The 107284-nt window shown below is 49.5% G+C and overlaps 6 protein-coding genes and 1 non-coding gene across 19 annotated transcripts; 5 read left to right on the top strand and 2 right to left on the bottom strand.

Annotated features, from left to right (window-relative positions):
• The first annotated feature begins 6873 nt into the window (after positions 1 to 6873).
• EVPL (envoplakin) lies at positions 6874 to 25023 on the top strand. The gene is made up of 22 exons (XM_063080706.1): positions 6874 to 6971; positions 9283 to 9382; positions 10149 to 10303; positions 10405 to 10531; positions 11344 to 11469; positions 11611 to 11649; positions 11807 to 11968; positions 12063 to 12170; positions 12331 to 12426; positions 13352 to 13477; positions 13933 to 14079; positions 14405 to 14559; positions 14699 to 14796; positions 15082 to 15254; positions 16759 to 16937; positions 17018 to 17156; positions 17288 to 17481; positions 17813 to 17963; positions 20075 to 20158; positions 20285 to 20395; positions 20501 to 20593; positions 21336 to 25023. Exons 1-22 carry the CDS (start codon positions 6874 to 6876, stop codon positions 24774 to 24776), a joined length of 6102 nt encoding a protein of 2033 aa, XP_062936776.1. The 3' UTR covers positions 24777 to 25023.
• Positions 25024 to 25351: 328 nt separating this feature from the next.
• CDK3 (cyclin dependent kinase 3) lies at positions 25352 to 29457 on the bottom strand. The gene is made up of 8 exons (XM_063080922.1): positions 29423 to 29457; positions 28772 to 28897; positions 28361 to 28438; positions 28171 to 28291; positions 27911 to 28081; positions 27716 to 27817; positions 27227 to 27430; positions 25352 to 26097 (listed from the first exon to the last, which is right to left on the bottom strand). The coding sequence occupies exons 2-8, from the start codon at positions 28885 to 28887 to the stop codon at positions 25972 to 25974; spliced, it is 918 nt and encodes a 305-aa protein (XP_062936992.1). The 5' UTR covers positions 28888 to 28897; positions 29423 to 29457; the 3' UTR covers positions 25352 to 25971.
• Positions 29458 to 29710: 253 nt separating this feature from the next.
• Positions 29711 to 48925, bottom strand: TEN1 (TEN1 subunit of CST complex). 7 transcript variants are annotated; one of them, XM_063081188.1, is made up of 7 exons: positions 48642 to 48925; positions 44381 to 44587; positions 43874 to 43995; positions 42946 to 43183; positions 40244 to 40378; positions 37943 to 38100; positions 29711 to 30387 (listed from the first exon to the last, which is right to left on the bottom strand). In XM_063081188.1, exons 5-7 carry the CDS (start codon positions 40333 to 40335, stop codon positions 30266 to 30268), a joined length of 372 nt encoding a protein of 123 aa, XP_062937258.1. In that variant the 5' UTR covers positions 40336 to 40378; positions 42946 to 43183; positions 43874 to 43995; positions 44381 to 44587; positions 48642 to 48925; the 3' UTR covers positions 29711 to 30265. The 7 variants fall into 7 exon arrangements, with proteins under 7 accessions (XP_062937258.1, XP_062937260.1, XP_062937261.1 ...); XM_063081190.1 differs by having other exon boundaries at positions 44398 to 44587; XM_063081191.1 differs by lacking the exon at positions 42946 to 43183.
• On the top strand, positions 36135 to 36280 carry LOC134365286 (U4 spliceosomal RNA). The gene has a single exon (XR_010021992.1). It is a non-coding gene; the product is annotated as a U4 spliceosomal RNA (small nuclear RNA).
• Positions 48926 to 48977: 52 nt separating the features above from the next.
• On the top strand, positions 48978 to 74244 carry ACOX1 (acyl-CoA oxidase 1). Of its 3 annotated transcripts, none has more exons than XM_063080559.1 (14): positions 48978 to 49196; positions 49477 to 49636; positions 60657 to 60817; positions 63334 to 63441; positions 64501 to 64620; positions 64770 to 64885; positions 65309 to 65478; positions 66620 to 66782; positions 67363 to 67553; positions 68041 to 68220; positions 68371 to 68476; positions 68614 to 68757; positions 68914 to 69120; positions 69875 to 74244. In XM_063080559.1, exons 1-14 carry the CDS (start codon positions 49088 to 49090, stop codon positions 69923 to 69925), a joined length of 1986 nt encoding a protein of 661 aa, XP_062936629.1. In that variant the 5' UTR covers positions 48978 to 49087; the 3' UTR covers positions 69926 to 74244. The 3 variants fall into 3 exon arrangements, with proteins under 3 accessions (XP_062936629.1, XP_062936628.1, XP_062936630.1); XM_063080558.1 differs by lacking the exon at positions 60657 to 60817 and adding an exon at positions 54061 to 54221; XM_063080560.1 differs by lacking the exons at positions 48978 to 49196; positions 49477 to 49636 and adding an exon at positions 54067 to 54221.
• Positions 74245 to 75005: 761 nt separating this feature from the next.
• On the top strand, positions 75006 to 97413 carry FBF1 (Fas binding factor 1). Of its 5 annotated transcripts, none has more exons than XM_063080552.1 (31): positions 75006 to 75078; positions 75414 to 75571; positions 76203 to 76288; positions 76829 to 76856; positions 77950 to 77991; positions 79599 to 79692; positions 80592 to 80652; positions 81194 to 81244; positions 82274 to 82415; positions 82911 to 82988; positions 83553 to 83672; positions 84007 to 84145; positions 84277 to 84410; positions 84967 to 85066; positions 86407 to 86853; positions 88181 to 88282; positions 88628 to 88716; positions 88874 to 88932; positions 89848 to 90003; positions 90159 to 90259; positions 90434 to 90640; positions 91560 to 91667; positions 91745 to 91884; positions 91968 to 92086; positions 93258 to 93380; positions 93458 to 93643; positions 94119 to 94295; positions 94367 to 94504; positions 94592 to 94706; positions 95473 to 95597; positions 96237 to 97413. In XM_063080552.1, exons 3-31 carry the CDS (start codon positions 76286 to 76288, stop codon positions 96318 to 96320), a joined length of 3468 nt encoding a protein of 1155 aa, XP_062936622.1. In that variant the 5' UTR covers positions 75006 to 75078; positions 75414 to 75571; positions 76203 to 76285; the 3' UTR covers positions 96321 to 97413. The 5 variants fall into 5 exon arrangements, with proteins under 5 accessions (XP_062936622.1, XP_062936623.1, XP_062936620.1 ...); XM_063080553.1 differs by having other exon boundaries at positions 86404 to 86853; positions 88628 to 88671; XM_063080550.1 differs by having other exon boundaries at positions 86404 to 86853.
• A 3879-nt stretch (positions 97414 to 101292) lies between these two features.
• On the top strand, positions 101293 to 106478 carry MRPL38 (mitochondrial ribosomal protein L38). The gene is made up of 9 exons (XM_063080916.1): positions 101293 to 101557; positions 101653 to 101832; positions 103136 to 103270; positions 103350 to 103558; positions 104039 to 104111; positions 104267 to 104312; positions 105468 to 105626; positions 105844 to 105980; positions 106158 to 106478. Exons 1-9 carry the CDS (start codon positions 101491 to 101493, stop codon positions 106292 to 106294), a joined length of 1143 nt encoding a protein of 380 aa, XP_062936986.1. The 5' UTR covers positions 101293 to 101490; the 3' UTR covers positions 106295 to 106478.
• Positions 106479 to 107284: the final 806 nt, after the last annotated feature.

The following is a 107284-nucleotide window of genomic DNA, read 5'->3' as shown; positions in this document are numbered from 1 at the left end:
CTCCCCCAGCTTGTCGTGCTGACAGCTGGGCCGTCTTCCAGCTTCAAGAACCCAACTCAAGACCCCACCAGGCAGGTAGTCTGCAGCCTGCTTTGCCCGAGTATCCCTCACAATGTGAGGGTGCGGGGCTGGAGAAGTTTGTAAGGGTTCTGGCTCTGTTTGTCCACATCATCCTCAAGATGTCCCTTTGTCTTGCTCATTGACTGCAGCAAATCATTCTGATTGCATCTTTTTATTTTAAGATTGCTTAATGCTTTGTCTGTCTCATGGCCACACTAGAAATTTCATTCCTCCCCGTGACCTGCCAGGCACTTTGAGTAGTATTGGCTGTTGTCAGCCATGAGGCTATGACAAGATGATTTAGACCACTATGTTTAGTGTTAAAATCACATATTTACATAACAAGACAGACCTGGCGAGGCTGCAGTCTCTGTGAGCTCACACATCCCTTCACACAGGATCCTGGACATTAAGCAGGCTTGTCCCAGGGACAGAACACCAGAAACGGGACCCCATCCTGTCCTCAGGCCCAGGAAGCGGCTCTGCTCTGATGGGAACAGGGTCCGTGTGAGGCCCCGCTGGCCCTGTAGCTGGCACACTGTTTGCTGGATAGTTGCACAGGAGGACACTTCAGAGGCCACATGGTCCTGCCTTCCCACAGAACAAGGACACAAGTGAGAGCTCACGGTGCCCTGAGTGGGTGTACACTGTTTTAAATGGATCTTTTCCGGTTGTGTGGGCTCACATCCCTCTTCCAGGATGGACTCTGGAATTGCCAGCAGGTCTGACTCTGGAAGTCTTCTATCTCCCAATATCAAGAAGCTCCATTCAGTCTCTCTGTGTTTCAAACCTGCCTGAGATCTGCCATGTGAATGGTTTTCATTTTCCTACCTGTGATGGTCTCAAGCTGAACAACCACTCGAGGCCAGCCCTGTGGGTTGTCGGGAAACACATTAGAGGGAGTTTGAGGTGGCCAAGGTGCTGGCTCGTCGCTGCTCAGTCTCCAGGCTTTACTCTTTTCCATATATTTCCATGTACTGTCTCTTCTCTGGTTTTGCATTAAGTCAAGTGAGAATTCTTGGATTCCCAGTTTCAGATGAAACTCTTCTGGGCTTGGCTCCTATCTCCTTCCCCTGGTGACAACCTGAGCTTTTCACCATGGCCGTGAGGTAATGGCCCACAGCAGTGCACCCCTGAACCCACAATGGCCCTGGACCAAAACAGGTCTTTCCTCCCAAAAGCTGAGGTGATGGCTTCACTCCCTTTAGGAGAGGAAGGCTGACGCCTTCTGTTCACTGTCATCGCTGTGGCAATGCTAATTTTTCACACACAAGGTATCATTAATTACACACAAAAGCTAATTGATCACAGAATTCTAAACAGCACGTTGCTGTCTACAGCCTTGAAAGGCTTGGAACACTCAGAGGTCTAGGAAAATATCCAAAGATAGCAAAAATATGTGTTGGTTCTAATTTTTCTTTTGAAGACACCTATTGCTACAGAGGAGATGGAAACCAGATTTAGCTGTAAGATTTATCGATGTTCCAAGACAGAATAAATTGGAAACTGCCCGCATCCTGACAACACCAGCTGCAATAATCTAACATGTTGGTCTGTTAGATGTTAGAGACCGTTGTGCAGGTGGGTGCCGGAGGCAGAGCCTGGAAGGGGCCATGGCTAGGGGCACTTCCCAGGGATGGGCCAGAAGTCTGACTGTGGGATCCATGCGTGGAAACAGTCCCAGGCCTCAGTGGGTCTGCCCTCTGTTCTAAGCACCATCTGGAACAGAGTAAGGGCTCTACAAGTGTCAGCTAGAGGTATCATTTGGTACTAGTTAGAGAAAATATCGTCTCAAATGACGGATAATGATGGAATACTCATGAGGACCTTTAGTCAGACCTTTTCAAGCAGTTAGGGGCTGTGATCTAAGCCCTGGTGTTTTGGGCTTTTACTTTGCGGACAGGGTTCTCACATCTGCCTTAGCAGCCCTGGAACAGCCCCATCAGAGACCAGCTGTCTGTGGAGCAGCTCCACGCCGGAGCAGAGACCTGCTGCGAACTTCAAGGCAATCGGACTGCTCTTCTCCTTCAGCCATCTCTTTGCCATGGTGATTTCAATTGTGTTGGAATTGTGTTGAAAGGAGCCTTCTTTCTCTGTGGTCCCTGTTTTCAGCAAATGGTTTTGTTCACCTCCATTAACTGCAGCTACGTTCTCCTGCTCAGTCTGTGGTTGAACAAATCCTCCCCACTTCGAAAAGAATCACATCCTTTCTATTAGGCTGAACTTTTCCCAGGGATCTTCTGGCAAGAAGCAGGTACAACAGGCAGGTACCCAGGTCCGTGAAACTGGTTTACTGGTGGAATGGAGGGGGTGTGGCTGGGCGAAGGTCTGGCCACCCAAGGCCTTCCACACTGCCCAAAAAGCCACATAGTGGGGACAGCAGGTGTCCAGGGTCCATCAAGCATATGGATCCCTGCCCCAGTGCTTATTGGTATATGGCCCTGCACAACCTGCTTAGCTTCTGAGCAGACGCCATCACCTGTAAAATAGGGGCATCTGTTTCTCAAATTTACTAGGAGGAAGAAGATGTAGGGACACATTCTCACCACAGCCTTGCAGTGAGCTGCTGCCCAGGATGGTGAGTGTGGGCTGCCAACATAGCTTAGGAGGGAGAGACCCTTCCGCTCAGAGCCAGCCTTTGCCCTTCTCTGTCCCTTTCCCTAAGCTGAGTCCTGCTGAGATGACAATGCCACTAGGGCAGCAGGGTGAGTCTAACGAGCTTCCCTGCTGTGCTCTGCAGCTTCCTCTCCTCTTTCCAATTGCCCGGCAACAAAAATTAGGCAGGACTGCCCCTCTGCTGCGAGGACTGTTATTAGTTTGCTCTTTCCTTTTTGTGTTTGTGTATTTGTTTTATAAACCTTTTTCTTCCTCAGGCCAGTGAATGGGACCTGCTCTTCAGTACAGCCAGTAGAACTTTCTCCAGCTGCCGGGCTGGGCTGTTTACCTTGTCATGGACACAGTTATTAGTCGCCTTCGTCAAACCTGAACTTCTCCACAATAGGGCTACAGGTTCCTAGACCCAGTAATTAAGAGCAGTCCTTGTCTTAAAGGTGGCAGAGAGGCCCAGAGCCCATGGGCAACTTGGAGAAACCTGGAGGCCCAGCAGGTCCTGAGCAAGACTGGGCGGGCTGCCAGCTTCTGGATGCAGGGGTTGCTTGTGCAATGGGTGGTGGCTGGGCTGCCCAGACACCAGTGCCACAAGTGAACTGGGGCTGGCCGCTGTGGCCCTAGGCTAGGGAAGAGGGATCGTTCCTAGGGAGGGATCGACACCCCAAGGCAGACTTGGACTTGAAGACTCCTGGGGTCCCCTCTGTGTTCTCTCTCTCTTGCCATGTGGTATAGGGAATCTTACTTCTTGACATAGGGTTTGGTTGTTTTTTGGGGGGTCTTTTTAGTTGTTTCCTCTAGACCCTACCTGTAAAAGGCCTAAAAGTTGGAATAACCATTTCTGTCCCTCCCTGCTCTGCTCTAGCTAGGCGGGCCATGTCACCTTTTGCTTCTCTCCAGGCAGACCTTCAACATTTCTTTTTGCCAAGCTTGTTGAGCAGATTTGCAGTCAGAAGAGCCTCTTCCAGAAGGTTGTGCTGATTCCCGAGGGCTGTGGCCTCTGCACTCCCCCCGACCCTGCGCCTGTGGGCGATGGAAGAAAGCTTTTGCCTTGAACTTCCCTCCCGTGTCCTCTCTAGATCCAGCTGGTGGAGGCGCCTCCACTCCTCAGCGGGCCAAGGAAGCGTGAGGAAAGCGGTTATCATTCAGCTTCAGTCCAAGGATCTGGTGGCAGAGCTTTTGTACAAACAGAGGGCAATTTCCGGAGGCAGTGAAGGCTGTCCTCATCAGGTAGCATACGGGAGCCTGGCAGATTATGACTCCCAGGACAGAGGAGACAGTTGCCACCATCTGCTTCAGCAGGGAGATTGCCCTCCAGCAGGAGCACCTCGAGTGGGAGAAGAGTGGACACCCTGTGGCCTAGCTGCAGTGTGCCCGGCTATGCCCAGCAGCTTTGGGCCTGGCTGTGCGGGCTTCCTGTGCCAGCTCAGGCCTCAGGCCCCTGGAGCTGGGAGCTGCCGCATCAGCCTGGCAGTAGCCTGGGATGGGAGGAAGCTGCCACTGGAAGTCACAGTGGCACAGGGCTGGGAGGAGCCATGGGGACCATTTGATCTCACACCTCTCAATCCACGGAGGAGGAAGCCAGAACCAGGAGAAGGGCAGGACAAGAAGCCAGGTCCTTCAAAGGGGAAAGGCGTGGCAGGGGCCAAGGCCTGGGAAGGCTGGAAGTTGGGGCGCCCTGTCCAGCTCCAGGTCAGAGCTGTCCAAGAGAGTTCTAATGTGAGCCATACAAGCAAGTCTCATCTGAAACTTTAAATCTTTCAGTAGCCACATTCAAAAAAGTAAAAAGCAACAGGTGAAATTAAAAACTACATTTAACTCAATAGATCCAAAATATCATTCAACATGTAATCAATATAAAAAGTTAATAATGAGATATTTTACACCTTTTTTCCATAGTAAGTTTTGAAATCAGTGTGAATTTTACACAGAGCACATGTGTTTGGACCGGGCACCTTCAAATGCTCAACAGCCATTCACAGCCGAGCATTGAGGGTCCCCATGGTGGGGGTCAGTCCCACCCTGGCCTTCTGAATGAAACACTCTCTTCTCTCTCCAAAGGGTCAGAGGCCAGAGATGAAGCACGGTGATGGCCATGTCTCTTTCTATGTCCCTGTCCTTTCTCCTGCATTTTATTCTCGGTGGCCAATGTTGCTGCCATCTGAGCAGGAGCATCCTGCAGTGATAAATTGCCTGAGAGCCCAGGGTGTTCCTGCCCACTGCCCAGCAGCCCTTATCTGGGGAGCTGGGTCTGATTTGATCTGGCATTAGACGGTCACACCAGGAAGTCAGCTCTGGTTTTTCTTGCAGTGAATCAATTAGCCCTTAATCTCTGTGACGTGTGAGAGCCTCTAGAGTGCTCGTCTATTTCTAGGAGGGCTTCTGCAGAGACAGGCAAAGCCCTAATGTTCCAGACCTCTGCCCAGAGCCCCAACACTCTCCCCTAGCTGCTCCCAGGACTGGAGTCTGGACATCTTTCCCCCTGGCCTGACCACCACCTTCCAGGAGGGCCCAGTCTCAAAAGCGACGGCAGCTGTGCTGACTCCTGGGATTGAGAAGAGAGGCTGGTGGTGAGAGCTGACCCTGGGCCCTGCAGTCATTTAAACAAATGGCCCCTTTCTACGAGCAGCTGACTGCAGGCAGGGAGTGCAGAGTGGGGCTGGGGATGGAGACGGGATGGCCTCTCATCTCTGGCGCCATCTCACTAATCACTCAGCAGGGAGCAGAGGATCATTTTGTTTCCTTGTTGCTATGTGTTCTGTCAGGGCCTCTTGCTGCCCTCCCCACCCCCACTACCACTGTCCCCTCTCCTGGGCCAAAGCCAGTGGACTCAGGCCTTTGTGCCGCACTGGGGCATGTGGCCAGTCTCAGGCTTTTCTGTTCCTGGTTTCCCCAATCTGCTGGGACCTTCCTCTGCCAGTGGGATGTATTCTGTCCTCAGTGAGGCTGCCAGAACATCCCAGCCATCTGTGTCCCTCCACCTTCTCCTCCTCAATCCTTCCTCCTGCCACAACTGCGTGGTTTTCAGTGATGAGTCCAGGGAATGATTCCACAACTGCAGAAGGGGCTTCTTGAGCAGGGCCAGTGAAATGAGAGCCTGGAACAGTGGGGGGCATCCACCCTCTTCTTGCAGACCCCAAGGGGGCAGTATCCCTGGCCCTCGACGTGAGGAAAAGGCCAATAAACTGGCATCATGGTCAGCCACTCAATCTGACTTTGTAAAAGCCACCAGGGGCCATTTCCAGGGAGGGGAGCATAGAGGTGCAGAGCCGGTGGGAAAACCCCAGTGCAGTGGACTCCAAGTGGGCTCAGCCAGAGCCTGGCTCAGCGGCGCCCAAGGCCAGTGCTGGTGGCTCCCAGGGAGAGCGGCCAGTGGGCGGCCAGGCCACTCTGGAGCTGGCCTAGAATCTTCAGAGGGTTCAGTGATGCGCATCCTAACACATCTAGCTCTGGAGCCATGGACGGATGGGATGACCCCGAGCCAGCCAGGGAGATGGGGCAGTGGGACTGCTGGGTCATGTCCTGGGGAACCGGCTTGGTGGTACCCACTTTTTGAAATGTACCTTGTGCCAGCTGTCTGAGGCGAATGCTCCCTAGCTGCCCCATCACATCGGTGGAGAATAGGGAGCGGAGCCCTGGAGCCCTGGGCTGCCTCCCCCTCTCCTGGCAGGGAATGGGCCCCAGGTGGGGACCTGCCTGGTACCGGGGCCTCTTGGAGTGGAGCGGGCTGGAGATGCTCATTAACCCAGCGCTGCTGAGCTGGGGCCTCCCTGGCTGAGCCGGTGTGTCCCTGAGCCTGCGCCTGCATGTGTGCAGCTGTCTGCCTCAAGCCCGGCCCTCTTGGCCCTGGCTGCTTCTCCGTCTGGGTGTGATCGCTGCTGCACTCCCTCTGGGCATGTGGGTGTAACAAGTCCAAACGTTCTGTGGGAGTCAGGCAGGCTCGGCGCCCCGCCTCTGCGCCGTGCCCTTTCCTTCCAGACTGGTTGTGCAGGCGCGGTGAGCGAGGTGCATGCGCCGCTGCAGCCCTGGCCCAGGCCGCTCGCGCCTCACCTGCAGGGAGGGGCCTCCCAGAAACTGCCTTCCTGGTGCCCAGTTGCCCCACCTCGCCAGAGCCCAGCCGACCAGCCAGTGAAGACGCGCGCCCGCTGCCCGCCTGCCTTCCTCCTCCAGCTGAGCCCAGTCTGAGCTGGCACCTGCCTTACGACCATGTTCAAGGGGCTGAGCAAAGGGTCCCAGGGGAAGGGGTCCCCCAAGGGGTCCCCAGCCAAGGGCTCTCCAAAGGGCTCCCCCAGCAAGCACAGCCGGTGAGCAGGGTCGGGGTATGGGGAGCCTGGGAGGTGGGACGAGGGTGGTGTGGGGCCCAGATGTTGCAGCCCCCTGGTGGTGGCAGCCTGGAGCCCAGGACCAGCCCAGTGTTGGCTTTTAGTGTCCCGAGGCCAAAGGGCCCCAGGGTGGACTCTCCCTGCCTCAGGAGTTCCAGGCTGAGCTCCAGCCCTGGCAGGAAGCAGGGGATGGCTTGGGGTTCCCCACATTCTCTAGGGGGATCCTGGGGGCCTGAGGGCCATGGGTTGAGGCCTCTGTGCAAGTGAGGTGCTAGAAAGGGGCCTGAGCGGCTTCCTGCCTGTGCCGGGAGTCTGGGAGACAGGAGAGCCTGGCTCCCAATCCATGGCTCTGTCCCCAAGCTCCACTTGGCTGGGATAATCCTTGGGCACGGTGGGGGGACCTGGGTGCAGGGAGGCAGGGGCTGTGGTGCCCTCTGCCTCAGCCATAGTTTTCCCTAGTGTCCCCACCGCAGCCTTGGTAGTTTTGTTCAGGAGTTGGGGAGTTCCTTTTCTTGTGGGTGTGTGGAAGGGGTGCTGTGCCTGCCTTGGGCCACCCAGCTCTCTGCAGACAGACTTGGCTGCCTTCTTCCTGCTTGCTGGCTTCAGCCTCCTCTGCAGGTGGAGATGGCAGCCTGTCTTGGTCCCAGGTGTTGAGATAAGATCAGAGATGAAAGGCTTGTGTGGGGGTGGGGGTGGGGGCGCCCATTACCCTGATAGGGATCAGGCACCAACACCAGGGCTGGGCGTCTGGGCGGATGGAGAAGACAGCGGTTAAGACTCTCGCTGGAGTGACCTGTCCTCCCTAGGGCACCTCAGCCCAGCCCAGGGTGGAGTGTGCAGCTCCTGGTGGGGCAGCCCTCCTGGGAGGCCCCACCTGAGGACGGGCCGCCCGGGGCTCAGGGCCCACAGCTCCCCATCTCCAGGCAGGCTCCTGGGCAGTGTGTTCCCAGCTTGGGCAGCTTGGTCCACAGGGTCCTGTTGGCTCTGGCTGCAGCCTCCAAAAGAGGGCTCCTCATGTGCAACCCACTCATTCAGCACATACTTACTGAGCACCTACTGTGTGCCAGGATTGTTATAGGCACTGGAGATTCCACCATAAACAGAACCCACAGTCCCTGCCTTCAAGGCACTTACACTCTAATGGAATAAAAACTAAAACGTACTGGGTCCTGCTCTGCACCAGGCTCTGCACCAGATGCTTCAGATGGATTAATTCTTCTAACACTCACAGTAACCCTGCGAAGTAGATATTATTAAAACCCACTTTACAAGTGAGGAACCTCGGGCACAGAGAGGTTGAGTAACTCGCCCAAGGTCACACAATAGTAATGATGGAGAAGGATCAAACTCAGTCTGTCTTGGCCACAGACTTTTTTCAGACTTCTGTGTCTTCATTGGCACTGCCCCTCTGCCTGGGGGGCTCATCCTTTGACCTCTGGTTCCAGCCCAGTGAAGGCTTCCCCAGGACTGTGACTTCTGCAGGTCACGGTGCTCATGAGGCTTGAACCATCTGCCTTTGTTTAGGTTTGCTTGACTCTCTAACCCACAGAGAGGGAGTGTAAGCATACAGTAGGTGCTCAGTAGAGGCTGCTGAATGAATGCATGGAAACAAGCAGCAGGCTTACCCTCTGTTCCTGACTGCGTGACCCAGAGCAAGTTAGGTCCCAATCTGGGCTATGAACCCCTGAATCTGGAGAACATTGGGGTGCCCCAGCAACCCAACAACCCAGCAACCCTTGGCCTCCCCCTGCCCCCACACCATGGCTCTTCCAGATGGCAGCTGTCCCCCTGACTGGGGGAGGGCTAGGGTGGGGGCAACAAGCCAGGGTGGGGGAAGCTGGAGTGGAGGACATGCTGCTGCTCCCCGGCCCCAGCCAGCCCAGTGGCCCTTCCCGGGGGCCCAGCCAGGCTGCCTCAGGTATTAGCAGCTGAGTCGGTGATTCACACACTTCTGGGCCACCTGCTCACCAACCGAGGAAGCAGGCAGGCAACTGGGAGGACAGCTGGCTGAGGCTGGGGTGCCCAGGGCCCACCTGCTCCCCAAAGCCACACACAGCTGGGACCCTCACTTTTGGAACCTTCATGTGGGGACAGTGCTCTCCCCCCACCTCCAGGACTGAATATGTCACAGTCTCCAGCAGGAGAGTCCCTCCAGGCCATGGGCTCCTCCTTCCAGGGCAGTGAGCCTGGCTGTAGGGTGGGATGGGTCGGAGGGAGAGCAAGGGACCCCACCTGGGTGGGTCACAGAGGGGTCTTTTCTACCATGTTGCCCTCTGTCCCCCACACCCACCAGGGCTGCCACCCAGGAACTGGCCCTCCTCATCTCCCGCATGCAAGCCAACGCCGACCAGGTGGAGAGGGACATCCTGGAGACGCAGAAAAGGCTGCAGCAGGTGAGGCTTGTGCAGCAGGTGGCCCCTGGTGAGGGTGAAGATGGGACAGACAACCCTCGTCCTTCACTGCCCACTCCCTAAACACACAGGGGGCTCCCAACATTGGGGACCAAGGGGAGGGGCCCCGGGCTCCCCCCATATCTTTGCAGCTTGCCCCACAGGTGCACTGTGTTAGGTTTGGGGAGATGGAGAAAAGGGAGAGACCCGAGCTAGGCACCGTTTCAGCCAAGAGGCTTTTCTCTACCAACGTGGAGGGGAGACTGAGTCAGATCAGTTCCCCCAAACAAAGGAGAGCAGGAGGTTTATGAGCCTCTGAGGGTTCTGGCAGAGTCATGGGCAATTTCAGAATCAGTGGAATGCAAGGTGACAGCCCTTGTGGGCTGTTAACATCTGGTCGGTTAGGGCGTAGGCTTCTAATTAGTGCCACCACTATGTCAGTGCAAAGCGTTGCAACCCGAAGCCAGCTCCCCCAGCCCACCAGACATCACTTTGATGATAACGGTCTTGAGGAATTTCACTGGCCAGTTCCCAGAGCACAGAAGGGACAGGGGAGGGGGAAGAGTGTGAAAAGTGGTTTAACGTGGCTGTGCTGGTGTTAAGCCAGCCATGAAGCCTAATACACTGGGCCTAGCCGCTCCCTGGTATATGCCCCAAGCTTGGCCACTGCAGCTGGGGTCCCAAGGGTGAGGCTCAGGCTCACAGTGCCAGGGCAGTGAGGAAATGGGGGCTCTGGGCTGTGACAAGGCTCGCTGTCCTCCACCCACAGGACCGGCTGAACAGTGAGCAGAGCCAGGCCCTGCAGCACCAGCAGGAGACGGGCCGCAGCCTGAAGGAGGCCGAGGTGCTGCTCAAGGACCTCTTCCTGGATGTGGACAAGGCCCGGCGGCTCAAGCACCCGCAGGCCGAGGAGATCGAGAGGGAGTGAGTGGGGCTGGGGCTGGGGCTGGGCTCACAGATGGAGGTGCTGGGGGACATGGAGGAAGGCCTGGGCCTGGCCTGACCTATGGTCGCCTCCTTGTCAGCATCAAGCAGCTGCACGAGCGGGTGACTCAAGAGTGTGCTGAGTACCGTGCCCTGTACGAGAAGATGGTGCTGCCACCTGCTGTGGGGCCCAGGGTCGACTGGGCACGCGCGCTGGAGCAGAAACAGGTCAGGGGCAGCCCCCACATCTGAGATGCCCTCAAGGAGCAAAATGTCACACCCCAGCACAATCAGAGCAATCTGGGGCCTGATTGCATGCTGGAACCTGGGGATAGATCAGGGGTCTGAGAAGGGAGAAAGCAGAACAGACAATGCAGTCAGGGAAGGCTTCCTGCAGGAGGAGGCCCACGAAGAGGCACAGAGAGGCAGGAGGGCTTGGTTGAATTAGGGTGAAGTGGTGAGGAGAGGACATTCCAGAAAGCAGGGGCAAAGTCTCCTGCTGGGAGGGAGGCTGGGATGCAGGGGGAAGTGGGGTGTTCTGGGCAGGTGGGCAGAGCCACGGTGCTCTGATTGTCAGGTGAGGAGTTGTGCTTTGAGGCCAGAACAGAAAGGGCATTGTAACAACAGTGGAGGGACAGTGGGGAAGGGCCCAGGTGGAGCAGGGCATGCTGAGGGTCCCAGGGCTTGCCTGGAGGTGTCCAGGTAGGACGTGCTGAGGTCAGGGCCTCAGGCGAGGCATGGCAGAGTGGGAGACTTTTCAGAGTCTGAGCCCTGAGTATTAGGAACCAGTGGGATTTAGGGACTGCAATGATGGTGACACTGAGGCCTCAACCAGTGCCACTAAAGAATGGCACATTCCCCAGGGCAAGCAGCAGGCCATTCACCCATGCTGCTCACGTGGCCTGTCCAGCCTCTGCCCAAATGACCAAGTCCACTTCATCCCATGGGGACGTGGGGGGGCACCACGGGCGCTGTGGGATTCTCTGGGCTGCCCCGCTCTGGGCCTTGTGGGCAGAACTGAGCAGCCATCTCTTCTGCAGAAGCTAGTCTGCGAGGGCAGATACGGGCCAGGAATGGGGGAGCTGGAGCAGCAGATCGCCGAGCACAACATTCTGCAGAAGGAGATCGAGGCCTATGGGCAGCAGCTGCGGAGCCTCGTGGGGCCGGTGGGTGCTGAGAGCTGGAGCTAGATCCGCTGGCCCTCTAGGGAGAGGGGTGGCTGGGCCATGGCTAGCCCAGATCATAGGGTGCCATCTCCCTGTACCCTGCCTCTCATGGGCCTGTGTTTCTCCCCTTGGTCGAGGCAGGATGCCACCACCATCCGGAACCAATACCGGGACCTACTGGTGAGCAGGGGGAAGGGCCGGCTGGTGGCTTGGTAGCTGGCAGGGGGGTGGCTGGCTGCCTGGACCTTTGATGAGGCCAGTGTTTCTGCTCGGCCTGATGGCACCTCCCATCACCCCCTTCTCTCTCCCCATCTCTCGGCGCTGGTCCTGAGCACAGAAGGCGGCCTCGTGGCGCGGGCAGAACCTGAGCAGCCTGTACACGCACCTGCAGGGCTGCACGCGGCAGTTGAGTGCCCTGGCCGAGCAGCAGCGCCACATCCTGCAGCAGGACTGGAGTGACCTCCTGGCTGACCCTCCAGGCGTGCGGCGGGAATACGAGGTCGATGGGCACGGGCAGGGCCGGGCAGGGCTGGGCAGGGGTAGCCGAGCCATCCTGGTCCTCACTGGCCTCCCCACCCGCCACTTGCCTGCAGCACTTCAAGCAGCACGAGCTGTTGAGCCAGGAGCAGAGTGTGAACCAGCTGGAGGACGACGGCGAACGTATGCTGGAGCTGGGGCACCCAGCCGCCGGGCCCATCCAGGTGCAGGCAGAGGCCCCGTCCACTGCTCCCTAGACCGCCCATCAGGGGGGTTCCCAGGGAGGCAGGGGACAGTGAGAGAGGGACAGCGGGAGGGTGGGACGGATGGAGGCAGGGTGGCCGGGGTGTGGTCTCAGGGCTGCATGCTGCTGTCTGTCCCCAGGCCCACCAGGAGGCCCTGAAGATGGAGTGGCAGAACTTCCTGAACCTGTGCATCTGCCAGGAGAGCCAGCTGCAGCGCGTGGAGGACTACCGCCGGGTGAGCCGAGCGGGGCGGCCCCAGGGGGGACGTCGCCACAGGACACCTGCTGTCTGGAGAGGCAAGGCACCTCCCAAGAGGACAGAGCTGTGTGTCATTGTAACTCGGTGTCAGAGGAAAATAATGTCATGCATGCATTCTCAACAGGGTGATAGCGCCCCCAGGAGGGGAAAAAAACGCACAAAGCACAAACCTATATACAAGCACCTAAACCGATGGAGCGTATCTGTGGTGTTAACAGGGGTGGGGGTGAGGGGTGGGGGGATTAAGGAAAAAATGTCTAAAAAGGCTCTTTAAGAGAATGATAATGAAAAAAGGATTGAGAAACACTGATCTAATATACAACTGGGATTTTTTTTTTTTTTTTTGTAATTTCCACCCAAAATGTTTCATACACTTTTAACAGAGACAAACTCCAAGGAGTTTTCTTTCGTTTCCTCTTTTGTTTAAGGGCATTTACCTATATTACCACAATTCCATTATCACACCCATTGACAATAATTCCACAACATCACCCAAGCATGGCTTTTTTTCTGCAGCACATTCCCAGCTTCTTCTCTGAGGCTGGGACAAGTGCAGCCCAAACACCCTCTGTCCCAGCGAGAACGACTCCAGGTACTGGAGGGAGGCAAGCGAGGGTGCCCTTCACCTGTGCAGGAAGGATGAAAACCACATGTTTTACGACACACTTAAAAAGTTAAGTTCAAAAAAGAAATTAAGTTCAGTGAACCCAAAACACCTCATTTGCCAAGCACTCCAATTAAAAAAGGTCCAATTAAAAAGGACCAATTAAAAAAGATCCCACTGCCTAAATAGAAACAGTCCACCAGCACGGGGGAAAGTGACAGTTTGCGCCTAGCTGGTTTGCAGGGTCAGTGGGCAGCAGGTTGCCCCAGCTCTGCCCTTGACCACTCAGCAACCTCAGTTCCAGGAAGAGGCCGACTCAGTCAGCCAGACCCTGGGGAAGCTCAACTGCAACTTGGACGCCAAGTTCAGCACTGCCCCTGGGAGCCCCCCTGGTGCCCACCCAGAGCTGCTGCAACAGCTGGAGGTGAGGTAACCCCCCCAGGCCATCTGCCCCTATGCCAGGAATCAGGCCTGCCCGTCTTTCTGGGCCTCATCCCTCCCCATCCAGGTACCTTGTCCTGCTCCGAGCCCTGGCCTGGGGGACAGGCGAAGGGGACCCACTCCAGCAGGAAAAGGCTGGCCAGTTATCAGCAAGCCCTTCCCCCTATAGACCTCAGTTTCTTCATTTGTAATGTGAGAAGGGCAGCCTGGGAGAGTTCTGAGCTCCCTCCAACCTCTATTCTGGAGGCCTGCTTAGTCACCCACCCCCTGACAAGACCCCAAGATCCTGGGCCCCCAGAGAGGGGCTACTTTTCTTTTGTTGACTTAAAAGCTCTGCCTTCATGAAGGCCAGACCCTGGCCCTCTTGGGGAGTGGGTATGGGGTGGCTGGCCTCCAGTGCAGCCTGGCCAGAGCCCCCACTGCCTGGGACCCCCACAGGCAGAGGAGAAGAAGCTGGCTGTGGCTGAGAGGGCCCTTGGGGACCTGCAGCAGCGGAGCCAGGAAGTGGCCCCTCTGCCGCAGCGCAGAAACCCACCCAAGCAGCCTCTGCACGTGGACAGCCTCTGCGACTGGGATTCAGGAGAAGTATAAGTTCTGCCCACCCAGCCCCTCCCTGGCCCTGCCCCTCACCCAACTCCCCCCAGTCCCATCCTCTGCCCCTACCCCATGCCATCCCTGCCTCTGCCTCTGCCCTACTCCCTTTCCCTGACTCAGTACCCCCTCTCCAAGCCCTGCATTGCCTCTGACCTGTCCCTGTCCCCACCCCAGCACCTCCCACCCCTACTCTAGTTCCTGTTCCAGCTGCTGTCCCCACCTGTCCCTGTCCCCAGCCCCTACCCCATCTCAGCCTTGGACCCCCCTCTGGCCCCTGCCCTGAGCTCACATGAGCCCCCTGCCACCTGCCCCCCAGGTGCAGCTGCTGCGGGGAGAGCAGTACACGCTGATGGATAACACTGACCCGCACACCTGGGTTGTGCAGGGTGCTGGTGGAGAGACCAAGAGTGCCCCAGCTGCCTGCTTCTGCATCCCAGCACCCGACCCTGAGGCCATGGCCAGGATCTCTAGGTGGGTCTGCCTGGGGATACTCAGCGTCAAGGCCGGTTGGCTGCCCAAATGTTGGCCTTTGCCTGGAGCAGTGACTCCTGTGGCTGGGGAGGAAGAGAGAGAGGACAGATGTCTTTCTCTGATCTCCTCCTTGTGCCAGGCTGACCTCAGAGCTTCAGGCCCTGAAGCAGAAATTGGCCATGGTCCAGAGCCACCTGAAGTCCAGTACTGTGGAGCCTTCACAGCCTGGCCAGCAAGGTACTAAGGGCTGGCCGGGGAGAGGGGGAGAGGGAGTAGATTCCTACTTTGGCCACTGTCGTGGTGATGTGATGGGCATGGGGCGACCCTGGCTTAGGCATGTCTGCTCTGGGGATGCCCTCTCCTGGGTTGCCAAGTCTGTGAGGCTGTCCCTCCCTCAGTTAGGCCCTGCCCACCCCCCTCCCGGACCCACTCCCTACAGGACCCTCTGCACGCACCTGGGGAAGGCCCATCTGGCAGACATGAGGTAGACCCTGGACCCTCACCAGCACCCTCTGCCCCCAGCTCCTGCTGGCTCGGCCCCAGTTGACCCACAGGCCCAGAAGCTCCTGACGCAGATGACCCGACTAGATGGGGACCTGGGGCAGATAGAGAGGCAGGTGCTGGCCTGGGCCCGGGCCCCGTTGAGCCGCAGCACCCCGCTGGAGGACCTGGAGGGCCGTATCCGCAGCCACAAGGTAGGCAAGCAGCAGGCTGGGGCAGCTGGGGTGAAAAGCGGCCCACCCTGGGGGGCACACAATCTAGGGGGAGATGAGCCAAGTGTGGGAGCAGCCAGCAGGACCCGAGGTGGAGGAGGGAGCAGACAGTCCAGGGCTCTCATCCTGGCTCCTCTACTAACCAGTTCCGTGACCTTGGGCAAGTCTCTTAACCTCTCTGGGCCTCGGTTTTCTCATCCCTGAAACAAGCGTAACAATACCCAGCTCATCTGATTGTCCTGAGGAAGAAGCGTGGTAACGCCCGGGAAGGTTCTAGGAGAGCCCAATTAAAGGTCCCACACCTGGGAGGTATCTGGGGAAGGTTCTGAGAGCAGCAAGGAAACTTGGGGTATCTTAGGGGTGATTTCTTCTGGCTGAAGCGGGAGACTTCCCGGAGAGGTTGCAGCATTGTTGTATAAATTACCAAAGAAGAACACATCGTCTGCCACGTGCACTCAGTACTCAGCACCCTGAAAGTGCTGGAAGTGAAGGCTGCCCTTCCCCACACCTGGAGCAGCAGCCTGGGGTCTCCTTCCAGACCAGCTTCTATTCAAGTGTATTACATCCTGTGTGTGTGGTTCTAAGAAAATCGTGTTGTTCACATTCTTGTGCAACTCTGTTTTCTCTCCACAACATTCTGTAGCTGTCAGGGCGGCCGCTCAGCAGGGTCAGGGGGCTGGGTAGCAGGGAGGGGAAAGCAGGAGCAGAGGGGTTGCACTTGGGTCCTGGGGGGCAACTCCAGGATGGAAAGTGCCAAACACTCATCTGGAGGGTCTAGTGGAAGGGACACCTGTGGAGGGAGGAACCAAAGCAGGAGGGCAGAAGGGGGCGCTGTGCAGTCTCCACAGAGGCCTTGGCCCACCCAGGGGCACTCGCTGACAGCTCCGGGACATGGCAATCCCCATCAGGCTGGCAGCTGAGGCTGTCACATCCAAATATGTCCTTGGGTTTTGAAGTCACAGTGTCTGCCGTGTAAGCCGCGTTAGGGGCCATGAGAAGCCCAGTTAGACTGGTCGTAGGCAGCGCCTGGCACAGAGTCGGCACTAAACAGTGACTTAGGGAGTGGAGGAATGAGTGGCTGACACAAGAATGAAGGCAGTAACCCAAGAGGACAGAGCCGGGGCATGGCTGCCTGATCCTGGAGTGACAGAGAGGGGACCTAAAGGTTTTGTGAGCAGGATAGTGACATGAAGACCATGGCAGGCAACTGTGTGCCTGGCACTCGCTGTGGGGCTCCTGACATTCTCACTCCATCCTGCCATTGGTCATTCTGCAGATGAGGAGACAGGGCCAGAGAGGTTGACCTGCCCTAAGTCATCCACATGGGGACAAGCGGGACCAGGACTGTATCTGGTTCTCTGGCCTGAGCCTGAGCATGTACCCACCACACTCTTGGGCCTCCATGGCTGCAGAGTTAGGTTGACCTGGCAGGAAAGCTGGGCAGAACCCACCTGCCCGGAGATCCCTGACCCCATCCCCTCCCCAGAGCACAGCCCAGCGCCTGCAGAGCCTGGGAGCCGAGAAGGAGGCTGCTCAGCAGGAATGCGAGGCATTTCTGTCAGCGCAGCCCGTGGGCCCCACCGCCATGCAGCTGCCCGTGGCCCTCAACAACGTCAAGAACAAGTACAGTGACGTGCAGGTTCTGTGCAGCCTCTATGGGGAGAAGTGAGTACTCTGGGGACAGGGCCAGGCAGGGCATCAGGGTGTGGCTGAGGGGGTGTCTGACCGTTGGCTCCTCCTTGCAGAGCCAAGGCAGCCCTGGGTCTGGAGCAGCAGATCCAGGATGCGGACAGGGTCATCAGAGGCTTTGAGTCCACTCTAGCAAAAGAGGCCCCCATCCCTGCTGGCCCCGGGGCACTGCAGGAGAGAATCAATGAGCTGCAGGTGAGGGTGGTGGGCAGCCTACTAGTGGGAGGAGGGCACAGCCTGACCAAGCATTCGGGGGCAGGTGGGAGGTGGACATGGCATCTCGCCAAACCACGAGGGCTCATGATGCTGTGTCCCCTGCTCCCCAGCGCCAGCGGAGGGAGCTGCTGGAGCAGCAGGCCTGCGTGCTGGGGCTGCACCGCGAGCTGAAGGCTGCCGAGCACGCGTGCAGTGCACTGCAGAACAACTTCCATGAGTTCTGCCCAGACCGGATGCGCCAGCAACGCCAGGTGCAAGCCCTCACCGACCGCTACCACGCTGCGGGGGACCAGCTGGACCTGCGGTGAGTGGCCTGGCCTCAGGGCACAGGGCAGCCCCACGAAACATGGGCTGGAGTGGAGCCCCGGGGCTGCTGCCGACAAGCTGTGTGACCTTGGACTGGTCACCTCTCTGAGGTTCAGTTTCCTCACCTCTAAAATAAGATGATAACGGTACTTACCTCCCAGGGTGGTTGGTGCCTGGCAGAGACTGTTCCGTGTCTGAATCCCCAGCTCCAGCACAGGGTCAAAGAGTAGGGGGATCTGCACAGCAGGTCACTTGCCAGCCTCCTCCATCACCCACACCTGTCCCCAGAGGCGGCTCTCAGCTCTGCTCTGGGCCTCGTCCTTCTGCAGGGAGAAGACAGTGCAGGATGTTGGCCTCACCTACCAGCAGTTCAAGAACTGCAGGGACAATCTGAGCTCCTGGCTGGAGCACCTACCCCACAACCAGGTGCAGCCCAGCGACGGTCCCAGCCAGATTGCCTACAAGCTGCAAGCACAGAAGGTGAGGGGCTGGGGCTGCCAGTGACCCAAAGGCAGGTCAGGCCCCTACCAAGAGCTGGGCACTTCTCCCCCCTGGCTGGCCTCCCACCCCACCACAGGGACAGCTGCCTGTGCACATGTGGCCCCTAGTGGCCAAGGCTCAAAAGCGCTCTAAGAGGCATCAAAACAGAGATCACAGAAGCCTTGGGTCACCCCCTTCCCCAACCTCCCTCTGAAATGCTCCATTGTGCCCACAGAAGCAGCCAGCTCATTTCTGTCTGGTCCAAGGTAGGCAGCAGGATTCATGCTCAGGCCACAAAGTTGCTGGGGGGTTCCAGCCACCACTGGCATCCTCCTTCTCCTCCTTAGTAAGTCCCTGCTGTGTTCACACGGGAACAGGCTCATTACTAGGCAATGAACCTGGGGCTGGGGACACAGTCCCGGCCCTCAGGCAGCTCACAGTCTGGTAGGGAAGGCCAGTGCGTCACAGGCTGTGACGGTGATAGGCACTTTGTACCTGAGCACTATGGGAGGCCCCTGCAGGACACTCGTGGGGGTTAGGGCGAGTGTGTGGGAGGAACGGACACCTAAGCTGAGACCCGAGGAATAGTGTGGGCCAGGTGGAGGGGGCAAAATGTCCAAGCAGGTGGCATGGCAGCCAGGGGAAAGGAGGGGGGTTCAAGGGCGAGAGTGACTAGATGAGGAGCAGACCACACGGGCCCTTCCAGCCACGGACAGGAGGCTGTACTCATCCTTGCAGCACCGGCAAGCTGCCGGGGAGGAGACTCAGATGGTTTTTGAACGCTGGTTCTTGCTGCCAAGTGGAGAATGGCTGGGAGGGGGGTGGGAATGAAGACAGGGAGGCCCATGAGAAGTCAGGTAGAAATCCAGGTGATGAGAGGGGACGGTGGCCTGGACCAGGGACAGGGAATATGAGACAGAGCAAGGTAGGTAGATCTGAGACAGAGATGGCAGCATTGGGCAGGCCCAGTGACTGCCTGGAGGGGGCAGTGAGCGAGATGGAGAGGTCTCCATGATGCCCAGAGTTCCGTTGGGGACACCTGGAAAGGGGGGGTGTCCCCACCTGTGGTGGGGAGATGGGACAGAGCACATTTGGGAAGAGAAATGAAGTCAGTTGGGTCATGCAGAGTGTGAGGTGCCCAGGACAGTCAACAGGGCCTGGGGAGCAGGGGGTGGGTTACAGGAGGCAGATGGGGGCGGGGGTTGCCACGGGGAGCTCGTGAGAACCAAAATGGGCCTGGGACTGCGGGAAAATGAGAACGTATAGGAGAGAGTGGGCGGTGGCATCAGGAAGGGGGCCTGGGACAGAGATTCTCAGCCTGGGCTGCAGATCAGAATCTCCCAGGGAGCTTTTAAAACATCCCCAGAGGGCCGGCCCGTGGCTCACTCGGGAGAGTGTGGTGCTGCTAACACCAAGGCCACGGGTTCGGATCCTATATAGGGATGGCCGGTTTGCTCACTGGCTGAGCGTGGTGCTGACAACACCAAGCCAAGGGTTTTAAGATCCCCTTACCGGTCATCTTTTTTAAAAAAAATAAAAATAAAAATAAAAAAATAAAATAAAACATCCCCAGGCCAGAACCCCTCCCCAGACCAATTAAATCAGAATTGTTGGGGTCAGAGCATCGGTACTTTTTTAAAGTACCCAGGTAAGTGAAAGTGGGCAGCCAGGGTTAAGTACCGTTGCAGCAGAGCAGTAGTTCTCAAAGCAGGGGCCCTGGACCAACAGAGGCAGCAGCACCTGGCCCTTGTCAAAAATGCAACTTCTCACCCCAGCCTTGCAGAATCAGACTGGGCGGGTGGGCACAGCGTGGCTGTGTTCTGACAAAGCCTTCAGGTGGTTCTCATGCACACTGCAGCGGGAGAACCCCTCAGCTAGGACAGAATTCTCAAGGGGCCTAGGGAGAAGAAAGGGACTCTGCCAAGGAGGGGAAGGAGGAAAAGCAGAGAGAATAATGTCAGGGAAACGAATGACTTCCCACTCCAGGTCCCCCACACAGCCCTTCCTGTCCCAGGGGCCCGCTGGCTGCCTGTGGCCCTGGAGGCATCAGCTGGAGGAGAGTGAGGGTGAGTGGTTTCTCCTGGCCTCCCTGACTCTCACTTCTCTGGCAGAGGCTGGTGCAGGAGATCCAGCGCCGAGAGCAGGACAGGGCCACGGCATCCCGTCTCTCCCAGGAGCTGCAGGCGGCGCTCCATGTAAGCAGTTTTACTTCAGTTTGTCCCTCTTTATCCACCACCCTCCCTCCCTCTTCCAGTTACCTGCTCCCCCATGCCCAGCTTCCTCATTGACTTCCTGCCTGTTGTCCTTTCCTCCCTGATCAGGACTATGAGCTACAGGCAGACACCTACCGCTGCTCCCTGGAGCCCACCCTGGCAATGCCAGCCTCCAAGAGGCCCTGCGTGGCTCCCCTGCAGCAGAACATCCAGGCCCAGGTGAGATGGGACCTGGTGGGCCTCAGTGTCCCTCAGCACCAGCTCTGCAGCCTCCAAGGCAGGAGCTGACTTGGCCCTCTCTGTCTCTCCCTTTGCCCTCTCCAGGAGAAGAACCTTGCAAAAGCCTATACTGAGGTTGCAGCTGCACACCAGCAGCAGCTGCACCAGCTGGAGTTTGCTAAAAAGATGCTGGAGAAGGTACAAAGACAATGTCTGCTCCATTCCCACAATAGCCAGCCTGGCCGGGCCATTAGCCTGGCAGTCTGCTCTTCCTCCTCCCCCTGCAGCATTTGGGCAGGCTTGGCAGCTGAAGGGGGGACAGCTCCCTGCCTCCCATGGTTCTCTCCCCAGCAGCTCTTACAGGCTGGTATCCATGCTAGAGTTAGCCCTGGAGATGTCATTCAGTGCACTCACAGCTTAGCCACTGAGCAGTCCTCCAATGGGGACAGGACCTCCTACCCCAGAGAGCAGAGAAAAGCCCACAGGGTCTTCAGCCTTAGGACCTAGCCACAATGGCAACAGCCACCTTGGTCTCCCTCCCTGGTCAACCAGGAGCCAGAAGCTCCCCTAGGCTCTTGGTGACTTGTCTGCTTTTCTACTACTCTCAGCCATTGCCCTACAGCCCCCAGAGGAGTAGGGGGCCATTCCTGGGAGCCTGGATGGAAGAGCAAAAGGGAAAGGCTCAGAAGGGAGAACCTGTCCTACTTGCACTTCTCTTTCAAACTTGGCCAAACCACTGCCTTGTGTATTAACATCATGGCATGAACTTCCCAAAATCTTGCATCCAAGCATCTCAGGTCTTCAGCTCCACCTTCTGAGACCTACCAGGAAGTCTCAGGAGGAAGGGAGGGGTCTCTGATCTCAGGAATACGGTGTAGAGAAAAGGGGCTCCTATCTTTACACCCCCACCCCAGTCCTCTTCCTTCCTCTCACCCTGCAGAAGGAGCTCAATGAGGACAGCCAGGTGACCCACGATGCAAAGCAAGGCTCTGAGAGCCCGGCCGGAGCTGGAAGGGAGTCAGAGGCCCTGAAGTCCCAGCTGGAGGAAGAGAGGAAGCGGGTGGCCCAGGTGCAGCGTGAGCTGGAGGAGCAGAGGCGCCAGCTGCTGCAGCTGAGGACTCAGCGGCCCTTGGAGAGGCTGGAGGAGAAGGAGGTGGTGGAGTTCTACCGGGACCCCCAGCTGGAGAGCAGCCTGTTCAGGGTGAAGTCCCAGGTGGAGGAGGAGGGCAAGCGGCGGGCTGGCCTGCAGGCAGACCTGGAGGCTGTGGCCCAGAAGGTCGTCCAGCTGGAGAGCCAGAGGAAGACCGTGCAGCCTCATCTGCTGACCAAGGAGGTCACCCAAATCGAGAGGGACCCCAGCATGGACAGCCAGGCGGCCCAGCTCAGCAGTGAGATCCAGCAGCTACAGGGGGAGGACGCCATTGTCTCGGCCCGGCTGGAAGAGCTAAAGAAGGAGCTGCTGGCCCTTGAGCAGAGGGAGGCGAACGTACAGGAGAAGATCGTGGTGAAAGAAGTGGTCAAGGTGGAGAAGGATCTGGAGATGGTCAAGGCAGCCCGGGCTCTGAGGCTGCAGATCAAAGAGGACGCTGCGCGTAGGAAGGGGGCGGAGGAGGCCGCAGCCAAGCTGCAGGCTCGCATCGAGGACCTGGAGCGGGCGATCAGCTTGGTGGAGCCCAAGGTCATTGTGAAGGAGGTAAAGAAGGTGGAGCAGGACCCGGGCCTTCTCAGAGAGTCCTCCAGGCTGCGAAGCCTGCTCGAAGGAGAGAGGAAGAAGAACGCAACACTGGCCAGGGAGCTGAGGGAGCTGCACGGCCAGTACAGCGTGGTGGAGAAGCAGAAGCCCAAGGTGCAGCTCCAGGAGCGGGTCAATGAGGTCTTCCAGGTGGATCCGGAGACGGAGCAGGAGATCGCGCGACTCAGGGCCGCGTTGCAGGAGACCGCCAGCAAGAGGAGCGGCGTAGAGAAGGAGGTGCAGACGCTGCTGCCCGATCTGGAGGCCCTGCGGGCCCAGAAGCCCACGGTGGAGTACAAGGAGGTGACCCAAGAGGTGGTGAGGCACGAGAGGAACCCGGAGGTGCTGCGCGAGATCGACCGCCTGAAGGCCCAGCTCAATGAGCTGGTCAACACCGACGGGCGCACCCAGGAGCAGCTCATCCGGCTGCAGGGGGAGCGCGACGAGTGGAGAAGGGAGCGGTCCAAAGTGGAGACCAGGACAGTAAGCAAGGAGGTGGTGCGCCACGAGAAGGACCCGGTGCTAGAGAAGGAGGCCGAGCGGCTCCGCCAGGAGGTGCGGGAAGCAGCCCAGAAGAGACGGGCTGCCGAGGACGTGGTCTACGAGCTGCAGAACAAGTACCTGCTGCTGGAAAGGAGGAGACCTGAGGAGAAGGTGGTGGTTCAGGAGGTGGTGGTCACCCAAAAGGACCCGAAGCTGCGCGATGACCACAGCCGGCTGAGCCGGAGCCTGGATGAGGAGGTGGGCCGGCGGAGGCAGCTGGAGCGCGAGGTGCAGCAGCTGCGGGCCGACGTGGAGGAGAAGGACGGCCTGCTCAGCTTCCAGGAGGACCGCAGCAAGAAGCTGGCCGTGGAGAGGGAGCTGCGGCAGCTGACCCTGCGGATCCAGGAGCTCGAGACGCGGCCTCCGGCAGTGCAGGAGAAGATCATCATGGAGGAAGTGGTGAAGCTGGAGAAGGACCCGGACCTGGAGAAGTCCACGGAAGCCCTGCGGAGGGACCTGGACCAGGAGAAGACGCAGGTGACAGAGCTGCATCGGGAGTGCAAGAACCTGCAGGTCCAGATCGATGTCCTCCAGAAAACCAAGCTGCAGGAGAAGACCATCTATAAGGAGGTGATAAGGGTGCAGAAGGACCGCGTGCTGGAGGACGAGCGGGCCCGGGTGTGGGAGATGCTCACCAGGGAGCGCGCAGCACGGCAGGGCCGGGAGGAGGAGGGGCGGCACCTGCGGGAGCGGATCGACAGGGCCGAGGCTCTGAGGAGGACCTGGTCCCGGGAAGAGGCTGAGCTGCAGAAGGCCCGGGACCAGGCAGCCCAGGAGTGCGGGCGCCTGCAGCAGGAGCTGCGGGAGCTGGAGAGGCAGAAGCAGCAGAAGGCGCTGCAGCTGCAGGAGGAGTCGGAGCTGCTCAGCCAGAAGACGGAGAGTGAGCGGCAGAAGGCGGCTCAGCGGGGCCAGGCGCTCTCGCAGCTGGAGGCGGCCATCCTCCACGAGAAGGACCAGATCTACGAGAAGGAGAGGACCCTCCGGGACCTGCACACCAAAGTGAGCCGGGAGGAGCTCAGCCAGGAGACCCAGACACGGGAGACCAACCTGTCCACCAAGATCTCCATCTTGGAACCCGACACAGGGATGGACATGTCCCCATATGAGGCCTACAAGAGGGGCATCATCGACCGAGGCCAGTACCTGCAGCTGCAGGAGCTTGAGTGCGACTGGGAGGAGATCACCACTTCAGGCCCTTGCGGGGAGGAGTCCGTGCTCCTGGACCGCAAGAGCGGGAAGCAGTATTCCATTGAGGCCGCCCTCCGCTGCCGGCGCATCTCCAAGGAGGAGTACCACCTGTACAAGGACGGCCACCTCCCCATCTCCGAGTTTGCCCTGCTCGTGGCGGGGGAGACCAAGCCCAGCTCCTCGCTGTCCCTTGGCTCCATCATCTCCAAGTCCCCTCTCACCTCCCCAGCATCCCAGAGTACTGGTTTCTTCTCCCCCGGTTTCTGTCTCGGGCTCAGTGATGACAGCTTCCCCATAGCCGGGGTCTATGACACCACCACTGACAACAAGTGTAGCATCAAGACAGCTGTGGCCAAGAACATGCTGGACCCCATCACCGGGCAGAAGCTGCTGGAGGCCCAGGCAGCCACAGGGGGCATCGTGGACCTCCTCAGCCGTGAGCGCTACTCCGTGCACAAGGCCCTGGAGAGGGGGCTGATCGAGAACACCTCCACACAGAGGCTGCTCAATGCCCAGAAGGCCTTCACTGGCATCGAGGACCCTGTCACCAAGAAAAGGCTGTCGGTGGGCGAGGCTGTCCAGAAGGGCTGGATGCCCCGAGAGAGTGTGCTCCCGCACCTGCAGGTGCAGCACTTGACTGGGGGGCTCATCGATCCCAAGAGGACAGGCCGCATCCCCATCCCCCAGGCCGTGCTCTCCGGAATGATCAGCGAAGAGCTGGCCCAGGTCCTGCAGGATGAGTCCAGCTACGAGAAGGATTTGACAGACCCCATCTCCAAGGAACGGCTGAGCTACAAGGAGGCCATGAGGCGCTGCCGGAAAGACCCCCTGAGCGGCCTGCTTCTCCTCCCTGCCGCGCTGGAGGGGTACCGCTGCTACCGCTCAGCCTCCCCCACTGTCCCGCGCTCCCTGCGTTGAGGGGGCCTCGCAGTCATGGCAGTGTGTGTGTTGGGGGGCTGGGTAAGATGCATGCACCCTCGTCCCCAGAGCAGCCTAATCCGAGGCAGTGGGTGTTCACTCTGTCTGACCAGTGTTTTATTACTCAGACATTCATGGTGTTGGGCTCCCTCCCTGAACCTTGGTCCTGGATCTTTCCCCAGACCAGGTGCTCAGCAGCTCAGTTTTTCCTCCCTCCTCCCCGATCCAATGCTTCCAATAAATGAATTCTTCCAGTTCCATGTCTCATTCACATTTGGGGATGCAAGATGGATCTGTCTGGGGTGTGAGCACAGAGATAGCATTGCTTGGGTCCTTCCCCAGGTGAGGAGTGGACGTGCCCACTGCATCTGGCTGGGAAATGAGGTGTTCTCAGAGGGCTGTGCTTCCTTGGATTCTGGGCAGAGATGCGGTGGCAGCCCATGGAAAGAGATCATGGAGCAGCAGCCCCCTCCTCACCAGCCCCTTCCCACCTTCCCCACCGTCTCAGTTTAAGCCAGGACTGTCTCCAGCCCCTGTCAATCTCCCACTTGTTGGCAAACCCAAGGACAGAAAACTCAGGACTATGTCACATTTATTTCCTGTTTGACAAGCCAGAAGCAAACCAACATAAGCATATCTTGGGTGAAGTGACAACTAGTTACAACAGCCACATTGGCCCCGACCTCTCCTAGGATCAGGAAAGTGCCCTCTCTCCTCTCCCTCAACCCCTTGTCCTGAACTTGGCACTCTGAACTGGAACTCAACTCTTCCCCCAAACATTTTAAATCCCAAAAGCCCAGCAGGGGGCACCCTTTCCTAGGCATCTGGCTCTGCAGCTGCGGGCTGGGGCAGGTGAAGGCCTGAGGAATACCTTGTCAGCAGCGCCAGGGCAGGCTTCCTGCTCTCGACTTGGCACCTGTTGTTCCAGTGCTGGAGTACCCCCTCTAACGTACACCCCCATGCATGGAGCATCTGTGCTCCTATTTTGAAACAGCACCATCAAACCCAACAAACAACAGAAGAACTCGCTAACCTGCTGGCAGGACTAGCCCAAACTCAGCCCTCTGACGGCTGATGCCAAATTCCTTAGAGCTTTGCTCTCTCCCCAGATTTATCCTCTCTCTTGGGAAATGGGTGGGGAGGCAGCTGGGGTAGCAGCTGGAGAGAGGATTCAAGGTGGTGGGCCTCCACGTTCTCAGCGGCAAAAATGCTTCAGCACTCTCTGGCAGGGGGCCCGGGGGGGCTCCGCAGACGAGAAGTACGGATGGGCAAGGGCGGCCTTGGCCGAGATCCGCCGGCTGGGGTCATACTGCAAGAGTTGCTGGGAAAGATAAGGAAAGAGATTGGACTGGGTGTGGCCAGGGTGGGGAGAGGAATTCCCCTCCCAGTTCCCAGCCAGAGTGCTCCGAGCCCCAAAGTGGCTGCTCTCAAGCCCAGGACTGCACGTAGCCACCACTGCCCAGCTCTCGAGCCAGTTCTGGACACTCCCAGAATCTGGGACAAAGAGTTAGTTCTCCCCAGCCCAATGAGTCACACAGGTCTCCTTCAGGCAGCCAAAGCTGAGTCAGCTCCTCCTCCTTGCCGAGGGCTCCAGGTCCCAGCCTGCTTCTAGTTGAGAACAGAGACATCTCTCATGTATCAGGGAACAGGGGACAAACCTGTCTAGGGGTATAGATGAGGTGGGGCGGGAATTCAAACAGCAGGGAGGGAGGGAAGGAGAAGCTCACACTACAAGAGGCCAGACCTGTCCAGCTCTCTGCCCTGGAGTCCCTAGGCCCAGGCAGGATGTGGAAGGACCCGCTGCCATGGAGTAGCCTGGATGGGGTGCTAAGAGCCTTGGCTGGAAGTCCTGCCATCCTGCTGGCACTAGGTTGGGAGACAACACACAGCCTGAAGAGGAAAATACTGCCCTGCTTTCCTCTGACCCAACACTAGATTAAAAAGAGAAATGTGGCTCCGAGCCTTTGTGGACAAGAACCAGGCGCCCTGCCTGAGGCCTTCTGGGCAGTCTGGCCTGAGCCAGCCCAAGGGTCAAGATGGTACAACAGGAACAGTGAGAGGACCATGGCAGGGGCCCAGGTGGAAGGAAACAGCCTGTCTGAACAGCCTCGTGTGAAGACTCACCACTGAGGAAGGCACTGAGGGGACACCAAGGCAGTAGGAAGCTTGCCCTGCCTGTGGAAGCGCACAGTTCAGATGGGGCAATATGTCCACACGAGAGAATAACCAAAGACACAAGCCAACCAGGAGGAACGGGCTGGTGTCACAGCACAAAGACCAGATGAGAGAAGTTTCAACAGGGAAGATAAACATTGGACACAAGGGTCAGGAAAGAGACCGGCTTGGACTCAGAGAGAACCAGGGTTATGTGAGAAGCTGGCTGAGGAAGGGGACATTCTGGTTGAGCAGTGGCTAAAGCTAAGTGGTATTCCTTGGCCACCTGCACCTACCATAAGCAGATCTTTGCCCTCTGGCTCCAGATTGGGCACAATCTCCTCCATCCCCTTCCTGGTCCACTTGGGGAAGCTGCCCTTATAGTCAGGCAGCTGGGTGACCCCTGGCCATACGGCTTCACTGGGTGTTCCCAGGGTACGAAAGATACGAAAGAGCTGGTCAATCTCAGAGTCACCAGGAAACAGGGCTTTGCGAGTCACCTGGAATGAGGAAGAAGAGAAGGTGTGGGGTCTATCACTTTGTCATACAGAATCTAATACCAGATAAGTGGCCAGAATCAAGGAGGGACCCTCAAGATCTCTCTCCCAGGGCTGTGCTAAGAATTCTAGCCTTTTCTGGAATAAGGCTGGCTTCCTCAGTCCTTTAGGCAGTCCTCAACACCCCTTAATCCACCCTTAACAAAAGTTATCAGGGATTCCCCAGCCGCCATCCCAGTAGGACCCTGCCTATGGCCTCCCTGTGGCCATGCTTGTCCCCCTCTCTACCATCTCTGCAAAGATGCAACCAACGCTCCAGACATCCACAGCTGTCGAATAAAACTTGCTGCCCAAGAGGATCTCAGGGGCGCGATACCACAGTGTCACCACCTGCAGGGGCAAGAAAACAGCATCATTCAGGGTGGCTGAGTACACAGGTGACATTCCTTCAGCTGTCCTTCTCTCCTCTTCATCTCGCAATACCTCATGGGTGTAAGTGCGCAGGGGCACCCCGAAGACTCGAGCCAGTCCAAAGTCAGCCAGCTTGATGGCACCCAGCTCACTGATGAGCAGATTCTGGGGCTTCAGATCTCGGTGGATGACCCGATGAGAGTGGCAAAAATTCACCCCCTGCAGCAGCTGGAAGAGGTAGCTCTGGAGTAAGGAGCAGAAGAAGGAGCTGGCTGAGTGGACGGTGGCTGCTGGGTGGGGTGTCCCCTAGTCTTCCCAGCCTTCCCTGGTACCTTGACCAAGTGCAGGGGGAGCTCCGAGGCTGGGGCAGAGTCCATGTACTTCCTCAGGTCCTGGCTGAGGAACTCAAACACTAGGTAAATCTTCTTCTCATTGTGCACCACATCCAGCAGCCTGGCAGGGAGGTGCCAGTCAGGGCATGGCCTTCCCCGTCCCAGGTCCCAGACTCTTTCCCCAACTCACCTGACGATGTTGGGGTGCTTCAGTTCTTTGAGCAAGGAGATCTCCCTGATGGCGGTGCTTGGGACCCCCTCGGCCTCCCTAAAGGAAAGGAGGTACAGCAGTGGGCATGGAGGGTGCTTCTAGCCAAGGGATTCACTGCTGTGATTCACGCCCAGTGATGGGCACCTGTGCTCCTTGGCACATACTGATCACCCACCGAGCTCCAGAGTGTAGGACTGGGCTGAGACTGGCCAGTTGGTGGTGAGTTGGGGTACGAGCAGGGGAGGGCCGCACTTTGTGGCCACCCCAGTATAACTGGGCAGCTCTCGGAAAAGGAGTTGTGTTAACTCCTGAGATGAGGGAATGGAGGGGGAGCTGCCGGGCTGCGGGTGGCCCTGGGCCCCCAGACTCAGAGGCCGTCCCAGCACTCACAGATCCAGCCTGATCTTCTTGAGGGCCACGAGCTGCCCTGTCTCCTTGTTCTTGGCCTTATACACCACCCCATAGGTGCCCTCTCCGATCTTCTCTACCTTCTGGAACACATCCATGTCCACAGAGCTGCCCAGGAAACAGATGGTGCCCAGGCATTCACGCCGCACGCCCAGCACCCTGCCACCCTCCCACCCCCAGCCTCCGCCCAGGATGCCCTGCTCCCTACCCCCACTGCCACCAGCCCATCCTGCCTGGGAACACGGCTAGGAACCAGGGGTGCCCCTCACCCAGCAGAGCTGGGAACCCCAGGCCTCCTGCTCTAGCTACGGGGCACAGCAGGGCCCAAACTTCCCCTGCCCCGCCCCCACTTCAGCCCAACCAGGCCCAGGCTCTGGGAGTGGAAGGTTACCCAGAAGGTTGGCTGGGGACAGCTTGGGGCAGAAGTCAGGGGTTGGGGAGGGCTTCTGAAGCCACTGCCCTGCCCTAGGCCGCATGGTCAGGGCCCACGGCCTAAGCCTGGCCTGTTTGGCGACGTTTGGCCTCCTTTGAGAGCAGAACCTCGGTGGAGGCAGGCCCTCTGCATCCTGGGCTCCCCACCTGGGCACCAAGGCCTTCAGCGCCCACCCCCCAGGGCCCCAGCAGAGAATTCACCAGAAACCCTGGGCCGGCTGCAGCCTCACTGTGGGGGCAGCTGTCTGCTCTACGGCTCCCCCTCCTGGCCCCTCCTGGCACTGCACCACGTGCACACTTCACAAGGTCACGCCCTCCAGGGCCTTTATTCACAAGGACCTTCTGGAACCCTCCAGGACTCCACATGAGGCGCAACTCCAGCACCCGGAGCTCAGCCCCCCCACAGTCTTCTGGGGGGTGGGGGTGTCAGACTCTGGTGCCTGTTGATTAAAATGATCGGAGACGTGAAGGAAGACACAGCAGACGAGATGCAGGTGAAGAGCGAGGGGCTGCTGCTCTCTCAGGCAAGTAGCACCGACCCAGCCGCTGTTACAGCTTTTATTACAATTTAGCAAGCTTGTGGATGCAAGATAAGCATTAATGCATAAATTCTGTTATACTTTTCTCAAGAGCAGAAGGCTGTTACCTCCCTTCTCAAGCACTTGGTTATTTATAATGCACCTCCTGGGAACATCCCAAGAAAGTGTTCTCACGACTTCAAGCGTTCTCAAGGATTGTTTGCAATCCTTGACATTTCTTGGTTAACTCGTTTGCGAGTTTGCCAAGTGAACACGTCCTTGGGTGCTGACCACAGAAGTCCATTAACCATTTCCTTCAGGTGCCTCCTTTCTGGGCCCTCATTTCTGGGACAATTCCAAATTAGGGATTGACCACCCCACCCTTCTACTCTCTGGCTCCAGACAAAAGTTGTCACACAGGAAGTGCCTACACATCTGATTTGTCAAGGTGACATCAAACAGTGGGTCCGGCCTCAGGAGCAGGTTGTGGCAGTGGGGGGGTGGGGTTGCTAGGGGCTGCCACTTTCTACTGGCTGTTGTCTCTCTCTTGCTGGTACATCCTCTGTGCCTGGACAGCTTGTTCCAGCAAAGGGAGATTCATGCCTTCCACACAGGTCAGCACCCGGGCCTTCACCACGGCACCTCCATCTGAAAGACACAAACACCATAGCATTAGCAGGGACTGCCCGGAGTGTCAGCACGTACCATACAGATGCATTCTGTTTCCCTTGACTTGCTCAGTCCTGAGGCAAGAAAGATGACATAGGGGTGCTGGCCATCTGTCTAGCTAGGCCTCAGGACTGCGGGCCTACCATGCACTGCTGCATGTGTCTGGAACTTAGCGGGTAGCCTGAAATGCCACTTCCCCGGGGAGGGAGGTGTACACTCTACTTCCCTCCTTTGTCACCTTAACTATGGTCACCTTCTCCTTGGGTCCCAAATGCCCTGGGTTGAGGAGGGGTCTCAATCACCATCCTAGCTCTCTGTAATGAGAGAAGGGCCCCCTTGATACCCACCGTCATCGGGGCAAAGAGAAACTCCTATTTACTAAATCCAAGGGACTGAGCTCCAGAAGAGTTTGGCCTTATAGGGACAAGTCATCCCACCCTGGACGAGGGGATCAGGAGGCTTCTAGCAGATGTGGTGGTGAACTCATACTTTATGAAAAGATTTGTCAAGGTGACATCAAACAGGAAAGACATCTGGGGTTTGCCCTAAGAGAAGTTTTTTGTTTTGTGTTTTGGCAGCTGGCCAGTACAGGCATCAAACCCTGGACCTTAGTGTTATCAGCACCAGGCTCTGACCAGCGGAGCTAATTGGTCAGCCCCTAATAGAAGTGGTTTTGGTTTGTTTTTTTAATTTCTCACTCATGTTCTCTCTGCTCTCTTGGCACTTCAGTGAACATATTCAATGTTCTAAGACATTATCCTGTCTTCTTTTGGTGCAGTTTTGAGACAGAGACTCTCTGGTTAAAGTCCACCCTACCCTTCCTTCTGATCTAGGCCATTTATTCATTTAACACAGCCTGGGGGCAGAATCCAGTGGCAGACTGTCTAGATTCCAGCCGTCCACACAGACGTTACCTTGTGTCATTAGTTTGCTATCCCAGTGCTGGGCTGCAGAGATGGCAAGGCTTAGAGAGGAACGAGTGTGTGACAATATCTGGATTTATCTATCAATCAGTGTAGACTGTTGATTCTCATGAAACCCTCCCCTCTAGACTCATGTTGTGGAACACATTGCTTCTCCCTGTGAGTGAAAGCAATTACTAGATTTGGAAGTGAGCTTTAGAAATATAACGATCACAGCCAACAGACATATGAAAAAATGCTCAACATCACTCAGCATCCGGGAAATGCAAATCAAAACCACACTGAGATACCATCTAACCCCAGTTAGGATGGCTAAAATCCAAAAGACTATGAACGATAAATGCTGGCGAGGTTGCGGAGAAAAAGGAACTCTCATACCTTGTTGGTGGGACTGCAAAATGGTGCAGCCTCTATGGAAAATGGTATGGAGGTTCCTCAAACAATTGCAGATAGATCTACCATATGACCCAGCTATCCCACTGCTGGGAATATACCCAGAGGAATGGAAATCATCAAGTCGAAGGTATAGCTGTTCCCCAATGTTCATCGCAGCACTCTTTACAATAGCCAAGAGTTGGAACCAGCCCAAATGTCCATCATCGGATGAGTGGATACGGAAAATGTGGTACATCTACACAATGGAATACTACTCAGCTATAAAAACGAATGAAATACTGCCATTTGCAACAACATGGATGGACCTTGAGAGAATTATATTAAGTGAAACGAGTCAGGCACAGAAAGAGAAATATCACATGTTCTCACTTATTGGTGGGAGCTAAAAATAAATAAATAAATTCACACACACACAAAAAAAACCCCGGGGGGGTGGGGGAAGAAGACATAACAACTGCAATTCCTTGAAGTTGATACGACAAGCAAACAGAAAGGACATTGTTGGGTGGGAAGGGGGGAGAGGGAGGAGGGAGGGGGGTTTCGGTGATGGGCTACAATAATCAACCACATTGTATATCGACAAAATAAAATTAAGAAAAAATAAATAAATAAATAAATAATAATAAAATAAAATAAAATAAAAAATTAAATTAAATTCAGATGTATAAAAAAAAAAAAGAAATATAACGATCACAAGGGACATACTGGGCAACGCTGCTAATCCATCTGCAAAAGGCCTGTGAAAATGGAACCAGAACAGTGTTTGAATAAGCATTGCAGGAAGGAGGAAAGGACTTTATGAATAAGAGAGCTGCAGAAATGGTCATTTAGGGGAATTTCTTCTTGCAAAGATGAAGAACCTAGAGCAAGGAAGGAGGGACTGGCTTACAAAAAGCAGAGTACAGTGGGTTGAGGTGTGAGCAGAACAAGAAAGGGGTGACAGAACTTCTTTCAGGAAGTTTGTCCAAGAAGGGAAGGAAGGTCATGGCCAGGTCGGTAGGGACAGAGAGTAGAAGATCACTGATTATTATTGGTGTAATTCTAACACCGGAGAGGCTTGAGTGCATTATATGTGGACAGGGAGGAACCGTGGTAGCAGGCTGAGCATCCAGTGGAGAGAGCACAGTCCCTGCAGGAGGGGAGGCCGAGGACTGCAGCCTGGGGGTGCATCTCAGGTAGGAGGGACCCGTCTTCCTCGCAGATGGGATAGAAGGAGCTAATGGTGGGATGCACACCCTTTCAGGAGGAGGACGGCTGCCTGTGGCCTCAGTTTTAGCTGGGATGTAAGAGGTGAGGTAATTTCCAGGAGGGAAAGAGGAGGGGAGGAAGAAGGGGGTTTTACGTGGCAGGGGAATGCCTAGAATAGCTGTTGTGGAGCCCAAGAGGGACACATGGAAGGATTCCCAGGCAGTGCAGAGGACCCCAGTGAAATAAGAGACCCTGAAGTCATCGTGGATTCCATGTGGCTTTGTGATCTTCTGCACTCAGCAGTCAGTGGGACCAGACAGGGTGGAGGTCGGGGTTTCATCGGGCAGGAGTGACTGAAGGCGAGGGCTGAGACTTCTGCCCCGAAAGTGGCTGAAATGATAGCACGGCTCAGCTGCAGGGACAGAGAAGGTGGGAGAAAACCGAGGAGTCCTAAGTCCCCAGGTCCTGATGAGGCTGAAGAATGAGGTACCGGGAGTGAGGGGGAGGACAGAAAGACGCCGAGAGAGGATGGCGCAGTTTTGGGCTGCAGAGGCAGGGCAATCTGGGAAGACAAGTCCAAGGTCCGGCGGGTGTGGGAGGCAGAAGTGGGGCAGAGGTGCACGGTGGCAGAACTGGTTGGCAGCAGGCAGACGTTCCCCTAGATCTTTTACCTGCGTGATGCCAAACCCGAGGAGCTGGCAGGATTCCCGCCCCACCCTGAGCTCTGTGGGGTGTGTGGCTTGGGAGCCCGCACGGGCCGCACGTGGGTGGAACTGCTGGCCTGGGTTTGGTCATGTCCTGGAGAAGGCAAGAGCATAAGGACACTTGAAGAAGGAGGCGCAACGGTGCCAGAGGACACAGCAGGAGGGTTTCTGAGGGCAGGAAACCGGGGTCAGGTGGAAGAAAACCCGAATGCAGTGGAATTTATGGCGAGGGCCTGAGGACAGCCACTTGCTGGAGTCAAGTAACCTGGAGACAGGGTGTTATATTAGGGAGTCTGGAGCAGAGCTGGGGAAGCCTGCTCCCCAACACCTAAGTCCCTGCACAGGAAGGCCTGAGCCCTCGGGCAGTGCCCACAGAACGTATCAGATCCCAGGAGTTTTACAACACAGCAGGCATTTCTTCAGTCTTCTTAGCTAGCTCTGTATGCAAAAATTGCAGAAAGGTAACCTTAGGTGGCCTCTCATCTGTCCCTAGAACTGACAACCTGGACACAGGTAGGATACATGTCTGATTGAGTATTGTGCCCCCACAGGATTTAGGGCCTGGCTCAGGGAGCTTTAGTGCAACCACACGGGGCCTACTTCTGTCCAGCCCTGAGGTCAGGTGGCCAGAGCCATGCTCAGCTGCCCATGCCTCTGCATCGTCATCTTTAATTCCTTGTGCCAGCTATGAATGATGAGCATGAATTACTTAGAAGATCAAGAAAAAAAATTTTAAGATAAGAAGCCAAAAACAGGATGGGATGCAGATGAGAAGTGGTAAACTGGCCAGGTAAGAAGGCTGCTTCACCTGAGGCTTCAGTTCAGGTTCGCTTTTTTTGCGGGGGGGGGGGGGGCAAGAATATTTCAGAGGTGGTGCTCGTGCCTTCCTCATGCGTCACATCGGAAACACATGGCACTTGACCATCCGCTTTTGTGATGTTGAGATTGACCAGGCAGGCCCAGGAGCTGGAGGCCCACTACCCCCACCACCCCTTCTTCTACCTACTGATTTTCGCAGGTGGTCACTGTCTGCGTTTTTTATTTTATCAAGGCTTTTAAAGAGGTGACTTTCGGATTTAATCACTTCTGCATTTACTCACAGTGATTCTTCTCTAATGGACTTTCCCTCTTCAACTATTTGGTTTCCCTGAAATACAATCCCTACAGAAAAGGCAGCTAAACTCCAGGGAATAATCAGCCAATTCCAGACCCCAGTGCATTCTATAAGACAAATGACCCAAGTTCTCCAACAAGTAAATGGCATTAAAAGAAACAGGAAGACAGAACTGTTACAAATTAAGAGACTTGAGACATGTAACCCGAATGCAATGAATGTATGAACTTTGTTTGAATACTGATTTGAATTAACTGACTGTAAAAAACCATTTTTTTTAAATTGGGAAAAAGTGCACATGGACAAGGTATTAGATTATCTTAAGGAACAGCTAGTAATTTTTTGGGATGCGATTGTGGAAATGTTAGAGATACATATTGGGTAATGTTAAAAATACATATTGAGGTATTTATGGGTAAAATGAAACGATGCTTTAGATTTGCCTTAAAGTACACCAGCAAAATAAACACAACGGTGGAATGTGGATCTCTGCTGAGTCTGCGTGATGGGTACATGGAGGTTCATTGTGTCATCCTACTTTTGTGCATGTTTGAGATGAAATATTAAATTTTTAAAAATACAGGTTGAATTTATATTTTAAAGGATTTTCCCATTTTTCTTCCTTTTTTTTTTCTTTTTTTTTCTTTTTCTTTTTAAAATTTTTTTCCTATATAAAGATGACCGGTAAAGGGATCTTAACCCTTGGCTTGGTGCTGTCAGCACCACGCTCTCCCAAGTGAGCCACGGGCCAGCCCTCCATCTTTTTTCCCACAAATAATTCCACATATCCACTCCATATGCCCTTGTCCTGGCCTGCTGTCCCATCTTAGTTTCAAACACTCCCTGTATTTGCAAATGGGCCTTAAAGTTCCAGTCACTGGGCATTGGGTTCTGAGAGCTCCAGGGCTCACTGTAGAAGGAGGAATGTGGGAGGACGCCTTGTTGGACTTAGTACTGTAATCAACGTGGAAATCATTTATGCAAAGGCCCTTTGTGCCCATCCCATCCCTCCACCTGATATCTGTCCCAAATCAGTTATGAGGGCAGGAACTCTATAAGCCTGAATAAAGATTAACTTTTATTAAATCAAATGTAATTAAAGTAAGCACCATTTAATTACATTTTTTTTTTCTGGTGCATATCATCCAGAGTTAAAAACCACTGTCACTTTTAGAAATTAAGCTCACAGCACAAATCAAGAAAACATAAATGTTTGTATTCTTTAATCTAGCAATTCTACTTTAGGAAACTACACTGAAGAAATAATCAGAAAATGGACAAAGATTAGTTCACAAGGATGTTAACTGCAACATTAATTTTTATTTTTTTTACTTTTTTCCCTCTAGTGCATCTTCATTATAAAATGCTATGAAAAGTAGGCTGGTCAGTTAGCTCAGTACTAGCTTTGTGCCGTGGCAGTATCGTAGCCAATGAGGTTTATCGGAGGCACAATTATTGTTTATTGATAACACCAAGGTCCAGGGTTCAATCCCTGTACCAGCTAGCCACCAAAAAAAAGATTAGTAAGATTTTTTTTCTTTAAAGATGACCGGTAAGGGGATCTTAGCACTTGATTTGGTGTTACCAGCACCACACTCTCCCAAGTGAGCCATGGGCTGGCCCTAGTAAGATGTTAAAAGTATAAAGCATCCCACAATCCCACTACCCAGAAATAAACACTTAATATTTTGGTAAATAATCTTTCAAGTTTTTATGTATATATAAAATGTATATTAAACAAAAATGAGATCATACTATACATATTGTTTTGTAAATTGCTTTTTCATAGTAATATATTGTGAGCATTTTTTATGTCAACAGATACATATTTATAACACCATTTTTAATGTCTGGATAATACCCTACTGACTGAATATACCATAATTTCTTTAACTAAAACAAATGTATGATATCTGAGGGTATTTCAAAAAGTTCATGGAAGATTTGTATTTTCTCTGAATTTTATTTTGCCATAAACTTTTAAAAGTACCTTCTATTGATAAGAGTAAAAAAATAGAAACAATACAAATGTCTAACAGTTGAGTAAGTGAGGATGCATATCCGGTCTATAAAATATCACATAGCTTGAGCTGGCCCGTGGCTCACCTGGGAGAGTGTGGTGCTGATGACACCAAGGCCCCGAGTTTGGATCCTATATAGGGATGGCCGGTTAGCTCACTTGGGAGAGCGTGGTGCTGACAACACCAAGTCAAGGGTTAAGATCCCATTACCGGTCATCATTAAAAAAAAAAAAAAAAAAAAAAAAATCACATAGCCATTAAATCTACAAAACATTTTAAAGATATGGGGAAATGCGTATAATATAATGTTAAACCAAAATAACCAGATATAACATACAGGATGATTTCAACCCTGTAAAGGAAAATGGCATAGAAAAAAAGTATCAAAAGGCAACCTTCCAAATTAGGAACAGTGGTTGCCTCAGGGGAGGATTATGGCTGACTTTTTCTGCTTCTTTTCACTCTTTAAATTCTCTACAAGAAGTACATATTATTTTGATAATAGAGTGGGGGAAGTAACAGCTTAAAGAAGAAAGGAGAGAAAACAGACTATGACACAAAAATGGGATGTCAGTGATAAGCCCCATAGGAGCAGAGAAAAGCTCCTGGCTTGTGGCATCTCCCTGACCCGGCAGCCCGACCTTCTGGGATGGCCAGAGATGGGGGCAAAGAACACCTTCACTTCTTGACGCTACAGAGATTTTTCTGGGCTGCTTTCATTCCTTTTCTTGCATTCTATTTCTTCCACTCCGACTTCCTGGCCTGTCATTACAGCCCCATCCTCTCTGAGCCTTGGTTTTCTCATCCATGAAAGAGCAATAATAAGACTCAGATTAAGGGCTGATGAGCAGATTCAAAAAGCAAATCACCTTGCCTCAGGCCTAGCACGTGGTAGGCCTTCAGGTAGGAGTGGCTCCTCTCCTGTCTTTCTCGCTTCCTCCTGGGGACCATCTCTTCATGGTCCTTCTCTTTGACTTGGCACCACGTGGCAGGTCAACTCTGAGGTCAATTACATCTGTTTCCTGAGAGTCTTTGAATTTGTGGGTTGATTTGGAAGAAATGTTAACCCCAGTGAGGCTCCCTGTTGAGCCACAACCCAGGCCCGTTCCTAATTCCTAACTGAATCATCCAAGAGACTGCCCCGACTCAGGACCCAGAGGGAAACAGGGTAGTGAGGCCACGGCTTACCCTTCTGCTGCTCGAGCTCCCCAAGGACAACATACAGGGAGCCCACCTGGGCTTGGAACGGCTCCACCAACTTGGTACAGACAAGAACCTGGTGCTGGTCAGATCTGTGCAGAGCCGTCAGGGTCACTCTGGACTGGGTCATGTCATAGACGCACAACCTGGAGGGTGAGAGGTGAGATCATTTCTATCTATACACAGAATGACTACAAACCCAAAAAGTCTTGGGAGGCCTATAAATCCGTGGAAAGGTGTTCAGCCTCAATCTGATCAGAGAAGTAAAGATGCCAGCAACAAATCAGAAAAAAATTTTCTAGTTTACTTTGTAGACTGGGAATGAATTTTCTTTTAAATTTATCGGGGCCAGCCCGTGGCTCACTCAGGAGAGTGCGGTGCTGATAACACCAAGGCCATGGGTTCGGATCCCATATGGGGATGACCGGTTAGCTCACTTGGGAGAGTGTGGTGCTGACAACACCAAATCAAGGGTTAAGATCCCCTTACCGGTCATCTTTAAAAAAATAACAATAACAATAATAAATAAATAAATTTACTTCCTTTGCCTTTAATTATATTAATGGTATCTTTTGATGAGCAGAAGATGTTAATTTTGTTGATGTCTAATAAAAATATTCATTTTTTTCTTTTACGGTTTTTGTTTTCTGTATTTTTATTTATTTATTTTTTTTGCAGCTGGCTGGTACAGGGATCAAACCCTGGACCTTTGTGTTATCAGCATCACACTCTAACCACCTGAGCTAATCAGCCAGCCTTCTGCGTCTTATCTAAGAAATTTTTGCCTATCTTAAGATCATGAAGATATTCTGTTTACTTCTAGACATTTTATAGTTTGGGCTTGTAGGTTTATGATCTGGTGCAAACTATTATTGTTTTGTATGTCATTAGGCAGGGATCAAGGTGTTCTCCCCCCATAAGAATATCCAGTAGTTCCGGCACCATTGTTGAAACGACTATCCTTTCCCCAATAAATTACATTGATGTCATTGTTGAAAGTCAATAGAATAATGGCTAAATAAATCATGAAATTTAATTTCATAATGAAATAAAATGGACCTATTAAAAGGGATGATACATATTTGGCATGGTACTAGGTCCACCATACACAGTTAAGTAAGAAAATAGTATGATATAGTAATACAATGGGATCTCATGTGGGTTAAAACATTTCTATAGTATGTACATATATATCTCCAAGATGGTCCCCCATGATTCTCATCTCCTGGTATTCAAATCCTCGTGCAACTAGTACCCTACCACACTGAATAGGGCCTGACCTGTGTAACCAGAAGGATATTGCAGACATGACTGAGAGTGACTTTGAGGCTAGGTCATAAAAGACATTATAGTTTCTGCCTTGCTCTTTCTCTTAGATCCCCCATTCTGGGAGAAACTGCTGTGTTAGGAGGACCCTCAAGCCTCCCTATGGGGAAGTCCACACTGTCAGGATCAGCTTTCTGCCAAGAGTCTGCACGAATTTGCCAAATACATGAATAAGTCACTGTGAAAGCAGATCCTCCAGCCCCAGTCAAGCCCCAGTCAATCCTTCAGATGACCACAGCCCCAGCCGACCTCTTGACTGCAACCTCATGAGAGACCCTGAGCCAGAACTACCCAGCTAAGCCCCTTACAGATTCCTGACCACAGTAACTATGAGATAATAAACATGTGTTGTCATTTTAAATTTAGGAGTAATTTGTTACACAGCAACATATAACTAACACAGTTTATATATTTATATATATATATATATATATATATATATACCCCCCCACACACAATTACCCACATATACATATATACACATGCACCTGAAGTCCATGGATGCTATTAATATGAAAGTATTTTAAGGCTGCATTTTCAGAGGGAAACCAGCAATACTCCCTTTACTTTTTCTGACTCTTTTATAGTTCTACAGACCCCCTAAGGTGACTGGTAAAGAGAAGGGAGGTGCTGCTGCCCAAGCACACACTCTTTCTCACAGCAAGTGATCGGACAGTAGCTGGCACTAATTTACTTGTTCAGAGTTGGAAACATGAAAAAGTGTATAAAGATAGTCACCAAAGGTTAGCAGTAGTTGTCCAGACAATGGGAATATATGCGATTTTTGCTTTTTTTTCCTTTACACCATAATGGATTGTCAACATTTTTCACACCGAATACATACTATTTTTTTAGCCCTTTTTATTAGACAAATATAATAAAATTATTTTTCTTTTTCTTTTTTTTTGGTGGGTGAGCCATTTAAACTTTCCCCCAACCATGTGAAAAAACAACCATTCTTACCTGCCGAATGTTCTCAGTGTGGCCCCATCAGGAACTTGGCCAGCACTGACCTCCCAGGGGAAGTAATAGATCCCAGGTTTGGGCAGCATCATTGGCTCTTGCAAGCAAACAGTTGAGATGGATTTTTGAATATTCCTGATAAGCCAAGCAGAGCACATGATAGAGATTAGCAGATTATAATACCAGCAACATCTTGAAGACTAGTTCCACCGGATAGGGTTTTTTAATTAAAAGAAAAAAATTTTATGATAGAGATTAGCAGATTATAATACCAGCAACATCTTGAAGACTAGTTCCACCGGATAGGGTTTTTTAATTAAAAGAAAAAAATTGTATAGGCTATATATTCACATATTTTTAAAAAACAAAATAATACAAAAAAGCTATGTGGGGAAGTATTGTTCCCACTCCAATCTCTATGCAACCCATTTCCCCCCAATCCCATAAAGCAGAGGTCTGAAAAGGAGCACACAGTAAATATTTTCAGCTTTGTGGGCTATACAATCTGTTACAACTACTGAACTCTGCCATTACAGTACAAAAGTAACCGTAGATAGCACATAAACAAGGGTGGCTTGTTCTAATCAAATTTATTTACAAAAACGTGGAAGAGCTAAATTTGGCCCATGCTGAAGTTTGCCAAACTTGCCCTAAAGTAAACCATTAAAATTAATTTTTATGTGTCCTTCTGGTGTTTCTTTTTCTTTTTTTTTTTTTTTTAAAGATGACCAGTAAGGGGATCTTAACCCTTGACTTGGAGTTGTCAGCACCACGCTCTCCCAAGTGAGCTAATTGGCCATCCCTATATAGGGATCCAAACCCGTGGCCTTGGTGTTATCAGCACCGCACTCTCCCAAGTGAGCCATGGGCCAGCCCCCATTCTGGTGTTTCTTTATGAAAATAAAAACAAATATAACAAGTTAAAGCATTCAGATCCCCAACTGGCCAGCTGCCAAAAAACATATACATGTATGTATATATTTATTTCCCCTCTCCCTGAAAAAGGAGGCGAGCATACTACTGTTCTGCATCTTGCTTTTCTTTTTTTTTACTTGATAGATTTTCACACTGTTTCATAGTTGTACACTAAGGGATTATTCATTTTTTTAAGATAAACTTTTTATACTAAAATAGCTTTAGATTTAATAAAAACTTGCAAAGATGGTACAGAGAACGACTATACACAAAAACCAAGTTTCCCCTCTTTTTAACATCTTACATTAGCATGGTACATTTCTCACAATCAATGAACTGGCATTGATATGTTATTATCAAGTCAACTCCATACTTTATTTGGATTTCATAAGTTTTTTCCTAATGTCCCTTTTGTGTAACAGGGTCCCATGCACCGTGCCACATTACATTTAGTTGTCATGTCTCAGACTTCTCTGGGCTGTGAGAATTTCTCATATCTTTTTTATTTCTGATGATCTTGACAGTTTTGAGGTGTACTGGTCAGGGATTTGTAGAACAACCTTCAATTTGTGTATGTCTGATGTTTTTCTCATGGTAAGACTGGGGTTATGGGTTTTTGTTATAATCAAAACGGGAGAGAGAAAACTGGTTAAATAACTTAGGCAGTGGAACACAGCAGGCTTTTTAAGAAGATGCATTCAATATGCATTCATATGGCAGATCTCCAAGATCTCCATCAGGAAAAAAAGCAAAGAACAGGCCTGTAAATATATGTCCATGTGTGTGTGTGAGAGAGAGAGAGAGAGAAAGAAAAAACACTCCATAAGGCCACGTGTAGAGAACTGAAGGGTAGGGGGTGGGCTGGAGCCCACTCTGGGAGGAAGCACTCTGAAACTCTGACGGACTAAGGAAGCTTAGGAAAGGTTCGCCCTTTGGTTGAGGAGGAGCATTTCAACCAAGATATCTCTTCCTTTGGCTGACCCTTGGCTGACCGCCCTCTATGAGGGAAAAGACCCCTCAAAGACAGAGTAGGAGACACTACAATGGGAACAGAAAGGCACCCAGGGAACACTGGCCACTGGCCCACGTGATCAAAGACAAAAACAGACACAACTGTTCCGGGATGACCGATCAAAGAAGAATTGAATGAAGTGACTATCATCCAACAGTCTTCGTAGAAAACCATATGCTGAGCAGCCACCTGCCAAGAAGTGGAGCCACAGTCAGCTGCTCAGAATGGCAGCTCTGTTAGGGAGACCTGGCATGTTTAATGAAATGAAATGCAATATAAACAGACCAGAGAAATTACCTGTGTAGACACTCTTTAGAAGTGCTCCCCCCACTGCCTTTTTGGTAATGCCCCCAAATATTCTCTAATTTATCCATAATTTTACCTATAATAAATTGTCTTGAAAGTGTTAGAGAAGTGGGGATTCAGGAATAATTGCTCATGACAAAAGAATCCTGAACGTAGGGCCAGCCTGTGGCTCGCTCGGGAGAGTGCGGTGCTGATAACATCAAGGCCATGGGTTTGGATCCCTATATAGGGATGGCCGGTTCGCTCACTGGGTGAGCATGGTGCTGACAACACCAAGTCAAGGGTTAAGATCCCCTTACTGGTCATCTTTAAAAAAAAGAGAATCCTGAACGTAACAGCCATCAACTCTTCCCTGATAGAACAAGCAAACTGAAATACGGACAAAGATAAATGGTAATTAAATAACTCTAAGATCCCTGCAGAAAACAGATGGCCCAGATTTAGTCCAGAAGTTTAATAGGAGTCTAACCTAGGATCTTGCGCAATCAGTTTTATTATCCTCTGATGAAGAGGTCAAGGCAGTGCTGCAGGTAAAGTCCAGTGGACACTTCAGGACAGTGTGCTAAGAACAGGTTTGGCTTCTGTAGCTCAGGAGCAATTGGCCAAGGTTCAGCTACCTCCCATCCCCCTAAATGCAGGGATCCTTGGTTGCTGTGGCCAGGGAGCAGAGCTGGTTTTGTCACCAGAAATGAGACGGCCCCAATAACCTTTGGTATGATAGAGAAGCAAAAACCAAACAAAATAAAAAACAAAAAAGAACAAGAACAAAATTGCAGTGGTTCCTGTTTGTTTGGGATCATAGAAGATAATCCCATTCAGTACAGCATAAAGCTGAAACTATAGAATCTTCTTAAAAATAATTTTGCCACTTTCAAGTACCATGTGTATTACAAGCTAGGCTATAAGTACATTCATCACTAAATTCATGTTTATTTGTAAAATTATCATACAGTAGGATTAATTCCTTTGGGGGCACACATTTTCATAAATTTTAACTTCATTAATTTTTTAAAAATTCCAATTCTTTGTTAGCATATATTGCACAAGGAATCTTCAACATTAAAACTCAAGAAAGGGGCTGGCTGGTTAGCTCACCTAGTTAGAGTGCAGTGCTGATAACACCAAGGTCAAGGGTTCGGATCCCCATACTGGCCAGCCACACACACAAAAAAAAGACCTCAAGATATACAATGTGTTTTGAACTATGGCTCAAAAGGTTCTATCACATGGGGATTATTAACAAATATTAAATGTAATCTCAACAAAATAAATGTACAGTAACTAAACAAAAGTATTATTTTACTGTGCCTTTAAAAGTTTTGCAATCACCAGAGTAAAAATGGATTCAGAAGAGGATATCTGCATGGTTTCAACATAATTCATCACATACTACTTACTAACTACAAAAGAGAAATGGTCCACTGCACAGTGGAGAAACCTTCATGGGCCTCCTGACATGATGCACTGTGAAGGCATGTCACTTCTGGAGTATTTCTGACAAAAAGTGCATCATCTGAATCTAATGACGAAGAAATATCAGACAAATCCAAATTGAGGGACATTTCACAGAACAACTGCCTTATACATTTCAAATGTGTCAAAGTCACAGAAGACAAAGAAACTCTTCCAGTTAAAAGAGACAAAAGTGATATGACAACGGTTATGGATTTTACTGTGTCCCCCCAAAAAACACATGCTGGAATCCTAACCCTCAGTGCCCCAGAATGTGACCTCATTTGGAGACAGGGTCCTTACGGAGGTAACCAAGTATACATGAGGCTCTCGGGGGGGCCCTAATCTATTATGAATGGTGTACTTATAAGAAGGGGGAAATTTGGACACAGGAACAGACATGCACACAGGGAGAAGGCCATGTGAGGATAAAGGCAGAGATAAACACACACATCGTGGTGATATGTACAGAAGCCAAGGACACCAAACCAAACCAGCCGGAGCTGCAAGAGTGGGGCCTGGACAGCTTCTCCCTCACAGCCTCGGAAGGAACCAACACTGTGGACACTTTCATCTCAGACTTCTTGCCTCCAGAACCATGAGATGGTACATTTCTGTTGTTTAAGCCCCCGAGATTGCAGCACTTTCTTACGACAGCCCTAGGAAATAAATACAATGGAATGTGATTCATGATCCTGGACTGGAACTTGGACTGGGAGAAACAGTTGTGATAAAGGACATTATTGGGCAATTGTAAAACCACAAAAAGGACTGTAGATTCGATAACAGTATTGTATCCATGTTAAATTTCATTCATTTGTAATTGTCTAGTAAATGTCCTTGTTTTTAGGAAATACACCCTGAAGTATTGAAGAGTAAAGGGGAAGGACTTCTGCAATATTTTTTCAAACGGTTCAGAAAAATGCAAGCAAGCAGATGCACAGAGTTGACTGGCACTAGACAGAGCCAAGGTGGCAAAATGCTAACCAGAGTCACGGTGAAAAGTACATTAATTCTTTGTTCTGTTCTTGCGATTCTTGTATAAATTCAAAATTATGCCAAAAGAAAGAGATAAAATTCACCAAATCTAGCTCTTCATCTAAGCCTATCTATTTAATGCTGGGTATACCCACTATCATTACTGGATGAAGAGCAACTGGTTTTCCAGAACATTGGAACTGGAAGAGTCTTTTGTCAATTAGCCATTTTCTCATTTAACAAAGATCCATGAGCACTTCAGCAGGGCAGGCACAGAGAATAAAGATCCTATCCCTGCTCCTGAGATGTCCCAGATGAGTACCTTAATATGACAGATAAATATCCTGAGGCCCAAGGTGTCACAGTTAGAGGTAGGCCAAGACTAGAACTAAATACAGTACTGAAATGTTTGTTCCTGTAGAGCTCATACACTGTTTACCTTTGGAATATGTTGTTTCTTTCACATGATAAAGATTCTCATTTGGTTTACCAAAGGAGGGCAGAGTACACTGTGCGATGTCACAAACTTCCCCAGAATGCCCTCGGAGCACCTAGAGCTCTCTGTAAACACCACTGTTGGTGTTTCTGGTGACAGTGTCTTCTTTTGATCAGTCTTATTACCGAAGCACTAAAACAATACTGATTCAAAGGAAATATTATGGCAGGGAAAAATAATTTTCTTCTTCCTTTTTTTAAGCAGAAGGAAAACCTATGCTATACAAATACTTCCAATGACATCCTCAACTTTCAAAGCACTGACTTGATTAAAGACAGCACAAACTAGGAGTACAAAACCTATGTTCTAGTCACAGCTCTGCCATTTAAGTAGCTGTGACATGACTTTACTTCTATGGGACTGAGGTTCCTCTTTTACAAAATAAGAGACTCCCACTCAAGAGAGAGAACTCAATATTTGCTTGTCTTTCCTCCCCATCAAGATCCCACTAAATGTAATTTAACAAAGAGAAAAGGAAGGGGTAATAGAGGGTGAGCAACTACAATGAATAGGTGCATTAAGTGTGGTGAGACCTTGGAGAGGCTCACACGTGGAATCAGCAGTTGTGCCGGGGGCAAGGGCGGTACAGGGCCTAGCAACGGGGTGGATGAGCTAACCCTCCCCACACTCCTCCTCTACCCCTGCATGCAGAGTATCAGGCAGCCACAGGTCAAAACAGGCATACTTCTCTAAAGACAGCAAACAATTTTTTCCAAAGAAATAAGAAAACTACTGTGGATGGTGGTGCTGCCCTCTGTACAGTTCCTCATCCAGACATTCAGGACTTACTCATCTCAAAGTGAAACCTGCCAGCCAATTGCCCCAGCCCACATACACAGGGCCTTAGTACTGACTCACTCTTCAGTATGAACAGACAATCAAGGATCACCAGATATCTGAAGAAAATTTCAGCATGAAAGAAAAACACTAATAAAGAAATGGCAAAACTGATCCATGAGGAAATAGAAATAATACAGGGAACAGAAGAAAACTTTTTTAAAAAAAATTAGAGAAAAGGTAAGAAAACTAGCCATGCAGGGGGTCCAAAAAGCCTGACAAAATCAGTTCCCAAAAGAGGAGAAAAAGTAGAGGAGTAAAAACTATCAAAGAAATAATAAAAGTTTTACAGAACTGAATAAAAACTTGAGTCTTTATTTGAAAGGGCAGAACTGGATGAATGGAAAAGACCCCTGTCTTCAACGTATCACATAAAAGTTCTGAGCACTTTTGTTTAAAAGAGGGCTACTAAGAAATTCAAGGGCTGGCTGGTTAGCTCAGTCGGTTAGAACACGGTGCTGATAACACCAAGGTCGGGGTTTGAACTCTGTACTGACCAGCTGAAAAAAAAAAAAAAAGGAAGGAAGGAAGGAAAAATAGGTCATATACAAAGACAGCAAAATCACCTCTTCTCATCTACAAACTCATGAACGTCTGTCTTTCCCGTAACAATGGTAGAAGTGTCCCTAATCTTATCACCCAGTACTTGAAATAGCGGTTACCTCGGCTCTGTTAACCCTGTCACTGGACACCATCTGTTTCCCATCTTCCAAGGATTTGCTGAAATGTCCAGCCCACTGACATCTGTTCTGTTTTGGGTCCATTTGGGTGGAAGGGAGAGGAAATAGGCACAGGTGGACGATGTTTAACCAGAACCAAGCCCCTTGGTTTTAAATACTAGCTCCAATCCCGAACAGCACGGTAGTCTTCCAACTGCTCAAACCCAGGAATCATTCTAATAGATCTGCAGCATAACCAGCGCCACTTTAGACAAGCCTAAGTGCAAAGTGGTGCCACCCACCTCCTCCCCTCCCTTCCCCCTCCCCTTTACAGAAGCCTCCTGACTTCAACAGAAACCGCTTTTGCTTCTGCAAGGACGGGGTTCTCCACCCGGATCCACATTAGCATAATAACTCTCCTTGATGGTATCACCCAGTTCTTGGCGCCAACACAGCTATATAAGCTCTACCAGCCCCAGGCCTGGTGCTGTCCCCTTTCCAGGGCAGCCCTGGGCTGCCTGCTACTTTGAGCACAGCTCAGCAGATTTCTTTCTTTAATAAAGCTCTCGGCTCACTTTCTTTCACGTTCTTGATGCCTCCCTTCCTCTCACGGACTCATCCAAATCCATCACAAATTTCTATCAGTTTTATCTCAAACTAGATATTGAATCTGTCCACTTCACTCCACCTCCATAGACACCATCACTGCCCACAACTTTGTCAGCAGTAGAACTGGTCTTCCTGTTTCTACTCTGTCCGTCTACAGTCTATTCTCTTCATAACAACCAGAGTAATATTTTAAAACGGAAAATATGCCATAGGTAGTTTTTTCTGCCCGAACCTCAAGTCTGAATCTAATAAAGCCTCTAAAACTAACCAACAGCTTACAGCAAATACAGAAACAGAGGAACATGTTAAAGAAACCACCGAAATGGTGAAATCCAGATTCTGGGAAACTCCACAGGAAAACATGATGTAGCTCCTTCAACAAATAAACTGAAGGAATGGAAAAGATGTAGAGGGGAAACCTAAAAGAGGCTTAAGATTATCCATCAACTGCAACGTGTGGACCTTGTTTGACCCAGATTTCAACTGTCACTTTGTACAAAACAATCGGGGAAATCTGAATGTTGGTTGGATCTGTGATGACATTAAGAATTTTTTTTGGGTGGCTGGCCAATATGGGTATCCAAGCCCCTGACCCTGGTGTTATCAGCACCACGCTCTAACCAAGTGAGCTAAACGATCAGCCCTACACTAGGTTTTTAAAACAAAAGTTCATTTACCACTTTGATGACGACGATACTAACAACGAAAATAAAAAGTCCGGATTCCAAGATCTCTAAGAACTGTCAGCTTGGGGGCGGGGGGGGGGGGGGGAATTCCTGTTTCCAAGACAGAGGTCTTAGAGGAGCACAGCCAGGTCTCTCATTCCAGGTCCACGCCCACCCCATAGACAGGGAGCACCGCAATCCCACACTCAGGTCCCCGCAGTCCACGCCTCTGGCAGCAAAGACACCATTAGCTTAACAAAAGATAACACTGGAGCCTCTCCCTAACGCCACTTTTGTCCCCGTCCCTCTATTCTCCAATCTGAAAGGGGACTTCGACCTCCTCCCCGCTCTCATGTCCCGGGAAGCCTTTGCACTCGGACCCGGAAGCATCGGGGCGTGCGGGTCCCAGTGCGCAGGCGCAGTCCCTCCTGAGCTTCGTTGCCCCGCCCTCTCCCATGCCTCAGCCAACCTGTTCTCGGCGACGCCCCGGCCTCACTTCCCTCCTTCCGCCCCGCGCGATCACGTGGCCGGGGGCGGCGGGCTACCCAAAGCGCCTCAGTTTCCCCCCCTCTATCCTCGGGCAATTTCTTGACCTTCTTCCCAGGTCCTCTCCCCGAGGGGCCGCTCGGGGACCTCCCCCGTCCGGGGATTCGTCCGCCCCGCAGCCGGCCGCAGTCAGAGCTCTGGCTCCGCCTCCTCCTCGGCCTGGGCCGCGGCCCGTCACGCGCCTAGGGACCGACCGCGGGGAAGGGGAAGGGGCGGGCCAGGGCGGGACCGGCGGGCCGGGACGAGCGGGGGCGGGGACTCGCGCGATCAGGGGGCTGCTCCTAGGGCAGGCTGACGTTGGTGCTGGGACAGCCGTCGTCGCTGCTGCCTCCGCCGCCACCTCGTCCTCCGCCGCCTCTGGCCGTTACCATGAACCCGGACCTGCGCAGGGAGCGGGACGCCGCCAGCTTCACGCCGGAGCTGCTCACACACGTCCTGGACGGCGGCCCCGAGCGCACCCGGCGCCGCCGAGAGATCGGTGAGGGCGGTGGGCCGGGCCTCGCTCCTTCCCAGAGCAAGGCTCGAGACGCCCTCGGTGACGAGTCGGGGACGCTGTGGAGCTTAGGCCGAAGCCTCTGGCCCAACATTAGGGGAGCCGGGACCCCCCACTTCAGGGGGCGGCCTGTGGCCCGGGTGGGGTGGGGATATCGCCCTTCCCGACATGTGCCCGTGACCTTGAAACTCGCTGTGATTCGGGGACGGTGTAGCGGAGCCCCGAGTGTCTGTCTTCCTCTTGATGTCCTTTAACTCCCTTGCAGAGAACTTGATTCTGAACGACCCAGACTTCCAGCACGAGGACTTGAACTTCCTCACTCGCAGTCAGCGTTATGAGGTGGCCATCAGGAAGAGTGCCATCATGGTGAAGAAGATGAGGGAGTTTGGCATCGCAGACCCGGAGGAAATCATGTGGTTTAAAAAGTAGGTGGTACGCCTTAGCACAGAACGAGTGCTTTATGCCCAGACTTTAAACCCGCGGCCTGTGGTGGCTTTTTGTCCTCAGGCTTGGTGTCTGAAGACGCAAACCGGCATATTTTCATGCCACTTTAAAGTTATACGTGTGGGAAATAATGTGATTACTTTTGTATCTAAGCCTTCTAGTGGGATGAAAAACATTATATATAGAAGGCTGATAATAAATGGAGGTGCTGGAGTTTTCGTTCTCAAAAGTTCTATCTCGAGGATCTTATAAAAACATTATTTAGCCCAAGCATCTCAATTTTGACTGATTTAAATGCAAAATGTCTTTGCTCTTTGTAAAAAGAAGGCCTGCTACATTTCTGAATTTGGATAGTGTGGATCTTGAGTTTAAAATAATGGGAAATATGGGAGTGGATGAAGAACATCTGTCAAACCTCAGGATGAATAGAAAGTATTCTGAGAACCCAATATTGTCGAATCTGGTGACAGTGTTTAAATGGCTGTCTTGTGACTATGAGAGAGACCTCATAAAAACCTGCCGTGGTCCTAGTGCTGAAGAGAGTATGTCCTTTTTTCAGGTCATCCATTTTTGTTGTGTTTTGTTTTTTAATTAGAGATAAAAGTGTGGACTTTTTTTGCCTGAAGCTAAATGAACACTATTATTACATTATACTAGTACAAGATTCTTTTCATCTATAGCATATTTTATATTTTTCACTCATTCTTGGGCATTTCCTCTTTTAGGTTTCTACATTTTAGAGGAACTCCAATATTTTGATCGGTTAAAGTTAAATCATATAAATCGTGTATATTTAAGAACCAAGATAAATGAAACATGTTATCTGCCTTTATGGTAGTAATAGTCATTCCTCCCTTATACTTCTGCCTCTAGTGCATTTAGTATCTGTTTTCAACTTGGCTTGGTTATTATTGTGAAGAAGAAATGGTTAAATTTGTTTATTTATAGTAGCCCAAATCAGAGTACTCACCAACTTCCAAAAGTTCATTTTTGTTTTTAAAGTTTGTAACTCATGGCTGTGGAGGTATTGAGGTAGAGTAACTTCTAAAAGATTACATTACTTCTCACTTATTTGTGGGAGCTAAAAATAAATAAACACACAAACAAAGGGTGTGGGGGGAAGAAGACACAAAAATCACAACATTTCCTTGAATTGTTAAGACAAGTGAACAGATATATATTGAGAAGTTAAAATAAAAATAAATAAATATAAAAGACTACATTACTGAATGACCTGAGTTGGATTTGTAAACTTTTAAAAATCAGTAAGATTGTTTTCCTCCTTAAAAGGTCAAGAAAGAAAAGGGGGTTTTTTTGTTACTGTTTTTTAGGTGGGTGATGCAGTGTGTTTCAGAGTTGGTGCAGAAGATTTTATAACCTGTGGTAGTTCGTAATATGTAACCAGACTCAAGTGAAGTCACAATGAAATAGAACAATCTTTTATGTGGGTTAAAGATCCATGGACACCAGCCAATTGTTTTGTGTATCATTTTGCAAGTGAAGTATTAAAGTGCAAACTTTAACATGCCCTTTGACACCCTCTCAATGTCCCTAGGATCTGATAGGGAGATCAGTTTGTTAGAAAAGGAGATTGAAAATGAGTCTTGGCAATTATTGTGTTCACTGAGTCTAAGCCTTCATTATATAATCCCATTGATATTATATTCCCCTCAATTATAACTCGCACCAGTGTTTTGTGTACCACTGAGGAAAAAATAGAGCTGCTAGTTAACTATGACATACCATCAATTGTGAAATACATTGGATTTCTTACATACTAAAATAGGGTTGGGGGATGCTAGAATTGATGAAATTAACAGTAATGTTTCTGAGGATTTGGGGCACTTACAGGTCTCTTTTACATGCATTTACGCTATCACAAAATAAAACTAATTATGAGAATATTTTGAAGTTGATTGAATATTAGTAAAACACTTTGAGATTTCACAACTTGAGCAGTAAAAGAACTGTTCTCTCCAGTTCTTGAGAAAATGAGCTGTTTTCCTAACCTTTTCTATAATTTTGTCTTTTAACTATGCTCGCTTTGAGAAAACTAAAATTTTCTAAAGAGTAATTTAAAATTCTAATGAGAATCAGTCATAGTTTTTGTTACCCTTCTTAGGTTTTTAAAAGCTGATACCTTGAAAAGCATCTTCAGGAGAGATTAAACCTAATTTAAGAGAAAGCACTCAGATTTTGTTCTTGATTTTCAAGTGGCTTCAAAAAAAATTTTTTTTATTAAGAACATAAATATTTGATAGTCTTTATTTTGTGTCCCTTATTTTCGCTTTCTTTCCTAGAATTATTTATTTTTGCGTGACCATCATTTTATAAACCTCAGAGTACTTAACTAAATTATTCAGCCTTCTCCGTTCTCTTATGGGAATATGAGTGTTTTATATTTCCACCACTTAGCACCTAAATTACTGCTTTTATTTCTCAGAAATTCTTGAAGTCCTTTATTTATTCCCCCCTCCCCCCCCCCGCATTGAAGTCCTTTATATACTCAGTACTTCAGTTATCAGTGATCTCTGGCATTTGATTTTTTTCTGCTGCTACATATTTGGGATTTAATTTTTTAATTTTTTTTTTTTTTTTGGTGGCTGGCCGATGTGGGGAACTGAACCCTTGACCTTGGTATTACAAGGCTGTGCTCTAACCAGCTGAACTAACCGGCCAGCCCTATTTTAAAATTGTTAAATCAAAATAATTTATTTTCTCTTTATATACTCATGAAAGTAGATAGAAAAATGTATAGATACTTGTTGGTTTTAATGAGACGTAACTGTTAAGGAATGCTATTACTCTTTCTTTGAGAGAACGATTTATACGTTTATCTCTCTCAGCAGTCTTTGGACTCCCAGTTCTGTGAGACATGGTGTGTTTTGTGAAGTGTATAATTTGTGTACTAGAGAAGTAAGCTGCTACTTACCTAAACTACTTGGCAACTAACTTACCTCTTCTGATCATGCTCCTCTTTTCTCCTGTTTCCCTCCAGTTTAACATTTGATGTTAGTGTAAAAATCATAGAACCTCGGGGCTAAAAGGCATTTTGATGTTTAGTCAGTCCTCTCTTGGATGTTTGGACGAGTCTGTCCCATCATCCCTGAAAAGTGATTTTCCACCTGAAGCCTGTGCCTGACAGCCATTGGTGACAGAAAAAAACGTTTTTCACTGATGCTAATGAGCAGCTTCTATTAACTTTTACATGTGATTTAGGACACAGAGGTCATTCCCTCTGCTGGAATATGTAATGATTACATTAATTCATTTTGGTTAATTAGAAATATTAGTAGCTAAAGCGTCCAGGGAGAGAGTTGTTTGTTTCTAGGTGGATAATGATTTGTATAAGAAAAGACAATGGGATAATTTGTGTAGTCCTTAGTCAGGAAATAGGAAAATAATAGGATATATTGTGTTTACTATTGTTTCTTTTAAGGTGGTGGGATGGTTTCAGGGCCTCCCCAGCAGTGGAATAGCAGTTTACCCCTTCTTTCTTTAATGCATACTCTGCTCTTTGTACAGGCCAAGATAAATTGGTGGTGACACTGCTTCCTCATCATCCCTCAAGAAGTCATGAAGATCAGTTATATGATATGTGTTTTGTACTTTAAGCTTTTCAGATGTACACTGTGTCGAAGAACAAAATAGGCCCCTATAAAATCAATAACACAGCATACTCAAGACTGACAAGTGTGTGTAATTTGTATTTTTACTATTTCATGGACCCTATTTTATGAGAAGGTAGTTGAGACTGAATTTCAATATGATGTAGAGTTCCCTTCCTCTGGAATAATGTTCATTGACCATTGTGGATTAATTTTTAACACATTATCCACTTACCCATCTGTAACCCTGAAGACCTTTAGATGATTCTGCCTTGGATTATATATTTACTCTTCTGGATGTTTGTTTAGATTATCTAGGGAAAGATAGTTTTGTTTTTCCTCAGGAGCTTTTGTTAACAGCTCTACAAATAAGTGTTCTGTGGACTTCCTTTTAATTTTCAAAACAAACAAGTAAAACCTAAAAATAAAGCAAAAACAAAAAAAAATCACCCATACTCTAAAAAAAAAAAAGTCTAAGCAATCAAACCAGCAAATAATACCAACAAAACCAAAAACAAACAAAAGGGGTTTTTAGTCTAAAACAGATAGAATTTACTTCCTGGATTAAGTATAGAATTTTAAAAGGAATTCTGGCCCTGAAATGGAGAAGGGATACCACTAGGTTCTGCAGTTGGCTTATTAGGTAGTTAAATGGTAAATTTTACGTTTAACTTCATAAGAACGGGGTTTAAATTTTCCTAACCTTCATCCTGAGGGCCAAGGTTGTTTGGCAAGAATGGATGGTAGAATGCAGTTTCTAGAGTAAGGCTGAGATCCTTTTCTTTTCTCTCCTATAGACTACATTTGGTCAATTTTGTGGAACCTGTGGGCCTCAATTACTCCATGTTTATTCCTACCTTGTTGAATCAGGGCACCACTGCTCAGCAAGAGAAATGGCTGCCTTCATCCAAAGGACTCCAGATAATTGGCACCTATGCCCAGACGGAAATGGGCCACGGTTAGTCCACATCTGAGGGTCCGTGGGTAACCCACCTCAGGACTTCAGTTAACAGTGACCATTGGCATTTGATTTTTTTTCTGCTGCTGCGTATTTGGGATTTTGTTTTTAAATTATTAAATCAAAATTCAGCTTCTTGTCTTCTGGGGGCATTTCCCTGTAAACTGGTCCAGGGCTCTGGCCTGTAAACATCATTCAGTGTTATTACTTAAAACCTTTTATCATTGCTACATATACCCCCTTTTAACGGCTGCTGAGCAGTTAGGAAAGATGGGGATTAAAGTACAACAAAGCCCCCATTATGTTGGTCTAATTATTAAAGACTTTGTTGGAAATTCTTCAGAGCTTCTCAGTGCCTCAACGATATCTGAAAGATGCCTCTCTGCTTTAATGAAGTTAAGGTGTGGGTTTTAGGGGGCAGAGGGTGATGGCAGCTGCATGTCATACTCTTTCATTGTCTACTAGCAGGACTGTAAGGCAGTTTGGAAAAAAGCCCATGATGCTGATCGTCTGACTCCAGTCTTTTCATACATTTTTCCCATACATGTCTGTGGACACTCTTCATTGCCCATAATTCTTGGTAAAGGAGTTCCTGAATATCTGGGGACTTTCAAAAAGTTTTGCCTTTGATCTTACTGTGAAATAAGTGTGTTTTTGTGGACAAAGCCATTGGCAGGTTTGAGTGTTTTGAATTTGAGCTGCCCAGCCTTATATCTAATTATCAAGGTGGAGGCAGTAAATAAAGGGAAAGAGAAGGGATGCAGGAATCAGGAAAACTTCATTTTGTATTTGGTTTGCTGCATTTTCATTTGTGAATTGGTTTATGGAGAATGTTCTTTATCGTCTCCATGGGAACTGTAGATTCTGGTCATGGTCTGACATTACAGACACCTTACTAAACACTCAAGACTAGTTTCAGGATGGCCAATACTGAGATTACAAGCCTGAGGAAAGGTTTCCTAAGAGAAGAAAGATAACATTTTTTATGCAGGGGTCAGGGGAGAGAGGGAGAGACTGTGTGTGTGTGTTTTGTAATCTCGAAATAACTTTGTGGTACAAAAACCTTGTTGTGTTTTAATATTTATCATTGTAGAATTTATTTGACTTACTAGTCATGCTGTTCATAGGGGCATAAGATGTAGAATATTCTGAGGCTAATGTGTTTGTTCTGTGTATCTCTTGTTGGTTAATGCTTCTGCCTCTATTTATGAAGTACTTGTACGTCACAAATAGTATTTGCCCTAAATATTGAAGGGAGAGAGGAAGAAACGAAGATTTAAACTTTCCTTGTTTGAGGAGAACGGGAATTGAACTAAGATCCTATGTTGTTCTAGGCAGGTTTGCATTTATTAGAGTTTTCTTTCTTTTATCCCTAGTTTGTATATTTTCTTGTATTGAACTAACTTTTTCTTAATCTCTAGTTGACTTTAGAGAACAGTGTTGTAAGATTAGATCTTGTTTCTTGCTGGAATTTTGTTAATTCATGTTGTTCTTTGTTGACTGCTTTTCCGTGGAAGTCAATCCATTTGTAGGTCAATTTGTGTCATGTGACAGCATTGCCTTATATACATAAAAAGTCCTTCAATGTCAAGGAGGTTGGCAATAGAGCAGCTTGTTCAGAATGAAATCTAATTATTTAAATTTTGAAACTTTTGGAAATTGGTGAACAATGATTATCTAAAATGTTCTCACAGAATTAGCTGTAGCCAGTTTGAGACTTTTTCTTTTCTTTTCGCTGGCTGGCTGGTGTGGGGATCTGAACCTGTGACCTTGGTGTTTCAAGGGTGTTCTCTAACCAATTGAGCTAACTGGCTAGCTCCAAGTTTGAGATTCTTTCATGTCTAGGTAGCCCCTGAGAAATGAAGAGACTCTTGTTCAGGCTCATTCCATGTTCCTTCAGAATCTTAAATTTCAATCACCTGCACAAAGTGTCGGTCATTAGTGTTATATTTTCCCTCATCTAAAGACGTGAAGAAATGCCAACACGCACCTGCTCTGTGTTTCTGTGAGTCTTCAAGGCAGAGGCCTGAGCTGAGGAGGGCTTCCCTCCCCAGGGTTCTGGGGTTGAAGGAACAGTCTGTGGAACTTGGTCGGTCCAGTGTTATTATCCTGACCACACATTTCTTTAGGTCACAAAGCAGGTATTATGTTTGCTCTTCACACATATTTGATCATTTTAAGATGTGGCCACTTCGTAGGGATTCTTCTTGCCTTGTTTTCTATTATTAAGTATTTAGGAATATAGAGTTTATACAATACATAGCTATTATCCTTGAAGATGGTATAGTATCCTCGCACATTCCCATCATTAATTCTTAAATATGAAATAAAGCACCTTTCCTGCTTTGAAACTTGAAGACAGGCGGTAAGCTTGATTTTGTAAATCATTGCCTTTCTCTCCCTGCATCTTCCCCACCCTCTTTCCCCACGCTAGCTAGTCTCCTCTTTTCCCAAGTGATTCTCTTCCTTGTTGGGGGTCTTCCCATGAAACATGTTTCGTGGACTTCCCGTGAAACTTGTTCCGCCGGGTATTTGGACTGTCCTAATTTCTCTACTATTATTGATGATAATATAAAATTCTATAAACCTCTTTATGAAAACTGTATTCTTTGGGGCTATATCTTTGGAATATCTTTCTCAGAAATGAATTACTACATTGAAAGGAATGAACATTTCATAGTTTTTGTTGCCCAGTTTGAGACTTCCTGAAACAACAAGTTTACAATATATTTAGCAACTTCTCTACCTGTATCTCCATAGCCCCGTCAACATGGTCACTTTATTTTTGCTACTTTAACGTATATCTAAGAGTTAAAGTTTTAATTTTCCATTGCTAGCGAAGCTGGATGTTGTTATATGTCTTGATTTAAAGTTTACATTTCCTATGTAATTTGAATACTGATTAAATAGGATCTTCATATTGATCTTAGATGATAATATTTTATGTTTAATATTTTTTCCATTACCTTCTGTTTTGTTAAATGTTTTGGCCTTGTGTATTCAATGCATCCTTCCCTGAGTTGGCATAAATTTTCTCCCACCAATAATTATCTTCTGTTTTCTTACAATATTTTTGTTTGATTTATGTTTAATGCTTTAATTTGCATATGGAGTGAGAATGAATCCCAAATGATTTTCTAGATTTTTAATATTTATTAACCACTGGTTCTTTTCCTATTGTTATATTCTTTCTGTTTTGTCTTAGAGTTTTATAATAGTTTAAATTTATTTCTGAAAACTTAAATGTATTACATCAATATGTTTGTTTCCTTGTTTTTCTTCTAAATATCATAAATTTTGGCTCAATTTTGCTTTGTAAAATATTTTTATATCTGATAAGATAAGCCTATCGTCACATTTCAAGATATATGTATTTATATCATATGTATTTGGTATTCTTGCCTAATTATTCTTATAGATAAATTCTGATCTCAGTTTGTCAAGTTCTAAAAAATATTCTACAGGAATTTTAAGGCTGCCTTGTACTTTCCTGGGAAGTGTTACCTTTATTTAGTCCTCTCAGCCAAGAATTACCTCTTTCTTTCCTGTTATTCATATCTTCTTTTATTCATGCTGTTAGGAACTTATATTTTTTCTTAAATAAATCTTTAATATCCTGAGCTAAGTTACTTAACAAATTTTAAATATTTTGTTACTTTTATAAATTATATTTCTCTTTACTGAGCTTTCTGTTTGAATGATCCTAATACATCAGAATGCAGTGGATTCCCCCACCCACCCAACCCCTTAATAGCCTGCAGCTTTTCTTAATTCATTTATTTGCTGGTATTTAGTTGTTGCTGTTGATTTCCTAGGATTATAATCATGCTTTCCACAGAGCTATTTTTATTTTTTCCTTTCTCATATATTATTAATATAATCATTTTTCCTCAGTATTTGATTGCCAGCCTTTCCAGGCTCGTATCATGTGGAAGGAGAGACTGGGGAGGCCTTTTGATGTTATGATTGTAAAAGAACTGACTCTAGTGCTTCACCAAGTATAATGTTGGTGCTTTGTAATTTTATAATAAATTATTTGAAAAATAATACATAATGTTTATCATGCATAACCAACTTTTTACAACAAATACTTAGTTAAGTCAAAAAACTATCCAGATCACTTTCTCCTTGTAACATTTTAAAATTTCATCCACTTCTGAATAATCCATGTATTAGTGACAAGAGACATTTTTCTCCTGAAAACATTCTTCAGTCTCAAAACAGTTTCTGATTGTAGTGGTTTTACGCCGTGCCCCCTACAGTTTTTTTTTTTTTGTTTTTGTTTTGTTTTGCCAGCTGGCTGGCTGGTACAGGGCTCAAACCCTTGACCTTGGTGTTGTCAGCACCACGCTCTCCCAAGTGAGCTAACTAGCAAGTCTTTACTAAGTGTATTTTGTGGTAATCCTTAGCACGTGTTACTACTCCATGATAAACCATGCAGATACTTCCATGAGTCTGATGGAGTGCTCTGTAGTGGCCTTTCCTTCACCAGGAATTGCTCTGATTTCTAGTAATGCAAAATAGCCTTCTATGAAAGTGCTAAAAATGGCTGGTCTCAGGTTTCATTACTAGCTCAAAAGAGTTCTCTTTTCAGGTCCTAGGTGTACATCGACTTTTCTTCTAGACACTCATTTTAAAAACTGGGGACACTTGACATTTCTCTTTGTGAGTAAAAGGCACTCCTTGTTTTGCCATTATCTTTTTGACCTGAAGAAAGCCCTTAACCCATCTCAGCCTTAATTTCTTCTCTGTAAAATGAGGGATTCAGTCACACATTCTTTGATTTTTATGTGATTGGTTAACTGAAAGCACAGACACTTGATTAGAAGAAGTCCTTGATCAGCCCGTGCCTGAGCAGTGTGCCCTGGTTATTTTCCTCCTTACCTTATATGGAACAAACTGAGATATTTAAAAACCAAAATGTTGTTTAGGCTCATTTCTAAGATAATTAAATAGAATATTAAGAGCAATATAGAGTTGATTAATTTGGAGCTAGAAGTCAAACACAATGCCAGTTATGTGGAGAAATACAATGACATATAGGATTTTCTATCCTTAGAAATAAACTCACGGGCCGGCCTGTGGCTCACTCGGGAGAGTGTGGTGCTGAGAACACCAAGGCCCCGGGTTCGGATCCCATATAGGGATGGCCGGTTCGCTCACTGGCTGAGCGTGGTGCTGACAACACCAAGTCAAGGGTTAAGATCCCCTTACCGGTCATCTTTAAAAAAAAAAAAAAAAAAAAGAGTCAGCCGGCCGGTTAGCTCAGTTAGTTAGAGCGTGGTGCTAATAAAAAAAAAAAAAGAAACTCACACAGGACTGGCTGGTTAGCTCAGTTGGTTAGAGTGCAGCGCAGGTAACACCAAGGTCAAGTGTTTGGATCCCCATGCTGGCCAACTGCCACCCCCTCCCACCCCCTGAAAAAAAAAAATTCACACAGAAGTCTTAAGTTACCTGCAGATTTTAAGTGGAAAAGAATGACCCCACAAAGCAGATTTAAAATGACTAAAATCAAGATGTTTATTATTAGTGTAATTCCTGTATAATTGAAATGGAGAGCTTGTTATGCATGAGTCTGTAACTTGTAATTGTTATGATCTTCACTAGAAATTGCATGTCTTTTTTTATTTCTGAAATAAGTTATTGGAATGAAGAGCACTGTCAGTTTTTGTTAAATTGTTTCAGTAGAGCATGGCTGAATATCTGATGTGATCAATCTGAATGAAATGATCAGAGTTATGTAAGGAATGTGGATCTATGCTAGATGTTTAGTGGAAAACAGAAAATTTTTCTTGTTGAAATTTTTATTGAAATTGCACCTAGGCAAAACTTTAGTCTGGGGGATCATATTGTCACTCAGAGAACTGTGTTCTCCTTTCTCCCCTTCTTGTCAGAATGAATCGTTGTACCACTTAAATTCTCCATTCTATACAACCTTTTCAGGGCCGGCCCGTGGCTCACTTGGGAGAGTGTGGTGCTGATAACACCAAGGCCATGGGTTCCGATCCCTATATAGGGATGGCCGGTTAGCTCACTTGGGAGACCGTGGTGCTGACAACACTAAGTCAAGGGATCGGTCATCTTTAAAAAAATAAACACACACACAGACACACACACACACACCCCTTTTCAAATTTTTTATTTCCTTTAATTGCTAGGCTGGAATCCTTTGCCTTCTACATGTGGTTTTGTGCACGTAGGTTTGGAATCAGTAGCCAATCCTTGCCATATTCCTTACCAACTTAAGAAAAATGGAAATTGCCAAGGGTTGTAAAGTATACACAGGAAGATATGGTGCTCCCAACCATGATAAAGTGCATGCATACTTACAGAAGGTTTTGTTTTCTCCTTCTTTGCTCTGTCTTTTCAAATTACTGATTCTCTCACACCTGATGACTCTTCTCTCAAATGCCTGTCCTTGGTATTTCTTCAAAGCTTTGTGCACCGAGGGCGGCCTGAGCCTCTGGACCTTCACTTGGGCATGTTCCTGCCCACCTTGCTTCACCAGGCAACCACAGAGCAACAGGAGCGCTTCTTCGTGCCCGCCTGGAACTTGGAGATCATTGGCACTTATGCCCAGACAGAGATGGGTCATGGTACGGTGTATTCAGTCTACCTTCTGGGTTGGGCGGGCCCCTATGAGCTTAACATGCACGGAGTGCCTGCCATGTGCTAATGATGGCATGTCTTGTACTGTGATCTGTTTAAATGACCTCTTTCTTCAGAGTCCAGGTTTTGGCATGGACATTGCTTTGGTCAGTGGAAATTAAAATTACGTTATCATAGGGATTTGCTGATTGATTTTTTTCATGGTTCCCCTTTAGAAAGTCAAGAATTGCAAGCCAGGCTTTATTTACCAAGTTGTTTTTCAAGTTCACGGAGATCTGTGTGCATATAGAATCTGAATTCATCCTTTTTCCTTTGTTACTATTTGATTACCTTTACAACTGATACCTTAATGAACTTTTACAAATTCCAGAAGAAATACAGATTAGTAGTATGTGTGCTTTTTGACTTGCTGAAGGGAAATGAGTAGCTTACTATAACCAAGATGTGCAGCATTTTGTGCCTTGAAGTTATTTGAACCTTGATTCAGTAAATCCAGCAAAGTTCTGAAGGTGGCTTGGCCAGAGGTTAGAAGAATAAGATATGCCATACTTTCAGGCAGTTGGTTTCAAACTCTCTGTTTACCACCTTTTTTCCTTTCCATCCCTCTACCTACTTTTCTTCATGAACCTAGGTGGTTAGCTCTTCTCTTACCATCTGTTCTGAATTGGTATCTGCGTTTGCCATTCATTTGCTTCTGGCTTCTTTTTTTCTGCTCTCAGGTTTCAGAAAACTTGGTCTAGTATATATTTGCCACTTGTTCCTTGTTTCTGTACGACTGCTGCTTCTTATTCGGTGCTGAGTAGTAGTTTACAGGATTTTCACAAGACTCAAACTGGAATCCTGTTTGGTTCAGTTGTGCTTTTGAAAATGTTTTGTCCTTATCTGTTCTGTTTAATATGTTATCCTTTTTTTCTGTAAAAGCTTACTCTTTGGTGAAAGGAGTCTAAGTATCTGGTTTCTTGATTCTTACTTGGGAAGGTTGTGGATTGCACCTAAATTGCTCATCTCTGTTATTCAGCTTGGAAGTTCCTAAATGTTTCAAAGTAAGTGTTCAGTGAAGTCTAGCATTATTACCAAAGCAGTTTGGTAAAAGGTTCCAGCATTTGCTTCAGTGTAGTATTGTTATAGAGAGTGCCACCTAGAACATTTTTCTATAACTTTTTTCAAAGAGTTTTGGCATTTCGTATTAGGATTTAAAAAGTACCCGTACGTGTCCAATAAGCATATGAAACCAGGAACTCTCCTTTGTCATACTAATGAACCAGCTAGGACTAAGTTAAGGCTTGACATTGGAAACCTATAGGGTGAATTCAAACCTTATTATTGGACCTTTAGGAACTTTAAAAAGTTACTGTTCCAGGTCTTTTTGCCCATAATGATTATAGCTTTACTAAGCTCTTATTTTCCATTCTAGCAGTCATTCTGAAATGAATTCTCAATTTACAAGAAGGTTAGCTGAAATCTCTTCCTATCACATGTTATCTTATTCTCAGTAGTGCAAAATTCCAGAATGTTGAATTGATGTGGTAAACATAATACATATGAGTTGAAATTGGCATATTTGCAACTTAGAAATGGGTTTAAAAGGACAGTTAACTTCCCTGTTAAATTCGTATATTATGATCTTATAAAAATATGATTCTAAGCTGCCTTTATATTTTGTCTTGGTTGATTTAAATAAATGTTACAAATCCACTAAATCAAATATGGAAATGGAACATGCATGAAATTTATATTTTCAGCCTAACGGGAAACTATCTGATAGTACAGAAAATTTTAAGTACGAGGGTACTGCAAAAAGTTCATGGAAAAATAGAATTTTTTTTTGGTGGCTACCCGATACAGAGATCTGAACCCTGACCTTGGTGTTGTCAGCACCATGCTCTAACCAAGCAAGCTAAGCAGGCAGCCCAAAAAACAAAGTTAAAAAATAATGTGAGGGCCGGCCCGTGGCTCACTTGGGAGAGTGCGGTGCTGGTAACACCAAGGCCACGGGTTCAGATCCCTATATAGGGATGGCCGGTTAGCTCACTTGGGAGAGCGTGGTGCTGACAACACCAAGTCAAGGGTTAAGATCCCCTTACCGGTCATCTTTTAGAAAAAAAAAAAAAATGTGAATCTTTCCATGAACGTTTTTTTTTTTTTTTTTTTTTTTATAAGATGACCGGTAAGGGGATCTTGACCCTTGACTTGGTGTTGTCAGCACCACGCTCAGCCAGTGAGCGAACCGGCCATCCGTATATGGGATCCGAACCCGAGGCCTTGGTGTTATCAGCACCGCACTCTCCCAAGTGAGCCACGGGCCGGCCCTCCATGAACGTTTTGAAGTACCCTTATATCTTGGTTATCAACCATTTGTAGTTCATCCACAGATGTTTTGTTGTTGTTGGTAGATTTTGTTTTTCTCTGAGAGATTAGTGCTTAAAGGACCTGGTAGGAAGTTTTACCCTCTCTCTGTTTTTTCCCCATATATATCTAAAGTAAATGTAATTTATCACCATAGGAACTCATCTTCGAGGTTTGGAAACCACAGCCACATATGACCCCAAAACTGAAGAGTTCATTCTCAACAGTCCTACTGTTACCTCTATTAAGTGGTGGCCTGGGGGGCGTAAGTGAATTTTTCAGCATTTATTGGACATTTTACAGATTTATTATGAAATAATGTTTAGAATGTAGAACTTATGTGAAATTATCATTTTGAAATATAGGAAGAATTCTTAAATCTTAAACTCTCCTAAGCTATGTCACATTCTCTTGTGGTACATGTTATATATATTTATACATTTCACAGAGTGTAGAAATGACAGCGCTCTTATTCTGCTTTTCGTAGTTTTTCACTTAAACTTTCCTTTGTATTAGCATAGTTTTCATAGTCATCATTTAAAATAACCTAGTATCCCCTGTTTGATTAGTCATTTCCATATTGCCAAGCATTTGACATGTTTTCAAATTCTTATTTTAAATAGCTTTGTCATGAAACTTTCATTATTAAATATCTTCTTAATTCCATTTTGAATTGTCTAGGGATATATGTTTCAGATAGAGTTAGTGTTTGAAGGATCTTGTTATTCACTTTATGTAGTTTTAATATGTGACATTATGTTTTGATAAAAAAAAACTAGCATGCAAAAAACAAATACTTCTGTAGCTGTTGAGCACTTGAAACGTTGTTAGTTAACTGGGAAACTAAATCTTTTATTTTATTTAACTATAATTGATTTCAATGTAAATAGCCACATTTGGCTAGTGACTACTCTCTTGGTCAGCACTGCCTTAGGGAAAAAAATAGGTAATTAAAATTAATGTTCTTATGGGTATCCTGAAATTTTCTTTATGTAAATGCATGAGAAATAAGTGGAAAAGAAAGTAAAGCTGTCTTGTTAAATGAAGGATTGCTTTTCCAAAATTCAGTAAATTTTAGTAACTGTCAGAATTAGTAACTTAAGTGAATTTCTTTCTGAAAGCTAGGTATGGTATACTGTCATCAGAAAAGCTTTCTGGTACCAGACAGCTGCCAAAAAAAAAAAAAAAAGAAAGGCTTTCTGGACACACTTTATTGATGTAGTCTAGTGTTTAACACATGCTTTTTTCCCTTCCTCTGTTTCTGCCCATTGGAAATGTTAGAATGTATGCTTATTTCTCTCTCTTGTTCCCTTTGATGTTGCAGTTGGAAAGACTTCAAATCATGCCATAGTTCTTGCCCAACTCATCACTAAGGGGAAATGCTATGGACTACATGCCTTTATTGTACCTATTCGTGAAATTGGGACCCATAAGCCTTTTCCGGGTAAGAATTGTTCATCTGATGTTGAGATGAAAATTAAACTGAACACCTTTCTTTTGCAAGAAAAGCATAATGCACAACTAAAGAGGAGAAGGGAAAGCCAGGAATTCCGGAGCATAAACATCTCATGACTTTCCTTTGATCTGTGTTAGGTATTACTGTTGGAGACATTGGCCCCAAATTTGGTTATGATGAGATAGATAATGGCTACCTGAAGATGGACAACTATCGTATTCCCAGAGAAAATATGCTGATGAAGCATGCCCAGGTATATTTAGTTAGAAAATAGGGGCAGAGACATCAGACATGGGGATTGCAATGGCTGTTGATAACGATGGGTTTTAAAAGGTCTGTTCTTTTAGAAGGTAATAACATTTTTACTTTGGATGCTTTTTTTATTATGAAAGTGAAATCAGAAGCAGTTAGCAGGGGCGAGGAGCGTATCCTGGTTTGCAAAACTTTCACATGCATTAAAGTTACCTGGAGGGCTGGTTAAAACCCAGATTGCTAGACCCCTACCCCCAGAGTTTCTGATTCAGTAGGTCAGGGTAGGGACTGAGATTTAGTGATTCAGACAAGTTGCCAGTTGATGCTAATGCTGCCCTTCTAGGGACTACACTTTGAGAACCACTAGCCTAAACTGCCTCTTGGACTTAACAGAAGGAAGCATCTGTCCCATGTTCTTTTCCAGGTGAAGCCTGATGGCACGTATGTGAAACCCCTGAGTAACAAGCTGACCTATGGAACCATGGTGTTTGTCAGGTCTTTCCTTGTGGGAGAAGCTGCTCGATCTCTGTCTAAGGCATGCACCATTGCCATTCGATACAGCGCCGTGAGGCACCAGTCTGAAATAAAGCCAGGGTAAGGCTGGGGTCTGAGATGAGCTCAGTAGTGTAGACCTGGCTTTGACCCCATTCAGATATCAGAATTCCCTAATGTGGATAAAGATGCATTGGTTATGCAGAGTTAGCTAGGATGGCAGTGTACTAGGCCTGCTACCTAGTACTTAGGCTTCCTTTTCTTAAAAGGGAAGATGAGACTAAACACTGTTATTTTTAACCTTCTAAGAAAAATAGTAATAATATTACTTGAGCTCTATAAAGGCGATGTTCAGAACGCTGAAGGCACTTTGAAAATTCTAATTACTACTAACAAGTACAAATTATCTGTGGTGAAAGTGGCATTAAACTTGATTCCCTTTTGTGTTCCTGGCCACGGTTTATTCCTATTTACTTGGGCATGACTTGCTGATACTCTTTTAACTCTTAATAAAGAAATTGATATGAGCAGACCTTTGCTAATTCTTATACTTCAAAATATACTTCAAAATAACTCTGTGCACTGGGTCTTCTCCAAGACTGTGGTCAAAATATAGGTTATTCAGCCATGTAGAGTGCTAGACCTCCTCAGCCTTCTTGCTGTGAGATTAACTAGCTTTGGTTTTGTATGTTTTTTTGTTTTTGTTTTAAAGATGACCGGTAAGGGGATCTTAACCCTTGACCTGGTATTGTCAGCACCACGCTCTCCCAAGTGAGCTAACCGGCCATCCCTATATAGGGATCGGAACCCATGGCCTTGGTGTTATCAGCACCACACTCTCCCAAGTGAGCCACGGTCTGGCCCCATGGTTTTGTATGTTGCTATGAGATACAGTTTCCTTAGTTATACTGGAAAGACGAGAGCAGATATGAATTTTGCACCTAGAAAATTCTGTCTGCCTAAGGCATTACAACAAATTGGTTAAGAGCATGGTCTTTTGGAGTCAAATAGCCTAGATTTAAATCAGGGATCTGCCACTTATTTGCCACTTGACCTCAGGCAGATTCTCAACTTCTCAGTTTTTCTTTGTAAAATGGGAATAATAATAGTAGCTACCTCACAGGTTCTTTATGAGGATTAAATAAGTTAATATATCAAAATGCTTAGACTAGACTAGAACCTGGCACATAGCAAGTTCCGTATAAGCATTCACTTTTTTTTTTTCTTTTCATGTATAATTTAGTGAACCAGAACCGCAGATTTTGAATTTTCAAACCCAGCAGTATAAACTCTTTCCACTTTTGGCCACTGCCTATGCCTTCCAGTTTGTGGGTGCATACATGAGGGAGACCTATCATCGGATTAATGAAGGCATTGGCCAAGGGGACCTGAGTGAACTGCCTGAGGTACGTGTTTGGCCGCGTTCACTCATGGGCACCCTTCTGTTTCATGTTTGCCTGTTGGCTAATATCCAGAGAATATTAAACTTTGGGATTTTCTGAAAAGAATTATATATTCTTAGAACTTTTTCTCACTGAAAGTGTATTATATGTGAAGATATGTGGGTTTCATTTTTAAGTTTTGTTTCTTTGTTTTTTTAAAGGTTAGTCAAATGAAGCATGGGAGTGGAGAAGGAACAAAGAAATCTGTAACTGGTTGTGGTCAATTAGTTTTAAACAGCACTGCACTCGGACTAAACTGTTTTTAAGTATTTTAAATATCATTAGAAGTATTGTACTGTGTTGGTTGTTCGTCAATCAAGGGAACGTTAAGTGGTGACTTTTTGCCAGATAGAATGGTTTTGGAAGGAGTGTGGGAATGTTATTGATTCAGGCTAGTCAGACAACTGTGCTTCTTTAGTTTGCATGCATGGCAACTGGTTTGGACAGTGACCGGTGCTGTTAGAGGTGGATACATGTTTTCTCATTGGAAACTCAGGCTCTGAGCAGCACAGATTTCCTAATGGCTTTGTGCTTTTTCCCTCAGCTTCATGCCCTCACTGCTGGGCTTAAGGCTTTCACTTCTTGGACAGCCAACACTGCTATTGAAGCGTGTCGGATGGCTTGTGGTGGTCATGGCTATTCTCACTACAGTGGTCTTCCAAATATTTATGTCAACTTCACCCCTGCCTGCACCTTTGAGGGAGAAAACACTGTCATGATGCTACAGACAGCTAGGTGAGATGCAAATTCATGATTTATCTGCTAAGAATGTTCAAGTCCATTTCATAGGTTCTTGTTCCCATGTTTTCTTTTTTATTTCTTTTGTTTTGTTTGCAGCTGGCTGGTACAGGGATCCGAACCCTTGACCTTGGTGTCACTACCACACTCTAACCTACTGAGCTAACTGGCCAGCCCTGTTCCCATGTTTCCTCGTGTGTGTGTGTGTGTGTGTGTGTGTGTGTGTGTGTGTGTGTGTGTGTGTGTGTGTGTGTGTGTGTGTGTGTGTGTGTGTGTGTGTGTGTGTGTGTGTGTGTGTGTGTGTGTGTGTGTGTGTGTGTGTGTGTGTGTGTGTGTGTGTGTTTGAAAGGCATAATTTTGCCTTCCATCCTGATTCACTGTCTTTATGTTGTGGTCAGAGTAGTGAGTATGGAATGCCTGTCACATAGCTTAAGGTCATTTCAAGAGTAGAGTTACTAAGAGCGTGTGTACTGGTGATTTTTAGGTTCTTGATGAAAAGTTATGACCAGGTGCACTCAGGAAATTTGGTATTTGGCATGGTTTCCTACTTGAACGACCTGCCTAGTCAGCGCATCCAGCCACAGCAGGTAGCAGTCTGGCCGGCTGCGGTGGATATCAACAGCCCCGACAGCCTAACCGAAGCATATAAACTTCGTGCAGCCAGGTGAGCTCACCCTCTGAGTTAAAATACACGGTCAAGGGGGCATGGAACTCTGGGGCTACAGATCATATAGACCAGAAGGAGCCACGAGTACTATTGATCATTTCCTCAGATCTCCAGTTTTTTTGTTTTTTTTTTTAAATTTCTGAACAGATTAGTAGAAATTGCTGCAAAAAACCTTCAAACTGAAGTGATTCACAGAAAAAGCAAGGAGGTAGCTTGGAACCTAACTTCTGTTGACCTTGTTCGAGCAAGTGAGGTCAGTGGTAGCTTTCTCTCGCACCACTCCCCGCCGCAACCCCCACCAGCATCCCCCATTTTATTAGTGCAAATCCCTTGTCATCATGTATTGAATCTATTTCCAAGGTTCTCACACCTTGTTTTCTTTTTATCTAGGCACATTGCCACTATGTGGTAGTTAAGCTCTTTTCAGAAAAACTCCTCAAAATTCAAGATAAATCTGTCCAAGCTGTCTTAAAGAATTTATGTCTCTTGTATTCTCTGTATGGAATCAGTCAGAATGCAGGGGATTTTCTTCAGGTGAGTATTTTCTAAGTAGAAGTCTTTTTTTTTTTTTTTTTTTTTTTTTAAGAAACATAATTGTTATCTACTTTATAGTTGTGTGTGTATAAATATTTATATATATATATATTTAATTTATTTTCTTATTTATTTTTTTATTTGGGTTTCTTTTAGGGAAGCATCATGACAGAGTCTCAAATTTCCCAAGTAAACCAGCGTATAAAGGAGTTACTCACTCTCATTCGCCCTGATGCTGTTGCTTTGGTTGATGCATTTGACTTTCAGGATCTGACGCTTGGCTCTGTGCTTGGCCGCTATGATGGGAATGTGTATGAAAACTTGTTTGAGTGGGCCAAGAAATCCCCGCTGAACAAAGCAGAGGTAAAAAACCAATGTCTTTTCACCCTTTCAAATTCGTCATTTAAATATTGGGGCAGGAAAGCCTCTGGAAAGGGATTCATCTGTGAAAACTTTGAAAGCATTGTGGCCACTTCTGACAGTCACTATATTTGAGCAGCAGGTTCAGAAGGAAACTAGGTTGTTCCCACAGTAGACAGGGTTTTAATTCCCTTGGATATTTAGTAACTAATTGAACATTTTCAAACATACACAAAAATAGAATACTCTAATGCACCTCCATGTGCCCTTTGTCCATCTCTTCAACAGCTATCAACTCAAGGCCAGTGTGTTTCATCTGAACCCTCACCTCCCATCCCCCACCACCTAGGGATTATTTTGAAACAAATCTAAGACATCAGATACTATGATCCATAAATATTTCAATATGTGGCTCTAATAGAAAAGGACTCCTTAAAAACAACCACAATACCATTCCCATACCTAAACAAACTAATGTCATGAAATACCCAATGTCCAGATTTCCCCAATTGGCTCAATTTTTTTCTTAACAATTTCTTTGATTCAGGATCCAAATAAGGTCCAAATAATCTCTCAACTAAAAGTATGCTATTTTTAATAAAAGGGGCTGGCCATTTAGTTCTGTTGGTTAGACCCAAAGGTCAAGGGTTCAGATCCCTGTACCAGCCAGCTGTCAAAAAAAAAAAAAAGTATGCTATTTTGCTGTTTTACATAGCAATCTCTTTATCAGTGTTTCTTCTCTTTTCCTTCTCTGCAGGTCCATGAATCTTACTATAAGCACCTGAAACCACTGCAGTCCAAGCTCTGAGGTGTCACAAAGACAAGTTTAATTGGCTCTAGAAAGCAGCCTGTATGCAACTCTCTTCATACATGACACCCAAATCTGCGTGGAATCTTTATCAAATTCAAATAGTTATAGAGCAAATGATAAATTGACCTCTTTCCTGTTTTTATAAATGAAGGGAAAAATGAACAGATTTCAGAGATTAAATGAAAAAAACAGATGTGTTTTAAGTGCAGTTAACACTGAAAGGGACCTGTTAGCATTCAGAAAAAGCTTAAGAAATGCAGTTTGACTTCCATTTGTAATGCTGCTGACTAGGCCATGACTTTGATAATTAGCAGAATTTAACTACTGAGTAGTTAATTATCTTCACATGTTAATTGCTAATCACTGGCTGTATACGTGTTTTTAAGCAAAGCTATTTTTGAAGTGGGGTAGAACACTTCCAAGTTTTCCTGATAAATGTCTTACAACTTCTACCATAAGGCCTGGCTAGAAGGCAGGACTGAAGAAAAGGGATTGGAGGAAAAAAACTAATCAGAAAACTGAATGTGCGCCAGTTTATGCTTAACACGTTTTCCTCCTGCTTGCCCTCCTTTGCTGATGCATTGCTCCAGTCTAACTTAATAATAGTATTTTTCCAATAGGAAGACTTTTTTCAGCATAGGCCTCCTGCAGGATCACTGTCTCATGTAATTAGGAATTAATCTTCCATTCAAAAGGATCCCTAAACTGTCACTTTAGTAACACTACAACTCCCTTTGTCCCCAACTTCTTGGGAAGGTGTAGGTAGCAAAGTTATCTCTACATTTGATTTTTGGCCGCTGCTGGGACCATAGTCAATGGTGTTTGATCTCCCTCCCTCCCTATTTCCCTCTCCCGAAAGAGATACTGAAGAAAGGAGAAAAAAATATCATGGTTCCTTCTTAGTAGAATAAACGGGAGGAGAGCTCTCAGCCATGGCGCTGCTGTAACTTTGGTGACTATATTAACTGGGTTTTCTGAGATAATCCAGATTTCACATTTCTGTCATCTTGGCTTATAAGCCGTTAAATGCTTGGAGGTTACAAATTATTTGGCATTAAAAAAATAAAAATGCCACTCAGGTAACCTCTTACACTAAGAAATAGTGCAGAAAAACCCTTTGATACAAACCATGTGTTCTGATTCTTTGTTCAGAAAATATAATAATTGAAACCATGGCTAGAGGATAAATGAAAGTTCCATAGATTCTATTTCTTATTATCGTATGTATATGTGGCTTTGTTTTTGGTATGTTTCTAGGAGCTTTATTTGAATTGCTAAATTTGTCTTTCAGTTGAAATCTAATTTACACAATCATCCTTTATTTAAACATGTACCTCTTAATGACTTCTTCCTTAAAATCAATGTAAAACAACATGTCACTCTTTTTTTAACCTGGTAACTGTTTATCTGTGACATCTGCCTCATGAAAGCAATTGTTCTGGAATCAGTCCTGAGAATATAGGATAATTCAGTGGAAATGTAATTCCTGTCTTGGGACCTGACATAAAATCTTTCCCAGGGGAACTGGTAATATGGGACTTTTAGGTTACAACAGAAATATTGTATGTTGACACAAGCCTTAATCTTTCCACTGGGAGAACTAATATTAGTTTATAGTATTATAAATATTATATTAAGGTTGAAGATTAATGCTGTGTTAATCTCATTTGGGTATATCTTGACAGCACAGATTCTGTAAAATAAACTTAAATGGCTTAATATTGACCTATTAAATCTAGAATTATTTCAAATTAGTGTTTAAGTACCTTACTCACAGATGAGTGTCTGTGGGCAGGATCCAAGGGTATTGGAAATTACCCCCACCTAATCTAGCTGCATAGATCTGGGTTCTATCTTAGTAAGTTTGTAGAGGTTGTAGATCCTACAGGGCCACCTTTGATCCAGCACCTCGAGTTTTATTTAAAAACTAAATCTGGGGGCCAGCCCTGTAGCTCACTTGGGAGAATGCGGTGCTGATAGCGCCGAGACTGCAGGTTCGGATCCTATATAGGGATGGCCGGTGCGCTCACTGGTTAAGTGTGGTGCTGACAACACCGAGCCAAGGGTTGCGATCCCCTTACCAGTCAAAAAAAAAAAAAAAACACCTAAATCTGGCATTTGATACTATTTTTATTAACATTGGAACGTTTTTTCTTGAACTCTATACAGTGTCATCAAAGAATAAAGATATAGTAAAACCTCAGTATAACTTATAACTGCTATTAAGAGAGAAAGTATGCCACACAAACATAAATTTAAATTATGAAGAAATTTAGAATATAGGTTTATTAGGTAACCCAATGAACAAGAAAGGAAGCATGAGACCTGCCTGAACAGATAGCTATAAGTCAGCTTCAATTGCTGTAATTGTGAGGAGCGCTGGTCATTTTACGAGTCCCTGTCAGTATTCGGTACGTATTTGTTGGCTGCACATTGAAAGTAGCAACAAGCCAGTTTGCTCTCCCTAAGCAGCCAGACTTTGCCATTGATAAGTTTGGGTCTGTTGGGTACTTTTGTGAGCTGTTTGCACAAAAAGGGCAAAGATAAAGTTCAACCTAGTCTTCTCCAAAGTGATGATAAATACTGTGTGAGTAGAATTAATGTGATTTTTCTATTAAATAATATTGATACAAGCCTTTTATAAAAAGTATTCTGAAGAGTATACAAAATTAAAAATTTGAGGTTTAATAGAAATGTGTTTGCTATTAATAATGGGTAAAGTGTTTGGAACTCTACCTTATGGTCTGTTAGATATATACTGAGGTGTATTTCAGTGTTTGGATATTAGTGACCTCAAAGAACAGTTGGTCCCAAAGCTCTTGGGGCCCTTCATGTTCTTGTCTTCAGAACACAGCACTGCTAAGTACCAGCTTATCTTCAGAACACTCACTAATTTCAACATTAACTTTGTTCTCATGCTTTCTAAGAACTCACCACTTGTAATTTACATATACCTGGAGGTATTTTTTATAGATCCTAAAGTTAACATGGTAGACCTTACTTCTTGGATTTTCTTCACTGCAGGGCTTTGCCTGGAGAAATACAGCTCTCCAAATTCACAATCCTGGAATTCTCTGGAGATCAATAATTCTTAGACAACCGTTGCTCAAAGTCCCTGCCCCTTCATTTCTGCATTCTTTCCATCCATCTTATTAGAGAGTAAATTAGTTACAGGTGATCTGTAATGCCTGCTAACCTTTTTATATATGTGTAAAGGAGCCTGGGGTTATAGGTTGTCATAATTAGTAGCCGCCGCTGCAGCTAAAGAGAGGAGCAGTGCCAGGAAATTGATTGTTCTGAAACCAAGTGTCTTGTTCTGACTTAGATAAGATTTTGATCATTTTTATGAAATAATGAAGGGAGGTCATCTCAACTAATTGACTATTTACTATTACATTCTTGGAGGATTAGAGCAAATCACACTGTAAATGAGTAAAAATGACTTTTCATTTTAAAATATTGATGGTGGGATTTTGCTTTTAGCTATCCACTCTGACCAAATTTTTAAGTACCTAATCCTGTGGCCCATCATAGTAAATATAGAAACATATGAGGGTACTTCAGAAAGTTTACAGAGAGATTTGTTTGATCTTTTAATTCTGTTTTTCCACAAACTTTCTGAAGTACCCCCGTATAAGGAAACTTTTTGAGTTACCAGATGTTAGCTATTGCAAATCTGCAAATTCCTAGATTCCAGAGTGGTTTTTGTTTTGTTTTTCCCTTAAATTTAACTGGGCCATCGATTGTCTTGGAAAGATCTTGGTAAATAGGGAATGATTTTAAGAATTCTGAACTAGTCATTTGACATCAGTGCACATTTTTTAAAAAGCTCAGTTGCTTAGAGCATGGTGCTGATAACATCAAGGGCCAGGTTTTGATCCCTGGACCAGCCTGCTGCCAAAAAAAGAATTCTGAACCAAAATAAATTGCTAAAACACTGTTGACTGTCTCAGATCGTTTTTAGGTAGCAAATGTGTGATCTTTCACATAATATTCAGACTGCTGACTACTATTGCTATGGATGTAACTAAATGACTTGTGTCCTTTGGAATGTATAGTCAATTTGCTACCTTTTTACCCCTTTACTGTTGTGGTTTGAGTTTGATTTCTGCAAGGCAATGCATTTAGTTCGTATTGTTATTGTTAGCCAGCACTGGCTGGACGTGTCCTGTGGGGTGGGGGTGTGAGGAGGAGGAGGTGCACGGGGCCGGAGCAGGACAGCGATGACAGCGGGCACTGCTTGGCCTGCGGGTAAGCCAAACCACTCACCGCTCTTTCCTTTGTGAAACTGAATAACCGTTAATAAAATCCATAAGAAGCACACAAGAAAACGTGGTAGGTGTCCTTTTGTTGGGCATCCGTATTGGGTTTCACTCTGGCTGTGCAGCTTTTTATTATTATTGGTTATGAATACTCATGGGGTACAAAGCTAATTGTCACCACTCGTGCCTAATACGTGATGGCCAGATTCATGCTGAGAGCATGCCCATTGTCGCAAATTGTGATTATACCCCATGTCCCACACCCAATTATCCCCGACCTCCCTCCCCATCCCTTTCCCCACTCCACTTTGTATTCCTAGGTATGTTCTCTCCCTCTGTAAGTCCAATGCACCGTGGTCGGTCTGTCCTTTCTCTCTTAGCTCCCACGTAGCTTTGATTTGATCATTGAACAGGAAGGTGATAGTCACTTCTCTCGAGCTTTGTGGTGTGGGATAAATCCTTAGGGATCCTCCCGTCCATTTTCCAATAGTACCACATTTCTCACGCCCCCCACTCCGCCACGAGTCAGCCCTCACAAGAGCGCGGGAGGAACGCCCAGACCCCAGCAGGCAGTCCTGGAGGGCCTTCGGCCCGGCGTCCTCTCCCCAGGTGGCGGCGTTGAGGCCGCTCCTAGCAACGCGCCGAGCCGCCAGCAGAGGCCGCCCCCACCGCCGGCCACGGCGGGGCACCCTGGGAGGTGTGGTTCCCCTCGGCGTCCCCTCCTGCTCGGCTGCGGGGGCCGAGCGCACCGAGGACTACAAGTCCCAGGGTGCCCCGCGCCCTTCCTTCCGCGGGAGTCGGACGCTGAGAGGCGGGCAGCGGCGGGGCCGGGCGCGGGCGGCTGTAGCCCGGCAGTGCCAGCGGCCGCGCTCCCGCAGGGCACGCGGGGTAACGGGGCACCTCAGGGGCTGTGAGGGTTGCAGGCTCCGCTCGGGTTGCAGATAAGCTGGGCACGCCGAGGGGTGACGCAGGAGGGGCGCGGAGTCTTGGGACAGGGGTGACTCCGGGAAGGGTCCTTGCTCCGGGGCGGGCTCGGGACTTTTTAAATGCCTGGCATGGAATTGGCGGAGTAAAAGCGTTGGCGTGACGTTACTCTGTGTCCCTTTGGCCTTTGCAAAGCACTCTCAGAAAATTCCCGCGGTCTGGGAAGCTGGGACAGGATCAATAGGAGATGACAGAAGTTCTGTGACGTGTAATGAGACAAAACGCGTTTGGACTTGCAGATCATGAAAGTGGCCATTGCAGAGAAGAGAAACAAGCTTTTTCGGAGCGGCCTCTGTAGATAACCTCGGTAAACTTGACATCCCAATGACAGGACCGGCCGACACCGGGGAAGCAGAGACGACCCCCTCTGACCCCTGTCTTCTAAGGCATGCTGAAGGTGGGTTCGGGTAAAGTGGAGGGCGGGAAGAAGCTGATTCTGAGGATAACAGTTCTCAGTGGGGTGAGTCAAATTTACAGCTACTGTGGAGGGAAAAATCCACCATCAGTGAAAGAGTATCGAGGAGTGGCCAGAGCTCACGCCTGTTCTTTGTGCTGCCTAGAAAGTAGTCATGGGTGTTGCCCGGGAAAGGGGTTTTGGCCGTGGTGCCAGGCACCCACTTGCTTTCTGAAATGGGTACCCGCCTCTTCCTGCATGCTCTTTCAAGGTAAGGGATGATGCCCACTGCCCTCTGTTCAAGTAATCTCGAAGCACCGGAAAGCGCATTAAGTTATCCAGAGCGATTTGCTTTTCGTCTGAATATCTCTCCCTGTAAAGAATTTTTAACTTATGGAAATAGGTTTTGCCCTCTTGAACAGGTAAAGTAAGAGGAGCCTTGACAACCCTTGAATTCAAGCACTGTTAAAGCCACATCTTTTTTTTTTTTTTTTTTTGGTAGCCAGCTGGTATGGGGATCCGAACCAAACCCCTGACCTTAGGGTTACCAACACCACACTCTAACCAAGTGAGCTAACTGGTCAGTCCTAAGCCACATCATTTTTAAGCAACCCACTTTAATTTTCTTCTTTAGGGAGGATGAGCCTGATGTGGACAGAATTCAAATGAGCTGGACAGTGCTGTAAAGGAGCTACAAGCATCCCCCAGAGCCCGGAGATGGTAGGCAGAATGCAGAGTGAGATGTATGTAAATGTGAACCCAACCCCCGGAGATCCTGACTGCGTGGAATACTTTGGGGGCTGGATGGCAAGGACCAGGATGTGGTTGGTCCCTGGAGAAGAGTGATGGGAAGTAGCGCTGATATCAAACTTAAGCAATGAGCAACGTTTCTTCTGAACTCCTGAACATCCACCCAGAAACTGGTATTGAGGAGTCAGGAACATGAAATAGAAGAAAACATGTCCAGCCGTTACATCCTGGCTGGGAGGGTTTGTGTGTGGCACCTGGAAATCAGGGAAAAGGAGAGACTTCTGCCCACCCATTGGCACCCACTGCTGGTTAGTGGGAGCTCTTTCCATGTGCTAAGTAAGTCCATTCTCAGAAACTCTAGGAAAGCATAAAGGACATCTGTCTCTAAATGTCATTGGTGCTTCTTCCTCTGGTGACTTGGCAAAGGCAAAATAATTCTTTCTGCATTTCAGGTTTCAGCACACGTTTACTGTTTGATTTTGTTAATGTGATTTGTTTTTCCCATTTTAGGCACCAAAAACCAAGAAGGGATTGAAAGGTGGGTGGAGAGATGGAACATCACCCTTAGGCCAAATATATATCTTTTTTTCCCTTGGGTCCAAAAATAATTTAGAGATGTCTGTGTTTAAATGTTCTTGGTGAGGGCCGGCCCGTGGCTCACCTGGGAGAGCGTGGTGCTGACAACACCAAGTCAAGGGTTAAGATCCCCTTACCAGTCATCTTTAAAAAAAAAAAAAAAACATAATAAATGTTCTTGGTGAGAGTGTTGCTGTTTTTCCCATAATTTCATAGGCAGCCTTGGTCTTCCTAGAGGACTCCTTATGGTGCCTCAGTGGCCCACAGAGAAACTCAGAAATAAATAAGAGATGGGGGGTTTTGGAAAAAATCCTTCTCATTGTATCCAGATGCATACAGTTGTGGTTAAGGGTAGTAAAGTCACTTGAGCGGAACGGGAGAACTAATTCAATATTCATTCTTAGGTTTCCCCCACATGCCTCCATCAGAAAGTGGCCCAGGAGCAGGGAGGGGGTGGGGGGAAGGAGAAGTGGTGCAAAACTATGCCGTCTACCCTAAAGTGAGTCATTGTGCGGTATATGCATGAATTGAAACAACACACTGTACCCCACAAATATGTACAAGTAAATGTTAAAATAAACTAAAAAATGACTGAAAGAAAGAAAATGGCCAAGGAGAGGTACATCCAGATCAGTTCTGGTGGATCCCAGATGGAAGGGCCACAGGGAGGCCACTGATATGAAAGAAGTTTGCATGTGCCTAGAAATCTTGGATACGTTTCTCAAAGAATCACACTGGACTTTGATCAGAGACTGGAAGACTGACTGTTGGCTGGTGCGTCATGGGGGAGGCAGGTAGAATGCAGGTTCTACTGAAAATTTGTACCACCATCTTTTGAGAAAGTTATTTTAAATTTCTACCTGGGGGTTTGCAACAAGGCATTGTGACTTGTTGCCAGAGGGTTAGAAAACACCTCGTGGCCAGTGAAGGGAGTGTTAAACCTAAGTCCCACCATCTGAGAGCTCAGAGGCCCTGGGGTGAATCTTCAGGCCTGAGATCTGTAAGGGCCACTCTGCTTTCCTCCTGAAGCCATGACGGCCCCTTTTCTGTTCCAGGCTCCATTGATGATGTCCTTGGTGACCTCCTGGGAGATGATAGTAAGTGCCCCTTCCCCAGAATCTCCTGGTTTAGGCTTGCTCTTTTTCTTTTTTTTTTTTTTTTTAATTGAGATATAATTCACATACCATAAAATTCATTCATTTAAAGTATACAATACCATGGCTTTTAGAATATTCACAGAGTTGTACAAACCGTCACCACTACCTAATTCCAGAATGTTTTCATCACTCCAGGAAGAAATGCCATACCCATCAGTAGTCAGTCCTCAGTCGCCCCTCCCCCCAGCCTTAGGCAACTGCTTATTTACTCTCTGTCTCTATAGATTTGCCTATTCTGGACATTTTGTAGAAAGTCATACAGTACTGGCCTTTGCACCTGGCTTCTTTCACTTAGCATAATGTTTTTAAAGTTACAAGCTACACACTGTAGCATGTATCGGTACCTCATTCCTTTTCATGGATAGTATTCCATTGTGTGGATATACCACATTTTGTCCGTTCATCAGCTGATGAACATTTGAGTTATTTGCACATTCTGGCTATTATGAATAATGCTGTTATGAACATTCGTGTGTAAGTTTTTGTGTGAACATACATTTTCAGTTCTTTTGAATTTAAACCTAGGAGTGGAATTGCTGGACCATATGATAACTCTATGTTTAACTTTTTGAGGAACCTCTAAACTGTTTTCCACAGCAACTGTACTACTTTACATTCCCACCAGCAGTGGAAGAGGGTTCCAGTTTTTCCACATCCTTGCCAATGCTTATTTTCTATCTTCTTGATTATAGCCGTCCTAGTGGGTATAAAGTAGGTATCTCATTGTGGATATCATGTGCATTGCCCTAATGACGGGTGATACAGAGCATATTTTCATGTGTTTATTGGCCATTTGTGTACCTTCTCTGGAGAAATGTCTATTTATATCCTTTTAGGGCCAGCCCGTGACTCACTTGGGAGAGCGTGGTGCTAACAACACCAAGTCAAGGGTTAAGATCCCCTTACCGGTCATCTTTTTAAAAAATAAAATAAAATAAATAAATAAATCCTTTGCCTATTTTTAATTGAGTTATTTGTCTTTTGTTTGTTTTGTTTTTGGTGGCTGGCCGATAGGGAGATCTGAACCCGTGACCTTGATGTTATAAGGCTGTGCTCTAACCAACTGAGCTAACCGGCCAGCCTTATTTATCTTTTTATTGTTGAGTTTTGTGCCCATGTTGCTATACCGACAAGCAGGGCTTCAGGGTCATGCAGAATTCACCGGGGACTGCGATCCTTAGATTTCCCCCATGTGGCCCCAGAGAACCCACAGAGCACAAGCCCACGTATTCTAACTTGCAGTTTGGGGCTGTGGAAGTGCCAGTGTTCCTCCTGCATTTCCATGGGGTGGCGTTAGGTTGGGTTTGGCTGTTCATTTGGCATTTAGGGTTGACTTCCTCCTTGGAAATGTACCACCCCTCCCCAGTTCAGGTTTTTCAAGGGATAATGTTGGGACCTGCCTCTGGGGCCAGTTTTCTTCCTCCAAACACACCCTTCTTTAGTAGGAAACTCTGGGAGACGGCTTGGTGACCGAACTGGCCTTCCTTTTCATCTTGACTCCAGTTCTCTTTAGCCAAATGACATCTTTTCTGTTTTCTTTTTTCCAGTGACACTACCTGAGAAGCCTGTTAAACTAGCTTCACATGCCAGAGACACCCCAAGTGGATCTCAGGTGCTCCCTTCTTCAAGAGCTAGAACAAAGTAAGTGTAGAATTGGCGTGGGTGTGTGTGACCCATTTCAGTTCAAATGCTCTTTGCCGCTGCACCTGCCTTGGTGTGTATGCAGTTTGTTTTTTTTTTAAAGATGACTAGTAAGGGGATCGTAACCCTTGACTTGGTGTTGTCAGTACCACGCTCTCCCAAGTGAGCCATGGGCCATCCCTAGTGTGCGCAGTTTTAATATTGTAATTTCTAGCCCCTTCCCTCAGCTCCCAGTTATCGAAAGAACCTGGGAGAGTGGAAAGAGAGCTGAACTAGAGGTCAGAAGTCCTGGCTTCTATTCCTACCTCTGTTACTGTGTGACCTTGGGCAATTCCTGAACCTCTCTGAGCCCCTCAATTTCCTTGCCTCAAAAGAAGAGGATTGGCCCAGATCAGTGATTTTCAAATTGTGTTTGTTCGGGCCGGCCCGTGGCTCACTCGGGAGAGTGCGGTGCTGATAACACCAAGGCCCCGGGTTCAGATCCCATATAAGGATGGCCAGTTCGCTCACTGGCTGAGCGTCGTGCTGACAACACCAAGTCAAGGGTTAAGATCCCCTTACCGGTCATCTTTTAAAAAAAAAAAAAAATTGTGTTTGTTCTTCTGAGGTTCTCTTGATGATGAGCGACAAGGGAGGAGTTTTGTAGCTTTCATCTTAGCTTGAGAAGTTCTGTTTTGCTCTCTTACCTATTATTTTTAACCATTTGTTTTTAAAGGGGCTCTACTGCTTTAAAAAAGTTGAAAATCACTATATTAGGTGGCCTGTGAAATTTCTTTTAGCAACTCCGTTCTCCCAAAGAAATCTATCCAAGTTCACCTGGACTCTCTAACCCACACTCCTTTTTAGCATCATCTAATACCCTGGGGATGCGAATAGGTGCTGATTCCACCCCTTTGCAGGTCCCTCCTGAAAGACGATTTCTTCAGCACTATGGCAGGCCTGGCCGGAGCTGATGCCGAGGTGAGCCTGGCCCATTCCCCAATCCTCAGCCTCTCTACTTATTTCCAGACATAGTGAGATGGGTGTTGTGGCCCAGGGGCTATTCATGAAAGGGCTTAGAAGTCCCTACAAGGTCAGTGTGTTCTTAAAGCAAAATGACCCCCAAAGGCTGCCTTGTGGACCCAAAGCAGCATCCTTCTTCCCACCAGTAAGATGAGCTAGGAAGGAGAGTTCCTGGCAGCTCAGAGTCTGGAAAGTTGCCCCTTTCCCAAAACGGTCTCCTTAACTGCCTAAGCCTCATGGATGGGAAGTAGCCGAATGTGGGTCCTGGGGTGGAAGTCGTCCCTCCAGTTGGGAGGAAGGGGGTGGCAGCACTTTCTGGGTCTCCACAACCAGACTTCAAACAACAGCCAACCCCCGCGGGAGGGGGGCAAAGGGACCCTCTGCTCCTGCTGGGCCATCTGCCCTAACAGAAGCAAGGTGACAGGGCTGGAGGCCTGAGCTGTGTTGGGTTTGACTCCCGTGCATCCTCACGTGTGTCCTCACCGTCCTGTGGACTTAGGTTTCGGATGTCTCAGATGCAGACCCCCAGGCTTTGCTCCAGGCTATGAAGGTACTGGGACAACTTGCACAGTTCTCAGAGCTGGGGGTAGGGTGAGGAGTGATGGTGTTTTGTGCCAAGGCTTTATTCTCCCTCTAATTTCTCCCTTTACCTTTCCTAGTACAAGAATGAAGCTCATCCATGAGCTGTCGCCCTTCTTGCCCCTCTGGGTATAAACTCGTTTTTCTGGTGTGTAGAGACTGGGAAGTCTACAGCATAGGCCTCTGGGGAAATGGGCCAGCCCCTACCTGAAGATTCGCCTGGCTGGGTCCCCTCCACCCCCACCACCTAGGGGGACGGGGGGAGACTGTCTCCTCTAAAGTTTGTTCTTATCTTTTCTCCATGTTTCTCTCCACATCCCCTGCCAAGTCCCTTTCCATAAAGCTTTCTTCTCATCAGATCAAGGCCAAAACTAATCTTTGCAGTGGAATTGTAAGACATAGATTCTGAACAATTTATACCACCAAGGTCAAGGGTTCAGATCCCAGTACCAGCCAGCCTCAAAAAAAGAAAAAAAAAGTTCTGAACACTTTATAAGAACCTAATCTCACAGTGCTCAGGTAGCTTGGCCTGGGCCACCTCTGTTCTCCCTCACCTCGGACCCTTGCCCTCCTGACCCTTCTGGTTAATCCATTTTGCTGTGGTCCCTGGGCCAAGGCCCTGCTCTCGGTTCTAGCCCTGTGGGGCTATAAAGGATTGGTGTCTTTTCCCTTCCTGGCTTCAGATTCAGCTTCTTTAACCTCAGCTGGAAATCTTTCTCCCCAAGGCCAGCCGGCTTGGAACCCCTGGGCATGACCCGAAAGTCCTCTGACTCAATTTTTGGTGTTGGCTTTGAGTCTCTCATTCCAGAACCATGAGCTGAACCCCCACCCCACTCTGCTTAACTTCGGTTCAGTTTTCTTTCTTAACTCACCTTTTTTCTCAGCAGTTTTCTCATCTTCCTTTGTTTTCTCACCATGCTGCCCCTGGGCTGCCAACTGCCCTCCACAGATGGAAGTCAGCCCTTGTCACACGTCAGCCTCCATCCTTCCTGTTTTCTAGGATCTGGATGATGTGGATGCCGACCTCTTAGGTCTGAGGACGCCTAATCCGGCCTCTAGCAAAAGAGCTGCAAAGGGCTCTGGAAAAGAAGAGCTGCCCAGTAATCCCAAACCTGCTGGCAATTTAGTAGCCATTGAGAAAGGTGAATGGGAGACAGCTCCTCGAATCTACTAGGGAGACTGTGGGGCCATGGGAGATACTTAGAAGGAAGCTTTCATGTCCTGCGGGCCCTGTCTTCTCTGGAGTGGAACAGCCAGAGAACAGAGAACAGATTGTGTGTGTGTGTGTGTGTGTGTGCGTGCGTGCGCGTGTGTGTTTTCTGTTCCTCCTGGAGAAGCCATTTGAGTTTAAATGGAAAATTTTATGGTAGCCTATACATCTTCCAAACCTATATTTCTGTTCAGAGTGACTCGTGACACGGGGGCAGGAGGTGGCCTCCCACCGTGTTTCCAGAAGCCCATGTGAGAACTGGGGAGGGGAGGTATAGACCCCTCCCCTGACTGTGTGCATGGCTGTGAGCCCTGAGCTTCCCAGGATGAAGTGCACCCTATCCCAGGGGCCCCAGTCCATGGTGTGGAAAGAGGACCTTGGCCAGGAGAGACCCAGGCCCACCTTGCTTTCTTTTTGCTTCCCACAGCGGGCACCATTCTCACCAAGAAGCCACCTCCCTCTTCCAGCAGCTTTGGGCATCCGTATAAGCGGTTTTCTTTTGAAGGTACCACAGGCCCCCCGGTCATACTTGTGGATACTCCAGGGGGAGAGTGGAGTAGGCAGGGTAGTGCTTGCTTGCCTGAGGCTGCGTCACTGTGTGTGTTGTGGGAGGAGCAGAGACCTAGGGCCCCGTATTTAGTTCTCATGAATTCAGGGAGGGACTAGTTATGTTGTATGGCTCGGATATTTGCAGAACTTATTTGCAAGGACTTTGAAGCCAGACATCAAACTGAAGATTTTGTAAGGTATAGAAAAAAGTCCCTTTCCCTTCGTGAACACACGAATGTTTTACCTGTCTTCTGATGCCTTAGGGACCTTTCCAGAAGGCCATGCAACCAGCAGGGTCAGAAGCCTCACTGGTGAGCCCGGGGCCAGGCTCCCAGCTCCCTCTCCCCCTGCAGAGCCTCATCTCTGTGTCGAAGGCCCCCTCACCATAGGTCCCGTCCTCCCTCCAGATGCTGAGGGGCTGGTTTGTGTTAGAGCAGAGCAGTAACTCCCCCAGCTTCAGGCTGGTTTTTTCTGAACCAAGTGCTGCAGTCTGACCTGTGCTTTCCCATCTGGCTGTGAGATTTGGAAGACCCATTGGCAGGACTCCTCTCCGATGATGAGGAAAGAATTGCTGAGAAGCCGCCTGTGACAGAGAGTGAGATGGCTTCCAAAAAGAGCCCCAGCCCAGCCAGAGAGCCAGGTAGGGTGAAGTGTGCTTGTTTCTCGTCCTGGGGCAGAGTCTGTTGGCAACAGGCTAACTGCACTTTCTGGTGCAGACCGGAGACCTCAGGGCAGGGACCACAGGTCCAGGACCAAGAGATGATCATTCTCTAGGAATAGGGAGGTGGGATGCATGAGCCTGGGAGTGGGGTGGGGTAAGATCCGTGGACAGACCAGACAGGTGCAATGCCTACAGTCACCCCACCCAAAGACCAGGATTGCAGAGACAAACCCCACCACCACCACCACCCATTCAAATATCCCAGTTGAGTACAAGAAAGCTGTGGACATTGAACACATGTTCTGTCTCTTAGGTCCCTCTATTCCTCTAACTCCTGGGGACACCCCCGTCCGAAAGAAAGAAGAATTGCTGTTTGACAATGGGGACGACATCATGGCCACCCTGGGGTTTGGAGACAGCCCCAAAGCAGAGAGGAGACAGACAAGAGACCAGTAAGGATCCTTATGAGCGAGAGTCCCTGGCCAGGCTGCTGCTTCAGGTCCAGGGTAAAGCTAGAGAGTGGTAGAGTGTGGGCCCAGAGCCCCACGTAGTCACACATCCCTGTGCTGTGTCTGTCCTGCAGGGAAGGGCCCCGCCCTGCTCGCTCCAAGCTGGATGAACTGCTGGGTCGAGGCACTGCCACCAAACTCCTGGCTTGCCCGGGCACTGGGGAGCACAGGGAGTTCAAGCTAGACAAGAAGTATCAGAGGCCACAGGGTGAGGACATTTGAGGTGGACGGGAGGGAACGGGAGGGTATGGCAGGGGGATTCCACACTAGGTCTTTACCACAATCCATTAATAAGAAATAAGCTGCACATCACGATACACACACATTATCATACACGTTTATAACTGAGACAAAAGCGTCATGAAATAATACTTAACCATTACCATCGTCAGTGCTCTGCTATTTTTTATTCAGATAATGTTTGATTTATAAATACAGTGGTTGTAACTCATTAACATGGTTTCTCAGCCCTCTGATCAGCAGCAGCTCATGGTTTGAAAAACTCTGCTCTGGCCCCGTGTTTCCCAAAGCACCGGCCCGGAGCCACCTCTCGAGTCGTATGTATGACACAGGCCACTGCCTGGCCGGCCCCCGGGGAGCTCAGGCAGGGCCAGCACTGCGGCTGCTTCCTCCAGAGCACTCCACGTCCCTTGTCCCGCACGTGGCGCTGCTAGCGCAGCTGTTTCAGACAGAGTTCCGCAGCCGTAAAAGAGTTTTTGGCTTTCCCTGTTCTAGCTTGTGGTCACAGGCTCTTTAATTCACAGAGAAAGAAGATACCTGGAGCGACGAGGACTTGACCTTTGGGGCCTATCAGCCCACCGTGGGCTCCTGCGAGGGCCGGCAGTCCCGCCGGCAGTCGGTCAGGTAAGCGGGGCCTGCAGGAGCGTGGCCTCTGCAGCAGGGTGGCTGCTGAGCAAACAGACACCTGCAGACAGCCTCATGTGAGAAGGCAGGGGGCACAGGCGCTAGGCTCAGGGTGCTAAAGGAAGAGGGAGGTCATCCAGGCAGAGAGGTGTACACGGCCCCAGCAGGAGTCCCAGCCCGATCCCAGTTCCTGTCTGGACCGCCTGAGCCCCACCCGGTCTCCGCAGAAACAAAAGAAAGGGCTGGCCAGTTAGCACAGTTGGTTGGAGCGTAGTGTTACAACACCAAGGTCCAGAGTTCCAATCCCAATACCAGCCAGGTGCCATAAAACAAATAAAAATAAAGAAGGAAAAGGAAAAGGTGGGCCTGCCTCTGCCTGACGCCCCTGAAAGCCGTGAAAGGCTGCGGCGTCGTTCGGTCTCCCTGAGGGATGCAAGACCACTAGCCTTCCGCAGAGGCTTCTCAAACCCACTTCCCAGGGACACCGCTGTTGGATCTGCCCGACAGTCCTGACAGTGAGGTCTGCTCAGTTTGCAACAAAAAATTAAACCACCCAATGGTAGAATTTTCTGAATTTGGAGTTTTTCTCCCAGTATATATTTTAAGCTTTGTATTTTGTTTGTTCACTTGTTTTGGCAAGTGGCCGGTACAGGGATCGAACTGTGGACCTTGGTGTTATCAAGATCACGTTCTACCTGACTAAGCTAACCAGCCAGCTCTAAACTTGTATTTTGAAATAATTTCAAACTTAAAGAAAAGTCGTGGGCATAGTACAAAAGCTCGCACCTCCCCTTCACACAGACTCAGCAGTTGTTAACATCATTGCCACGCGGGCTTCATCAGGGTCTCTTTCTATCTGACTAGCTCCATGTACACACTGGCATTTCTTCCCAATCCCAGTATGTTCTTTAACCTGGGACCTGCTGCCGCTGGTCAGCAATGGCTGAACAAAGAAATAAGTAACAACATGGCCTTTGACAGAAAATCTGAAAACCACCTGATCCAGCTGACTTTTCTCTGGACGTGTGTGCACATGGTTGTAATTCGGTTCTGTTCTTTGGATTGAATTGCCCCTGGGTCATGTGATGGAAGTCGAGTTGTCCATATTTCATGGTCTGCTAGAAGCAGCACGTGGCTTGCCACTGCTCCGCTGCCTGAGCTGGTCCAGGGGCCACTGCTTGTTGGGCCTTGGTCTGCTGTGCAGGGTCCCTGGACATCATGGACTCCTTGCTGGGGCCTTATAGTTCCCCAGCAGTGGAAGGAAAGGCTGGTAAGGGGGGAAAGCCCATGGGAATGGGCTGCTTTCCCTGCCTGACGCCCTCCTCTCTGTCTTGAAGTAGGTTCTTAGCAGAAGGTGGCCCAGACTCCAAGAGAGAACCGGGATCCACACAGAGCCCTCTAGCGGCTTCCAGCCCCATCCACCCCAGGAAGGGAGGAGCTGACTGGCTGGGCCTGAAGGATGATGACTTGGACCTGCTCCCTCCGTCTCCCACCAGAGAGGCCCACCAGGGCAGCTCAGCACTTACCACACCCTCCATGCCCCCTCCTGCGAGCCAGCACGCTGTCCCGGCCTCCTCAGGGGCACAGCCACCCACTGAGGGTTCAGAGTCCCCTGCCAAAGCCAGCCAGGCTTCCAAGCTGGGAGCATCCGAGGAGAAAGAAGAGGAGGACTGGCTGAGCCTTGTCTTGTCCCGGAAGAAGTCCCAAGCTCCGGCCAGAGAGGAGTGCGCTGGGGCCTCTACAGGCCTGATCTCAGCGAAGGCAGTAGACCCTCTCCCTCCTGGCAGGTGTGGGTTTGGGCAGCTATGTCTGGTGGGGGGAGGACTGGGTGGGGTCCTGGGAGGCCAACCTTGCCCTTCTCACCTGCCACAGCCTCACTGGCGTGGGCACGGGCACCCCCTCTCAGCTTTGCTTCTCTTCCTTTTGCGCAATGCAGAGAGCGCTTCTGGCTGCTGGCTTGGCCCAGGTGCAGACACAAGGGACTGGGAAGCTGTTGACACTCATGCCCTGACAGCTGTAGGGACAGGTGCTGACTCAATCAGACACACCACCGTCCCACTGCCTCTGGGCAGGGGCCCTGCCTGCAGCACCCTAGGCTGGCGAAGACCTAGCACTCCAATTGTTGGTGCTTCTCCTGACCCGAGTAGATTTATTGAAGTAAATAAAGTGTGTGTGGGGCCGACCCCGTGGCGCACTTGGGAGAGTGCAGCCCTGGGAGCGCAGCAGTGCTCCCGCCGCGGGTTCGGATCCTATATAAGGATGGCCGATGTGCTCACTGGCTGAGCGCGGTGCGGCCAGTCACAAAAAGACAAAAAAATTTTTTTAAAAATAAATAAATAAAGTGTGTGTGAGCTGAGATGGCCCCATGCTCTCTGGGAGTGTCAGAGAAGAGACAGTGGCCCAGAGGCAGCTCCCAGGGGAAGCCCCAGAATGGCGATCAGTGGGACAGGGAAGTGAATGGCCTCTGAGGGCCGGAGGGCAGAAGGGAGCTGGCAAGGCCAGAGAATCCAGAGGAAGTGGTAGGATGCTCTGCAGCCAGCACCAGGCGGAGGTGACTTGGTCAGTTTGTGACAGCCCTGGGACATCACCAAATCCTGGAGTTGGTGTGATGTGACGAGGCAGTTTTGACTTTGACCTGAAGCCAAGGGGAAGAAACAGAAGAGCCCCTGCTTCCTCTCTGACCCCAAGAGCCGAGAAGGGTGATGAAAATAGACGAGAACCCAAAGAGCGGCCAGACCTGGGAGGAGACTGAGCAGAGCCTTGATCTAAAGCTGAGCCAAGCAAGGGCCAAAACGAGGCTCTGAACTTGAACTTAACTCTGCCATGTATAACGTGTCTGTTGTCACTCCCTGGGCAGGGTCCATTCACTGCACCATAGCGGACACTGAGGTGGGGAAGGGGTACGGGAAGGGAAGGGAAGCCCACAGTCCCAGGCGCTCAGACTTGGGAGGAGAATTCGTCAAGACAGGATGGTGGGAACAGGAGGAGGGGCGAGGGAAAGCGAGAAGAGGAACGGCCATGTGCTTCCCAGCTGGAGCTTGTCCCGGGCCCTGTCTTCTTCCAGCCTAGCTCGGGCCTTCTGTCACATCCATCTTTATCACTGACTTTCCTCAGCCAGCCTGTTGCCAGCACTCAAGAGCGTGAGCGAGCGGCTGCCGGAAGGACCTCAGGAACAACAGCACAAGAAATACCACCTGCCAGACCTGACGTCTCAGGGTAGGTCCACAGCCGGGGCAGAGGGGTGGTGAGAGGCACTGGTTGCTGGCACAGGCCTCCTTCCTGAGAGATAGACGACGGACAGCTGATGGGGTCCTGGCATGCTTAGTTAGTGTGGTCTGTCATATTTGATACCTGTGTCAGGCCCACTGATTAAAGAGCTTTCTGAAGCTGGGTCCCCATCTCCTTTACCAGCCACCAGCACAACTGAGACCACACAGTGAATTACCAACCTCTGAGCCTGAAGTTTTCCTTTACTCCCAGTGCCAACCCTCCTCTTCTCTCTCTATGCCCTACATAGAAAGCAGTTTACTTTGATCCTGCCTCCCATCCCTGTGTCCTCAGGTCCCCTGTGACTTGGAATCAGGCTGCCTTGGCCCTCCCTACAGGTGACTCAAAGAGGGGAACAGCCCCTGGAGACCTCTCCAGCACTGGTTTGTTTTTTGCTTTGTTTGGGGGTTTAACCCTGGGTGAAGAAGAGGTACTTTCAGCCTCTTTTGGGGCCCCCGGAAGATGAGCGATGCCGGGCTCTCCCGGACACACACACAGGCCCAGAGCCTCCTCCTCATTTCTCTGCTGTTGACTTTTCAGAGCCTGTGATTTGTTTCCCGAGCTCCCAGGAACCCACAGGGCTTTCTGTGCCTGTCCAGGTAGGGAGGGTAGACTACCAGGTGCAGGTCTCAGGTGCAGGGAACAATTCTCCTGTGCTCAGAGGCAACACCAGCAGTTTGATCTGACAACCTGCTGGGAAGAATGAATGAGTCAAACGCGTCAGATGTGGCTGGCCGGCTGGCTCATTTGGTTAGAGCACAGCCCTGTAACACCAAGGTCAAGGGTTCGGATCCCCATACCAGCCAGCTGCCAAAAAAGTAAAATAAAACATGTCAGATGTGACATCAGCCAGCTCATCCTGGTACCCTGCCAGCACCTTCCTGAACTTCAAGCCTCACAACTCCCAGGTGGAGTTGGCTGTTAATTTGCCAGCATCAACAGGGAAATAGAGGCAGGGGCAGCCAGGAACGCTCCAGTCAGGAAGTCCTGTTGTTCCATCTAGAACGCCTCCTCCATCCCTGCCATCCTCCCACTGCACCTCCGTCTCTGTCTCCCAGGTGTGGCAGTCACCTCTGACCCCTAAGCCGGAAGCATGGCCCCCAGGAGCGTGTACCTGGGAAACCATAGGTGGAGAGCAGCTGCAGGAGCCAGATTAGTGTCAACATGTGGGCTGCAGGCCTGACAGAAAGGGCCAGGGTCACGAGCTTTCATCAGAGCTGAGACCCCACTAGGGCTCTGCTATTTGTCTTGGAAGCTGGAGACGCTGCTGGGAAGGAGGCTGTTCTGAGGGAGGGAGGGAGGGAGACTCACTTTCCTGACCACACCTGAGAAGGGAAGTGCGATGTTGATTGCAGTGACTGTGATTCCACGGTGTGATGGCCTTGTTCGCTGTCTGCAGCCACAAGTCAGGTGCAGGGCCCGGGAGGTCCAGTGAGCAGAGGGCCAGGAGGACTGAGCACAGCTGGGTCCCTGTCCCCTCCCTAAGCTGGGGCATCTCTTGTCCTCTCCTACAGTCCCTGCTCCCAGAGTCCCTGGCACAGAACCTGCTACCAGGCACAGAATATCAGAAACAGCTCTTGTCAGCACAGGCACAGCTTCAGGGTAGCACAGCCAAGCTCCAGGCAGAGCTGCTGCACAGCCAGGCTCAGCTGGCAGAGCTGGAGGCCCAGGTGAAAGGCAGATGGGTTGCTGGTGGTGGGGACAGGGCTGTGAGTGGCGGGAGGATTCCCCAGCAGCGAGGAGGGGCGGTGAGCAGCATGGAGCATAGACAGGAGGGACCCAGCTCCCCCTCTCCTTCCATGCCAGCCTTTCTGCCATCTTCTAGGTGCGGAAGCTGGAGCTAGAGCGGGCCCAGCACAAACTGCTGCTGGAGAGTTTGCAGCAGCAGCACCAGGCAGACCTGGAGCTCATTGAGAGTGCACACAGGTATCCCTGGCTCCTGTCCCTGGCCTGCCTGGGCTTCCCGAGCCTCACATTCTTCCCCAGCTCTGGCTGGGACCTCCATGCTGACCCCAAAGACCACACCAGTGTGCTTGGAGAGGCCCTTTAGGTGGCAGCCCTCTGCCTTCCAAGCCCCACGGCTGGGTGTTCTGTTGGCAGAAGCCGTGTCAAGGTGCTAGAAACATCATACCAGCAGCGGGAGGAGCGGCTCCAGAGAGAGAATGAAGAGCTGTCAGCTCGTTATCTGTCACACTGCCAGGAGGCTGAGCAGGCCCGCGCCGAGCTCACCGCCCAGCACCAGCAGCGCTTGGCAGCCATTACGCAGGAAAAGGACCGGGAGATGGAGCGGCTCCGGGAACTGCAGCGGTGAGGGCGAGGCCCAGGGTGGGCCGTGGGGAGCGGGCTTGCATGGATCAGACAGAGGAGAGCGATCCCCAGGAGACCCCAAGCTGTGGCTCAGCATCCTTTGCACAGGGGCTTGGGCCCTTCTCTTCCAGCCCACTGAGGTGAGGACCAGGGCTGAGCACTCTGGCCTGCCCGGTTGCCTCCCTGGGGGATGCCACCTGCTCTTACAGAGGCAGGAGGGGTCCCTGCAGGGCATAGCTTGGTGGCAGCAAGCACCTGAAAGCTAACTAAGCATGTATTAACACACTCGCCTGCTAACCCAGTAGGGGCCAGTGATTAGCTCCAGCCTGGGAAGGCTGGCTCTGCAGTGCCTGGTGTGTCGATGTAGTTGCCTTTCTAGGTGAGGACAAAACTAAGTACCTACAGGAGTCAGAGGCTGATGAGTGCAAAGCAAGCCTTTCCAGACTGCTCAGATTGGCCAGACACAAAAGGGCCATGCACGCAGCTTGCTTCTCCTCTATGTAGATGCACTTTGCTAAATAACAAAGGAATCGCCACCTTAGAGAGTGCATGTCGGGGCTGGCTGGTTAGGTAAGTTGGTTAGAACACAGTGTTGTAACACCAAGGTCAAGGGTTCGGATCTCCCATACTGGCCAGCCACAAAACAAAACTTACGGGACATCCATTTGATAGAATGCTATTATTTCACTACATATCTAAGACGTGGAGAGTACGCATAACATTGAGGCACCAAGACAGATAAGGCAGAGGATCCGGGGAAACTGAGGCAATGCCCAGGGGAGGTGGAGAGGCCCTGGGAGCTGGTGCCACTGGAGGGCACACTCCTGTGAGGGGCCACCACCGCATTCGCTGCCGTCCGGGTGGCCCTGCTCCGAGTGGCAGTGCTGAGCCTTCCCCATGCCCGCCACCTGCCCCTCAGGGCATCCATCCTGGAGATGCGCAGGGACCACGAGGAGCAGCTACAGCGGCTGAAGCTGCTGAAGGACCGAGAAATCGACGCGGTCACTAGTGCCACCTCCCACACGCGGTACGTGCACCCAGGCCCATCCACCCGAGCGGCAGGATTGGGGGCCCCCAGCATGGGGTGACCCGGTCCTCCTCCAGGTCCCTGAATGGCATCATTGACCAGATGGAGAAGTTCTCCAGCAGCCTGAACCAGCTGTCCTCCCGCGTGGAGGCCTCGCACCTCTCCACCTCCCAGGAGTGGGAGCTGGGGATCAGGCAGCATGACGAGCAGCTGCGAGGTACCCTCCACTCCCATCGCAGCCCCCTGGCCCCCTTGGTGGGAAGGTGGGCAGGCGGTGAGCACCCTGTGGGCTGCCCCCAGCGCTGCAGGAGCGGCTGGGCCGGCAGCAGCGGGACATGGAGGAGGAGCGGAGCCGGCTCCAGGAGGTCATCGGGAAGATGGAGGCACGCCTGAGTGAGCAGAGCCGGCTCCTGGAGCAGGTGAGGCCATCCTCCTGCGCCGGGCCTCTCTCCCCCAGAGCACCCGCCGGCAGCGTCAGCACGTCCCTGACCTCAGCCCCTCAGCCAGTCAGTCGTCAAGGCTCAGACTCTGTCCCTCCTGCCTGGCCTGACCCTCAGTGCTGCCCACCTGGGCACACCGGCCCCACCAGTAGCCTCCCTGCTCCCCGCCCCACAAGCCCCTTGGCCGCCCACCCCAGGGCCACCGTCCCCCAGCAACTGCACTTCCCACTTTCCTTCCTGTCACTCAGATCTGTCATATCAGCTGATGCCTGTCACCTTGGGACAGATGCTCTTGCCCACTAAATGTCATTCTAGCTTCCTTATTTATATGACAGAAACGTTTGAACTCCCTGCATATCTTTCATACATTAAGAGCAAGCTTTTTTCTTTAAAAAATAATAAGCTTTTCTTTCTTTTGTACTAGAGTATTATATAATACATTTCACTGGAAAAAAAGTAAAATAAGGGCCGGCCCGTGGCTCACTTGGGAGAGCGTGGTGCTGACAACACCAAGTCAAGGGTTGAGATCTCCTTACCGGTCATCTTTAAAAAACAAAAAAACAACAAAAAAGTAATATACAGGAAACAATAGAGAAGAAAATAAAAATTACCCACTAGCCAAAGATAGCCACTGATGACTTCCTGTATCTACTGTAGACATACCTGTGCAGATATTGGTGCTTTTACATCATGAACTGTATTTATTCATATCTTCATTTGGTGACTTCATTAAGCACCTGCCTCAGGCTGACACAGTGAAGCTTCTAGCCTCATGCTGTGTGTGCTGGGATCCCCAGCACGGCGTTAAGCCCATGCTGTGCTCCATGCCTGCTTGGCCCATAGGCACCGGGCAGGTGGAGTGCCGAGCTGGTGGTTCAGGGGCAGGGATGTTGCTGATCTTTGGCCTTCCTGAGCCATTAGCCTTGGTGCATTTGGGGACCCGAGGGCCGGGCTGGCACCTGCTGCATCTTCCAGGCAGAATTGCAGAGACTGGGCCCTGGCAGTCCCTCCCAGGCACCTCACTTTGCACCTCTGGAAGGAGGTGTTTGTGGCATAGCATAGGAGATGGGGCAGGTTTGTGCAGCTGCTCAGGGCTTCCAGGCATGCTCCTGGGGCAGGGAGCATGCTCTCATCCCTGCCCGGCCTGCAGGAACGCTGGCGAGTGACTGCCGAGCAGTCCAAGGCGGAGTCCATGCAGCGCGCTCTGGAGGAGCAACGGAAGGTCATGGCCCAGCAGATGGCCATGGAGAGGGAAGAGCTGGAGAGGGCCAAGGTGAGTCCAGCGCCACACTCAGCTGCCGACCCTGCCGTCACCAGACACTTATAGCATGCCCTTGCCCCACGTCCCAGAGTGCCCTGCTGGAGGAGCAGAAGTCCGTCATGCGCAAGTGTGGGGAGGAGCGGCAGCGCCTGGCAGCCGAGTGGGCCGAGTTCTTCGTGCAGCAGAAGCTGAGTAAGGAGCGGGCCGAGCACCAGGCGGAGCAGGCGCTGCAGGTGGATGCCCAGCGTGAGGGCACCCTTATCAACCTGGCCAAGGTAGGGACCCAGAGCCCCCAGGACAGCAGAGGGCCGGGTGACCCTGGCCCATCCACCTGCATGCGTCAGCTTCCAGGCTTAGGAGAGAAGAGCGCAGAAGTGACATAACAAGTAGAGGAATTAAAACAACAATAATGTCATCATAACAATTCCTTGTATCGTCCTAGGTGCTTTGTACACTTTTTCTCATTTGGTCCTCATTATATTCTCATGACTTAGATGTTTTAGAAATGAGGAAACTGAGGTTCAGAGAAGTAGAGCCTGCAGTGGTCATACAGCTTGTGAGGACAGCCCCGGGCTTGGCCTTGAGCCTCTGTGGCCCAGCTGGAAGCCCCCTGCCCACCGCCCCTCCCAGAGGCAGCATGGGGCAGAGCTGCAGAAAGGTGACGGGAGGAGTGAAGGGGGCCCTGGAATCCTGCGCAGAGCTCAGCTGAGCTCCCGAGAGGAGAATGCAGCAAAGGCTCTGCTGTCTCAGGAGCAGGCCGAGCTGAAGATCAGGGCCACTGAGCTCCGGGCCAAGGAGGAGCAGCTAGCAGCCGAGAGGGAGGCGCTGGAGCGGGAACGGCAGGAGCTGCGGCTGGAGAAGGAGCGGGTCAACGCGGCCGCCCTGCGCATCCGGCTTCGCTCCGAGGAGGTGGACAGCATGAGCAAGGTGCAGCTCTGGGCACCAGGGGTGCGTCCGCATCTGACCCGCCAGCCCTGACCCAGGCGGCCTCCCTGCAGGTGGCCTCGGAGAAGTACGAGGAGGGCGAGCGGGCGTTGCGCGAGGCCAGAAAGGTGCAGGCAGAGCAGCAGGCCCGGCTGCAGGTTGTGCAAAAGCAGCATGAGCGGCTGCAGCAGCAGGAGCAGCATGTGCACCAGGCAAGGCTCCCACCAGGGCCGGCTCCCCCTGCCCCCCAGCCTCCTGCCCTCACAACTGAGTCCTTCTCTCTGGGGCTTTGGGGACAGGAGCATCTGAGTCTGGCTCAGCAAAGGCTACAACTGGACCGTGTTCGACAGGACTTGCCCTCCAGCTTCGGGCCACTCCCCAGGACCCAGGTCCCGGCCACTTCCAGTCTCAGTGGTAGGTGTCTCAGCCAGCCCACTGGGCAGGGCAGCACCAGGAACAGGCAGGACCTCCACCTGCCACTCAAGTTAGGGGGCCAGCTGGGTCTGAGTCGTCCTGTTATTTCTTTTTTTTAACACAAGTAATGCATGTTAATTCTAGAGAAATAAATCAGAAATAGAAGGGAAAAACTGTTTTAAAAACATCACCCACAACCTCACTCTCTAGAGAAAAACCACTTTATTTATTTATTTTTTTAAAGATGACCAGTAAGGGGATCTTAACCCTTGACTTAGTGGTGTCAGCACCACGCTCTCCCAAGTGAGCCACAGGCCGGCCCTATATGTGTTTTTAAAAACAAACCTGGGATTGTGTCATATGTTGTTTTATCTCTTGACTTTTTCATTCAGTAATATACGTATGGAGCATGTTTTCATGTCAGTTAAACACTGGATCAGTTCTTAATCAGCATACATGTCCATTATCAGGCTGCTCCCTATGGAGGGATTTGTTGTCGCTAAGACAAACAGCACCTCAGTGGAAACCTTCGCACATACATCTCTGCATCTTTGCCTAATTATTTCTCTTGAATTAATTTTGAGAAATGGACTTGCCAGCTAAGAGCACATGAGCATTTTTCAGAAGCTTTTGAGAGTTGGTGCCCCATGTCCCCAGAGCGCTTGTCCAGGTTCCACCCACTGGCTGCGCCGAGCAGGCCCTGGGGGAGCATGCCATGACCTGGAGGTGTTCCCACCAACACTTTGGTCCCTGACTTCCTCCTCAGCCTTTTCTGCCCCCGTGGTTCCTGCTCCCACCACCGCTTGTTGCAGCCAGCTGCTGGCCAGCCTCGGTCCAGGCCCCTCACAGCTCTATGCCAGGCTGCTGCTGCTGAAGCACACAGCCGAGCAGGTGAGTGTCTCCTGGCCGTGGGCATCCCTTTGGTCACCTGGTGACAAGCAGAGAGTCCTTCCAGCACAGGGCAGAAGTGGGAAGAACCATACCGTGGCCCTGGGGAGGGGTGGCCCCAGCTCCTGGGGAAGAATAAAACTGCAGATTGCTTGGTGAGCGAATTCTGAGGCCCCTCCTCTAAGGCAGGTTCTGTATGAGGCAATTTGCATATATCCTCTCGGTTTAACCTCACAATAACCTGTAATAATGACAACAGTTGTCACTTGCGGAGCATTTCCTGTGTGCCAGGCTCGATACTGGAGGCTTTATGTGTATTATAAGCTTTTACCCACACATAGCCCTACAAGGTAGGAAATGTTACCACCGCCAGTTTACAGACAAGGAAACTGAGGCTTAGAGACATGAAGTCAGGTGCTCATAAGCTCCACAGCTAACAAGTGCCTCAGGATGGAGACCAGGATTGGTCTGTCTCACGCCACACCTGGGCTCTTCTGCACCCCCTGCTGCCTCCTAGAGCCAGTCAGAGCCAGGGAGTAAGTGGGAAGGGGGCTCCACAAGTGGGGGCTGGCTCAGCTGGCATCCAGGGGGCCACCTCTCAATTCACAGAAGCATGACCACTCACCCAAATCCACCTTGCAGGACCGTGACTTCTTGGAGGATGAACAGTTCTTCCTGCAGACCCTGAAGAAAGCATCCTACAATACGACGTCCCATTCTGCCTAAGACGGCCCCAGCTGCCTCCTCCATGGGGGCTCAAACCCCATCCCGCTCTCCCGCCACCCAGCTGGCTGCCAGCTCTGCAGGCTGTTGCCGGGCATGGCCGTGCAATGCCAGGGCCCAATCCCATCTCCTCCTGTGCACGGGGTGCAGCCCCTTCTTTCCATCACTGCAGCCACGCTGGGAGGCAGCGGCCCCAGGGGGTTGTGAGGCTGAGGCCATCTCTCCACAGCTCTGGCTCAGAGAGATGCATCTGAGGAGCCAGCGAGCCCCCAACTCCGACTGGGCTCTGCAGACCCCTCCCCTCCACAGGCAGATGGGTGTGGGATCTTTTTGCTTGGGTCTCTTCTGAGGCAGGGGCTTTTCTCAAGGGACACCCCATCCCCAGTGGGGACATAGAGAAGGGCCTTCCAGCTGAGAGAGCAGGAGGCAGCGAGGCAGGGAGGGCACCATGCAGGCAGCGCTGCCTCGCAGTCTGGCATCCTGCACCGTGGCCAGCCCTGGCTCCGCAGGCTCACTTGCACCCAGGTGACCGGCTTGTTTGGCGTGGACACTGGCTGCTTCGGTGGCTGCTTCCTCCCATCTGGACTCCCTCTGAAGGCAGGCATAGGGAGGGAAAAGGGCAGAAGGCCTCCGTGCTGTTCACCTGCCCCAGGCCACAGCTGGGTGGGAGTGAAAATGACAGAGCGAGAGCCTCTGCCCTCAGGGGAGTAGGACAGTAGCGCCAGGGATCCCCGAGGGCCACCGCACACACCCAGGCTGCCGCCACCCTGGCACCTTTGCCATTTGCCATGGGGGTGGTGCCAAGGCCGGCCGTGGGCACCAGAAGGGAAGGGACAGAAGGGCCGGGCAATGTCTTCAGCAGACCCAAGACGACCAACTCAACTAATAAAACCACAATTACTTTAAAGCAGCTTCTGTCAGCAATTTCTCACCTCCCGTCAGACAGGAAAGCATCCAGGTGAGCAGGAAGGCAGAGGAGTGAATGCCAGGTGGGGCACGCGGGGACCAGGTGTATCTCTGCTCTTTCAGGACAGCTTTCAGAGGGATCTTATTTATTTACCAGCAATTTTTTACAGCTTTGATTTTGGACCCATTAAATTGCTATATTATTTGTTTAAGTACAAGAGATTAATTAAAAGTTGCTATATTCCTTCCAAACAAATTGGATGTGCTTCAGAAAAATTGCTATATTTTTAGTGACTGGATCTTCAGTTTGCCATGGCTCATCAGAGGTTGTACTTACTTCTTAGGAAACGTTTGTTCTGTATTTCTGTTCTTTGCTGGAAAACAAGTCCCAAACAGCCTGCAGCCTTCCTTATAAAAAGCCAGCCTATAAAACTGACCAGGACCGGTCTCCTCTGCGATGCGCGCCTCCCCTCCAACACTGATTATTATCAACCCTACTCTCCCACCCCCAGGCTGGCTGGTTTGGGGATCCGAACCCCCCACCTCAGTGTTATAACCCTGCACTCTAACCAACTGAGCTAACCAGCCAGCCTTTGTCCTATTTCAAAGATGGAGAAACAGGCTCAGGGTGATTAAATAACTTGCCCAAAGTGACAGCGAACGGCAGAGTCTGGGTTGAGTTCTGCTCGGGCAGATTCCGAAGCTCCAGGCTCCCAGCCACGTCACTCTCCTGCCACCTCCTGGAGGAGCACGCTAGACACTAGATGTGTGTGGTGCTGCTGGGGAGGAAAAGGTCTTCTAAAGCTGCCATTTGAGTGGTTTCGACACTGAGGAGGGAAGCACCATGTGCCCCGTGGGAATCCTTGTCGAAGACTGGAATTTGGTCCTTCTGTCCACACACTTAAGCAGACCTGTGGAAAGAGCTGGGAGTCTGAGGATGGGCATGTCGGCCTGGGTGCAGCTGGCATTTATGCAGCCACCTGAAGGATATGAGGGTAACAGCACATGGGGCGGGGGCCAGTGCAGGGAGACCCCCGAGGACAGCCTGGCCTTCGAGACAGGGTAGTGAGTTTAGGATTAGGAAGCAGGTTAGGGTCAGCCCGTGGCTCACTCGGGAGAGTGCGGTGCTGATGACACCAAGACCACGGGTTTGGATCCCATATAGGGATGGCCGGTTAGCTCACTTGGGAGAGCGTGGTGCTGACAACACCAAGTCAAGGGTTAAGATCCCCTTACCAGTCATCTTTATATAGGGATTAAAAAAAAAAAAGGAGCAGTTTGAGTAGCTTTGTATATCTTGCTAAAGAGTTTCTACTTTTATCTTCAGGGCAGTGGGTATTCAGTGAAGGGTTTTAAGCAGAGTCGGACCATACTTGCATTTTTGAAAACGTGTTGTGGCTGAGGGGTGGAGACCAGACAGGACGGGGCAAGAGTGGGGACAGAGAAAGTGTTAGGAAGCTGCTTGCGGTGGTGAAGGGGAGGCACAGAGGGGGGACTGAACCAGGCATAGCAGTGAGGGGTCGCAGAAAAGTGCCCCCTTGGGACCTGGTGCCTGTACAGGGAGGGTCAGAAAGGAGGATGGGTCGAAGAGGACTCCCAGGTTCCTGGCTTCGGTGACAGATTAGTGTACAGAACCCATGAATTAGCCAAGCAGAGACATTCCACAGACATTCATGTTAGAGTGAGCAGGACTGAAGCCATGTTGGGACCTAAAACCACATGGATTCTAAAAGATTTTAAAAGGACACAGTTTTTTTCTTAGCATGCATTTCTCTGAGTTTCCTTTTTTTTCCATGGTTATTTGATATTTTGAACCTCAGTTACAAGGCAAGATGACATTATTTCCATGAATGTAAAGTTGTCTTCCTGTCAGACTGGAGCTGCAAACTTGCCAGGAGGCACGTACTAACCAGACCCTGAGAAACCAAGGAAGACATTAATAAAGCTGTGCGGACTCCACCCCTCCTGCAGGACCCTGAGATTATATCATCAAGGATGGCAGCAGAAACCAGAAGGAGCCGTGGCGAGACCTTGCACCTGGCTCCCTGCACAGAGCCCCCAGCTCACGTCCCCCTCCCTCCTGCCTTTCACTTCCCACGTCCCATTCCCTCAGCCCCTCTTTAAAAACCCCTCAGTAAACCTGAGTCTTGGAGATGGCTTTAGTCTGTCCATCCTCCTTCAGGTTGATCAGAGAGATGGGTTAGCCCAACATTTCTTCCCAGGTCACTGGTGTTCATGAATTAAAGCAGACTTCCATTTTCACCAACATTTGGCTTTTGAGTTGTTTTTGTTAGGAGGCAGGCTGCTGGACTTGGGCCCAGTATCATTTGGTTATGACACTTTACTCAGTGCCTGTAACTGCTCTGTATTATTGTCACCCACACTTAGGTGTGGCAGGTAGCCTAATTATCCCCTTACATTATTAATTTTCTCCCAGGCCACAGACGTTGCAGAGGGCTGCACACAGGAGTCTTGTGTATTGTGCTGCTTTCCTTTCCCCTGCAAAATTGTAAACAACTCCTCGAGGCCATAACCCAAATGCTTAATTCAGTTCCTTTTAGAGAGTAAAACATTGACGGAGAGTAACAATGATTAAAAATAAATAAATAAATAAAATAAAAATTGGCGGGCCGACCCCGTGGCTCACTCGGGAGAGTGCGGCGCTGGGAGCGCAGCAGTGCTCCCACCGCGGGTTCGGATCCTATATAGGGATGGCCGGTTCGCTCACTGGCTGAGCGCGGTCACAAAAAAAAAAAAGGACAAAAAAAAAAAAAAAAAAATTGGTGGTGCCATGCCTTTGTTTCAAGAGTTATGTTTATTATTTGCTTCAACTTGGTATATGTGGGAATCCATGCTAGGCCTTTCAAACAGTTAAATTCCAAGCCAGCCCCACTTTTAGGGGGTTCTAGGACAGAGAGAAACAAGAATGGAGGAATACGAGCCAGCAGGTTAGCCAGCAAGCTTCTGTGCTTCTGACTGCAGAGGACCCATGTATCTTCATCTGTAGAAGGGCAGGGCTGGGAGGGTTGTGGGCTAAGCTGGGGCAGGTGTAGAGGTACGCAGAAAAGGATTCAGAAACAGAAGGAAAAGATAACAGCAAAGGAGGCCATGATGTAAACCCACAATCCAGTCCTGCCTTCACTTCTACCACTGTACGTTCAGCAGGAATTTCACAATTTCACAACTCTTAAGGGCAGGACTGGGTGTTACTGGCCTGTGTACCCCCCTCCACATTTACCATGTAGTAGGCGTGCACTGTTGGTTCCCGAATTAGACGTGATGGTGAGAGGCTTTGCTGATTATGAAAACCAGTTCAAGGTGTAGCCACTTCCTGCTGGATGGAGAGACCCTCTCACTCCATTTCAGTACGTGTGAGGGTCTAGCTTCTGCTGGTGACAGAGCAACTAACCTCGTCACCAGCCCTGGCTTGAGATGTCAGGGAAGGCTTCCCAGTGGGACCACTCTACCAGGGCTGGGAGCTTGCCAGGCCACAGGGGTAAAATGAGGAGGTGGAAGGCAGAGGCGACAGCATGTGCAAAGGCCCTGTGGCCTGGGGAGCAATGTGTGCCGAGGACGTGAAGGTGTGATGTGCTGGAAGCTTGCAGTTCCAGGGCAGAGGGGCCAGGGCTGGGGCAGAAGAGGGTCCAGACCACCTGGGCTACCAAATTTTACCCTGTTAAAACTGCACCCCAAGAGCAATGCAGAGCCCTGGCACAGACATGATCCCATGTGTCTCAACCAGGTCACTTACGCATTTGTGTGGGTAACAGTAAACTGGAGCTGATCAAGACCTAACACACCCACCATTTTCTATATGTTAACTCATGTCTCCCTTCTAACAACCTCATGAGGTAAGCACTATTAATACCTGCTTTCTTCCCAAATGAGGAAACTACAAAGGCGATGGGAAAGTCACAATCTGGAATTTAAACCCAATTCGTGTGATCCCAGAATTTACGCCCATACCCCTTTCCCCACCCGTGCCCGCGCCGCGGCGCCCCCTGCTGGCCGGCGGCGGTCAGGGCCCCGGACCGCTTGCAGCTGCGCCCCGGCGGCGGTCAGGGCCCCGGACGGCTTGCAGCTGCGCCCCGCCGTCCTCCGGGCACTTCCGGAGCCGGGGCGCCCGCAGCGGCCGCCACCTCTGACCCAGGCGGAAGGAGGTGACCCGGACCCGACGGCGGACGCGGCCCCGGGGCGGCGCCTGCGCGGGGCGCTCAGGCACTGCGCCGGCCACCTCTGCCCGGGTCCTGGCGGCGGCTGAGGGAAGATGGCGGCGCCCTGGTGGCGAGCGGCGCTGTACGGAAGCCGGCGGTGGCGGGGCTTCAGCACCTCGGGTGAGAGGCCCGGCGCGGGAGCCCTTGGAGGGCCCCATAGACCGAGCCTTGGGGCTGGGGCCGAGCCGGCCTCACGTCCCGTTCTCTGCCCACAGCCGCCCTGAGCCGCCGCAGCGCCCCGCTGGGGCCGATGCCCAACGCGGATATCGACGTGAGCGACCTGGAGCGGCTGGAGAAGTACCGGAGCTTCGACCGCTACCGGCGCCGGGCGGAGCAGGAGGCGCGGGCCCCGCACTGGTGGCGAACCTACCGGCAGCATTTCGGGGAGGAGACAGGTGCGGGGCGACCGGGGCAGGGCGAAGGGCACCGGCCTCGGAACTCGAGGGGGCCCGCTGGCATTTCCCCGGGCACTGCAACTGCACGAGGTTGCCGGCGCCCCCGTGTTCGCCGGGGGCAGGGCAGGGCCTGCCTGCAGCCCCACCAGGAGTTTTCGCACCCTTTGCTCCCTCTACTTTTCCCTCCCCCCACTATTAGAGCTACCTCCCCCACTGTTAGAGTTCCAGCCCCTAAAATACCTCCTTAAATCCTTCCCTGATCCCCACCCCCATTCCGGGTTGGGGCGTCCCTCTGTGCTCCTAAAATACTCTGTATGTAGCCCAGGCCACCTTGTACTCTCTCTTCTCGCTGCCTCCCCCAGACTGTGAGCGCCCTGCAAGCAGGGATCCTGCCTGTCTTGCCCACCACTGGATCCTTGCACCCAACACAGTGCCTGGCACATAGGTGTGCAATACATTGCTGAATGAAGTTAAAGTCCTAGGCAAGGTGACTCAGGGACTCAATCTTTGAGAAACTTACAGAGTACACTCTTTTGGAAAGCATTCATAGAAGCAGTTTTTATGCACAAGCATGGAATCTAAATAACCAGATTTAAATCCCAGCTAAACTTATGGGTGACGTCCCTGAGTTTCAGTTTCTTCAACTGTAAAATAAATCAGTTGTGTCTTTGTCACAAAATTCAAGGATACAGTCCATTGAAATTCTTAGGCCAATGCCATGCCTGATGAGGGTTCAATACATGTTAGTCATTAGTGTTGTTGTCTGATGTACATGGAGGAAGGTGTTGGATTGACAGTTTTCTAGGGCCTTGCTACTCAAAGCATGTTCCAGGACCAGCAGCACAGACATTACCTAGGAACTTGTAGAAATGCAGAATCTCAGGCCTCACGCTGACTGCTGAATCAGCATCTGAATTTTAGCAAACTTCCTGGGTGATTTGTATGGTTTCTCTGTTCATTACTGAGTGAGAAACACTTCAAGTCTTTCTAGCTTTAGCTATTCATTCCACCCAGAACACAGGTGTGTGTCCATGGCCAGCTGTGAAGGCTTGGAGGTGATCCCAACTATGATTGGGGGGACCACCTGCTTTGATTTCCCATGACCTAGACAAGACAGTGTAAGACTGGTTTGAGGATCAGAACCTGGACCGTGCTCAGGTCTGGGAAGCAGAGCGCACTGGATGTTTTAGTTTTGTGACTCAGAGAGAAAGATTGGAGAGCAGAGTGAGAGGACTAGGTAGGGACAAGCGGTTTAGCCAGGAAGACTTGGGCCTGCTTCTTCCAACATGTCTTCCCTATCCAGATCCCAAAGACAAGATTGACATTGGGCTGCCTCCACCCAAGATCTGCCGGACGCAACAGCTACTGGAACGAAAACAGTTCCGCCGGGAGCTGCGGGCCAATGAAGAAGAGGAGCGGGCCGCCCGCCTCCGCACAGGTAAGCCCTCCCAGGGGAGAGCGCCCTGGGTGTGGCTCTGCCCCCACCCTGCATCTCAACAGGCATTGTTCCTTCCCAGCCAGCATTCCGCTCGAGGCCATGCGGGCCGAGTGGGAGAGCACCTGTGGCCCCTACCACAAGCAGCGTCTAGCTGAGTACTACGGCCTCTACCGAGACCTGTTCCACGGGGCCACCTTTGTGCCCCGTGTCCCCCTGCACGTGGCCTACGCTGTGGGTGAGGAGGACCTGATGCCCGTGTACCATGGCAATGAGGTGACTCCGACAGAGGTAATTGTTTGCTTGTGCCCTCCATGCCCCATGTGCACACAGACATAGCCCATCACAGCACCACAGACAGCTCCTGGGTTTGGGGTTTTGGTGTTCTCTATTTTTGATTTCCTGGGAAACAACACCATGACAGATTACAAGAAAATAATACAAAACAAAGGGGAAAAAAGCTCCACCTTTGCACATTCCCGTGGCTGGCCCACTATCTTTGGAGTGTCTTCCCAGCCCGTCTCTTGACATGTGGCCCTTTTCGTGGTTCAGCTCTCTGGACAGGCAGCTCTTCAGGGTTCCTGTTCCTTCTATGAGCATGTCTTTGCCTATCTGCCCCTGTGAGGGGCTGTCAAGGGCATTTGAATCAGGGTGGGCTCTCCCTTCTCTGAGGCTCCCTCAGGCTCCAGGCCTCCAGAAAGAAATTCTTGTTTGCAGCAGCTTGTCTGTCCCTGGTGGGGGTTGACAGTTCCCCTGTTCTCTCCCTGCCAGGCTGCCCAGGCCCCAGAGGTGACTTATGAGGCAGATGAGGGCTCCCTGTGGACTCTGCTGCTCACCAACTTGGGTAGGTGTTTGGGACTCACCAGGCTGCCTGCCTTCCTTCCCTTGAGCCAGGGCCTTGAAGGATTGGGGGAGGGGCCAGTGGAGAGCTCCAGCCCCCGCTCCTCCTAAGGGAGGGGACGGCAGGGCCTGTGGTCAGTGGGGTGTGTTTGTGTGCAGATGGACACTTACTGGAGCCAGATGCCGAGTACATCCACTGGCTGGTGTGAGTATCTGGGGCGGAATGGGTCAGAGGTGTGCGAGGAGGCCCTGCGAGCCTGCAGAGAGCTGCACCAGAATCTCAGTCTTGGCTCCACCATGGGTTAACAATGGGCTTTTGAATTAACCTCCCACCACAGGAGGAGACCCCTCACCTCTGCCTCCTGATGTCCAGGTGTATACCAAGACAGGTACAGAAAAAGAAGCAAGCAGTGGGGCCTTGGCCAGTCCGCGCAGCCTCTTCATCTCTCTGAACTCATTTACTCACCTGTAAAACTGGGATGATGTCACCACATACCTTCCTCACCCTGAGGGACACTGTGACAGATGGGAAAAGGACCCTGAGAGGCCTTGGGCAGCTGTGACATCTCTCCAAGGGATCACTGGGTGTTCCCTCCCTGGACAGTCCCCATAGCCCCCAGGCTGGGCTGCCTTTTGTTTTCTTAGTGGCTTTTGATTCTGAGCACCAGGTCAGGGGGCAAAGATCAGACCCCAGCTTTGGGACTTCTGGGTAATTGGGGCCAGTGCCCAGGAGGCTAGTTCTGTTCAGTTTTTTTTGTTGTTGTTGTTGTTTTTTCTTAAAAGATGACCAGTAAGGGGATCTCAACCCTTGGCTTGGTATTGTCAGCACCACGCTCAACCAGTGAGCTAACCGGCCATCCCTATACAGGATCCGAACCCGTGGCCTTGGTGTTATCAGCACCACACTCTCCCAAGTGAGCCACAGGCCGGCCCTTGGTTCTGTTGTTTTTATTCAACTGCAGTTACCAACCTGTGCAGTAGGACCCTCTGGGAAGCTTGGGGCAGGTACAGTGCCAGGCTGGGCAAACGCTCTTTGACGAGACTCACTCAAGAGCATTCCAGAAATGGAAAGAGAAGCAGCCCCCAAATGGCGTGGCTTTCTAGCCTGAAGGACTTTGGCGACGCCAGGGCCTAGTCACCAGGCCTTGCTGTCATCCTGACAGTCTCAGGAACTCTGTCCACAGCCTCACTGTGAGCCCTCCTGCTCTAGGAGGTAGAGCTCGGTCTCCTACTTTATCATATGATAGAAATCATTCAGGGTCTAGCCTCCCAGGGAATTTATCAGCCTCTAGGTGTACATGGGGGGACACTCCTGTCGCCCCCCTCTAGTGACAGTGAATGGATACTTTCCTCCTACCAGAACCAACATCCCAGGCAACAGAGTGGCTGAAGGACAGGAGACGTGTTCCTACCTACCCCCCTTCCCCGCCCGAGGCTCCGGCTTCCACCGCTTAGCCTTCCTGCTCTTCAAGCAGGACAAGCCAGTTGACTTCTCCGAGGACGCCCGCCCCTCACCCTGGTAACCTCCACCCCCCACACGTTGGCCAGGCCTCAGTCTAGCCCCACCAAATGGTCGCTCTTGCCCAGTTCTCCACCTGACCTAGGCCTTGAGACTGGCAGAAGAGCAGTATGCTGGGCAGACCCTAAGGGGCTTCTCAGGATCGCCTGTGGGCTGGAGGGGGTGGGGGCTCTGGCGGCCCTCTCCCTGCCCCCACAAGTTCTCGGTGTTCTCACAGCTACCAGCTGGCCCAGCGGACCTTCCACACTTTTGATTTCTACAAGAAACACCAAGAAGCCATGACTCCAGCTGGCCTGGCCTTCTTCCAGTGCCGCTGGGATGAGTCGGTCACCCACATCTTTCACCAGCTTCTGGGTAAGGGCAGAGTGAGGCTGGGGGGCGGGGGCTTGGGCTTGCCAGGGCGGAGCTCTGTTAAGAGAGGGCCACCAGCAGGCATGTCGCTCCTCAGGTGGGCAGTCCCCTCAGGTGGGCAGACAAGGGAGGAAAGGCTCGGTCCAGCAGGAGTCCACCCCACACCCCTCACTCTTGCAGACATGCGGGAGCCCGTGTTTGAGTTTGTGCGGCCGCCCCCTTACCACCCCAAGCAGAAGCGCTTCCCCCACCGGCAGCCCCTGCGCTACCTGGACCGGTACAGGGACAGTCATGAGCCCACCTATGGCATCTACTGAGGGGCCAGAGTGCACCCACCTCGGAGGAACAGTAAAGACGGCTCCAGAGGGCCAAGCTGGGGTTTCTGGGCCCCACCCAAAGCAGCCCCTCATTGGACCCCTCCCATCCAGCCCAGGGCTTAGAGTGAAGGGGACTTTCCAGTGACAGGGGTGGGGGATGTGAATAAAGATGACTTTGGCTGTAGCTGGTCTGGGTGTGTGTTCCAGGAGCAGCCAGAGTCCCCCTGCTGGAGCTGTATTGCTTCATGGGTGGGAAGAGGGCTCCCTCCTACCCCAGGAGGTTACACCTCACCTCTGCCTCCTGAGGGTGTCAGGGGCCCTCTGATCCCCGTGGCTGAAGAAGACAGCCACTGAAGAAAGCAAGCAATGGACCTTGGCCAGTCCCACAAGCCCCTTGAAGATCTGCCAGCCCTGAGCACTGGCCCCTCTGCCTGGTGCTCTGTGCGGTGGCAGGCTCCTGGCCCCACCGGAATGCTTGGGATAAGAAGCCCTGTCAGGTGGGGTGACGACTGTCTCAAGAGATGTCTAGTACAGTTCCTGCTACAGGCCAGAAAGCCCCAGGACCCTCGCTGGATAGTTAGGTGTTATCCCCCACCCTAAAGGAGAAGGCTGGCTAGTAGCACATCAAGGGGCGATGTGTGTGCCTTTTCCAGAAAGACAAACTTCATGTATCACTACCCAGGGGATGCAATCTGCACTGCAGTGAGGGTGCTTTCTGCCTCAAAATCAGGCCAGCTTGGTTAGAAAGGAGTTAACTCTCCTGGGACACACACTGCATGGGGAGGCAGTGGGTAAGTGGTCAGGACCCCTTTTTGAGAGTGACCCAAGGGGAAACATTTGGTTCACTCTCAAAAACTTGGGATTCCAGAACAACTTGGAACTCAGAGAAAGAACTCTCCCCAGTAGAGGGCCAGCACAGAGGGAATGCTGATTGCAGCTGAAGTTTGGTTTGAGTATCCAATAAAGGGGCGTTTGGAAAAAAACACTGTT

The sequence above is a fragment of the Cynocephalus volans genome, chromosome 16, assembly GCF_027409185.1.
Source record: "Cynocephalus volans isolate mCynVol1 chromosome 16, mCynVol1.pri, whole genome shotgun sequence".
NCBI lineage: Eukaryota > Metazoa > Chordata > Mammalia > Dermoptera > Cynocephalidae > Cynocephalus > Cynocephalus volans.
Note: the sequence above shows the minus strand (reverse complement) of the source record. Positions and strands in the feature narration are given on the sequence as shown.

Coding starts and splice junctions, on each gene's coding strand:
- EVPL (XM_063080706.1), top strand. CDS start 6,874: ATGTTCAAGGGGCTGAGCAAAGGGTCCCAGGGGAAGGGGTCCCCCAAG. Junction 6,972..9,282: donor TCCCCCAGCAAGCACAGCCG/GTGAGCAGGGTC, acceptor CACACCCACCAG/GGCTGCCACCCAGGAACTGG. Junction 11,969..12,062: donor GCGTGCGGCGGGAATACGAG/GTCGATGGGCAC, acceptor ACTTGCCTGCAG/CACTTCAAGCAGCACGAGCT.
- CDK3 (XM_063080922.1), bottom strand. CDS start 28,887: ATGGATGTGTTCCAGAAGGTAGAGAAGATCGGAGAGGGCACCTATGGG. Junction 28,292..28,360: donor AAGCACCCCAACATCGTCAG/GTGAGTTGGGGA, acceptor CCTCCCTGCCAG/GCTGCTGGATGTGGTGCACA. Junction 26,098..27,226: donor AGGGCAAAGATCTGCTTATG/GTAGGTGCAGGT, acceptor TATCTTTCCCAG/CAACTCTTGCAGTATGACCC.
- TEN1 (XM_063081188.1), bottom strand. CDS start 40,335: ATGATGCTGCCCAAACCTGGGATCTATTACTTCCCCTGGGAGGTCAGT. Junction 38,101..40,243: donor ACACTGAGAACATTCGGCAG/GTAAGAATGGTT, acceptor CTCACCCTCCAG/GTTGTGCGTCTATGACATGA. Junction 30,388..37,942: donor GGAGCTCGAGCAGCAGAAGG/GTAAGCCGTGGC, acceptor TGTGTCTTTCAG/ATGGAGGTGCCGTGGTGAAG.
- ACOX1 (XM_063080559.1), top strand. CDS start 49,088: ATGAACCCGGACCTGCGCAGGGAGCGGGACGCCGCCAGCTTCACGCCG. Junction 68,758..68,913: donor ATGCAGGGGATTTTCTTCAG/GTGAGTATTTTC, acceptor GGTTTCTTTTAG/GGAAGCATCATGACAGAGTC. Junction 69,121..69,874: donor CCCCGCTGAACAAAGCAGAG/GTAAAAAACCAA, acceptor CCTTCTCTGCAG/GTCCATGAATCTTACTATAA.
- FBF1 (XM_063080550.1), top strand. Junction 90,641..91,559: donor CGGCTCCGGGAACTGCAGCG/GTGAGGGCGAGG, acceptor CCTGCCCCTCAG/GGCATCCATCCTGGAGATGC. Junction 93,644..94,118: donor CCCTTATCAACCTGGCCAAG/GTAGGGACCCAG, acceptor CTGCTGTCTCAG/GAGCAGGCCGAGCTGAAGAT.
- MRPL38 (XM_063080916.1), top strand. CDS start 101,491: ATGGCGGCGCCCTGGTGGCGAGCGGCGCTGTACGGAAGCCGGCGGTGG. Junction 101,833..103,135: donor GCATTTCGGGGAGGAGACAG/GTGCGGGGCGAC, acceptor TTCCCTATCCAG/ATCCCAAAGACAAGATTGAC. Junction 104,313..105,467: donor GAGTACATCCACTGGCTGGT/GTGAGTATCTGG, acceptor TCCTCCTACCAG/AACCAACATCCCAGGCAACA.